General features: G+C 37.9%; 1 protein-coding gene and 2 long non-coding RNA genes across 3 annotated transcripts; 1 reads left to right on the top strand and 2 right to left on the bottom strand.

Annotated features, from left to right (window-relative positions):
• Positions 1-25324: 25324 nt before the first annotated feature.
• On the bottom strand, positions 25325-31550 carry LOC123589711. Its single transcript, XR_006708518.1, has 3 exons — positions 31332-31550; positions 27974-28053; positions 25325-25734 (listed from the first exon to the last, which is right to left on the bottom strand). It is a non-coding gene; the product is annotated as an uncharacterized LOC123589711 (long non-coding RNA).
• A 135-nt stretch (positions 31551-31685) lies between these two features.
• On the top strand, positions 31686-56565 carry LOC123599135. The gene is made up of 3 exons (XR_006712993.1): positions 31686-31782; positions 43706-43741; positions 56466-56565. It is a non-coding gene; the product is annotated as an uncharacterized LOC123599135 (long non-coding RNA).
• A 1662-nt stretch (positions 56566-58227) lies between these two features.
• On the bottom strand, positions 58228-121590 carry NDFIP2 (Nedd4 family interacting protein 2). The gene is made up of 9 exons (XM_045500098.1): positions 121516-121590; positions 121042-121428; positions 91524-91680; positions 84939-85072; positions 79973-80066; positions 71709-71833; positions 67085-67151; positions 64114-64219; positions 58228-61541 (listed from the first exon to the last, which is right to left on the bottom strand). The coding sequence occupies exons 1-8, from the start codon at positions 121588-121590 to the stop codon at positions 64116-64118; spliced, it is 1143 nt and encodes a 380-aa protein (XP_045356054.1). The 3' UTR covers positions 58228-61541; positions 64114-64115.
• Between the last annotated feature and the right edge of the window lie 22589 nt (positions 121591-144179).

The following is a 144179-nucleotide window of genomic DNA, read 5'->3' as shown; positions in this document are numbered from 1 at the left end:
CTTCTCACAGTTCCTACAGGAATTTTTTAAATAAAGGTAGTTGCCATAGTTAGCTTTAAAAAAAAAAAAAAAAAAAATTTCACAGAACATACCCAATGTTGAACACACTCAGTTTTTGCTCAAGAGCAAAAGCATTTCTTTTCCGTATCTTTTCTGACACATTCTTCACCAGCTTTAAAACTCTTTTTGTTGGGATTATCAGTCTCTCTGTAATTCCTGCATAGCCTTCCACAGGAGAAAGACCAAACCTAGTAAAGGAGGACCTACTCACCGCTCCACTTCCACCGACCACTGGAACGTGCGAGACACCAGCGCAGATCCCGGGCTGGGACCAAAGCCCTAGCTCCCCTATTTATCGGGAGTGTTAATGACCAACAGTTCTCAGTTGTATCCATTTCCAGTAATTGCCCTGCCCTGAAGATCACCCCTTCACCCAGAGATCACCACCCTATTCACCCATCCGATGATTGGTCAGTTAAAGACACTAAAGGCATTGGAACAGGCTGAGGCCTTGGTCTCAGGTGTGCTGTGGTTCACCTTCCTTCATTCCCCCTGAATGCTGAACTCGAGTGCTCTCGAATAAACTCCCTGCACCTGCATCAGTCTTAGATTCTGTTTTCCAAGGACCAGGTATGGTCCAAAAAGCTGCATCTGATGAGCAGCCGGCCTGCTGGGCTTAAGGATCCCTGGTAGCGCAGAAGCACAGAAAGCTGCTCACACAGGTAGATGGTGCAATTGTTCAGAACCTCATGGGGTGGGGGAAATGATTAAGAATAGATGAACAAATATCATACCTTTCCTCGGTAAGACACATTTTACGTGGCTGCAGGAATCATCTTTTTTTTTTTTTTTTTTTTATGTTTACTTTCGGGAGAGAGACAGGGCATGAGCTGGGTGGAGAGAGAAAAGAGGACATGGAGTCCAAAACAGGCTCCAGGCTCTGAGCTGTCAGCAGACAGCCCGTCGCAGGGCTCGAACCCACAAACCTTGAGATTATGACTGAGCTGAAATCAGACACTTAACCAACTGAGCCACCCAGGCTCCCCTAAGATAGAGCATATTCTAAAATAGAGTGGATCATGATGCAGGTTTGTGGCTCAGGTTTACTTTCAGGAAACACTCAAGGCTTCTTAGTGAATCTAAGCACAACATGTAACCTTCTAATCATAACCAACCTAGTGTTCAAAAAGAACACTAGTTATTGGTTTACAAGAGAATTCTATCTCAAGTGAAACTGACATAGCATTTTTTGTAGACATGCATACATTGGTTCATTTGTATACAGTGTAAGTTTTTATAACATCAAGAATAAATACACCATTGGGGTGCCTGGATGGCTCAGTCTGTTAAGCGTTTGACTATTTAGGCTCAGGTCATGATCTCCCGGTTTGTGAGTTGGAGCCCTGCATGGGACTCCATGCTGAGGGGCAGAGCCTGCTTGAGATTCTAGCTCTCCCTCTGCCCTTCCCTTGCTTGTGCTCTCTTTCTCTCTCAAAATAAATATGTTTTTTAAAAAAGAATAAATACACTGCAAAATTATCCTAGTCCTTAAAAGTTATCTTTAGGGGCGCCTGGGTGGCTTGGTCAGTTAAGTGTCCGACTTCGGCTCAGGTCATGATCTCACGGTCCGTGAGTTCAAACCCCGCGTCAGGCCCTGTGCTGACAGCTCAGAGCCTGGAGCCTGTTTCAGATTCTGTGTCTCCCTCTCTCTCCGCCCCTCCCCTGTTCATGCTCTGTCTCTCTCTGTCTCAAAAATAAAATAATAAAAAAATAAAGTTATCTTTAAATATTTAATACCTGTCTAATTGAGGACACTTGTGACCTTAGATAGCTTATAGTATATCACTACTTTATATAGCAATACTCCAAAGAAACCTGTCAAGTTCAGACTAAATTTGTGCAAGGCAAGATTCAGTATGAAACATATCCCGGATCACTTTGGACATTTTTAGCATATATATGAAGCTGGCCAGGGACAGAATGCTTACAACAGATCTTCTACTGTAAGTCTGTAGGGTTGTGGTTTAATTATAAAACCTGAAAGCACATTTCAGGTAGCATATGTCATGGGTCAACTATGCTTCAGACTGTGGGGGAAATATTCCTGAACAAGTCAGTGAACTTCCAATTTGTAACGGATGGAGAGGTAGAACTCTGAAAGGATCAGTTTGAAGGGAGATTATTTCTTTTGCTCATTAATTCATTTTTTGTTAATCCTATATTAAGCACATTCATTACAAATCCAAGCTAGAAACTTAAATCTGGAACTTTCTGGTGATGAGTTAACAAGTTAATATAATGTAGCCTTGTCTGACTGAGATTTACTAAACTGGAAAAAGAAAAGTTATTAGTTCAGTCTGAAAATTGACTTGGAGGAAGAAAAAAAAAGATATTCTCAGCTAATGTTCATATAATAGAAATTACTGAAACAATTATTTAGGAACTGTAGTGAGGCTGTCCTCTGAGATTTTCTAAATAAGGAAAATAAATTGCCCTCTGAGTCTAAAGTCAAAACCAACTGCAACAAGTACAAAATCAACAAGGAATAGATCACCCCATATGTAAAAGAGATAGAAAATCTTTTACACTGGCACGATTCCAGAGGTCATTTGAATATATGGTCATTTGATTTTTAGGCAGTACATAACTCAATGGAGCATTTGTAGGCAGTAACTAACTCACCCTGATTAAGATATAGGGTCAAGTCTAGGGGTACCAGACAGGAAGAGATCCCTGAGCCTCATTTAGTTTTAACAAGAGTAGCCCTTTCCAGATTATTTTATTCCCATCAGCCGTCCTAAGTGAATTATATATAATATTAATTAATTTTCAACACAAGAATAATAGGTAGATGTTTGGAAAGTTTTTTTTAAATAGTGACATAAGACAATGTGTACCCTTCCTATTACTGATTTAGTAATTTCATCTTGTATCTGAAGTTTCAAGAAATAGTCATTTTTTTCTATGCCATCAAGTTTGCTGGTTATTAATTCCTGAACCATATCAGAAGTAATAAATACTGTATTCAGGGAAAACAATAGCATATACTATGCCAGGAAAATTTTTAAAGAAAACAATGGTTCAGGAAAAAACATCTCAATATCACATTAAAAAATTTTTTATTCTGAGTATATTAAAGCAAATGTTTGGAATTCATGTGATAATATTTCTAGTTCAGAACTTTATTTCAACTCTTTCTACTCAATCAACAACTTTCTCATTCCAAAAATCTCTAAACTTGCTTAGGCTGTATAATTTATCTAAGAGCATTCAGCTCTCAAACAGCTGAGCGTCCCAAATGGCAAAAGACAACGAAGAGTTCAATCTAACGATTTGAATTTATTTTTCCTATTTAGGAGTGAGAATTTAAAATAAAGGGTTAATGCCATATGGAAAAATCCTTGAGCCATATTGCATGGTGTATAAAACACTTAGGACACTTATAATACAATATTGTGTTACCTTAAAATGTTTTATTTACGTTCCTCATCTTTCTCAAAAGAAAAAAAAAAGTTGAAAGAACTCACAGAAAATGACTTCATAAAATCATAATAATAAGAAATGAAATTACAAAATAAAAACCCATAACTAAGAAGAAAGCAAATATTCCAAAAACATATTTGAGAATAAAACTTTCCAACAAATACAGGAAGTCCTTATTAAATCACTCTTGTAACCCCAGTTTTCCAGAGAACATATCTTGGAGATAAAAATATGGTCATGGCAACAGTACCCTCCAAATCCATCCCAGTTGAGAGAATGCAACCCATTTCAAATTTCTCAACAAGAGAAAGTCCCCAAAAAGGGCCTTCTTGGCTGTAATTTGATATTTGCCATTTTCTTTCTCTTCTATTCTGTAGCTCCTATCACTGCTGAAGCCAAAAATGGCAGCTACATCAGTGTGGTTCACAGAAGTGGTCATCACCAATGGCTGACAAGGACACTGACACACTGGTAAGACTCATCAACATCCAAGTCAAGGCTTCCTCATATTATCAGTGTTGATGTCTGTGCTCAGTCCGCCATCTCCCATTTCTGCAGAACTGTTGGCACGAGAGGTGATAAATGAAGCAATGGAGATTTATGGAAAGTGTTTATTTTAATGTTTATTGAGGCTGCTATTGTATTCCCTTTACCCTAGAACATGTGGACTAAGTCAGAGGATAAGATGCTATATACAGAATCACCAACTGTCTCTAACTCTGGCCTGTTTTCTTTCAACCAAATGAAAGCATCTTGACTTCTCTTAGGATATTTCTTTCTCAAGAGGATTCAGAGAACTCATATAACTAGATCCCCCCAAGGAACGTCCCCACCTATCCTCCAGACATGGGTGGACACATCTGAACCCCTGGCATTTCCCTATTTACATCTCCACATAGACTTATTATCTTCAACATAAATATTTCCATCTCTACCCCAAAATTACTCTTCCCCTAATCTTCCTCATCTCAGCAACTGGTACCTCTACCCAGTTAATCAAGCCAAAAATGTATAATTCATCTGTAATTCCTATTTCCCTTATCTCCTCTATAAAATCCCCAGCAAGACATATGAGCATTATCGTGCACAAATGTATCTTAAATCTGACCGTTTCGCATTTATCCTTCCCTGAGAGCTTCCTAGTTGGTCTTCCTGCTTCTGCTCTTGTCCCTGTGCTGCCCATCCCCCACGTAGCCGTCACAGTGATCTTTTTAAAAGTGGTCATACCCTTCCCTGCACTGCATGAAAGAGAATCCAAATTCCTCACCATGGCCTATAAATCTTTATGTGATCTGGCCCTACCCACCTGTATTATTTATCTATTGCTGCATACACATTACCCAAAAACTCACTGCCTTGAAACAATATTTACTACCTTTCTGTACGCCACGAATCCAAGTGTAGCTTAGCGGGGTTCTCCGCTTTAGGCTCTTACGAGCTGCGTTCAAGGTGTTAAACAAGGCTGCAGGCCATTTCAGTGCTCCACTGGGGAGGATCCTCTTCTAAGAGCATCCACATGGTTGTTCGCAGAATTCCGTTTATTGCGGGCTGTTGGTTGAGGACCTCAGTTCTCTACTGATTAGAAGCCAAAGGCCACCCCTTATACCTTATCACATGGGTCTCTCTAGGGGACAGCTCAAAATTTTGCACTTTGCTTCACCAGAAGGAATGAGTCAAAAACAGGCAGAGGAAAGGGGAGAGAGAAGAGGTCCCAGTTTTTCACAACCTAGTCCCAGAAGTGATATTCCATCACTTTTGCCATATGCTATGTGTTAGAAGTGAGTCACTAAGTCCAGCCTATACACAAGGGCAGGGGACTGCACAAGGGTGTGAATACTAGGAGGTGAGTATCCTTGGGAGCTGTCAGAAGCTGCACACCATATCTGCTCTAACCTCAACTCCCAGCCCTCTCACCTTTGTTCCTCAGACCCCAGATACACTGGCCTTCATCCTTACCTTTGAATATACGGAGCTTGACTTTACCTTAGGGCCTGGCCCTAGCTATTATCACCCTCTACCTGGGAAATGTTTTCCTTAGATCTGCATGGGACTAGTTACCACAAGAGTCCATGTCTCTGCTCAGATATTCTGCCTTTTCCTTAACACACTAGCTAAAGGTATCGCCATCACCACCCTCCGGTCCCTCTCTATCCCATAATCCTGTTTCATTTTGGGCTTGGGACTGAGTCACTAAAACAGTCACTCCTTTCTGACTCTTTCTAGACAACTAGAAACAAAACCAATTAAATCAAAACAAACAACAACAAGCAAAAAACTTAGAGATGGGCAAATTAATGAGCATATAGTAGAATGAGTTTCCAAAATTATGAAATATTAAATAAATTAAGAGCAGTCAGCCTTTATCTAGTCATGAAATTCATGTTGACTTCGGACGCTATCATGGGAACTTATTGGGCCCAATGCAGCCACACAGCAAGAAGAATGTAGCAAATACATTTCAAGATGTTTTTCCCAAATTAAATATCTGCACAAACTAATAAAGTTAATTTACCACTAAACTTGAATTTACCATTCATCCCCAACATACAATCAATTAAACATATATTAAAGAAAGAAAGAAAGAAAGAAAGAGAGAGAGAGAGAGAGAGAGAGAGAGAGAGAGAAAGAAAGAAAGAAAGAAAGAAAGAAAGAAAGAAAAGAAAGAAAGAAAATGTTTGATCCCTAGAATGCAGGTGTTGGTATATGTGTTGCAAACCGGAATAATTTCAAGTAAAACAAGTACATCTCTGAGAAACGGGCACTTTTCAAATTCAAAGCAGTGAGGAATCCAGAAAGTTTGGTTAACTGTGAGACGTTCTTTACTTCATGGCAAGTCAGAGCATGCAGAAAAGTCAGAACTATTTCATAAGATTTGCACAGTGGCTCCTTACAAATTGAAAGGACTATTTGGCCATAATCTATGTACTTCCCAAAACAACGACACAAGTGATTATAGCACATGCCCAACATTGATAAGCATGTTTTTATTACTCAGGGAGTTGGCTTCAAAAAGCTGCAGGTTTCATTTGCAGAATTTAAGACAAGATTGAAACCAGTAAATAAATATTTGTTTAGTTTGTTCTTTTTGAATATTGGCATGAGAGTGAGGCTGGTTAAGAAATATTAATATGCTGACTGCTATGGTGTTACCTGCACTGGGTGACCCAGCATTGCTGTTGGAGTTCCAAGGCCACAACAAAGCATACTAACCCTTGGAAATATGGCCACACAATTCATTAGCAGGACTTTCCAAACAGTGTTGTGAAATGGTAAGGACTGCTTCAGTTTATGTTTCACGGCCAGGTCTCTTGGGACAAAAAAACAGACTTGGCATTGCTAGGATTCATTTACCTGCTCAAACTTTCAGGACCAGAAACTTTATGAGAGCAAACAAACTGTCTTCCACCCCACCCCCACCCCCTACACCATATACTGGCAGTCACAAAATTGATGAGTGACTTCAGGGAACATTTGACCAAATCTAAAGACCAAAAACGAAAAAGAGAAAATTCAAATTATACTTTTTCCTATTATCTGACGATAAATTTATTCTGAAAAAGAGAATCAAACATCTTGAGTTTAAAAACAAAAACTCGACCCCAAAAAAAAGGTAGAAGAATACACCATGTCCTTTGATAGAAAGGTAAAATATCAACTAGGATTTTTCTAAATTAGTTTATAAATGTAGTTTAATTATAATAATCATACACATGGAGCATTTTAATTAGATAAATTAAACAAAAAAATAAAAATTTAAAAATAAAACAAAAAGAACTACAAAATTTCTGAAATAATAACAGTCAATGAAGATTAGGCCTCCTTGATATCAAGTCAATTATAAAGCTACAGTTATTATAAACAATATGATCCTGTTATACGAACAGACAAATAGAGCAACGGAACGGAATCAAAATTGCAGAAATAAATGTAAAAGTGCTTAATACTTGATAAAATAATTCAAAGCAAATTCAAATTCTTCTCCATTCAAATCAATGCAGAAGTGTTCAATAAAAGATGTCAGATACGACCAGGTAACAATCTAGGGAAAAGATTTTTGGGCTCCTTACTTCATAACTTCCATTAAAAAAAAAAATGCCAGTTCACAGTTAAACATAAAACTAAAACATTAAGGCCATTAGGAAAAAAAATACTTAAAAATTTAAGTAATCTTTGAGCAGGAAAATCTTTCTAATGTTGATAAGAAGTCCAGAATTAAATTTGAAGCCATAACAATAGAACATTTCTACATGGTAGGTAGGTAGATAGACAGACAGATAGACAGATATCATAAATCAAGTCAAAATGCCAAACACAAACTGAGAATAATGTTTGCAATACATGTTTACAATAGGGAATACTCTCCGATAAATGGTGTTGGGGAAACTGTGGATAGCCACATGCAAAAGAATGAAACTGGACCACTATCTTATACCGTATACAAAAATTAACTCAAAATGAATTGAAGACTTGAATATAAAATCTGAAACCATAAAATTTCTGGAAGAAAACATAGGCAGTAAGCTCCTTTGCATAGGTTTTGGCGATGATATTCTGAATCTGACACCAAAAGCAAAACAACAAAAGCAAAAATAAACAAATGGACCAACATCAAACTCAAGAGCTTCTGCACAGCAGTAGAAAGCATCAACAAAATGAAAGAGAAGATATTTGCAAATCACATATAAGAGGTTAATATCCAAAATATATAAAGAACTTATATAACTTAATAGGGAAAAAAACAATCTGATTAAAAAAATTTGGCAGACGATCTGAACAGTCTTTTTCTGAAGAAGACCCAGAGATGGCCAACAGGTACATGAAAAGATGTTTATCATCATTAAACATCAGGGAAATGCAAATCAAAACCACAGTGAGATATCACTTCACACCTGTTAGAATGACTATCATCAAAAAGATAAGAAATAACAAGTGTTGGCAAGGATGTGAAGAAAAGGGAACACTTGTGCGCTTTGGGTGGGAATGTAAATTGGTGCAGCCACTAGGAAAACTGTATAGACAGGTTCATTAAAAAACTAAAAATAGATATACCATATGATCCAGAAATTATGCTTCTGGGCATTTATGCAAATAAACCAAAAACATTAATTCAAAAAGATATATGCATCCACATTTATTGCAGCATTATTTATAACACCCAAGATATGGAAACAACCTAAGCATACATCAATGGATGAATGGATAACAAAATTGTGGTATGTATATATATATATATATATATATAATAAACATAATGGAATATTATTCAGCTACAAAAAAGAATAAAATCTTGCCATTTGTGACAATATGGATAGACCTTGAGAGTATCATGCTAAGTAAATCGGCCAATCAGAGAAAAACAAATACCATGCAATTTCTCTTATATGTGGAATCTAAAACAAATAAACAAACAAAAACAAAAACAAAAAAAAACAAATTCATAGATACACAAAGCAGACTGGTGGTTGCAGGGGTAGTGTGAGAAATCAGTTAAGAGGGTATTAAAATATTTAGAAAGAAAAGAAGGAAAGAAAGAAAAAGAAAGAGAAAGAAAGAAAGAAAGAAAGAAAGAAAGAAAGAAAGAAAGAAAGAAAGAAAGAAAAGTGGCATTCTTGGGATAGGCTGAATATTCATAACAGGTAGGGAAATAAAAACACTAAATATGCTAATTTATTATGTGTTGTGATATAAAATGGTTTGTGGAAAATGCTTTTGAGACACCGTATCTACAGTGGTAAGGAACTCATTTTGGATCTAATCATCATTTAAATGTAATAAAGAAAAAGGAATTTGAGTCAAAGGTAAGTTATATAAAAGTAAATAAAAATTACTAAAATTGAAACAAAATTTTTAAAAACAGTATGAAACTTTACCTTATAGTAACACATCTAGAGATCTTATGGTTGTAGATCGTTAAACACAAATGTGGTTTGCTGAAATTTTATAGCTATTCTGAAAATACTGCCTTCTAAATGTTTGTAAAGAGTAAGAATTAAGATTTTAATCTGTAGTCTATTTAATAATCAGAGAGGTAATGTGTAAGCAAATTTTTTAAAAAGCCAAAACCAAACTGGGAATAATACTTGCAATTCACACTCAAAAACATCTGATTTCTTTAACACCAGGAGCTTCTAGATATCAATAAGAAAAGACCAATAAAAAGTAAGCAAAATTTAGAAACAGACAAGAGTAAACACAAATGTCTCTTAAAAATATATAAAGATCTTCAAATGAAGAATAATTCTAAAATGATAATTAAAACTATATTGAAATTCCATTTGTCACCCATCAGACTGGCAAAGTTCAACAAGTTTGCTGAAGGACCATAATGGCGGGTATATAATAAACCAGGAGTTATGTTGCTGCTAGTGGGTGTGCAAATGAATCCAACCTTCATGGAGCACAACTGGCAGTGTCTATCAAAAATTAAATTGTGTGTGTGTATGTGTGTGTGTGAGTTTATTTATTTATTTTTTGAGAGAGCGAGAGAGAGAGAGAGAGAGAGAGAGAGAGAGAGAGCAAGCCAGGGAGTAGCAAAGGGAGAGAGGGAGACAGAAATCCCAAGAAGGCTCTGCACTGTGGGACTCGAACTCACCAACTGTGAGATTAGGACCTGAGCCGAAACCAGAGTTAGACGCTCAACCAACTGAGTCACCCAGGCGCCCCAGTAGCTATCAAATTTAAATGCACATACTTATGATCAGAAATTCTACCTCTAGGAATTTATCCTATGGAAATACTTAGGCATGTGCAAAATGACGTTCACATAAAGCTCTTCACTGGAGCACCGCCTATGTTAGCAGGAGTTTGGAAAGTGCCATCAATTGGGCCTAAATAAGTGGCAAGTCATCTAAACCATGGCAGACAACACTCTTGCTTGTCTATCCTATGATCATTCCCCAATTTTTTTTTTTTTTTTTTTTTTTTTTTGGTATTGGGCCATATTTTTCTAATCCTCTCCACAACCCCAGGAGATTAATCTTGAAGATCCTAAATCAATCAGGGTCTTTTCATTCATACAGTAAAATCTCCAGACTACTCTCTCTGGAGGAAACCAATGGCTAGAGGCTGAAAGATTTACTTTTCTTGAAATACCCCTTTGAACTCTTTGGATTTGTAACAAGGACATGTATGTATGGGGAAAAAAATCATAAAATTTTTAAATAATTTATCCTGCTTTATTTATTTATTTATTTATTTATTTTTATATGTTTATTTGAGACAGAGAGAGACAGAGAGAGAGAGACAGAGAGAGAGAGAGAGAGAGAGAGAGAGAGAGAATCCCAAGCAGGCTCTGTGCTGTCAATGCAGAGCCTGACCGGGGCTTGACCCCATGAATCATGAGATCATGACCTAAACCGAAATCAAGAGTTGGACACTTAACTGACTGAACCACTCCAGCACCCCCATCCTCCATTTTTTAATTTAAAAACCTGAAGCCTAAAAAAAAAACTCACAGATTTTTAAAACAGTAGTAGAAATACAACCTAAGTCTACTGTACTCTAGCTGTAAAGTGAGGTACAGCAAGGCTCAGCCTTTCTGGAAGTGAGGTTTGCTGCTATTTGTTTTAATGGCATCTCTTCACTCCCCAGTGGATATACAGAATGGTTTAGAGGCTGATGACTACAAAATTCGGCAAGAAAAGCTCAAATTCTGTCTCTACTACTCCCCCTACCAGCTACATGACTTCAGGCAGATAATATACTTATTGGAACCTCAGTTGATTCATCTTCAAACAGGCTAATAATGAAACCTTAGAATTGTGAGAATTCAATTAGTTTATTTGTTTTATTTTTATTTTTTCAATTTTATTTAAATCCAAGTTAGTTAACATTTAGTGTAATAATGGTTTCAGGAGTAGAATTTAGTGATTCATCACTTACATATAACACCCAGTGCTCTCCTTAATGCCCATTCCCCACCAGCACCCCTCCAGCAATCCTGTTTGTCCTCTGCATTTAGGAGTCTCTTATGGTTTGCCTCCCTCTCTGTTTTTATCTTCTTTTTCCTTCCCTTCCCCTATGTTCATCTGTTTTGTTTCTTAAATTCCACACGAGTGCAATCATATAATATTTATCTCCCTTAGCTCTATGCTGAGCTTTACTGAGTGCTATAGTGGATGTTGATTATTGTAATGTGTTCACTGAAGTAAGGAGATTTCTTTTTCAATGTTTATTTTTGAGAGAGAGAGAAAGAGAGAGCACAAGCAGGGCAGAGGCAGACAGAAGGGGAGACACAGAATCCAAAGCAGGCTCCAGGCTCTGAAGCTGTCAGCAAAGAACCCGACATGGGGTTGGAACTCATGACCTGAGCCAAAGTTGGATGCTTAACCAACTGAACCACCCCAACGTTTAACCAACTGAGCCACCCAGGCGCTCCTGAATTTTTTTTAATGTATATTTATTTTTGAGAGAGACAGACAGACAGGGTGCAAGTGGGGGAGGGACAGAGAGAGGGAGACACAGAATCCAAGCAGGTTCCAGGCTCTGAGGTGTCAGCACAGAGCCCGATGTGGGGCTCGAACCCTCAAGTGGTGAGATCATGACCTGAGCCGAAGTTGGACGCTTAACGGACTGAGCCACCCAGGTACCCCCACCAGGCACCTCTGAATTAAAGAAGACTCAGTGAACTTTTGGTTCCAATCAGGAATTTTTCAGCATTTCTCAAAATAATCAAAACCACCACACCAGCGGTCATGAATCTGAGGTTGGCATAACTCCTATCAAATTAGTAAAAGGTTTTTCTCCTACTTTAGCTTTGCCAGAACATTAGAATGACCTAGCAAGCTTTGGAAAGTACTGTTGCCTGGGTTCCATCTTCAGAGATTCTGGTTTCATTGTTTTGGGCTGCAGTCTGGGCAGCAAAACCTTAGAGGCATTTTTGAGGTTCTCAAGATTAAGAACCCCTGGCCTAGGCTCTTCATTAAATCATCTGCTATTAACTTAGTTGTAGCTATTCTCATCATATTGGCAGAGGTTTTGAAGGTCTATGCATTTCCCCCATAGATCAGAAGTTTCATCAGGGCAAGAGTGATCTCTTTTTTTTCTTCTTTTTTCTATCCTTTCTTTCTTTCCTTTTTTTTTTTTTTTTTTTTTTTTAACGTTTTAACCTCTGCCTTCTATCTTCCCTTTAGACTTGCGAAACACCTAGCTGAATCTCAGTATTCTCTGGTGATTGATCAGCTATTAAAAATGGAAAAGTCTTACAGCAGCTGGAGGCCTCCCTCCACCAGGGTCTCCCTCCTCGGGTGGTAAACTGTGAAGAGAATCACAGTCAAGTGGGGCACGTCTGCCACACTGCTCTTGCTCCTTCTATGAGCAAATATTTTGGAGAGGGGTTCCATTCCCAGCCAAAACAGTCATGTTCCCTGTTGTTTTTCTTGTCCTCCCAATCATTTGAAACTCTGACTGGATAAAATAATGCACACAAAACCATGCCCAGAAGTAACCAACAACTTTGGTTTTGCTTGCAGACATTTAGGGAAGGAATGTGATACATTAGAAGAGCACTGGATTTGAGGTGAGGACAGGGGTTCAAGTCCTGCACTACCACTTACCACTGGGGAGTCACTTTGCACCACAGGTAGGCCTTCATTTCCTATTTCATAAGACAGGTAATGATGATATAGTATTGTTAGGATAATGAGATCATGTGGGTGAAATTCACTTTATAAAATATAAAGCATTTTTCAAATATTAATTATGGTTGTGAAAGGAATCAGGGACAACACTAAGCAACTGATTATATTGATTGTATTCAACAATTATTTAGCATCTCCCATTTACAATAAAAATATTTCCCTAAGGTCTTTCCTTGTTTGCCTAATATCAGATTCTATATCCCGTCTAAAATTTAACTTGGTTGTTTTTATTCCTAACATTGTAACAGGACTCCAATTTGTCATCTAAACCCAAAGCAGGTGTGTCATTATTGAGTTAGTCCTTTTTCCAACAAGCTCTTTAGAAAGAGGACATGATATAAAAGGCAAAGTGAAGGAAGCTGATAGGTACCGCTCATTCATCCATTCTGTAGGAGTGTGTTATTGAGAACCTTCCAGGCATCTTGAGAGCCCACCAGGTGCAAGTGCTATCTACGGTTGAAGGAATGACCAGGTCAGACACTGGTGGAGCTTCAGTCTGGCAGGGGAACGTGTGATAAATGTCTCAACTGGGAAAGATGGCAATCATTAGCAGGGTACTCCACATAGTCAAAGGCTGTAAGAATTCACCAGCCCAAACAGAGCTGGGCAGGACTGGTGCCCAGGCATGGAGAACAGGAAGGTCTGGGCAAGAGACAGCATGGTTCGTTAGAATAACTGAAAGATGTTCAGTGTACCTGGAATGTCTGAGGGAAAGTGGTTGAGAGAAGAGCCTGGGAAGGTAAATATTAGTCATAAGCCATGGAACCCCTGTCAAGGAATTTGGAATTTATCCTAAGGGCATTGGGAAACCATTAAAAGACTTGAAAGAGGAAAATGATATAATCAGATTCCTAGGGGTTTTGTCTGTGGGTTTTGCTTGGTTGAAATGTGGAGCACGCATTTAAGAGGAGAAGGAAGGGGGAAGGGGACTGGATGTAATGCTCCTGAGGAGAGATATTTGTGACCTGGTCTTATGTTAGGACAAAAGGAGTTGGAGAGATGGAAGGGAGCAATGTTCGTAAAACTCAAATCTGATCATGCCACTCCCATGTTTGAAACTCTTCAAACTTTTCCCATTGTTCTTAGAATAAAATTTCAAAAACTTTTAATGTGACTTATAAGGGTACTTCATGTTTTGGCCTCCTTCCCCTTGCATGCTGACCTCTCTGTTCTTTTTATGCGTTAAGTTCTTTGGACCTGAGGGCCATCCACACAACCTGCCCAGAAACTTCACACAGGCCATGACTGGTCCACTGAGCAATGAATGAAGTGGCTGATTTAAGAGATATGGAGGAAGTCAAATCAATAAGACTCAGAGGCTTATATTGAGTCCGAGGTGGTTGCAAGCTATCTGAGAGGAGATGCTAACTAGGCAATTGGAACTAAGTACTTAGCACATGCCAGATTCCATGCCAGACATTTTCACATGTATTATCTCATGTAATTAACTAAAGCCAAAGGTAAATCAAAACCATTAACTATATGACCTAATTTTAAAGTAGGCTCCACACTAATTATGGTAATCTGGACTATGAGAAGCCTATACCTATTCATCCAGGGAAATGAGCATTTTATCCTGAAGGAGTAAAAAACTGTGTAATGATTGAGTCACTTCATTTCCAAAGTATCCTTATGGCATGATTATGGGAACACTTAAAAAACAAAAACAAGTATAGATGGGCTGGTGAGTAATTTTATTCCCACAGAAGAGTTTTAGGTGCCCCTGGTCTTTTGCATGAATAATCACAGGGCCCAGTTCATTTTAAATAAACCAAGTAGAGGTACAGAAGAAATGTCCTAACACCTTCACCTCCAACAACACCCCTCAAGCCACATGACCTTCTACACCAATTTCTGTAAGGGCTTCCCCTTCCTACTTTTGGCAAGGTATAAAGGCCAGATCTATCAAGTGTTTCTTGCACCTAGCTTTTACTCACTGTGTATCTAGGTGCACCGTTAGCGTTCCAGAATACATTTCCACTGCGCCCTTCAACCCTCAGTTTCTAGGTTCCCCAGCAAAAGGACTAAGCTCTTTGTTCCATAATCGTTCAGAAACATGTTCCTCAAGGTATAATCTGTACCCAAGCACACTGGAATCAACAGAGCCGCTTTCTTAAAACATAGGCTTGGGCCCGTGCCCCCCATCTACTAAGTCAGCATTTCTCAAAATGGGGCCCCGGAGTCTGCATTTAAAAAAGAAAAATGCTGTCCAGGCACTATTAAGCAAACTAAAGTTTGAGAATGTTGAAAAACATTTTAAGTATGGTAAATAATTCTCATTACACATTTTGCTACCACAAATAATTGCGGAATATCTCCTCACAGAAAAGTAATATACCAGAACAATACATACATTAAATAAATAAATAAATATTTGAATCCTCAAGTAAAAACAAGAGACGATTTGAACACTCCGAATTGGACTCCATGAAAGAAGGCTTTAAAAGATTTCACCCACCTACTAGAGTAATTGATGGAGAACAGAGTTGTAAATGTTTTACACAGAAGTACTTAATACCAGATCAGTATTCACTGATTACAAAAAACAAGCTAACTGAAGGGGGTACTTTATAAATAAGATGTTTTATTGAGAGGTGAGATTTACGTTACAGAGTAGTTCCTAAGAAATGAGGTTTTTGTTATTAGATTTTGTTTTCTGTTCTGTTCATTTGTTTGTTGTGTTTTGGTAAGTGCTTTTCCAAGAAGTTTCCCAAAAGGAATGGCAGAATTGACTCTGTAAATTAAACTCTCAATTATTACCAACAAACTTTTATCCAATGCCTGTATCATTACTCACAGAAAGACTGTGTGTGTGGGTTTACATATATATATATATATATATGTATATGTGTATATATATATATACACACACACACACACACACACACACATATATACACACACACACATATATACATATGTTTAATATATACACATATATACAAAATACATAGAGAAATATTAAACTCTCAACCCAAACAGGGATATTTCAGTGTGACTAAAACTCTTTTGTTTTCCAAGACAAATACTATTATTTGAAAGATACTGGATAAACGGAGGTATATGAGACTAAATCCCCACTTAATCTGTATTTTTTAAATTGGAAAAACAGAAGAAAAATCATTTCTGTGAACTTTTTCATTCACAAAGCTGCAGTTTTTTTGTTGTTGTTCAGATACCAAAAACTTAATTTTTAAACACTTTTCTTTTGCAAACTAAATAGAAAATTCTATTATCCATCAATTAAACGTAGGTAAGAAGTAACAGACACTGAACAGAAGAGAGATACATACTATGCATGCCAGGAAAATTAAAACTTGGATGTTGGGGAAGGGGGGTATGTGCTTTGATGTACAAAAGAACCATTGTTTATGTGGGACAAAATCTCCCCAGTATGGAACAGAGATAAAAAGGAAGGAGTTTCTAGCAGATCAAGGTCAACTAAGATCTATGAATAACATAAATGCTATTAACCTAGTACCGAGTGAATCACAGGAGTTGAGCAGGGGACGGTTATGTGGCAGAGTGTTTTATGGCACTTTGTGTTATATAATGAGCATATGCAGCAAGATTCCTAAATACTATCCAAACTGCCATAGAAGAAGCTTTAGGGAGCTTGAGAGAACAAATCAAAGAACCAGATCTGAGGCACAGCAAGGTAATAGGGATGTTCAAACAGTGCAGCAAGTTTACATATTTGCAGGCATCCGCACAATCTCACTCTGCAGGAAACAGCGTGAGAAAGGATTCCTTAGTTGGACAGCTAGAGGCTTATTATGTACAATGTCGCCTCCCTCATTATGTTCCTAGTTTATTAGTTAGAAGAGATGCAGACGCAATACCTTCCTCTTATGACTAATTTAAAATACTGGAAGCCTCGGTGGCTCAGTCGGTTGAGTGTCCGACTTCGGCTCAGGTCATGATCTCGCAGTCCGTGAGTTCAAGCCCCGCGTTGGACTCTGTGCTGACAGCTCAGAGCCTGGAGCCTGCTTCAGATTCTGTGTCTCCCTCTCTCTGCCCCTTCCCTGCTCATGTTCTGTCTGTCTCTGTCTCTCAAAAATGAATAAATGTTAAAAAAAATTTTTTTAATAAATAAAATAAAATACAAAATAAGCTGTGTCTCCTTTCTTCAGGGGAACAAAAAAAAAAAATCACTAAGTATCATTCTTTTTTCAGCTTAATCTACCTGAAGGCTTGTGATCTCTTTCATCTAAATCTTACTGAAATATATCTTTACTGAATATATTGAAATATATAGTCATAGAAAAAATACATTTTTTTCTTTTTTTACATCGCAGACCCATACGTTTTGAAAGCACAATATGAGGAGTTGAAAAAAGGAAAAAACACAAAAAAGGAAAGAAAATGAGAAGGAAACAGAGGACCTGTAACTGGTAACAGTAAACTAATCCAACAGAAAATAGGAAGAAAGGGGCGCCTGGGTGGCGCAGTCGGTTAAGCCTCCGACTTCAGCCAGGTCACGATCTCGCGGTCCGTGAGTTCGAGCCCCGCGTCGGGCTCTGGGCTGATGGCTCAGAGCCTGGAGCCTGTTTCCGATTCTGTGTCTCCCTCTCTCTCTGCCCCTCCCCCGTTCATGCTCTGTCTCTCTCTGTCCCAAAAATAAATAAACATTGAAAAAAAAAAAATTAAAAAAATAAAAAAAAGAAAATAGGAAGAAAACAAAAGAAAGAGGAAAAAAAAGAAAGTAAAAGTAAAGAATATAAAGGTAATTTGGAGGTGGCGGGGGGCTGGGTGGCTCAGTCAGTTAAGTGTCTGACTCTTGGTTTCAGCTCAGGTCATGATCTCACAGTCTGTGAGTTCAAGCCCCACGTTGGGCTCTGTGCTGATAGCTCAGAGCCTGGAGCCTGCTTCAGATTCTGTGTCTCCCTCTCTCTCTGTCCCTCCTCCCACCTCAAAAATAAATAAACATTTTTTTTTAATTCAAATATAAAGAAAGGTAATATTGAGGGGGAGCGTGGGTGGCTCAGTTGGTTAAGCATCCAACTCTTGATTTTGGCTCAGATCACGATCTCATGGTTGGTGAGGCTGAGACCCATGTCAGGCTCCATGTTATCTCCTGCTTAGGATTCTTTCTCTCTCCCTCCCTCTCTCCCCCTCCCTTGCTCTTTCTCTCTCAAAATAAATTTTTTTTTTTTTAAAAAGGTTAATTTTTTTAAAGTAGACTACACAGTAATACGCTTTTCACTAATGGATTGCATATCCATCAACCCACTTGAGGTATAGAACCTTATATAAAAACACTGAAAACTCACAAAAAGCAAGCACTCTACAAGACTAGCCCATGAATGACATCTTAATTTGAATGCAGCTGGCCATATATATTGAGTTTCTACCACTTAGACCCAATTTCAACCTTATCCATCCATTTATTTAACAAGTATTAAATGCCTTCAATTAGGCACAGAGAATACCGCAGTGAACAAGACACATAATTACTGCCCTCACAAAGTTTCTTATTTTAAGACTGATTTTGGTGGTTATGGTGAGTTGAATAGGGTTCTCCCAAACGTGAAGCCTACTCAGAGATGCCTAGGTAGCTCAGTCAGTTAAGGCTCCAACTCTTGATTTCGGCTCAGGTCATGATCTCACAGTTCATGGGATTGAGCCCCACATTGGGCTCTGGGCTGACAGCATGGAGACTGCTTGAGATTCTCTCTTGCCTTCTCTCTCTGCCCCTCCCCAGCTCGTGTATGCTGTCTCAAAATAAATAACTAAACTTAAAAAAAAAAAAATTCAAGCCTATCCAGAACCGCAGAATGTGGCAATATGGCCTTTACAGCTGTAACTAAGGATTTTGAGATTTAGGGTGGGCTCTAAATCCAGTGTTTGTTGTCCTCATACGAGGAGTAGACACAGAGAGAAGGCAGTCATGGGAAGATGGAGGCGAGACTGCAGTGATGGAGCCACAAGCCAGGGAAGGCCAAGAACCACCAGCAGCCACCAGAAGCCAAGAGAGAGGCATGGGACGGTTCTCCCACAGAGCCTCCAGAAGGAACCAACCCTGCTGAAACCTTGATTTCAGACTTTCTGGCCTCCAAAACTATGACACAATACATTTTTTTGTTTTATTTTTTTAATTTTTTTAAATATTTATTTATTTTTGAGAGAGAGACAGAGTACAAGTGGGGCAGGGGCACAGAGAGGGAGACACAGAAACTGAAGCAGGCTCTGGGCTCTGCGCGGTCAGCACAGAGCCCAACGCGGGGCTCGAACTCACAAAGCGTGAGATCACGACCTGAGCCGAAGTCGAACATTTAACTGACTGAGCCACCCAGGCGCCCCAAAATTTCTTTGTTTTAAACCACCAAGTCCATGGCCATTCATTATGACGGCCCTAGGACACTAATACAGTGGTGTTAATGCAAAAATCAGCATGCAGACTACAGTCTCTCATCGCAGAGTGCCACTGAGCATGTGAGTGGCCAGAGGAAATAAAGGTACAGATGGGTGCTGGCCTTAACAATGTCCTCAATAAAAGGACCAAAGAACAGAGGTGAGTTTGCTAAAAGGTTCACAAACTATTAAGGCCTGCAGAAATTTTGATGATGTCAAGATTCATCCAATTCATTTTACAGCTGAAGAAATTGATGTGGTCTGTCTTTTCGCTTCCCTTTCTCCTCTGCCTTAAGTGAGGTGCAGATGGTCTGTCCTATCTCAGGCAGGAAGTCTCTGTCTGGCTGACACCTGGAATGATTCAGCTGGATTCCCAGAGGTGTGGAGGGGATATTTCTTGCCAGTAAGATGGTAACTATAAAATCCATTTACTTTCCAGTTATTCTAGAGTGCCTACTCTGTAAGTAACAATGGGAGAAGCAAGAAATGTGAACTCCTGTCCTATAGAAACACATTCACAATCACAAATATGAGACAAGTCATATTTAAACTGTAAGTAAAGTCAAACAAGTACCTTTTTGGTCCCTGGGTTAAAACTAAAGACTCAAAACAAGGCAGAAGAAAAGGAAACTTTAGAACATTTCTATCAGTGGCATTTAAAACAAGAGCAGTCCCTGATGAACATGGGTGCAAAAATCCTCAACAAGATATTAGCCAACTGGATCCAACGATACGTTAAAAAAATTATTCACCACAACCAAGTGGGATTTATACCTGGGATGCAGGACTGGTTCAATATCCGCAAAACAATCAATGTGATTCATCACATCAATAAAAGAAAGGACAAGAACCATATGATTCTCTCAATAGATGCAGAGAAAGCATTTAACAAAATACAGCATCCTTTGTTGATAAAACCCTCCAGAAAGTAGGGATAGAAGGATCATACCCCAAGATCATAAAAGCCATATATGAAAGACCCAACGCAAATATCATCCTCAATGGGGAAAAACTGAGAGCTTTCCCCCTAAGGTCAGGAACAAGACAGGGATGTCCACTCTCATCAGTTATTCAACATAGTATTGGAAGTCTTAGCCTCTGTAATCAGACAACACAAAGAAATAAAAGACATCCAAATTGGCCAGAAGGAGGTCAAACTTCCACTCTTCACAGATGGCATGATACTCTATATGGAAAACGCAAAAGATTCCACCAAAAAACTGCTAGAACTGATTGCAGGATATAAAATCAATGCACAGAAATTGGTTGCATTCTTATTCACCAACAATGAAGCAACAGAAAGAGAAATCAAGGAATTGATCCCATTTACAATTGCACCAAAAACCATAAAATACCTAGGAATAAATCTAACAAAAAAAGGTGAAAAATCTATACACTGAAAACTATAGAAAGCTTATGAAAGAAATTGAAGAAGACACAAAAAAATGGAAAAAGATTCCATGCTCCCAGATAGAACAAATATTGTTAAAATGTTGATACTACCCAAAGCAATCTACATATTCAATGCAATCCCTATCAAAATAACACCAGCATTCTTCACAGAGCTAGAATAAATAATCCTAAAATTTGTATGGAACCAGAAAAGACCCCGAATAGCCAAAGCAATCCTGAAAAAAAAAAACCAAAGCAGGAGGCATCACAATCACAGACTTCAAGATGTATTACAAAGCTATAATCATCAAGACAGTATGGTACTGGCACAAAAACAGACACTCAGATCAATGGAACAGAAGAAAGAACCCAGAAATGGACTCACAAATGTATGGCCAACTAATCTTTGACAAAGCAGGAAAGAATATCCAATCGAATAAAGACAGTCTCTTTGAGTCATGCTGGGAAAACTGGACAGTGACATGCAGAAGAATGAACCTGGACCACTTTCTTACACCATACACAAAAAACAACTCAAAATGGACGAAAGACCTAAAGGTAAGACAGGAAGCCATCAAAATCCTCGAGGAGAAAGCAAGCAAAAACTTCTTTGACCTTGGCCGCAGCAACTTCTTAACACGTCTCCAGAAGCAAGGGAAGCAAAAGCAAAAATGAACTATTGGTACCTCATCAAAATAAAAAGCTTCTGCACAGTGAAGGAAACAATCAGCAAAACTAAAAGGCAACTGACAGAATGGGAGAAGATATTTGAAACGACATATCAGATAAAGGGTTAGTATCCAAAATCTATAAAGAACTTATCAAACTCAACACCCCAAAACCAAATAATCCAGTGAAGAAATGGGCAAAAGACATGAATAGACGCTTCTCCAAAGAAGACATCCAGATGGCCAACCGACACGTGAAAAATGCTCAACATCACTCATCACCAGGGAAATACAAATCAAAACCACAATGAGATACCACCTCACACCTGTCAGAATGAGTAACATTAACTCAGGCAACAACAGATGTTGGCAAGGAGGCGGAGAAAGAGGATCTCTTCTGCATTGTTGGTAGGAATGCAAGCTGGTGCAGCCACTCTGGAAAACAGTAAGGAGGTTCCTCAAAAAACTAAAAATAGAACTACCCTATGACCCAGCAATTGCACTAAATACTTAACAAGGTATTTATCCAAGAGACAAAGGTGTGTTGTTTCGAAGGGACACATGCAACCCCAAGTTTATAGCAGCACTATCAACAATAGCCAAAGTATGGAAAGGCCCAAATGTCCATCAATGGGTGAATGGATAAAGAAGATGTGGTATATATATACAATGCAGTATTACTTTGCAATCAAAAAGAATGAAATCTTGCTATTTGCAACTACATGGATGGAACTAGAGGGTATTATGCCAAGCGAAATTAGTCAGCCAGCCAGAGAAAGACAAATATCATATGACTTCACTCATATGAGGACTTTAAGACACAGAAGAGATGAACATAAGGGAAGGGAAGCAAAAATAATATAAAAACAGGGAGGGGTGCAAAACATAAGAGACTCTTAAATATGGAGAACAAACTGAGGGTTGCTGGAGGGGTTGTGGGAGGGGGGATGGGCTAAATGGATAAGGGGCACTACAGAATCTACTCCTGAAATCACTGTTGCACAATATGCTAACTAATTTGGATGTAAATTTAAAAAAGAAAAATTAATTAATTAATTAATTAAAAAAACAAGGGCAGAACTTTGCTATCTGGCTTTGAGCAGACTAATTCTACTTAGAAAAACCAGGCAAGGGGCAGCTGGGTGGCTCAGTCGGTTAAGCGTCTGACTTCAGCTCAGGTCATGATCTCATGGTTCGTGAGTTCTAGCCCCACATTGGGCTCTATGCTGACAGCTTAGAACCCAGAGCTTGAGATTCTGTGTCTCAATCTCTCTCTGCCACTCCCCCGCTCACACTATTCTTTGTCTCTCTCTCTCTCAAAAATAAATAAAACATTAAAAAATTTTAAGACCAGACAAGCAGGACCATACACACATCCCCCACCCCCCCACACACACACACCCACACCTATTTAATGTGTTGAAAACTATCAAAGTAGCTCCTTGAAGAGATCAAGATCCTTGAAAGAAGAAAAGTTAATCAAGAGGGTGGGCAGAAAGTGGCTGCTGAGATGCAGAGAAACTGAGAAAAACTTTTAGCAGTCTGATGGAACAGGAGAGTCAAAAACGGGAGGTCAGGACTATCAAGAAACCCAAGATATAAGAAATCAAGATCCTGGACAGAAGGGATCCATAGGAAAATCAGCCTGATAGTCTCACCCATGTTTCCTCTGGATAGTCATCCATTTGTCTGTGGTGCTGGCCAAGAGATAGAGAAGCTGATCCAGAAAGTGCTTGCTAAGCGGCTGAAACACCAAGCAGAGCTATTAAGAGTCTCACTGTGCTAGGAAAAATATTAATAATAATAAGAGTTCAGGGTCGCCAAAGTGGAAGTGCCCAGGCAAACTGTCCAGTTAGAGCCCTGCACAGGGCTCAGCACTGACAGTAAGGGGCCTGCTTGGGATTCTCTCTCTCTCTCTCTCTCTCTCTCTCTCTCTCTGCCCCTCCCTTTCTCTCTCTCAAAATAAATAAATAAACATTAAAAAACAGGGGCGCCTGGGTGGCGCAGTCGGTTAAGCGTCCGACTTCAGCCAGGTCACGATCTCGCGGTCTGTGAGTTCGAGCCCCGCGTCGGGCTCTGGGCTGATGGCTCGGAGCCTGGAGCCTGTTTCCGATTCTGTGTCTCCCTCTCTCTCTGCCCCTGCCCCGTTCATGCTCTGTCTCTCTCTGTCCCAAAAATAAATAAACGTTGAAAAAAAATTAAAAAAAAAAAAAAAAAAAACATTAAAAAACAGGGGGGGCAAACCTTAAATAGTCAAAGCCTATAAGAGGGAGACTCAGGCTCAAATTGGTTTCCCTCTAATGGATTAAGGTGATCTCCACTAACTGCCTTCCGGAAACCAAACAACAACCTCTCCAAAGACAGTATCATCTAGACCCTCTACAATGTTTCATAAAACTTCCCTGGAAGATTATCAGGCACACCCAGATGGAGAACTACGATTAAAAAATCAAAATAGAAACAGACGCAGTTGTGATTCAGGTATCGAAATTATCAAACCAATGTTAAAACAAGGGCAGATTCCCCTCCCCGCTCCACCTCTACCACAGATCATTCACAAAGTACCACAGACAAACTTGTAGTGCCTGAAACTAGAATGGGGCCCTGCCCAGCTAGGAATCTTGGTAACTCAGAAATGGGCTTCTCCTTGGAAGACATGTGTGTGGAGAGACCTTGAAAAATAGCAGGGAAATCTGACTGCCGTCCCAGAGGCTCATTCATTACCCTTAGTGATTACTCACATGAACCCAGTACCTCCCCAAATCTCCTAGAGTCTTGAATTGTTGCACAGCCTTTAAATTTCTTTTAATGATTATTTATTTTGGAGAGAGAGAGAGAGACAGACAGACAGAGCACAAGCAGGAGAGGGGTAGAGAGAGAAGGAGACACAGATTCCCAAGCAGGCTCCAGGCTCTGCGCTGTCAGTGCAGAGCCTGACGCGGGGCTCAAACTCACAAACTGTGAGATCATGACCTGAGCTGACGTCAGATGCTAAACCGACTGAGTCAACCAGGCGCCCCTGAATTTTTTAAGTAAAGCTGAACTCTGTGCGAGGACAGGCGTTAGGGTAGACCGGCTTTGTGGTCAGGAGAAGAGCAGGGGGCTCAGAACATCAGCAGAGAGTTTGCTAGGAGTTGCAGTGCAGGCTGGCTGCTGACCAGGACTGTAGGACGGAAGAAAATGGAGATCCCACAAAGATTTAATTAATATTCCTTTACTTTTATTCATAAGAGGCTAGGGGTGAACATGGAAGAGGGGCTGTGAGAATTTTAGCCCCCTGCCCCTGTCTTCTCTTGTCCCCATGTTCAATCAGTCACAAATCAAAGAATTAATAAAACTAAGACAAGCCTGGGGCACCCGGGTGACTCAGTTGGTTAAGCGGCCGACTTTGGCTCAGGTCACCATCTCACAGTTCATGGGTTTGAGCCCCGCGTCAGGCTCTGGGCTAACAGCTCATAGCCTGGAGCCTGCTTTGGATTCTGTGTCTCCCTCTCTCTCTGCCCCTCCCCCACTTGTGCTCTGTCTCTCTCTCTCCTCTGTCTCTCAAAAATAAACATTTAAAAAAATTAATAAAACAATTAGAAAAAAAAAAACAAGATAAGCCTCCCCATTACCTAATTCAATTTATTTTCTTTGGTCTTTTCCCTCTCGTTTCTTCTTCCCAGATTCCCTCCATGGATACTGCATTTTATCCTCTTCTCTTAAGGTGCCCTTAAAGCTATGCACACTCCCCCCACCCTCCCCCTAAGCCCCAGCACAGGCCTGTCCCTGTGGTAACAGCTTCTGGAACCAAGACAACCAAGCGGAAAGGAAACTAAGGGGGTGCCCGGCTTTCTCCACCGGCAGCATCAAGTGTGCTCAGAAGGCAGGCAGGGGCTCTGACCCTGATCAGTGCACACACAGGAGTGAACCATTCTCTCCACTGGGCCAAGACACATGGCAGGCTTTGCTCTGGTCACATCTGTGCTCTGTGTGTCCTTGCAAGCTAAAAACAAAGGAGAGGGTTTTACCCCGTCTCTCCCTTCCCATAATTACTTTTAGTGGTGAAGCAGTTAATGCGGTATTCCTCCTCTTGGCTCAGAGTTTTCATTCTTTATTGGCACCGTTTCATCCCAGGAGACAATAGCAGATTGTTTCTGGTGTTCGCAGAAGGATCTTGTTCTGGCAGGCAGGCTTCCAGTCAACAAGCTTGACATCTTCTGCAAAGAACGTGCATGTGCTGTGTTTGAACCTGACTTTCAAGTGTCTTGTATAAAGACAATCATCCTAATCACAACCTGCAACTGTGTTAGGAACTTGCACAAAACTGAAACCAAAAATACTCCTGAGAGAGACTGAGAGAGAAGCAAAGAGAGGAAAGAGTAGGCAAGGGGTACTGAAATCCTTGGACCAAAATGCTCTGGGCTCTCTTCGTGTCACCTGATTAGAAAAAGCCCTTCTCTTCCTCATCCCTCTGACCTGGTTAGCAGCCTTAAAACAGCGATATTGGGTAATCTTAACCACAGCAATCACCCCAGATGAAGAACTTTTCTGGCAGGAAGAGAAGAAATGGAAAGCAATGCAGGACTCCCTACTGGGATCTGTGGGTCCCTCCAGAGCCAGCAACTGCCCCCTGAGACCTCAGATCCCCCTCCACCAGTGGCCATTCCACTGACAGCTAGGCAGAAAGCACGCGTAGATAACCTTCAGGAAAGGCTGTCCCAGGGGGGACAAGAAAGCTGAACTAAGAGAAACAATCATCAAGTCCTTCCTATAGTCACAGTTCATAAAGCACAAAGCATTTTGGCCTACCATGTCTCAAAACTCTATGTGAAGAAGACAGATTTTTAAGATAAGGAAACAAACTCATCGAGGCAAAGCGACTTGCCAGAGGTCACGTGGCTAACCAACAACAAAGCTAGCTATTATAGAATAAACTTTCTGGAGGAGGAATGACAAATCTGTCATGCAGAAAAATTCCAAATAATCCACTGAGACGCTCTGCTTTCAAGGAGGTGGAGCACAACTCCCCACTCCTTGAGTGTGGGCTGTGCATAGCAACTTCTTTCCAAAGAAGCTGCCATGGAACGGTGAGCATAACTTCACAATGAAGAACCTAATAAACACAACCGCAGACAAGCGGTCAAGGTCAATATCAACTTATAAGTCATGTTGATAGCACGTACCCTAGATCTGATGTGATGAGAATGGAACTTTACCTCCATAGTCTTCCTCCCCAAAACCCATAACCCCAGTCTAATCATGAGAAAGACACTGGACAAATCCCAGCTGAGGGGCACTCTACAAACACCTGACCAGTGTCCCTCAAAATTTTCCAGGTCATCAAAGACAAGGAAAATCTGAGAAACTATCACAGCCTATGGAAGCCTAAGGAGACACGGTTATTAAACGTAATGTGGTACACCAGACGGGATGCTGGAACAGAAAAGGGACAGTAGGTGAAAACTAAGGAAACCTGAATAAATTATGGACTTGAATGAAAATGTACCAATGCTGGTGCATTAATTGTAACAGATCATACTAATGTAAAATGTTAATAATAGGGAAACCGCACTGGGCATACGGGACCGCTCTGTAGTATCTTCTCAATTTTTCTGTAGATCTAAAACTGTTCAAATATTAAAAGTTTATTTAACTAAAATATCAGGCTCTGAGCTCCAACTCACAACTTTCTATAAGAGCACACAGTTCTACCTCTTGTTAAGCAGGCATCTTCTTGGTCTGCAATTCAATCAACATCTAGTTCCCTTGGCAAGCACTAGATTCTGAGAACGCAAGCGCCATGTCAGCTTTTGCTGGGCATTTGACCCCCTAGCGCATTGCACATCACCTGGCACATAGTAGGTACTCAATAAATATTTGCGGAATGAAAGAAACCAGGTTCAAGGGTGTTTAGAACTGGTTTGTGTAAACGTATTAGATTCAAACATTCAAACCTAGGTCAGAGAAAAAGCTAAACTATTTAAGGTATCAAAATAAGAAAATAAAATCCCAGACCCTATTTCAGTTGGTAAAGTGTTAATTCCAATGGTGGTGGTAAACATGGTCATTTAAGAACAAAGCAGAAACTACAGCAAGGCTACAAATGTGATTTGGAACTCACATTGCAAAGAAGAGGAAAAGAAGAGTCCGTGAACTCTAAGCTACAAGCTGGTGTCGCATTAAAAGTCAGCGTTGGGGCGCCTGGGTGGCGCAGTCGGTTAAGCGTCCGACTTCAGCCGGGTCACGATCTCGCGGTCCGTGAGTTCGAGCCCCGCGTCAGGCTCTGGGCTGATGGCTCAGAGCCTGGAGCCTGTTTCTGATTCTGTGTCTCCCTCTCTCTCTGCCCCTCCCCCGTTCATGCTCTGTCTCTCTCTGTCCCAAAAATAAATAAACGTTGAAAAAAAAAAAAAATTTAATAAAAAAAAAAAAAAGTCAGCGTTATCAGTGTGTACTCACAGAAATGCATTTGGAGCTCACACGTTATTCTTTCACTCCCGTGGCTTCTTGGCTTTACTCAAAATACAGTTTGAGATTCCCTACAGAAACGAGACAAAATAATAAAATGATTACAGAATAAACAATGGCCCCATGAGGAAAAGTTTAAAAATTGAGGAAGTTTAGCTAGAAAAGGGAAGAGCTATTAAGTGACTTGATAATAATTACTTAATATATAACAAGTTTTGGGGCGCCTGGGTGGCGCAGTCGGTTAAGCGTCCGACTTCAGCCAGGTCACGATCTCGCGGTCCGTGAGTTTGAGCCCCGCGTCGGGCTCTGGGCTGATGGCTCAGAGCCTGGAGCCTGCTTCTGATTCTGTGTCTCCCTCTCTCTCTGCCCCTCCCCCATTCATGCTCTGTCTCTCTCTGTCCCAAAAATAAATAAAAACGTTGAAAAGAAAAAAAATAAATAAATTAAAAAAATATATATATATAACAAGTTTTTATAAGGAGAGAACTAACCACTTCTGTGGCTTGACAGAAAACCAGACAAGAGAGAATTGAGCTTGAATTGCCATCCGGTTTTATCATCAGAAATTTCCTCTTTTATATCCTGGATAGCTTTAAAATTAGAATGGTCAGCTATCTGGTCAACATGGCCTACTAAGAATGGTGGCCCTGATGATACCCTTGTCGATCTATGAGTCTATTATCTGACTCAGTCTTCATTCTGCACATGGATAAAATGATGGTACAAGGCTTTCTTCCATCACCAACCAGACCACAGTCTTTACGTGGGCAGAAACCACTTCTGTGTTGTGCACCTCTCCCCTTATCACCAAACATTATTTCCTGGCAGTGAGTGCTCAATAAATACTCGCCAAAAAAACAAGTTAATAAGTAAATCAACCTTGAATAATGAAAACGATGACCAATTATATTCTGCATTTTTAGACTTAAGAGAACACGAAGTAGAAGAACGAGAGCAAAAGAATGTTGCTTTCATTGATCACTATTTAATCATCTAAAAGAACTTAAATAGATATTCTAAAGAAAAGCCTAGAGGGGTGCCTGAGTGGCTCAGTCAATTAAGCGTCTGACTTCGGCTCAGGTCATGCTCTTGCAGTTCGTGAGTGCAAGGCCCACGTCCAGCTCTGTGCTGACAATTCGGAGCCTGGAGCCTGCTTCGGATTCTTCGTGTGTGTTTGTGTGTGTCTCTCTCTCTTTGCCCCTCCCCCATTAGCACTCTGTCTCTCTGTCTCTCTCTCTCAAATATAAACATAGGGGCGCCTGGGTGGCGCAGTCGGTTGAGCGTCCGACTTCAGCCAGGTCACGATCTCGCGGTTCGTGAGTTCGAGCCCCGTGTCAGGCTCTGGGCTGATGGCTCAGAGCCTGGAGCCTGTTTCCGATTCTGTGTCTCCCTCTCTCTCTGCCCCTCCCCCGTTCATGCTCTGTCTCTCTCTGTCCCAAAAATAAATAAACGTTGAAAAAAAATAAAATAAAATAAAATAAAATAAAATAAAATAAACATAAAAAAAAAAAAGCCTAGAGAAAGGCATTGACAAAGTCCCTGACACATTACAAGCTCTGTGGCAAATGTATTTTCTAAAGATGGCCACAGTTAACATGACCCCTCCCACATGTTCTTACCAAGTGAGACTGACACACCTCCACTAGGGTCTGTTTCCTTTTCTTGAATCTAGGCATACCTTGCAACTGTTCCAAAAGTTGCAAAAATGATGCTGTGTAACTTCTGAGTCAGACAAGGCAACATATGGCTTCAGCTTCTCTCTCTTTCTCTCTTTTAGGATGCTTACCCTTGATTCTCAGCCACCATATTGGGAAGAAGCCCAGGCCACGTGGAGAAGCCAGACATGCTCACACCAACATCAAGCACTAGACATGGGAGTGAATGCGACTTCAGAGGATTCCAGTCCCCAGCCTTCAAGTCATCTGCCTGTGGACCTAGTCCTCATGGAGCCCTCTTTCCTGTGCTAACCCTGAATTTCTGATTCAGCAAAACTGTAAATAGTAGCGTATGATTATTAGCGTTTTAAACCACTAAATCTGGGGTTATTTATTACACAGCAATAGATGACTAATACAGGTACTTACTAAATGTTAGTTTAACTGGTTTAATTGACTTGAAGATCCCTAATTTAACTGCACAAATTTCCTGAATACCTACTCCTATGTGTCTGGCACAGACATCTGGAACATACACAGTTAAGACACGGCCCCTCCCTTCCACCAGCTTCCTGTAAGGGGATTAAACACAAAGTAAAAAGTTCATTTCAGAATAATATGATCTATCTTATACTATAATATATAGTATATATCTTACACTAGTAGGTACTTCCGGGCTGAAACTGGTATCCTAAATCAGGAAGCAATTCCCCTGTCCCTGTGGGCCCCTATTTACTTGAACTGATGGGCATGCGGTCTCCAGACTTATCCAGTGAGGGTACCGACCGGAACTGTAGCTAAAGAAGGAGTCAGAAGTTATGTTTTCAGTGCACCGACGCTCCGGAGAAGGGAAGAGATACAGAATGAGGGTTGGTATGTGTTACACAGCGCAGGCCTGATTCTGAGTCTCTCTGAGAAAGGGGTAAATTGAGAAGTAGAAAGAGTTAAGTTCCTGAAAGATCTTGCAGGACCTTCAGCTCTGGCAAGACTGTCTCAGAGGCCCAATGGTAAAGGTGCAGTCTATAAGACTGCAAGTATGATGTGACCGCGTTAGTGATTTTTCACTCAATTAATACAAAGTCTATGTTTTGTTTTGTTTTGTTTTTAATGTTTGAGAGAGAGCGCGCGCGCAAACAGGGGAGGGGCAGAAACAGAAGGGAAAGAGAATTCCAAGCAGGCTCCACACTGTTAGCACAGAGCCCCACGCGGGGCTCCAACCCACGAACCGGGAGACCATGACCTGAGCCAAAACCAAGAGTCTGACGCTTAACCGACCGAACCACCCAGGCGCCCTTAGGGGTTTTTTCTTTTATTGCGGCAAAAGAGACCTAACATAAAATTTACCATTTTAGCCATATTTAACTGTACAGCTCAATGGCATTGAGTACATTCACAATAATGTGCAGTGATCAGCACCATCCATCTCCAGGGCTTTTTCATCACCCCAAACCGAAACCGTGCACCCATTAAGCAGTAACGGCCCATTCCCTCTCCCCCTGCCCCTGGTCACTCCTATTCTACTTCCTGCCTCCACCTACGACTCTTCTAGGGTGGGGGCTTCCGCGCTGAAATTTGAAACTGGCCTGGTGGAGGGAGGGGTAGGAGAGATGGAAGAAAGAGGCAGACCCTTCCAGGCTGCTAGGCGGCAGTTTTTAAAAAAGCAAGGGGGGCAGTTTTAAAATAAGCCTACTTACGAGGCTTGTCTTCAGCAGCCGTAAGACCAGACCGTTTATAGATGCCTTAACGGGGTTCAGCCACGTATACCATCTAGACGGTCTAAACAACACGTTGTGCCCTCAAGGCTGTGCCCTCGAAAAGCGACCCCGCCGTGGAACTGGTGGGCGGAAGGTACATTCCACGGAGAGCGGAAGGGTGGGGAACTTCTGATTACCAATCCAGCTCTGGGTCAACCAGCGGTCACGTCCTCTGGATGACCTCCTCCTCCAACATTGCAGCCCCCGGGCCTGCGCTTCCACTCTTACACGCCCCTCCCACCCCGGAAGTGTGTCCTGAGCGGTCCGCAGGGGGCGTTCTTGGCACGGGGGTGCCTCCTTTGGTAGCTAACTGGCTGCGCGGGAGGCAGACGCCACAGTAACAATTTAGTATCTGCGAGAGAAAACACAGATTAAGACCATGATTCACAAAGTGAGTACTAATTTTGTCCATTAAGAGCCTCATGATCTGAGCTCTGATTTATTAAGTCCCCTAGGCTGGGAATTGGATCCCTCAGGACATTTACTTGTGTCCTCATGTGATTTAATAAAGATGATGCATTAGTATGTAGGAACACAAAATATTCTGTTTGGATAATGGCATAGGTTCCCCCTTGCCAGACATAATGTAATACTGTCCAAGTCCACCTTATTTTGGAGGACAGTTTTGCTCATTAGGAACGTTTCAGTGTTCAGGGCCACCAGGGTTGTTCAGTCCGTTAAGCATGGGACTCTTGGTTTCTGCTCAGGTCATAATCTCAGGGTTAGTGGGTTGACAGTGTGGAGCCTGCTTGCAATTTTCTCTCCCTCTCTCTTTGCCCCTCCCCTGCTCAGTCTTTATCTCTCTCAAAATAAATACATAAATAAATGAAACATTTAAAAAATAATAATAAATTAAAACACGAATCGTTTTATTTAAAATGTTTAATTTATGTATGAGCAATAACATTCAGAAGGTCCCAGTTGTACTATGGAGATACTTTTTTGTAGAACACAATGATTAAAAATGTTCATGCACACACCACTTAAGATGATTACCCTATGTAAGTGTCCTATAATTTGGAAAACTGTGCTCTGTAAATGAGAAGATTAAAGGCACCTGCTCGGCCTCTGCAAGCTGGCCTGCAGCTACAGCCCAGAGATGCCACCACCTGGAATCTTAACTCTGTCACCCATTGTCCCACGAGGAAATGATCCAGCAGGAATCTCCCCTCTCCCCTCTCCTGAGGAGCTATTCTGGCTCCCTCGTCTCCCACTAGGACTTCATCTTCGGCCCCTGCTTGAGTCTCTAGGCTCTTCTCCCATTACACACTACCCTTGACTTGGTGCTCACCACACAAAATTCCTTGAGTTTTGACATTTATTGTTTTCTCTCCCCTTCTTACCATTGCTCAGGATCTTTTCTCTGTAATTCTTTTTCTCTACCTCCTCTCTTCACTTGAAAGAAAGAAAGAGAAAGAAAGAAAAAGGAAGGGAGGGAGGGAGGAAGGAAGGAGGGAAAGGAAGGAAGGAAAACAGGGGCGCCTGGGTGGCTCAGTTGGTTGAGCGTATGACTTCAGCTCAGGTCATGAGCTTGCGGCTCTTGGGTTCAAGCCCCACATCAGGCTTTGTGCCGACTTTGAGTTCAGAGCAGGCTTTGAGCTCAGAGCCTGGAGCCTGCTTTGGACTCTGTGTCTCCCTCTCACTCTACCTCTCCCCCGTTTGCACTCTGTCTCTCTCTCAAAAAGAAATAAACATTCGAAAAAAAATTTTAATTAAAAAAGTTAAATAAAAAAGCAAAACAACAACTTATGGACCTAACAGAAGAAAAGATTTATTTCTCTTTATGATCTCCAATTTTAAGTGGACACAGCATGTGGACAAGGTGTGTAATTTTGCTCAGTTTTACCACAATGCCTCATTCCCAGCTACCGCTTTTATAAAACTCTATTATAAATTTATTTATATTATTTCCATTCTTTACTCTTGCATCAAGATGCCTTGTAGATTTATAAAACTGGCCATAATGCTCTCAAGCCCAAAAGCTCAGATCTAAGTAAACTGTAAAAGAAATGTGTCAAAAATGTCTTTTTCCACAATATAAAGTCACTTTCAGTAGACATAACTTCTATCTTTATATGTAACACAAATCAAATATTTAAACCATATCTTGCTACCAAAGTTCTAACTTAAGAGATAGAAGACAATATAAATATTTAGAAAGCTTATTATACTTAATATAATGATCTTTTGGTTATCAATTAATAATTGTAGAATTACTATATCTAATATAAAGCCTTTAATTTCTCCAAATTATTTAGCCAATGTAATCTCTCCTAGAAAACTTCAAATGGATGAGTCTTGTCAACCATGTTCTCATTCAAGACAATATTAGACAAAAAAAAAAAAAGTTAAAATCTAAATTCAAAGCTGATTTTTAAAATAATGTGGCAATGTTTATAGGAAAGATACTCCTTTATAAAAACCTAAGCCTTGGGGCGCCTGGGTGGCGCAGTCGGTTAAGCGTCCGACTTCAGCCAGGTCACGATCTCGCGGTCCGTGAGTTCGAGCCCCGCGTCGGGCTCTAGGCTGATGGCTCAGAGCCTGGAGCCTGTTTCCGATTCTGTGTCTCCCTCTCTCTCTGCCCCTCCCCCGTTCATGCTCTGTCTCTCTCTGTCCCAAAAATAAATAAACGTTGAAAAAAAAAAAAAAAAAAAAAACCTAAGCCTCAAGTATCTCATTAAATTCCTTCTTAAGTTTTATTTTTCCTAAGTCACAAAGAAGAACAGGAAATTTATTTTTTTTTTTAATTTTAATGTTTGTTTCTTTTTGAGAGAGAGAGAGACAGAGCATAAGCACAGGAGGGGCAGATAGAGAGAGAGGGAGACAGAATCCGAAGCAGGCTCCAGGCTCTGAGCTATCAGTACAGAGCCCGACACGGGGCTCGAACTCACAAACTGTGAGATCGTGACCTGAGCTAAAGTTGGACGCTTAACTGATTGAGCCACGCAGGTGTCCCAAGAAGAACAGGAAATTTAGTCTACCACCTCAGTTTACAAATCTAACAGAATGCCAGCAACCCTCTATTACAAGAGTAAGACCCCAGAACTTAGAGGGTCTTTCATCTCATAGACCCTGGATTCCACTGTGTCCTGGTGGTAGTTGTTGAAATAAGGCACATCTCAGGGTGCCTGGGTGGCTCAGTCGGTTTAGCGTCCGACTTCAGCTCGGGTCATGACCTCGCGGTCCGTGAGTTCAAGCCCCACATCGGGCTTTGTGCTGACAGCTCAGAGCCTGGAGCCTGTTTCAGATTCTGTGTCTCCCTCTCTCTCTGACCCTCCCCCATTCATGCTCTGTCTCTCTCTGTCTCAAAAATAAATAAACGTTAAAAAAAAAAATTTGAAATAAGGCACATCTCAAATACTGGTTTTTCAGAACACACCTATAAAAATACTATTTTTTATTTTGTTCATAGTTATTCTTGCAAACTGCGAAGATAGTAGTTTCTTAGGAAATAACATATTTTATGCTTTAAGTTTCTCAATCTAATGGCATCTTATATTTTTTGGTTTTCCTTACATCATTTGTTCATCTTTTGCTTGTCTTCCATCATTTCATCTCCACTGTCACCCTATGAGGTGGCAGGGTTGTGTGGCAAGTGCTCTCTTTCCCCTTGTTCACTTCTGTCTGAGAGAGTGTTACCTCAGTCTGCATTTGGGGAGGCGGTACGCTTCAAGGAAGCTGGCTGTTCCTCCATCTTGTTAGCCTCGGCCATCATAATTATATTGCTCTTGCCAGTGAACGGGTTAGGAATGGCAAAAAGATGTGAGGGAAGGCTCTGAGGGGCTTCTGGAGAGGTTTTAAAACACACCTGGGGTTGGGGCGCCTGGGTGGCGCAGTCGGTTAAGCGTCCGACTTCAGCCAGGTCACGATCTCGCGGTCAGTGAGTTCGAGCCCCGCATCAGGCTCTGGGCTGATGGCTCGGAGCCTGGAGCCTGTTTCCGATTCTGTGTCTCCCTCTCTCTCTGCCCCTCCCCGGTTCATGCTCTGTCTCTCTCTGTCCCAAAAATAAATAAACGTTGAAAAAAAAATTAAAAAAAAAAAAAAAAAAAACACACCTGGGGGGAGCCTCTCTCTTTTCCTGCCTCTGAATGTTGTAGTCACAGAGGAAGAAAGGGAGCCCATGAGAGACTGTTGGGCCCAAGCCCCATGTGTTAATGGGAGTGAATGGGAGGGAGTAAAAAGGGAAAATACTTATGACCAGTGGACAATATACATAAAATAAACATATATAAAACATACATGAAAGTGTACAATAATAACAGGCTGACATAGGTCCTTAATGACTCAACCCAAACTACAGAACAATAATACACCTTAACAAAAGAGAAACTAGTGCCAAGAAAATCAACAGATGAACTACAACCACATGTATTGTTACGGATGAATCTCAGCATTGATAAAACATCTGCAGAAGAATCCACCTAGGACGGTTGCATTTATATAATGCTCAAAACTGTGCAAAACTAAAAAACATCTCTTGGTTATAAAGTTGTAGAAAAGTTGGGGCCCCTGGGTGACTCAGTCAGTGAAGCATCCGACTTCCGCTCAGGTCATGATCTCGCGGTTCATGGGTTCAAGCCTCAGGTCGGGCTCTGTGCTGACAGGTTGGAGCCTGGAGCCTGCTTCAGATTCTGTGTCTCCCTCTCTCTCTGCCCCTCTGCCACAGATTCTCTGTCTTTGTCTCTGTCTCTCTCTCTCTCAAAAAATGAATAAAAGTTTAAAGTTACAGAAAAGCTATAAAGAAAAGCAAGAGGATGACAAATACAAAGTTCAGGAGAATTTCCCTTGTGGTACAGGTAGGAGGCTAGGGTCCAGGAGTATCCACTAGGCCTTGAAGAGCCCTAGGATTATCCTATTCACAGGCCCAGTGGCAGGAGACAGGTGTTCACGTGTTCTAGCTACTATTGTTCTTTATGCATTGCAGGTTATAAATATCCCTGCATAGTATTCAATATGTAATTTCTAAAAAAAAACTATTTGCAAAATAAAGAGAATATTGTCAAGTGGCCAGTTAGGAACTTGCAAATACTGCAATATTTTTATTTAGAGAACAGAGTTCCTTTGACTCTCTGAGAAGGGTAAGGCCTCCTACTTTCATCTGAGGTTGCGTGATCAGATCCTGGGTCAAGGCAACTCACAGTTAAATGGGCTGTCAGTGTGAGGTTTCATGTTTGTCTGTATAGAAGTCAGATTGTGTTTACTCTTGTGGCTGCAGGTGTCAGAGGCTAAAATTCCTTCTACCTTCATTGTTTTTTGTCTCCCCTGTTGTCTCTGGGTTTCCCTAGACACTCCTTCTTACATAGGATCTGAGGCAGACAGTCCCTTCTGTTGTAATCCCTAGTTATTATACAGAGGCACAGGCATGTGGTAGTAACAGGTGGGGAGAGGGGAAGTATTCTATTAGTCCTGTGACCAGGTCTCAACCTTTTAGTGAGCCTGTGCCCCTGGGATGTGATCTTCAAACATGCTCCTCAACTTCAGATGAAACAGGAAGGCTAGAGGGGGCAGTAGTTGGGTGTTTTCTTCTCCCACATGGAAGGCTAGAGGGAGGTATAGTTGGGTGTTTCCCTGCCCCTAAGTCAGGGAGCCTCTGATAAATAATGTCTCCAGCAGGCAGGATTTTGTTCAAAAGAACAGAACGCTCTGGGCAGATTTCAGAGACCTTATCCCTTCCTGCCACCAGATGCACCAGATTTTTCTCTGATCTTCACCTTGAGAACTTGGTGGGGCACTGGGAGGTAAATCTAACAAAAGCATGGCAGACTCCTAAAACTGAGCCTCCTAGAGATTTTAACTCTCTAGCTCATCTGCACTAAGCCTCCAGAAATTCATCAGTGTAAGTTTTTCTACCCTGGGACTGCCTTCTGCTCCCATTAAACCGTAATTCTCTGTGTTCACCTATCTCTTCAATACTTGAGGCAATGTCTGGCCTTGTGACCTGCATCCTCTGAGAAATCTAAGTGCAGGTCTTGATTTTCAGTTTGTTCAGCTTTTTCTTGTTATAAGGACCAGAGGGACACGCAAGCCCTTTACATGTCTGATGGGAAATGGGCAGCTCACAGTTCACTCTGTGGACTTTTAAATTTTATAAGTAAAACTTTGTGAGTAAGACATTGACAGTTTCTTCCCTTTGACCTAAAGAGTACACTTACAGGTCTCCAAGGGAAAAGGGAAGGGAGGCAAAATGAAAAGTCATGGTGCTGGCCGGGATGAGAGGTTTCCTCCAGTGGGCAGACTCCCTGGGACAGAGCAGGACTCCAAAGAGCAGACCTGTGCAAAAGGGTGTGTGGGCCACTTAGGGCTCTCTAAAACTCGGTGTGAATTATTTTAAATAACATTTACAGAATCGACAGGAATAAGCCAGAAAAGAGTACTCCGGAATCTTAATTTCACTTTCAAGCAGCCCTAATATTTTCTCATCAGGAAGCACATATAAATATTCTCTAGAACAGGTTTCAAATGCTGTCAAGAACAGTTTCGCTGAAACAGAAAGACACGTTTTCGGAAATCCTCTTATCAAACAATGTAGGCAAGAAGCATTTTGAGAGACAGATTTTCCTGAATGATAAAAGCATCCAACCCACTATGAGAAGCTTAAAAATTATAATACTAGATGCCCAGTGACCTAGCTTCAAAATGTATACAAACAAAAAATTGACAGAATTACAGCAGCCAAGTCATAATGGGGGCCCCCGGGCTGTTTACATTTTTGAGAGAAATACAGCACCATTTATCGGACAATGGACAAACAGCTCATTCGAGTTAGTTTCACAACGTTAACATGAGATCACACTATATTTGTTTCCATAACACCATACCTTGTGAAGCTGAGTTGTCAGCGATTGCTGTGATAAAAAATAAGCAAGCATGACTTGGACACATCAATTTAGAACAGGAAACAAGGGTGGTGGTGTCTAATCTGATTCCAAGGTTTGAGAAGTTCTGTAGTACCCAACAGATGCATACATGCCATTGGTAAGTAATTGTGATGATCTAAGAATAAATTAGATGAACACAGAAAATTATTTTTCTCTTTAAAAAAAGACTCCAGGAACAAGGGCTAAGTTTTACAGGGTTGCCTCAACAATCTTTGTGAGCTGATTTCAGGAAGAACACTTTGTTTAGTGTGTGTGTGTGTGTGTTTTACATGCTTAACGTGAGATGTGTATTCAGTCAGGAAAATAGAGGCCAGCATCCCAAGCAAGACCTGATTTCACCCAGGTCATTGGAGTAGGGCCTTGTTGCCTAAATTGTTTCTAGTAAATTTATAAGTAAGTAGGATTTTAGACCCTTTGTTTTTAAGGACTAGAAACCAATCTAGTTAAGCAAAACTGATGGAAAGATGTTTTTAGAAAAGCTGATGAAATTCAAGGATTGATGAAAAATAAGCTTTCAGGATCCACGTAGGGCTGCTCTGGGAACCTCACCACATGAGTTTCCAGGGTCTCAGTTACCAAAAACTCCTAGTCTCTGTTTTTAAGTTCTGAATTTCTGGAACAGAATCTGATTGGCCTGGCCTAGGTCAGTTGTATACCTTTGGACAAATTAGCTGTGTCCATGGGACTGCAGAAACACCATAGCTGGGGGACGCATGGGTGGCTTAGTCACTGAGCCTCCAACTCTTGATTTCGGCTCAGGTCATGATCTCACGGTTTCGTGGGTTCGAGCCCCAGGATGGGCTCCGTACTGACAGGGTAGAGCCTGATTGGGATTCTCCCTGTCCCTCTGCCCCTTCTCTGCTCGCGCTCTATCTCAAAATTAATAAATACACTTAAAAAAAAAAAAAAAGAACCATGATAGCTGGAAGAGCACCTCCATGTTCAAAGCAGAAAGCTCTTCTCAAAGAACCAGATACAGATTCAGCTTAATAGTGACCCAGTATTCGGAATACACCTGTTTCTGCAAAGAGAGAAAAGGCAAAGTTCTAACCTATTGACTCCCCTGAATCAAAGTCCTCATTTAAACTTAGTTTAAATGTTACAATATTTTTTTTTTTCCACAAAGGAAACTACTGTAACAGCGCTGACATTTATGTCATAAGAACGCTGTGGAAACTGAGCAAGATCCCCTTCCAAATGCATTACATTTTGATGGAATGAATTTATAAAATGAAAATCTCCCTCCAAGGGTTGATATTTAACCTTTTACATGTGATTATTTTAAGATGCTTAATTTTATTTGGATATGTCAGGTTCTGATATAAATTTTTGATGAGGTCTTTGTACTAATAACTATGTAGAGACATTGAATCTCATAGCCTGCGAGTTCAGATAGGCAAAAACATATCTATTTTTCTATAACTAAACTTATTTTCTTTCTCGAGCCCTCGTTTCACTGATGACATAAAATTAATGCTAGTCCGGCAGAATTTCCTTGGCCAATGCACAATGCCCTTCCCATCCCCTTTCTATTTCTCCAACATTGCATCAAAGATACAGAAAGATCTACAACATCCAGGCATAGGCAGCAGGTGTGCCTCAGGGCCCAGCTGTCATCTGCTCATCCTGGCATTTCCTGCTGGTCCTCATTCTCACTGGTCTCTAATGTGGGACATCTATAGTCCGTAGTCCCATGGCCATAGTCCCACCTGGCCCGCAGTCTAAACTCCTTGGCAGTTCTTCTGCATCACTCATGTCCTAACTGTGGGGTTCCATATGTTCAACAGCCCTCTCTGCCTGTTTCTGTGTCCATCTTAGGGAGAGGGTAAGGCTTTCAATGCTCTCCTTGCCACTTTGCCTAGACATCATGACCCATGCTGTAATGTAGGAGAAATCTGGAACCTTGGCTGTCACCCAGTTCCCACCAAGGAAACAAGAGTTGCAGTGCACTCCTGCATGGAGTCCTTCCCCTTTCATCCCCTAATCGTGGCTTTCCTTGCTTACTCTCTTCTTCCCCTAGAGAGATATAACTTTGTCTAGTCTTGGTAGGTGGGCTACCTGGATCTGTGTAATAGCCCTCTATACCTTGTTTTTGTGGCATAATATTTTATATACTTCAGTTCTCCAGAGTTCTGAGTTTTGACACTGATTTTCCTACAACTCAAAAAACTTTTCCTTTCCAACTGCTATTCCTGCAATGAATGTGTTATTTGAGAACATGAAACGGATCATTCACTTTTTTTTAGTCGAGCCCCTTACTTATTAGTCCTTGCCTTGCTGTTCTAATAACCATACACCAAGAAATGTTAATATTAACCTTCCCTGCTGCCTGACTGAGGGGCACATGGTAGGGGTCACAGGGGAGACCAAAAAAAAAATGCATAGATTAATACTGTAGGCTACTATCTCATTGCACTAAAATATTTTGCAATCATTTTGATATTCATTTCAAAATAAGTATGACATTTAAAATGTAAGATATTTTCCTTTACCTTCCGATGAATAAGTGAAATAGAACATTTATTTTTTTTTAACTTTTTTTCAACATTTATTTGTTTTTAAGAGACAGAGAAAGACAGAGCATGAGCAGGGGAGGGGCAGAGAGAGAGGGAGACCCAGAATCCGAAGCAGGCTCCGAGCTCTGAGCTGTCAGCACAGACCCTGATGCAGGGCTCAAACTCACAAACCGTGAGATCATGACCTGAGCCTAAGTCAGACACTCAACCTACTGAGCCACCCAGGCACCCCTGAAATAGAACATTTATGAATCAAGTATCAATGAACAATGAATCTATTCATGAAAACCCTAATCCACTTTTATCTTTAGTTTAATTTTTACATATATTGAGGAACCTTTGTTAAAGATAATGACATGAGGGGCGCATGGGTGGCTCGGTCGGTTAAGCATCCAACTTCGGCTCAGGTCATGATCTCGCATTTCATGAGTTCAAGCCCCACATCAGGCTCTGTGCTGACAGTTCAGAGACTGGAGCCTGCTTTGGATTCTGTGTCTCCCCCTCTCTCTGCCCCTCCCCTGCTTGTGCTCTCTCTCTCTCTCAAAAAATGAGTAAATATTTTTTTAAAAATTTAAAGATAATGACATGAAATTAAGACATTTCTTAGGGGCACCTGGGTGGCTCAGTTAGTTAAGCATCCAACTCGATTTTGGCTCAAGTCATGATCCCAGGGTCATGGGATCAAGCGCTAACAGCATGGAACCTACTTGGGATTCTCTCTCTCTCTCTCTCTCTCTCTCTCTCCCTCTGTCTCTCTGCCCCTCCCTCGCTGGTGCTCCCACTCTCTCTCAAAATAAATAAACTTTAAGACATTTCTTAAATATATTACCAGTGGAATAAGTATACCCAGTGAAAACCCAAAGTCCAAATTTGACCTGGCCAATCTGCCCTGCCTGTATGGATATAGGTCAGAACAGCAAGGATACTGTGGGCATCAACCATGGCCTTGGCTCTTTCCACTGAAGGAGCATTTGCAGTTTGCGTTGGGAGCTGGACATTCTGATTTGTGTGAGACCTGCCCCACCCAGGCTGCCTGCAGCCAGCATCTCAATTCAGCACCTCAGTGAAGTGTAATCAGTCCCTCCACATGGTATCTTTGCCGTTCTGACCTATATCCAGATTCCCTTATTCTGGTTTCCGGAGCCAGGTGACCTAAGTCAGCCCAGAATTTTAGTCCCTTGTTACAGAAAATCCTGAGGGGAAAGAAAAATGTCTACAGTTTGTCAACTCATCTCTGCTTGTGGCACTGCCACATTTTAGGGTGTATTTCACTTTTGTTCTAACTGCCATCCCCGGGCCTCTCTTACTCATTTCTTCTCACATTCTGACTGTCAAATAAGACGTTTTGTTGGAAACCTAACACAGAAGGCAGCACAGAAATATCACTCAACCAACCCTGACACTCGACCATTAAGAGTCCCTGGAGCTGACCAAAGAGTGAATCAGAGTGTTCAGGCTTTCAGCCACTATTGAAAACACTAATGTCATATTCCATGCAGTTTATAGGCCATGATTTACCATTGCTGGACAGTGACTATTCATTATTTTACTTTTATATTATTCAGTAATATATTACTATTATGTGATCATTACTTTATGTATTATTATATGTAAGGGTGTCATGAACATCTTTATATAAAGTATTTTTTCTTTGCTGAATACTTTCTATATGATAAGTTCCCATAAATGAGATTATTACAACTATCACAAACAGTAATTATGATAATTGTATAAAAAATAGATTTTAGGGTAAAACATTGTTAAGGAAAAAAGAGAACACAATTTGTTTGAAAAATAGTAACAACTGCATGGGGTGAAAATCAGGAAAAAATGAGCCAAAATGAAAATTTTGTCAAGATAATGAGATTAGAAATGATTTCTGGGTGTGCAGGTGGCTCAGTCGGTTAAGCGTCTGACTCTTGATTTCGGCTCAGGTCATGATCTCACAATTGTGACATTGAGCCCCCGCCACCCTGCCGTCAGGCTTGACCCTGGGTGTGGAGCCTCCTTGAGATTCTTTCTCTCCCTCTCCCTCTCTCTCTCTCTCTCAAAAAAAAAAAGGAAGTGATTTCTTTTTTCTTTCAAAACTTGACAATGTTTAAATTTTGTTGGGATTTTTTTGTTTTATTTCTTTCTTTTGAGAGTGTGTGCGTGTGCACACACACAAGTGGGGAGGGGCAGAAAGAGACAGAATCCCAAGCAGGCTCCGAACTCTCAGTGCAGAGCCAAACAGGGGGTGGGGGGGTAGGGAGTGCTCCACCTCACAAACCATGAGATCATGACCTGAGCCGCTATCAAGAGTTGGCTGCTTAACGACTGAGCCACCCAGGAGCCCCTGGAATTTTTTTGAAAAGACCACTGACATCTTCTGATTATAGGGGCACGTGAGTTCTCCATTGAAAAAGTATTAATTCTTATTCTTTAAAGAATATGTGAAAAAAGAATGGCTTTTCTTTAGAGCATTATAGTCCTTCGATGACATAATCAAATTTGTATTGGTTGCATGATCTGCTGGCATTTCAGTGTTTGAAAAGCAGCTGACAAACAGTAACAGCACAGAGTCTCAAAGTACCCTGTTTTAATTGTACTGCTCTTACAAACATGCACATTTGAGGGGGTGTGATTATGGCTGATCTACTAATTCAACATAACTGAATAATTTTTTCGGAATTTATTCCTCATTCAAATTCTAAATTTAATTCACATTTTGTATGTACATTCCAGAGGAAAGACAGAATACACAATAAGAAGGGAATAATACTGAGAGTTAAGTGGCTTTGCTTTGTTTGAACAGTAAATCAAATCTTTTCTCTATTTGTAAAATTATCTTACAAGATAGCTAATAGCACTAATGCATTCTAGTTGCTTACTTTAAATCAAAATATAACAGATCTCAACCCTTTCTTCCTTTTGTTTCCAGGTATCATTATATGTCACTTTATCCTTCAACAATTAGGTAGGTTCTAGCATTTACTAAGAAGCGTTTGTTTTATGTCTAAAAACGTCCACATAGGCTAAAACAGATACCATTTTTATTCATTTATTTATTTTTTAAATTTAAATTTCAGGTAGTTCATTTTTTTCTAAATCAAAGTGCCTAACGCATTTCACCCTTTTCTAAAACCCTTTTTTTCTTTTCCAGCTTTAGCGAGACATAATTGACAAATACTGTCATACTAGCTTTAGCTGTACAACATGATTTGACATCATTTCACTCTGAAATAACAGTGCAAAAATGCTGTAAACTACCACTGTAAATGTTGGCTTTTTGTTTTCCTTTGGACGCTAAGTGTACTCTCTGTGGTGTGTGTGTGGTTCCTGCCTTGGTAAGTAAGGTTAAGCAGGGGAAATACAAGGAAAGGGAAATTATAAGAAAAAAGGCATAGACGTTCCCTATCAACTTGTGTTTGCCAATCCGGAAGGGAGGTTTGCAAATAGGGCCCTCATTAAAAGTTTATATGGTAAATTCAGGAAGGCTGAACCTGAGAAGAGCAAGACTGAAGGTTTTATAGAGAGCATTCTGGGTGGGCATCAGCAGTGGGCAGAAACCAAAGTTTACATAAACCATTTCTCTGATACTCATCTAGCCCCTCAAAAAGCATTCAGTTATTACTTACCCTTAAGTCAACACATCTGATCTTTTTCTTCCCCTTCTTCTCAGACATTAAAAGAAGGCAAACTTGGTTACACAATTAAACAGCTCATTCATCCCTCATACCCCCATTACAGATATGTGAGAGCTAAGCGTGCCAGACCTGGGGGATGGGAGTGGTACAAAACAAATTATTTAAAGAATTGGCAGTATTTTTCTTCACTTAAGAATGATATCTTTTCTGCTTTTTGAAAAATGTTCAAAATTCATCCAGAAATCTGTGGACTGATCAGCAATGACAATATACAGGAGCAATGGAAATTTTTAAGATTTTTTAAAGCATTTTTAACTTTTACTGACATGGGCAACTAAATAGGCCATCTACTTACTTAGAAAAATATAAAATACCTCTCCAGTAAAAGCAAAACCATACTCCTCCCTCCAAGAATCTTACTAGCTTTATTTTCCAGATATTTCCAGAAAAATTCCCTAGTGTATAGATCCCATCGTACATCTTGATGCTTTGATCTTGTAACTCAAGATCCTCATGGTTCTCTGGATAATCTTGTTCCTTCCATTCTATTCTCCTTTCAAACTCTCCTCCCAAGGGCTCTATCTTTCATATATGCAGCACAGCATAAGCTCAGGGCCTAAACTCAGTTATAAGTCTTTATCTGCTTCTACCTGTTAGCATTCTTGAAATATGTTGAAATAAACAACTGAGGACTGAAATTACTTGGATTTCTCTCCAGTCTAAGTTGTAAGATTAGGGCGCCTGGGTGGCTCAGTCGGATGGGCATCCGACTTCAGTTCTGGTCATGATCTCACAGTCTGTGGGTTCAAGCCCCCCCCACGTCAGGCTCTGTGCTGACAGCTCAGGGCCTGGAGCCTGCTTCCGATTCTGTGTCTCCCTCTCTCTGCCCCTCCCCTGCTCATGCTCTGTCTCACTCTGTCTCAAAAATAAATAAAAACATTAAAAAAAAAATTTAAGTTACTTGTCAGATTAAATACTTTAGGGACACCTGGGTGGCTCAGTCGGTTAAGCAACTGACTTCAGCTTAGGTCATGATCTCATGATTGGCAAGTTCAAGCCCTGCATGGGGCTCTCTGCTGCCAGCACTGAGCCTACTTCAGATCCAGTCTCCCTCTCTTTCTGCCCTTCCCCTGCTCACTCTCTCTCTCTCAAAATAAATAAACATTTTCTTAAAAAAGATTAAATACTTTAACAGTCACATGAGCATTTCTTGGCCTTTATTTCCTGGTTTAGATTTTAGTAACTGTACCATTGAAACCCTTTTTGTGATGCATGATTTTCTAATGAAACCTGGACATTTCATATTGTGTTATGAGACTCTGGATCTCCTTGAAACCTGTTTTAGCTGGCTTTCTCTGGCAGGAAGGGTGTTCCAGCTCCCCACATGGTGACACTGGGGTGGTCCTATTACCACTGGAAGACCAAAGTCCTGACTCCCGGTGGAGGGTGGAATGCCTCGTGACCACCTGGTGAGCGTTGAAGTCTGGACGCTACGCTTTGTTGGTCAAGGTTGGAGGAGACACAATTTGTTTCTGTGGTGTTGGTTGCTGTAGAGTAGCTGTTGTCCAAAAGTTTTCTGTCCTGTTAGGTTGCCCCTTCTCTGGTCCTGTGGGTAGAGAGACCACGGTTTTGCTGGGCACTTTTTGTGTCTGTGGCCTTTGGTGTTTCCAGTTGCTGGCCTCTTTGGCTCCATGTCTGGGATATACAAGGCAAAGGAAAGCTCAAGGAATTCACCCCAGTGTTGTTTTTGAATCCCAAGGTCCCTAGCTGGTCTGCCTTCCTCTCTCCACCTTTTTTGGTAGATCTGTTTTATATAATGTTCAAGGTTTTTAGTTATACTCAGTGGGTGGAATAGAAAAGCATGTCCGCTCCATCTTTCTAGAAGCAGAGGTCCTCAGAAAAAATCCTTTAACAATCTTATTTTGCCTAGAACAAAATCTGGAAAAGCTGTACCATTTTGACAGGAAGACAACTTTCACTCAAACTCCATTAAGTTTAAGCCCAAATCAGTTCTGACCGAAGATGAAATTTCATCCTAGGTTGGGGGATCCTCCACCTTGATCATATTTCTAGGGGTACGCAGTATACTAAAGATGCAATAATTGCCTTCTCATTTCTATGCAAGAATCCACCCCTGCCACGGCTTCAGATGAAAGCAGCTGTGACCCTGTCCTTCCCTCCTGCCGGGTGACGCTGTGGGTGAGTACCACAGACTGACAGAATCCAGGGGGCCTGGGAGAGAGGCACATGAAATTCCATCTCCAGAGAGTTTGAGGTTGGGACACAGAGAGACTTCATAAGCTAACTTCTGTTAAGTTCAAGGTCAGGTCAAGTAAAGGGCTGAGGCAGGCACTTGGAGATGACTGTTATGAGTTAGGCACAAGAAGGAAAAACTGAAGAAATCAGTCTGTAGAAAGAAAAAAATAATAACAAAGCAGACACACAGGGAGAAGAGACAAGAAACCATGGGGTTCCAGAGAAGACTTGTGTGAATGTGTTTCTGACTTAGCTCCTGCTCACTGTCCAGTGACCAGTTTCAGGTCTTTTTGCATATAAGCCACATTTCATGCCCTTAGGTCTCCTGAGTCCCAATATCCCTACATCCCTCTAATAACTTTCTCACATAGATTTCTGAGCTTTGCAACAGGAGTGTCTACTTGTGGAGTTTGGATGAGCACGGACCTCTGGTCCTGCTGCTGCAGCTCTCTGTATGGACCATGACAGGAAACATCTACCATGGCTGCTAGAGTCACTGCACAGCCTGAATTATTGGCACAACATACGTTCCCTTCCTATGTAGTTGCCTTCTTGTCTATGGCCACGGGACCCTAATGCCCTCACTCTCATCTACATATTTACCTTCTTTCCTTCCACTCTCCCTTCTAGCTTTCCTTCTGTGTTCTTTGCCCACTTTCTCTTCTGTTCTTCAACATAATTATTGAAATTTGAGAAATATTACACAGTTTGGGAATACAAAGGACATACAACTGGCCAAGAGTTGCCAAAAGAAGTTGCCATCAAAGACGACAAGTAAAAACCAGAAATGACCATATCATGTGGTTAAAAAAAAAAAAAAAGAAACAAACAAACAAAAACAAAAAGAAAACACAGCATCTTATAAAAGAAGGTCCAACAGCTATGGAAGCTCAAAGGAGATAGATACCAACTCAAATTTCCTTTTGCTGAGTCACGTTACTGCTCACACCAAGGACTGTTAGGGCGTGTCTGGCATAAACAACAGACTGAAAACGGGCACTGTGTAATTTACTGACTACTGGGATTCCTAAATCCAGATGACGGTGCAGAAATCATACAACCAGGAAAATGGTTAAATTATTGGAGGGGACAATAGCTTATTTTTAAGAGGATAATTCTAATGTTTTCTGAGCTTTCTGTATACAATCCCAGTGACGTCTGTTCAATCTTACAAAAAGCAAAACCCTCTTTTTAGCACTGAATATTCCATTGTCTGATACTACAGTTTATTTATTCATTCACCTACTGAAGTACATTTTCATTACTTCCAAGTTTTAGCAATTATGAATAAAGCTTCTAGAAACATCCATGCACTGGTTTTTGTGTGTTCATAAGTTTCCAACTCCTTTAGGTAAATACCAAGGAGTGCAATTGCTAGATCCTGGAGTATGTTTAGCTTTGTGAGAAACTGCCAAACTGTCTTCCAAAGTGACTGTGTCACTTTGCATAATAACCAGCAATGAATGAGAATTTCTGTTGGTCTGCATCCTCTCCAGAATTTGGTGTTGTCCGTGTTCCAGATTTTGGCCATGTTAATAGGTTTGTAGTGGTGTTTCATAGTTATTTTCATTTGAATTTCCCTGATAACATGGGATGTGGAATACCTTTTCATATGCTTAGCTGCTATCTACGTGTATCTTCTTTGGTGAGATGTCAAGGTCTTTTGCCCTTTATTAATTTATGTATTTTTAAGCAGGCTCCACACCCAACATGAGATCAAGAGTCACACACTCTACCAACCAAGCCAGCCAAGGGCCCTCTTTGGCACATTTTTTAATCAGGTTGTTTGTTTTCTTATTGTTGGATTTTAAGAGTTGTTTGTATATTTTGGATCATAGTCCTTTATCAGATGTCTCTTGCAAATATTGTATTCCACTCTGTGACTTGTCTTCTCATTCTCTTCACACTGTCTTTCACAGAGATTGAGTTTTTGGTTTTCGTGAAGTCCAGCTTATCAATTATTTCATTCATGGATTGTGCCTTTGGTGTTGCATCTGAAGAGTCATCACCATACCCAAGGCCATCTAGGTTTTCTCCTGTATTATTTTCTAAGATTTTTATAGATTTGCATTTTCCACATAGGTCTGTCATCTATTTTGAGTTCATTTTTGTGAAAGGTGTAAGGTCTGTGTCTAGATTCATCTTTTGCATGTGGATGGCCAGTTGTTCCAGCACCATGTGTTCAAAAGACTACTTTTGCTTCATGGTATGGCCAGTGCTCCTTTGTAAGAGATCAGTTGACAGTATTTATTTAGGTCTATTTCTGGGCTATTTTGTTCCATTGATCTATTTGTCCCTTCTTTCACCAAGAAAAGACAATACTTTCTTGATTTCTGTAGCTTTGTAGTAAGTGATGAAGTCAGGTCAGGTCAGTTCTTCAACTTTGTTCTTCAATAATGTGTTGGCTATTCTGGCTCTTTTGCCTCTCCATATAAACTTTAGAATCAGGTGCTTGATATCCACCAAATAACTTGCTGGAATTTTGATTGGGATTGCATTAAATCTATAGGTCAAACTGGGAAGAACTGACATCTTGACAATACTGAGTCTTTCTATCCATGAATATAGACTATCTCTCCATTTACTTCTTTAATTTTATCACTTCTATAATTTTCTTCATATAGATCTTATACATATTTTGTTAGATTTATACCTAAGTATTTCATTTTGGGGGGGTGCTAATGTAAGTGGTACTGTGTTTTTAATTTCAAATTCCACCTGTTCATTGCTGATATAAAGGAAAGCAACTGATTTTTTTTTTTTTTTATATTAACCTTGTATCCTTTAACCTTGCTATAATTGCCTGTTGGTTCCAGGAATTTGTCTATTCATCTCAAATGTGAAGAACGACAGTTTTATTTCTTCTTTCCCAGTCTGTATAGCTTTAATTTCCTTTCCTTGCATTATTACATTAGCATGGGCTTTCTGTACAATTTTGAAAAGTAGTGGTGAAATGGGAAATTCTTGCTTTGTACCTGATCTTCGTGGGAAAATTTGGAGTTTCTCACCATTAAGGATGATGTTAGCGCTAGGGTTTTGGAGACAGTCTTGATCAAGTTGAGGAAGTTCCCCTCTATCCCTAGTTTACTGAATGCTTTTATCATGAATAGATGATGAATTTTGTCTGTTTTTTCTGCATCTATTGATATATTTATGTGATTTTTCATTTTTAGTTTGTTGATGTAATGGATTACATTGATTTTTAAATGTTGAACCAACCTTGCATATCTGGTGATAAATCTTACTTCTTATGCACTGTCGGATTTGATTTACTAATCCGGATTTATAATGAGGATTTTTGTGTCTATGGTCATGGGAACAACTGGTCTAGTTTACTTTTCTTGTAATGGCTTTGGCTTTGGTATTAGGGTATTGCCAGCCCCATAGAATGAGTTAGGAAGCATTCTTTCTGCTTCTGTCTTCTGAAAGAAATTGTAGAAAATTGGTATAATTTCTTAAATGTTTGGTAGAACTCACCAGTGAACCCACCTGGCTTGGTGCTTTGTATTTTAGAAGGTTATTAATTACTGATTTGATTTATTTAATAGACATAGGCCTATTCAGATCATCTGTTTCTTCCTGCGTGAATTTTGGCAAATTGTGTTTTCCAGGGAGTTGGTCCATTTCATCTAGGTTATTAAATTTGGGGGGTATAGAGCTATTACTCATATTCCTTTATTATCCTTTGGGGTTTGTAATGATGATGTCCCTTTTTCATTTCTGATATTTCATTTCTAATTTGTGTCCTCTTTTTTTTTAGCCTGGCTTTATATAGGTTTATTAATTTTCTTTATCTTTGCAGAGACCTAGCTTTTGGTTTCCTTGACTCTGTCTATTGAAATTCTGTTTTCAATATCACTGATTTCTGCTCTAATTCTTTCTTCTGCTTACTTTGGATTTAATTCACTCTTTTTCTAGTTTCATAAGGTAGAAACTTGAATTATTGATTTTAGGTTTCTTCTTTTCTAATGTATGCAATGTTATAAAGTTCCCTGTATGCACTGCTTTCACCACCAATTTTGCTAAGTTGTCTTTTTTTTTTTTTTTTAAGTTTATTTATCTTGAGAGAGACAGAGACAGCACGAGCTGGGGAGGGGCAGAGAGGGAAAGAGGGAGAATCCCAAGCAAGCTCCACACTGCCAGCTGTGGAGCCCAATGCATGACTCAAACTCATGAACCATGAGTTCGTGACCCAAGCTGAAAAAAAGTCACTCACTTAACAAACTGAGCCACCCAGGCACCCCAATAAGTTATGTTTTCATTTTCATTTAGTTCTAAGTATTTTTAAATTTCTCTTGAGATTTCTTATTTGACCCATGTGTTATTTAGAAGTGTGTTGTTTAAAATCTTCACAAATATGGGGATTTTCCAGTTATCTTTCTGTTATGGATACTTAATTCCATTGTGATTTGAGAGCAGACATAGTGTCATTTCTATTCTTTTAAATTTATTAAGCTCTACTTTGTGGCCAAGAACGTAGTCTACTTTGGTGAACGAATAATGTGTCTTGTTAGATGAAGTAGTCTGTAGATATCAATTATATCCAGTTCATTGATGGTGATGAGTTCAGCATATCCTTACTGATTTTGTCTGTTGGATCTGTCCAAAAATCCTCCTCTGAAAGATTTCAAATTTAAGAATTCAGATAGTCTTGCATTTGACTCATGTATATTGAAGATGGCTAATGAGACATCTAGTCAAACAGCAGTCTAATGGGATGTGTATTGTGAGTTTTTGACAGTCCCAGTAAAGCACTTCTCTTTCCCACGTGGGTTATATATATGTAAGCAATACAACAAAAGAGTGGAACATGGAGAATTAAAATACTAACTTTATTGCTGATAAAACTAGATTGGAGGGTATAGTTTAGTTAAATGAATTCCAGAATTAGGCAGATGTACCCTACCCAGGTCATGTGAGACTTCCCTGGGCAGGAGCAGAACAGAGCTTGCCCTGAAGAACAGAGCACAACTGCAACCCCTGTGAGCTGCTAGCTCCCCAGAGGAAGAAGAGAAGCTGAGCAGAACATGCCTAGGTGTTTACATTTCAAATTTATCCATCAAATAAATTACTCCCCAGGGGAAGACCTAATAAAAAGGGAGGTCAGAAGTTATACTAATTACATTTCATTCACAAGGAAGAAACATCAAAAGTGGTGGAGGAACATCCCCCCATCTTCCAACAGTACATTAAATCTTAAAAACAAACAAACAAACAAACAAACAAACAAACACCTCTAGTTCACAAATTGTAAAATATTAGCATTATTAGAAACATTTCTCTAGAATTTGAGGTCCCAGAGATTTGCCAAATGTAGACAAACGGCTGAAGTTAATACACAGGATGGAGCTCACATTACAAGTAATTTCTCATTCAGAATTTTTAATATTTGGCCTTTACTCTTGACTTCAGACAATGACAAACTAGGTTTATGTTAGCAAAAAAATGGTAATTGAAGGAAAAGGCAGAAAAGGGAGAAAAGGCAGGAAGTAAGGGAGGTAGAAACAAAAGAGGGGAAGGGCAACCCCTGTTAACAAGTAGGTATAAACAGTGCCAGACTTCTTTCTCTACATCTCCTCTGCATTGTGCTACACAGAGTTGAGAGGGAAATCAATTTCAGAATCTGGAACGTTAACAAGCAAGAGGTATGTATTTCTATAGGGCTTCATTACATATTCTTTCTTTAACTCTTTGAGAAAATAGGGTTTTTTCTGGGGAATAGTTTGGAGTGAGAAAATATGGATTTCCAGCTAACATTGAGGGGGAAGGCAAAGCAAAGCTCCAAACTGTACATAATCATTGCAAATACACTATTAGGGAAGTGTCTGCACAGACTTCCCTGGTGGGGACAGCCAATGAGTCTCAGAGTCATATCTCCTGTACTGGTCAGAGGGCAGAACTCAAGGCAGGTGAGAGTGGAGATGGTGTTTTGGGGGGCCTATTTGGGCAGCAGGGTCTCTATCTAGAAAGCTACTTGGCTCCAAAGAATCAGACTTAATTTCATTTCTGAAAATACAAACCAAAATCATAATTTGGGAGCTAGATCACTGTAAAAAGAGATTGCCTAATTCACCTGAGCCATTCTCATTGGTTGTTTTACCAAGCAATAATTTAAAAATGGCACCTGCTTCCCCTAGCAAAGTTTTGTTGACAGGAAGTGTGGATAGCACTGAATGGTCTCTGCAATAGGGGCTGAATTATGGCTACTGATATTTTCACTAAGCCTATCTGTTAGCAGTTGTTGGGAAGTTAGTCGCTCCATGGGACTCCCAATTAGAGGAAAAAAAAGAGAATGAAGGGGTGAGCAAAGCAGATGTAAACCCGCTGCTTACACTGCCACTGTATTGAGTTGACTGACAATCAATAAACCAAGTGCAAGGAGACTGGATGGTCAGTGATCCCGTGGGCAGGCTCATGTTGGTGGCTTCTGATGACCTTGAGCTGCTCTTCTGGGAAAATGGGTGGCTTTGGGGAAATGGATGGTTACACCTATATCAGTCTGAATTGTTCTTAAATATCTGTAACAAAAACCTGAGTAACAAACAATACCTAAGCAATTATTTTTCTTTGAGCAGAAAGTTGGAAGGTAGGCAGGTCCAGGGCTCATGCAGTGCTCCATGATGTCAGCAAAATCAAGGCTCCTCCTTTCTTACTGCTGTCATACTTAAGTCTATCAACTGTTGCTTCAATGGCACAATAGTTGCTTCAGCTCAAGATGTCACACTTGAGCTCAAGAAAGGAAAAATTGGGAAAAAGAGAATGAGGGGTTGCCAACGTCTGTTGGTTTAGCCAGAGAATAGTGACTGCCACATCCTGGAACACAATTTTGGTCCTGAAACAAGAGGAATTAGTTTGAAACCCAGAATCATTTTGGTCTTCCCTAAACCTACCCAGCCTGGGTATTTTGTCGACTCCGACCCCTTTCCTCCTTATAATAACCTAGTTCCAGAGAACTTCTCACCAAAAATAGACCTATCAAAAGATCACAAAGCAGGACATCTAAATGCTGCAGATATCAGATCCTGGAATAGCCCAGCTCCCAAAGGCCCTGAAGTCACATGTCATGCCTCATCTAGAGACTAAAGAACCAAGAAAATAAACCTTGGTTTCTCAGGAGAAACAAAGTACATTTGCAGGAATAAACAGTAATCTCCCCCTGAGAGTGGTCTCCTGGGATACAGAGAAAAAGGCACATTGTCTCAGACGTTGTACCTTGGATCAGCTCACCTTCATATGAAATCAGTTCTGCTGACATCATAGAAGACAGGGCCATCCTAGTTAAAAAAAAAAAAAAAAAAAGTATGTGGAAAAAGTCTGTAGGATTCTGTAATAGTTAACAGTGATTGCTTCTGGAAAGGGAGAGAACATTGGAAGGTATGTGAAAAGGAGAGATCACAGTTTATTCTAATATGTCTTGTACCAGTGTAATTAGAGAAGAGGGTGCCTGTACCATCATTAACTTCTGAGGCCAGTAGTAGCTGCAGTGGCAAAGCGAGTGGTTCACAGGGTCATGTGGAGAACCTCAGGCTTGGTTTTGCAAGCGCTTCCTCTGTGCCGGGCACATCGGAGGCTAGGAAGCTACAGCAGGCATGGGCCCAGCCTCCAGAAGGAGAGATAAGGCATGAATGCAAATGACTGCCACACAGCAGAAAGCAGATTGATAATAACGGGGCTCAGATGAAGTGTCCTGAGGATTGGAAGAACGCTTATTTCCTTCTGAGGAGGACCAAGGAAGGCAGAGCATCATGGAAGACATGGCAAACTATGAAATGTTTGTAATACACGTAAACATACTTGCACATCTGTTTTCTCTAGATCTAGTTCCAGTGTCGCCTCCGTAGTGAGGGGAGCCCTGGTTCTCCCAGAGGTCAGTTGTTCAGATCCATGATTTCTGTCCCTACCTCATATTAGCACATTTTTCTGTTTATAAATCTTCCTCCACTGGACCCTGAGTTAAAGGGCAGAAAGTATTTCCCGTATCCTGATGCACACACAGCTTGGCACTAGCAGCCATCCCATCCAGCCATTTTCTGAGCTGTGCTGGGTGTCAGGGAGGCAGGCAAAGTTGAATAAGATTTAGTATCTGCAACTGAGGATAGAAACACAAAAGTCAGTAATGATAATGCGGTGTCCTAAGTGCCTTGATAGAAATAATACACATGGCTATGAAAACCAAGAGGACCAGAATCAGAGTGAGATGGTGAGAGAATGGCCTTCCCAAAAGCTCTTTTTAAAGAAGGTGGAAAAATGAATAGGGTATATGGATTTCATGTGAAGGCAACAGCACCAGCCCTTCATTCAAAAATATTTAGTTGACCCCAATTATGATCAGGGTAGAGTCTAGGGAGGGGACTTAACTCCCATCTAAGTACTTCCCTTCCAACGTAATAGACATTTTTGAAAATAAATTGAAGATTAAGAAACCATAATTATAAGAGAAAGCTGGTGAGTCCTAGAATTCCTAGAATCAGAAACAACCTGCCCACAAACTATCTTCCGATCGCTTCTCAACCAGGATTTTAGCACACAGGTCCCCTGAGTTAAAGCAATATGTCACCAATTACAGGTTTCCCCCGCTATCCAAAAGTAGAGCATTCCTATGAAACCTTTTGTAAGCCAAAATGTATAAAGCAGCAATTACCACAGATTTATATGAAAGCAATTACCATTAAATTTATTACCATTAATTTTTGAGTATTCCTGGACCCAAAAAATCATCTCTCTCAGGCTTTTCTGGTACCTTAGGAGACATCTTGCTAACAAATGCACAAAACCAACCATGATAAGTCACAGATGCTCACACACACAGTTCAGAGCTCTGGCAGCCTGATGCTGAGATACTAGGAGCTGGTCATGGGAAGCAGCTTGACAGGGCCACTCTGGCCACCTGGGGTGCGCGCTGCTCCTTTAACAGCTTGCTGCAAAACAAATGCTGAATGCTATTTTTGCTTTTCACCTTTCTTCATTAAAGCTAAAATCCTCTTCGGATTTCTTTCAGTTAGCAAAAACGAGAACATAGGTTTTCACAGAAGTGAAGTGGCATACTGCAGACTTTCAAAAAGCAGGGGATACTTATAAAAAATAACATCACTACAAAAAAAAAAAAAAAGTAACCTCATTCCAATTCAAGAGCAAAGCTTGGAGGGACTGGTTTGGGGGCCTCCACGCTTTGGCCTGGAAAGATCTGTGTGAGCTTCTTCTCTCCCCACCAGCTAGAGTGCTTTATTGCTCATCAAACAGGCAACTTCCTTCCCCTTGGCATGATTGTGTCCTTTAAAGTCAATTGTCACCTAAGAAATTTTGCTTTGATTCCACTTGCTGCAAAGAAGATGCAAGGAACAAACATTAGATCAACAGGATATTATAATCACCCTTTTTGGCAGGTGCAATGCCCACATCAGTCAAGGGTCGGGCTTGTTTCAAATCCTTGAGGCATCTGCTGACACTAACAGGCAGTCTTGGTCAGGAAACACTGAGCAAAGACGTAATATTGCCCACCTTTTTCTTTTGCTTAAACCTCCCATAATCTTCAGGTACATGTTGTGCCCCTCAACAAACGGGTGAGGAAACTGAGGCTTTGGTTAAGCAAATTGCCTCAGCTTACATGGAAGTTGATATCTGAGCTCAGGTTTTTTAACCTGGCTCCCAAACCCAGTCTTTGTTACATAAAGCTGCTTCTCTTAATAATCCATAGGCCCCTCAAGGATAGAGAAGGGAAGGTGCTAGTGGAAAAGTAGTTACGTTTTTTGAGGCAAAATCAACTGTCTGAAAATTAATCCAATTCTGCTCACTTTACAGGATTATGGAGAAAACAACTGCCTTCTCAGCACAAACAGTTCTATTCTGCCACAACGCTCCCACACTGCCCTGTTGATACAGCCCTGCAGAGCCTCGCTGTGTGTATAAAGGCACGAAAACCAGAAGGGCTCTCATTCAGAGAGGTCATAAAGCAAGAACTCAAGAAATGCTCATTAACTCTTTAAGATCTGTTTTATGTGCCTTTTCCCTTTCCCCGCAAGAAGTCTTCCATTGATCCTAACATTGTTAACTAATCACCTGTGTACTAGGAACTAGCTAGAGAGAGCACACAATGGTGAAAAAGGAATCAGCAGTACTATCAGACCCAAATCCCGGAACTTCAAACTATGGGAAGGAAACGTGCTGTCCACTGGGCAGGTATATTGCACTGGACCCTCTGGAAGTTGAAGCTGGAATGTTAATTTACCCAAACTTCCAGGTGATTATAATGCACCATACACAGCTCTAGAGCGGTCCTAAGAATCATTCAATCAAGAATTCACCCCTGGAGATCCCACTCGATTAGGAAAATGTTAAGACTCGTTTATCTTTTAAAGTTCATACCTCTCAATGAACTGATGTTCTTTTCCATAATCTGGCCATTTTAAAAGCTGGATTTAGGAAGTGATATTTCCCATTTATGCCATCACCAATGCTTGTTAGCAATTAAAGAGTCTTTAGGTCTTATCTCTGAATAAGATGAAAATTAAAATTGTAGAGCCCAAATCCCATACATAGATTTCATAGCCAAACCAAATCACTAAGCAGGAATTCAGATGGCTGATAAAGTAAGTTTGATGGGAAAGGAATGATAAATGTATTTCCACACAGGGGATTTATGTACAAGAACTGTTCTTGAATCTCTGAGTAGTTCATACTTTCCAACAAGGTTATCCGCTACTTTTCATATGCTGAGGGCAGAGGCTCTTCCAAATTTCTTTGGAGCTTTGAGTAAACTTATGTTTCTTGACTTTGCTATGCTTCTGACAAAGCTAAAAGAGGAAAGTATGCTGTAAGGATAGCCTATACCTCTTCTTGTGTCACTGAAGGTAAAATGTTGATTTTAAGTAAAACAAACACACAAGGAGTGGGAAAGTAATGAGGTGACTCATTTTGCAAGTGTGAGAGACAGGAAAGCCACCTGTAAGTTTCTGTAAACCAGGAGTGTATGACGTTCGCCTGCCATAACCTCAACTGCTAAAACAGTAATACTCTAACTACTGAATTTTTTTACGGTTTTCATGAAAATCAAGTGGGTTTTTAAAAGCTGGTAGCTCAATCTCTCAAAACCAAAATCAAAGAATGAAAGCTAAGCTGAAAACTTCAAGAAAGAAAAGTTAACGCAAACATGTGGAGTTCAAAATAAACATTTTTAAAAACTTTTATGAAGTATGGAATGAGCTTTTTGGTTTCTTTTTTTCTAAGTAACTTGAAGTTTTTTGCACTTTAGGTCTTATGTCCCAAATGAAAATACAAGCCCATAACACAGGCAGGTCTGGCCCGTGGTTACCACTGATATTTTGCAAAGTAGCGATGAACATAAATTATTTCCATAAAGCTGGTTTTTTGCATTTATTAAAATTAAACTACAATCACCTCCCAACAAATTACTGTGACAAGTTAAATGTTGTTCCCCACTCTAACCTAATTCCATGCCAGGTGTTTTCATCTTAAATGACGTCTACCATATAACCATTCTGTGAGGCCAAGGTGGCAATAATATGTTGTCAGTCTTAAACTGATTTTCAAAAGGATGCACAGGTTCACATTTCCACATCTATAGAACTTTATTAACAAGTAAAACACATGTCAGCATGTTTTATATATGGGCAAGGATATTCTTACAATAATTGGCACATCATCATCTAACAGTTGAACTTTATCCTGAATGAGATTTTTTAAAAGAATACACTAACATTTCATATGTCGGAGGAATTATATAACTAATAAACAATTAACATAACATTTAACAGCAGTCTTAAAATATAAAAGCTCATTGTTTACTCTTTACTATAAGCTGGAGTCATTCCAATACAATTTCTATTTAAAAAGAAAAAAGAAAGAAAAAAAAAAAAAAAGATACTGTGCGTATTCTACAGGCCAGACAAATGCACTGGCTAGGAAAGGCTGTGACAACAATTAACTCCTTCTCCCAAAGGGCAGTGGGCTTAGGCAGTCACTTCTCAGTGAAAGGTACAGCTATATAGACACTGTGTTCATATAACTTATTCTCCTTTTTAGGACACTTTTCAGAGAAGAGGCACTATTTAAGCTGAGAAAACAAATAATCACGACTGTTTCTGAGCAAGCTCAGGACATGTCACTCCAGTTAAATACAGTATCACATTCACCACTGTTATGTTTGTGCTTTGGGGGACATTTGAAAGGACCAGTTGAAAAAGAAATGTTAAATTAAGAAACCCTAATTTTTTTTTTCTCCAATTGGACTTTTTGGATTTCACTTTTCCTGTGACGAAAGGTTTTGCTGGGAATTAGTGATTACTGTCCTAACAGGTTAAAATTTATGAAAAACCTCAAAGGCAAGGGAGGTATCTCATGGTCTCAAAAGGCTAGACATTAGTATTTTTTTTCTCTGTTAAACGGAGATTTTTATTTTAACTGAGTATAAGATCTTCTAATTTCAAATTTCTAATTCGATCCTGAACACACTGTACAGAAAAATGTATTTTTACCTTAAATTCAGTTGATTTCATAAATACATAAAAATGGATTATCCTGGCCATAACTAGCTTACTCAAATATAATCAATATAATTTAATAAATATTCACATTAACTTCCAAGCCCCGATTCATATTCACTCAAAACTTATTTAGACATCCTAACAAAGATTCCAATTTGTGAACTTCAGGACAGAGTGCAAAGGTGGTTCAGAATCCCCCAAGCACAACAGCAGCTGCTCTACCCCAGCTCACAGCAAATGAAGGGAAGTGTGCAGGATTTCACAGATCCAGAAGAGAATGTTAAGTTTTTAAAACTAATATTCTGATGCCCCTGACTAATGAGATTTAAGGCTACCATTGAATTGTACCACTTAGAAAGCATCCGGCAACATGCACACTTGAACCTTATAGATTTGAAAGGGGGAAAAAAAAATCCAAACAGAAAATGAAGTTTTTGATGTTGGACCAAAAGTGACACATCCATAATCAGAAACCAAGTATAAATACCACAAGAACTAAAATACTACATTTTAATAAAGTGATGTGATAGGTGATCTAGTAATCTAAAATTACCACGTATGAAAGCTTAATTTCATTTAAAAATTACCACAAAAAAACAAGTACAGGTGTACAGGAACTTAATATGAGATAAAGAAGAGATCTAGTATTAGATCATATTTCTTATAAGTACATTCTAACATTAATTTCCAAATCAGGCAACTAAATTAAATATTGTTTTCTTTACCCCATGCTACTGTTTGACCTCAAGGGGGTAACACAGGTACCTCAATCAACAATAAGAAATTCCATGCAGGGAGAATGAATGAGGAAAAACAATAGGCTCAATTAGCAAAACAAAACTGCATGTTTTATTTATCAAAGACAATGAAATAAATCAGAAAATACAGAGAAATACAAAAGAAGTTATAAAGTATAACTTATTTTTTCAGAAATGGAAAAATGTCCCTGAATACTTTTAGATGTATTTTTTAGTAGTCAGCGTCAAATAATAAACGAGCAACCAATTTTATATGTTCTATATATCCGTATTAAATGATTTTTAAGTTGAAAAGAGGATATAATTTCCATCATTTTTAATGTTGGCATTCAAAAGCAAAAATATAACTAAAAAGAAAACAGATGAGACATAAAATGATTTGCAAAATGGCAGTAGCTTATGAATGTAGATTCCAGTTGTAATAATGGCCAGACACACATATTCTTGCAACACACACACACACACACACCACACTCCCATATTCCACACGTTTCCATAACTTGAAGACAGATTATTCTGCATATCTCAATTCAAGATAGGATTTTTATAGGTTAATCCTATAATCAAAGCAAGAAGCTACTAGTACAAGTTCTGATTTGCTTCATTTAACAAACTAAACCTCTAAAGAAAAAATTATTACAATCATAATTGAAAGATACTTTTATTGGCTTTTTAAAAGACAAATGCAAATGAGAGTATCTTATTCAGAAAATTAACTTTCAAAAACGTCTTAAATGAAATAAATAGAACATCTAATACAATCTCTTCCTCCAAGAATCTCTAAGATGGCAATGCTAAAAACCAAGCTTCTCAATTAAGAGTCCCTAAAACTGGCATGTCCCTTAAAAAGAAAAAAAACAGGAAGATTTTTTTTTTATAAAGGACATGTGGAATACCCACATTTGCTTAAAATTTGTCCTAAAACAAACTATCTTTAACACCCAAATTTTCTCTATATATTAAGTTCACTTAATTTTAAATTAAAAGATATCCAGACAGTTTCTAAAATAATGCAGAAAGTAATTTATGCATGGTTATTTACAGAAAGAATATGCTAAATAATAATGTAAATATCATGTTCACAAATCTGACAAAGCTTTTCTATAATCAGCACTGCAGGTTTCAAAAACCTATATATAACAAAGGATGTTCCATGTGTAGAGTTACTAGATGAATCTAGAAGCCAGAAACTATAAAGCATTTGACATGGTTAATAATTTCATTTTATTATACTAAATGTCAGGTCAAAAGTCAATGGCATTTACATGCTGGAAGACTGTTTTTTACTCAGCTCTTTCAATTATACCAAATACCGATTGACCAAATATGACTGGACTTTACTGATACAACTTTACGGTCTCTTTCAAGTATACGCAAATCTTTTAAATGGGCACATATGCAAATGTGCAAAACGAATGAAATATAAATATTTAAGAGAATGAACAGAATTGGCCTTTAAGCATAAACCACCCTGCCATTCAATCTTGAAGATCTATCTTTTCTTCACTAATTTGTCTTCTGCTTTTAGTAGTCTTCTATTCTATTAAAGTTGTAGGTTTACAGATGATCTGGAAATTTCACATTGATATAAGAAAAGAATGTCTGGTCGATGTAGTCTAGGGACAAAGAAAGAATTAGTCTTAAAGTATATTAAAATGCAAATATCCAAATGATAGTACAAAAACCCATTTTATAGCAGTAGTACATCAAGTATATAATGCTCTTTTGGTAAAGATGACATAAAACAGCATATATCAGAATATATTCGAACATTTAAGCTTCTATAGAAAACCATCTAGAAAATATGTATATTATAGACTCTTGAAAATGCAAACAAGATAATCACAGTACACTCAATGTTATTTCTTGCAAAGACATTTTAGTGGCTAAAGAGAAAATTGACCTCTTCTAGGTAGAGGTAAAAGAACATTCTTTAAAAATGCTGGTTTATTTTTGAGAGAGAAAGGGAGAGCGCGCGTACGCACAAGCGGGAGAGGGGCAGAAAGAGGAGGAGACACAGAATCTGAAGCAGGCTCCAGGCTCCAAGCTGTCAGCACAGAGCCCGATGCAGGACTTGAACCCACGAACTGTGAGATCATGACCTGAGCCTAAGTCAGACACTTAACCAACTGAGCCACCCAGGCGCCCCGAGGTAAAAGAACATTTAAAAGTATACTTTAATATTATCCAGAAATACAACTACATTCACTCTACTCTTCAGCAGAAATAAATAAATTATATTAGATAATGTAAAACTCATGTTATAAAGTTTAAGCCCTCAAATAAAAAAACCATACAATTTATTTATAAAAAGGATATTTAGTTATAGTAACTTTGGAACGTTTTGTACTTGTAGACAGATACAGAAGTTAAGTGTTTTAGCAGACATTTTGCTTATGGAGTTCAAATACTTTAAAAGTTCAAATAAATTATAGACATGAAGTATATGGTGCTTGTTTCAAAAATAGTATAGAGAGAAAAGATATTTGTAAGCCATATATTCAATAAGGAGTTAATATCCAAAATAAAGAACTCGTATAACTTAATAACTGAAAAACCAAACAATCCAATCAAAAAATGAACAGAGGATCTGAATAGACATTTTTCCAAAGACATACAGATGGCCATCAAGCACACGAAAAAGATGCCCGACATCACTATACATCAGGGAAACGCATATGAAAATCACAATGAGATTATCACCTCACGCCTGTCAGCATGGCTATAATCAAAAAGGTAAGAAACAAGTGTTAACAAGGACATGAAGAAAAGAGAAACCTTGTGAACCGTTGGTGGGAAAGCAAATTAAGGCAACCATGCTGGAAAACAGCATGGAGCTTCTTCAAAAAATTAAAAGTAGAACTACCCTATGATCCAGCAATTCCACTTCTGGCTATCTGTGTGAAGAAAATGAAAAGAGTAATTCAAAAAGATATATGGACCCCTCTGTTAACTGTAGCATTATTTACAATAGCCTAGATATGGAAACTAAGTGCCCATCAATAGATGAATGGATAAAGAAGATGTGTGTGTGTGTGTGTGTGTGTGTGTAATACTACTCAGCCACAAAAAAGATACTGCCATTTGTGACAACATGGATGGACCTTGAGGGTATTATGCTAAGTGAAATAAGTCAAAGAAAGACAAATGCTGCATGATTTCACTTATAAATGCAACCAAAAAACAATCAAACAAACAAACACAATAAAACAACATCCAGACTCATAGATACTGAGAACAGAGTGATGGCTATCAAAGGGGAAGGAGTTTTGGAGTGAGGGGGGCAAAATGAGTGAAGCGGATCAAGAGGTACAAACTTCCAGTTACAAAACAAGTAAGTCATGGGGAAGTAATTTACAGCATGGGGAATACAGTCAATAATACTGTATTAACTTTGTATGGTGGCAGATGATAACTAGACTTACTGTGATGACCAGTTCACAAAATATACAAATGTCAAATCACTGTATTATACACATGAAACTAATACAATATTGTATGTTACCTGTATTTCAATAAAAAAGAATCTATTATAGAAAATAGAGATACAAGGTCCCTTCAGGTGAAGATACTACTGGTTGCACACAGCCTCCAGAAACTCACTGGATAAGTAGTAAGAAATCCCTGCTCGTTTCTTTATTCCCGTTAATTCAAGTTGAAGCCTCATTATTAGTATAAACTGACACACTTCAAGTAAACAATATCAGAGCTCCTATTTTCTTCACACAACTTTTACTCTCCGATCTAGTTTGTTAAGATCAGTGCACAGAAAATTACTTTTCAATCACAAATTTGTTTCTTGTTTTCTTCAACACATGTGTGACTTTCACATTGTTTTATACAAAGTGCCCATCCCTTCTGTGTAAGTGCCTTGTCCTATTTTTTCGACCTTTTAAATTTTGTGCTAATGGTTACATCCTGTGGTTAATCTTTAAAAAAGAAGTGTAAAAAGTCTGACTTAAAGTTTGCTTATTCATTATATATTTAAAAAATTAAAATTTCCAAAGAAATTCAATTTTTAAAATCTATTTTAAAAAGTTCACAACTTATTAAATTTTCATTAGTTGATTAACAGTATATCAATATATTAAATATGCTAAATTTAAGCAAACAATATGAGTGCACATTATATGCATCTGGTGAATATGAATACATGAAGGGAACAGTTAATATGTTAAGATTTCTTACCTCTATAATAAGAAGAAATACCTTGTTCTATGAGCAGCTGCCATACTTTCAGACATGTTTCTGACTTTTAGATAATTAACAAATCCTCGGAAGAAAAGAAGCAGGCCTGAGAGGTTAAAATCACAGATATATTATGTTCTTATACAGAGGGGGTACCACAAATTTAAAATAGACAATTATAAACAAGATCCTCTCGGCTTAAAGAATTTAATCTGTAAAATTCCATTCATTCCATAACCTATTTTACATTATAATATATGATAATTCCATCTTAGAAAAATTTAATAAAAGTTTACTGCCTCCCAAAAATTCTTTCAATTTGTTAAGTCCAGATGTATCTAAATTAAAGTAAAGCAAATCCAGCCATGAAAATCCAGAATTATAAAAAATATATACATTTATTCCATTTCTTTAAATAGAAAAGCTACCTAATGCATTTAATGTGATTCAACTCACAGAAATCCCATTTTTATATGAAACTTTTTTTTTTGTTTTTAAAGAAATTTCTGGGTTTTTAAGTTTATTTATTTATTTTGAGAGAGAGCAAGCAAGAGAGAGGGAGAGAGAGAGAGAATCCCAAAAAGGTTGTCATGGTCAGTACGGAGCCTGATGATACGGGGCTTGAATTCAAGATACACGATGAGATCACGACCTAGCTGAAGTCAGATTGACTGACTGAGCCACTCAGGCACCCCTATATAAAACTTTTCAATTAATACAACTACTAAGCAAACTTAAGACATATTTGCTAATATAAAGTATTCAAGAAGGAATATATGCATGTAATTTGCTAACAACTGTGGGATAAAACCACGAAGCCTGTCCAGCAATATCAAGTGCCTGTCATCTGTGAAATCTGTATTTGAAGACATGTGTGTTACATAAATAATTTTAATTATTACTTCTTATTTTCAAGTAATAATAAGACTAATTTATAATACAAATTTACATAAGAAGAATCAGGAAAGACTTATGAAGCAACTACTCTAGTGATTTCTTAAATGATTTGGGATAGATCTTACTATATCTGTTTAGTATTCTCTGTAATAGGAATTTTAAATAACAGCCATTTGCTAACAGGTCTCCTTAGTAATTGAAGGAGAGCAAGCATTGCCTGTGAAATGCTTCAAAGTTTCAGATGAAAAATATTAGTTAACCACAAAAAGCATTAGCATTATTAGTAAATTCTCTGATATACTTATTACGCATAGAATTCTAAGGGAAACATTTACTAACTTCAGTAAATATTTAACTAGTAATGGGAAGGGATGCAAAACAAAAACCGAAGATATATATACATATAGCAAATATATACAAATGCAAAGTCCCAAACTAAATTCATACCCCAAATGCAAGACAGTAACCAAAGTACTAAAAAAGAGCATGGTTGTAATAAACGAAAAAGATAGAAGATACACAAATAATGACTTAAACAAGTGGTATAAATTTCAGCTAAATCTGATCACATCTGCTTCCCATATCCTAACTCCTTCCATTTGTGACTCCCACTCTGAATTCCACCCTCATGCTCTTGCAGATGCTGTTCAAAGATAATGCTATTGTGATCCAAATGTAAAAGCATTATTGAATAATGTAAACCAAAATTATTTGTGAAATCCCTTCTTTTGTCTATGAAAACTGCTGTTTCTAAGACATATTTTATTCTGCTCAACCATTTTCTAAAATAAGCCAATTCATACCTAGAAACCAATCAATCATTCAGCAGCTATCATTTCTCAGTGTTCTACAATGTACTCAACATTCTTCTGAGTATATGTGAGAGCAACATTTTCATCATGGATTAAATTTTCGTATTTCCCTAAATGCTAGATAGATTATGGTTCTGATGTGGAAATGAGGTCATCCTCTGCATTCCACTCAGGCCTATAGTTGTCTTCCTAAGGTCCAATCGTTAATAATATATTCAGAAGCAACTATACTCACCTAATATGCTTAAATATCTAATAGACTATATATTTTTTTCACTGTTAAATAAGTAGCTCAATAACAACCACAGAATTCAGGCAGTCAGAACACAATTAACAATGCAAAAAAACTGCCTAAACCCTCGTAAGAGTCTGGCTCCCTAACAAAATCACAACAGCAGAATAATTTCACTATAATTATTAAATAAAGAATACAGGATCTTTAGTGACCTTATCTGATCGCAAGAATTTGTTTCCATAAAGATCCTAAAGATCCAATAGCAGGACTAAACAAAAACTCAATGAGAACACTGCCACCTACTGAAATGCTATTATTTTCTGGTACAATAATGTTCCTAGAGAAATGTGGGCTTTTAAACTTCAGTATATTCTTCACGCCAGTAAATAAATCTGAAATGTGGATTAAAGGCATCATGTGATTTTAAGATTAACTTATCATACATCTAAAGTGAAAATCACCAGGCAACAAAAATTGGAAATCCATAAAATTCATCAATATTAATAAAAAGACATGCCTTGTAAGAAGAAAACTCAACAGAAGTACTGGGGTCGTTAGGCATGAAGTCTTCTGCCTGGCTGATTAATGATTAATGCAGGGTATGTTTCAAAAGTATAAAGAACGTTTCAATGTTCCAAAAATAAGTAAAATGCATAGAACAACTATCCTACTCTCAACATCTCCTAGGATCGTTAAAAGAAATTATGCACGTATATTTTCCAAGATAAATGCCGAAGACATTTTTTAAAATCATTTTAGGGTGTTCAAGTTTTATATATTTAATTATCATCCAACCACTGATTTTTTAAATCGACAGGCTCTGGATTTTAAATCCAAAATCTAGAGTGCTATGTATAATTACCCAAATAGCTTAGATGATTTAAGTGCTAGGACAGGAGAACTTTACAACAGAAAAATTATTACCACCTAAGTTCCAACACAATGGGTTTACATCTTACAATTCGGGGAAATGTCAAAGTTAAACTAAATGTGAATTAAACTGAAATTTAATTAAGAATAAACTTACCAAGTACAAGAAATATCCACCAAAGCCAATACTGTCCATTGAAATATCCAGTAAAATAATCAGAAAACTATGGAGTGAACATAAATATATTAACCATATTTATGTACCTGAATTTGAAAATGAAAAATCAGCCTCAATTTCAGAATCATGTACCTCAAATAATCTCTAGCACTTAACACAAAGAGAAAAAAAAAATGCCTAATACATTGTGTAATACATACATAATTACTTAATACATTATGTAATATATACATAGTTACTTGAGGAGAAAAAACTCTTTAAAATCTTTTATACAATAGCTAACAAACTTATACAAAGTATTTTAGAAACAAAAATCAGTTTCAAGATGCTTGTAAGAAAGAAAGGTAAATTCTATGTATCTGAATCCAACTTTCTCATTAAAGAGTTCACATGTCGGTTCTTTCTTCATAATCTCTCAAAGCCACAACTACCATCCCAAACACACTACAGCAACCCGCTGCTTTAGATATTAACACCAAAAGCCACATTAGTTTAATCTTATCAGATGGGGATGTTCAGCTGACCTCTAAAAAGAAGAGCTTTTGACCTTCTGTACACCCCCTACTGTTAATCACTGCCAAGAATACTAGGCACATAAAGACCCCCAACTCATTAGACTCTTTTTATTTTCAAACTAGATGCTCCAGTATTCAGCTCTCAACAGTGAGCTGAGAACAGCTAAATGAACCTTGAAGTGGCATTTCAACAGTTCCTATTAGTGACCACAGTAGACAGTTTTATATGTTCTGTAAAATGAGAATATGAACAGGCAGATGGGAAGGGAGAGTTTGATGACAATGAACACGGCTATCTTTTCCTTGATTAGACTCTGGACGTCATGATTTTAATTACTGAAAAAAATTTTTGTAAAAAGTCAAACTAATTTTCTTCAGAGTTACTTCTGATAATTCTTCTCTATGACCCTTTAGCATTAAACAGTGTTGCAAATAGTTGTTTGTTGAAAGTAATATAACCTAGTCTAAAACTATTAAAAATTACGTTGTTTTATCTACTCTGTTTCCATTGGTCTCCAAACTGAATCTGATTTAACTAAAAATGATTTTATCAAATGGAGACTTGCCCTCAAGTCTGAAATTAAAAGTATCTACCTCCAACTTTTTTTGATAATTATTTCCAACTATCCGTTGGTATTTTCCACAGAAGCATTTTTAAAAATCCTATAGGTTTGGTAATAACCAAAATGCTTATAAACTGTAATAAAAATATCACTACTCAGGATGCATATGTACTAAAGATTATCTAAATCTATTTTTAAAACCTTAAATATTTCCATAGGAAGTATTTATAATTAATAAATCAACTATAATCTAAATTCTCAGCTTAGAGTTTCAAAAATTTCAGAGATTAAAATTTTTAAAGTGCCATTATAGATGCAAATTCCAGACTCCTACATCATTAAAGTAAGTACAAAGGAGAGCTAAAAAATTAGGAAAACATAGCTTGTAAAGTAGGACTGGCACTATATTTTTTAATCAAGTGATTACTAATTATAAATAAAAGATTTTCATATGGGTTTTAGAGTCTATAAGAACGAAAAGAAATAAAGAAGCAAAGCAATACATTTAACTAATATTTAAATATATTGTAGAATATATTTAATAAATAATACTAACAGGCAAGAGACAACCAGAAAGAACATCATCATTCTTCACCAAAAATATTTACCAAAGTTAGTTTTTATTTACTTCTGGGTAAAAAATATAATTACCTTCACCTTGAAATCAAAGAGAGACTTTGTAAAGTCCACTACGTAAAAAGGATAAACTAATAAGCTTTTGAACTCATTACTGAGTGAGCAAAAATGTTTAAAATACCAACAGTCGCAGGGCTGAGCCAAGTTGGGTTTTTTAATGAATAAATCCATCATGTTGACTGGCCAATCACAGGATGCAAAAATCAAATTTTGAAAAATAAATTAACTGACAATAGGAATTTATCTAATTTTATTTTATTAATGTAACACCAGCATTTTATTGTTTATATCCTGTCTACTTTCCAAAAGAGTTGTTAGTTTTTAACAAAACACATATGCATTTTCAAACAAATAATAAAAAGATCAAAAGCCGTAGACAGAAATAATACCAGAATTGGCTAAAGATATTTACATTAAATCTGAGGTTCATGGCAACTCAGAAACAAAAAGAAAAGCTGCAGTATGATTTATAAATTACTTGTTGTCTAATAAAATAAAACAGGTTTTAAGGAGAAACCCTTTCACTCAGCACTGAACTCCACAGGGAATTTATTGTTTGGAGCACTATAATAAAAGTCAAAATGCAGTGTCATAGAGGCAGTACAGAACCAAGAGAACATGCACTGAACTGGGACCAAGCTAGTTTCTAATTCACATACAAACTATGGGATGTGGAGCAAGTTATTAGACTTTTTTTTATTCTTAGCTTCATCATCAATATAATGGCTGCATTGTCATGAGCATCACTGATACAGGTAGGGGGTCAAGAATTTCATGTTGGTAACGAATTCTGCTTGGAACATAGTAAGTACTCAATGAATGGCTGCCATTATTACTTTATACAAAAGATCTTTAAAAATCCTTTTCTTGTATCAATTCTCAGTATACACTAAAGGCATGACATTAACCTTAACTCAGTAGCAGTACTTTATTTTTTTTAAAGGCACATTTTATGGTTTTGGGTTTGTTTGTTTTTTTATTTTTTTTTAGTAATCTCCACACCTATGTGAAGCTCGAACCCACGACCCTGAGATCAAGAGTCACATGCTCTTCTGACTGAGCCAGTCAGGTACCCTTCAGTAGCGCTATTATAAACGGAAACTAAACAGTCCTGGTGATCAAACTTGATGCTAGTATATACCTTACAAAGCTTTGAGCACCTGCAGTCTTTGAATTTAAGTTCCCCACCTCATCACATTAACTGGAGTTAATTACTAGATAATCAACCCCCTCCCAACTAGGGCTACTATGGGAGAATTAGGAGCTAATACCCCTAGGGCATAGGTTGCATATAATGGACTAGACTACCTTCTTTTTTATAAATTTAGAATACACAAATTTATTAAGCTTAGGAGAACTGAAAAAACAGTCCTCAAATCATTTTGTGTTCTGTGACTAAGATGAGAAATCCTATTTGAATAACAGTAATTAGTTCTATTACTAATATAACCATAACCAATGGACATATCTAACTTCAACTCTTTTGAGGTTCTCTAGTAGTAACTTCTACATCATCTACTCCTATATCATCTCTTTATATTTGTATGGTCCATAACACCTTAACAGATTTCTGCTCATCGTGGGAATCCACTCCACAACTTTTGAAATGAAATTATAAAAAGAATCTGCCAGGGGGCTAGTTTTAATCATCTTAGAATCCATGCAATAAGGTCTCACCCAAGAATCAACTGATTAATAGCCAAAACCTTAATCTGGTCTGAACACAGACAAGGTCTGATAAGATTACTGAAACTCTGGGAGGCAGTAAGTTTAAAAATAAAGCAAAAACACATTAAATCCAGTTTTAATTTTTTAAATCAATTTGATAATATAGGTGCATAACAAGTGTCTGAAGCACATAAGGGAAGCTGACATTTTACTATGTGACTGTACCGAATATTTTAGAAGCATTTGAGCATTCATTCAATTAGAAATCAATGTTTAAATAAATATGATTTGTTGAAATTATGCATTTTATCAACTGTGGAATAGCATTTAAATGTATAGGTTACTTGTAAGAAAACTTATTAAAACAATAAATAAAGGCACTCCTGATCATTCTCCTAGGCCTTACCCTAAAGAAACCAGGGAAAAGGCTTCATAAAAAGGAGCCAAAGGGGGCCTTCAAAAGGCAAAGAGCTGGGGGAAAGCTATGCTAACAACACTACTGCTGGTTGAATGGACACAGAAAATTATTATGGGACAAGCTTTGAGATGGGAGAAAGAAGAGGACTTGGCATTATCTCCCAACACACCATCTCGTAAGTGATAAGAAGTAGACAGAGGGTGAATCCCAGGAACAACAGAGAAATGAGAAGAAAGGCTGAGAAGGAACATAAAGGAAAAAAGGTGAGTTCTGATAGCCACCTCAGGGGCCTTAGTTTACTTTTGAGTTCTTAATGCTACCCCACCCCCCAAAAAAAGAGTGGGAAAATAACTAAATCCATGACAATTTACCAATTGATAGAAATTTTTATGTTTGATCACAATAGTCATAAACACAGTTTACTGAGCACATTTGTGCAGCAACTGGGTGAATACTTTAATTCTATCACCTCTAAGACTCACAAAAATCTTGAAAGGTAGCTATTACCAACCCATTATGAAGAAACTAATGCTCAGAAAAATTAAAAATTTAAGGTTAGAACACTGATATAAATAAGACTCAAACTCAATTTTTTCTGTTTTCAAAGCTCTTTCCACGTAGTAAACAAGCTCTCATTTAAAGTGTTCATCCCACAGAGATCATCACTACAATAATAAGAGGTAAGAATAAGTCTCAAAATAATTGAACTCCTAGACATAAAATGAACATTCATGAACCACAGACAGATTTTCATACATTTTAATTTTAGAGATAAGAGTAATAGACACTATCAAAACACTCACCCTAACGATAAGGATCCATTTGATCAATGAAAGTCCAAATCCACATATGGCACCATATCTTCCAGCTATGGTATTGGTGATACAGAAGGATAAACAAAACCCAAGCCAGTTGAAAATAAATGCCACTAAAAGCAAGAGAAGTAAAAAGTTCTTTTAAAGATCACACTTTGGAAACAAATTAACAAAGACATAATATTAACACTACTTTACTGCACAATGGAAATAACACTCCCCTTTCTTTCGACTCTGCACCAATTAAGTCTTCTTTATAGACTGTAGTTTACCTTTTGCAAATGTATTAGTTATTAACTATACATTAACAAACAGGTATGCTTGGTTTCTTGTCAGTTTGGCCAAGAGGAATCAATTCCTTAAAATGTGTCACCACTAGGTTAAACTGCATTTTTAAACCAGATAATAAACCAAGTCACAGGGTAGCTCCCTTGTGATCCCACCCTAAGCAATCAGCCAACCAAACTGGATTTTTTAAAAAGCAATATTAAAGATGAGTCACATAAATTATAAAATATTTCCAGAGAAGATACTGTTCATTGCCTCTTCCTCCTACTTAACATAACCCGTTTTTCCCTCTCCTGAAGAATCCACCTACCTACAAAGTCTTTAGTTTAGGGAAGTCTGGACTCCATACTTAAATCCAAAAGGTGAATCCTGAGTAGTCTGGGGGGGAAAAAAATCACAGGAGGCAAAAACTCCCTGCTAATTTTTTTTTTGAAATAGGATTTCTCTAAACCATTCTTCAGTTCTTAAAAACACATCAAGGAGATGGAGAATGGAATATAGGTTAAATAACAGTGGCTCTAAATTAATCACTGTTGAATCTGAGTGATAAATACATAGAAGTTTATTACACTCTTGCCTAGTTTATGAATTTCTACTATATATATATGTATGTTTGTGTGTGTGTGTGTGTGTATACATATATATGTGGGTGTGTATATATATGTATATATACACACTTTTTTTTTTTTTTTTAAATACTGCTTTCCCCCAGATGTCTAGTTTGGATGTGATACCTGGAACCACTGCAGGGATCTTGCTATCAGCCTGAGGATTAAACTGTAACTCCAAACGGGCTAGAGAATGAAGGAAATCCAGGAGGAGCAGAGCTATAGCACTGATACTTGCTACGGCTAGGATCTGCTTGTTCATGGATTTTCTGTTTTGTGAGATAATCTCCTAACTATTTAAAATAGTTGAATGAGGGTTTTCTATTACTTGTAGCAGAAACCATTCTGACACAGGTCCTTGAGATATAATCAGAGTGCCCTGTGTCCAAGAGAGTAACATTATCAAATAATAACAGTAACAACAGTAAAACCGAAGATCAATTTGAACAGAACTTTGTCCTGTTCACTGCCCATCCTCTTACCCCAAATATCTCCACCCAACTCTCAGGGTAAACAAAGTAAATTACCTAGAGAAATGCTGACTTTTTCAGAATTCTGAAGACAGGAAACATTTTAGGATAAATTTAAATGAAATAGCTATTTCTTCAAAGCAATTTCCCTACTCCTGTAATTTCTTCCTTCCCAATGTCTTCTATAATTTCTTCTTTCTCCAAATGCTTCCTGATCATTTATGGTAAGCTATGTTATATGGTGCAACAGTCAGGAGAATGAATTTTGAAATAAGAGACCTGTGTTTGAGTCAAAGTGTACTCACTCACTAGATAAATGACCTTGGACTCACTGCTGACTCTGGTGAGCCACAGTTCTCTGATCTGTAGTACTACTTCACAAGGCTGATAAGGGGATTAAGTGAGATAATCAATTTAAAGAGTTTAACATGGTATAGAATCTGGCACATGGTGATCCCTAAGGAAATGTTAGCCATTATTACTACCCATACAAGATGATCTCTTTACAGAATAGGTTATATCTTTTCAAAAAAAAAAAAAAAAAAAAAAAATTCAGGTGACACTACTGGAAATAAAACTTGTTTACACTCCACATTTTTTTTTTTTTGTAAACCCAGATACTGATCAGTACTTCGCTGTCCTCTGCATCTGTTATCCAGTGCCCCCCAGCCACACTGCTTCTTCCACTTGCTCCAGGAACCTACCCTGCTCTACAAAGCGGGATATTTACACTTCAATTAATTAAAATGACAGGAAATTTAAAATTTAGTCCCTCAGTCACACTAGCCACATGTCAAGTGCGCAATGGTCACATCTGGCTTGTAGCTACCATATTGGACAGCAGAGATACAGAATATTTCCAGCATCCTAGAATATACTATTAGACATAGCTGTTCTACATCCAATGGGTTAATATTTGTGTTATCTGTGGAGAAACCATGCAACAGCTTTATGTAATATCTTCCTGTCTATTTAAAATAAAGAATTTACATTAATAAATAGCAGTAAAGATTCCCAACCTATGTGCCATACGTGTGCTGTGACTGGCTGAGACAGTTACTCTCCTCCTCCTCAGCGGGTGGTTGAGGTCTGGGGCAGAGGACAAACTGCCAGCAGCCATGAGCAACTTATTACTTTATCCCAGTGATGCCTCAGTCTATCATTTTACAAGCATGTCACATGGTTAAAACACAGGAAGCACTGATGGGGAAAATACAAAACAGCGAAATATTCCAAAAGTGCATTTTCACCTCTGAGCATGTTTAGTTCAGGGGAAAATTCAACATTGTTTTCTTCAAAATCAGATCTACTGGTATCTAGTACACATACCACTGTACCCACACCAGAAATAAGATCCAAAAAACAAAAAAGTACCTATTGAGTCATCATGTTTTCTCTTTCTGCACTCTGCCAGCAGCAGGGATTCCTACAAGCTATGCTCGTGCAATATAACGTATTATGGACTGAACTGTGTCTCCTTAAAACCCTAACTCCCCAGTGTGACTGAATTTAGAGATAGGGCCTTTATGGAGATAATTAAGGATATAAAGGTAGAGCCCTAATCCACTAGGATTGGTGACCTTATAGGAAGAGGAAGAGCACTAAGGGAGCTCTCTCTCCACCCACATGTAGAAAAGAGACCATGTGAGACACAGCAAGACAGCCGTCCACAGCCAAGAAGAGGACCCCTCACCAGAAACCAAATTTTCCAGCACTTTGATCTTGGACTTCTAGCCTCCAGAACTGTGAGAAAATAAATTTCCACTGTTTAGCCACCCATATGGTGGTATTAGCTCTAAGAGACTAATACATAACTTTATCCATCTGTAATTGATTTAAGCACTAGGAAAAAAACAAAGTTGGTGACTACTTGAGTGTAGACAGATTCACTTTTTAAAAAAAAATTTTGAATGTTTATTTTATTTTTGAGACAGAGAGAGCATAAGCAGGGTAGGGGCAGAGAGAGGCAAAGACAGAGGATCTATAGAGGGCTCCGTGCTGACAGTAGAAAGCCCGACGCAGGGCTTGAACTCACGAACCACAAGATCATGACCTGAGCTGAAGTGGGATGCTTAACCAACTGGGCCACCCAGGGGCCCCAACAGATTCACCTTTTATGGCCTTGGCCTATACGATAGCAAGTAAAGCTGAACAGGTCTTAAAACACAGAAAGGGCAGAAGCATTAAATTCTGAATCCTCTATGACATGTCTGAATTGGCAAAAAAGAAAATAAATGTATGCTAAACCTTAAGTGTGTAAAATCCATAAAAGAAACATGTAGTAGAGGCAGGTGAATGTAATATGCCTAGGGAAAAAGACAGGAACACTTTTCTTTCAGCTTTACTTCATTTGTGCCATGTTTCCCTGGAAACTTAGGACAAAGCTTAAAAGGCATAGGGCACCTAGTCCCCACACAGTCAAGGCCCAACATGGAATCCAAAGAAGGAACAGACTTCCAAAACCTATATTCCTTAGAAAAAATAAAACTGGGGGGAGCAAGCAGCTACAAAGCAGGCCAATTAAGAAAAGTTGGTAAAGAATGCAAAGTGTTGCTCCAATTACACTCTCCACAGTCACATTCACAGTGCCCTTCTTTGTATGAAAGGGAGTCAGACAGGTTAATGACATTTGAAAGAAGGCTGCCAATCAGTTTAAATCATGTAAAAGGTGAATTCTCAATTAAGGATGTGGAAGGAGAACATTACTACAAACTACCTTCACCCAACAGCACTCTATAATTTATGACATTTCACATATTTTAACTTATTTGATCTTCTCATTAGCCTTTTAAGAAGGGCAAAGTCAGAATTAATTCCATTCTACAGAAGGACAAATTGACAACTAGAACAGCAAAGTGCCACATAAACTCACAAAGCAAGTAAGAGGTATAGGTAGGATAGGCACATCCAAGCCTTTCATGTCTTCTATGCAGTGATCTCTTTCTTACATATACCTCCCATCTACAGAAAGAGGGTAGCAGAACAGCCTAGAAAGCAATATTGTACACTACAGTTATCCATTAATAAGACTTTACTTTTAAATTTTCAAAAGCCACAAGACACTTATTAATTACAAAAGGAAAAAATAGTGAAGAAAGCTAGCAGACACCACCTTAACCTGATGATAACTGACATCACCAGTAAAAAGACAACTGGATCACTGCCTCCTGATACGATGCACTGAGAAGGACACATCGTATCTATGGTATTTGTGTAGCAACTGGGAGAATGCTTTAATCATATCACTTCTAAGCCTCACAAAAATCATGAAAGGCAGCTGTTACCAGCTCATTATGAAGAAACTAATGCTCAAAATTATTTAAAATTTAAAGTTAGAACACTGATATAAGTAAGACCCAAACTCGATTTTTTGTTTTCAAAGCTCTTCCCATGTAGTAACGGGCTCTCATTTAGTAAAGTTACAAAATGTTCACACCACAGAGATCACTACAGTAAGTATAAAAGGTAGGAATAAACCCTAGAAGTAAAGTTTTCTAAACAGAGTCCATTCCATTTTTAAGCACTAGAGTTCAAGGTCATTTCCAGACTATCAATTATCCAATGAATTCAATCTTAATTTCTAGCTTTTAACTAACAACTGACTTTCGTTCCATTGTCTTAAGAAGTCTGTTAAACAAGCAAGTTAGGCATGTATGAGACATTTTGCTGTGACACTTCAAGGGATTATGAAAAGCAAAAATTATCAAGGGATACATACATTTCTTTCTCTACATTTTCTGAACATAAACATACAATTATTTTACAAATTTATATGTAAACTTTTTTTAGGATTACATATGGTAAGAGACTGAAAAATGGATGTTGAAACAGAATAGGCAAGAATTAAGCCACCAAAGAGTTTTAACTGAAATATTCTTACTGATATTCACCGTAGTTTGTATTCACACTTTTATTACCTGAAATGCTTAAGCTATAAACCATATTAAAGAAAATCTATTTCTGACAACCAATAAGTGTTGATGAGGATGTGGAAAAAAAGGAACCATCACACACTGCTGGTAGGAATGCAAACTGGTGCAGCCACTGTAGAAAACTCTATGGAAGTCCCTCAGAAAGTTAGAACTGAAGTATCCTATGATCCAGTAATCACACTACTGAGTATGTACCCAAAGAATATAAAAACACTAATTCAAAAGGATATATGCACCCCTATGTTTATTTCAGCATTATTTACAATAGTCAAATTATGAAAACAGCCCAAGTGTCTACCGATAGATGAATGAAGAAGATGTGATGTATACACACACACACACACACACACACACACACACACACACACAGAGTAATATTATTCAGCCATTAAAAAAAAAATGAAATCTCGGGGCACTTGGGTGGCTCAGTCAGTTGAATGTTTGACTTCGCCTCAGGTCATGATCTCACAGTTTATGGGTTTGAGCCCTGCATTGGGCTCTGTGACAAAAGCTCAGAGCCTGAAGCCTGCTTCGGATTCTGTGTCTTCTTCACTCTCTGCCCCTCCCCTGCTTGCACTCTCTCTGTTTCTCAAAACTGAATAAACGTAAAAAAAAAAACTAAAAAAAAAAAAAAAAAAAAAAAGAAATATTGCCATTTGCAACAACAAGGATGAAGCTAGAGAGTATAATGCTAGGTGAAATAAGTCAGAGAAAGACAAATATCATATGATTACGCTCATGTGGAATTTAGGAAACAAAGGCAAGCAAACGAAAAAAAAAAAAAAGAGAGAAACAAACCAAGAAACAGACTCTTAACTATAGAGAACAAGCTGACGGTTACCAGACAGGAGGCGGTGGGGGAGGGGAATGGGTGAAATAAGTGATGGGGATTAAAGAAGATACTTATGATGAATACTGAAAATGTACAGAACTGCTGAATCACTATATTGTACACTTGAAACTATTATAACACTATGTATGTTAACTGTACTGAAATTAAAATGAAAAATTTTTAAAAATTAAAAAAAATCTATTTCTGAACCACAGAAATAGAAAATAGAACAGAATCTAGACAATAGCTACTATTAGATAGTGGAAGCATGAAAAATATACCAAGTTGCAATTTGAAGAACAGCCACTAGATGGTAGTGATTACAAATAAATCTATGCTCATCAAAGCAAATAAACTCAAACACTGGCCTACAGTCTACCACAAAAAAATATATTAGGAAATGAAGTCTGAAAATAATATATATTTTTACTCTTATAATATTGGTGCAGTACTTATAGAATGGGATGCATAAAAAAATAAGGTGTAGAGGCATTAGTAAAAATGCAGTAAAAGTAGGTGATTTACACTAAATATATTAAATATATTTATATTAAATTATATACCACCACAAGCCAAATAAGGTCAACCACGTGTCTAGGTTACCAAACACAACACTGTTTAATCAAGAAAAATGTTTTCAAATCTAAAAAAAAATAAAGGTTAAAAAGACAGCAGGGTTAAGTGAAATCGAGAAATAGAGAAATAATCACTAAGCTCTGAGTCAAATAACTAGATTGTATTAAATCACATTTTTATTCCTAAGAAACAGGTCTTTATACTAAAAATAGCCCAATTAATTTAAATTCTCTTTTCCAATTAAGATTTTTAAAAGCTATAACCATTAGAGGAATTAATATTTACGCTCTTAGCAAAATATGTGGAAGACTTGATAATAAAGGCTTACTAGTTAAACTAAAACTAAGAAAAAAGCCAGTTTACTAGACTGACAGCACAAGACAGTAGTTATCTGTAGCCAAAGTGTTCCTTTCTACTATACCCAACATTGTATCTAATTACAAACTTTAACTAAAACCACAAGATTTAAATATTGCATATACATTAGCTGGGTGCGAAGCAGAACATAAGGTACTAAATTTGAAGAGAAAACGTAACTATCTTCCCACTAACCTACCATTTCTGAGTGGTTATCTACTTCTATTCTTCAGCAGGTGAAATGAAAGCAAGCAAGCAAGAAACCATTTCAAAATGGAGGATTAGTGATTTCCCAGACTCAAAAGTAACTCAAGAAGAATTTTCTATTTTTAAATTTGAATGTGATACTTTAAATAAGTAAAATATTCCTCAGTTTTATTATCAAAATAAACATTATACTTAAAATGAATGAAATATGCATTCTGTGAAAGCTTGGTCATTTAACCAGGTTGAGGGCAGAAATTCACCATATCCTAGTCTAAGAAATTTACTTACATGAATATTGGGTTTCTAAAACTTAATTTTAGCAATTAAACAATTCAAGTGTCATAATATTATGTACTGAGTATACTATATGCCAATCCCTGTATTAGGAATTTAAATAATAAGACTATAACACAGTCTTCCCTCAAAGTATAAAGCATACTTTATAAGTTCAAATATTAAACTAAGAATTCTGCAACATGTTAAAAAAAAATCTTACTTAGGTTTCTGGTCTTCTAATCACTTACCATTCCCCCAAAGAAGACATACTTGCTTTCTTTTGTGTCTCAAATCACATTATTCCAGTTGCCCAAAATATTTCCTTTTCCAACCCTTCTTTCGTGCCTTATAAAGACGCTCAGATGGAAGTCCCTTGCCCCAAAAGCAGAAGTTAATAGTTTCATTCTGCCTGGTCCTACATCACTGCATGGACATGCAACATTTTTCATGCAAAAACATATTTAGCTTAAATATGCTTATATAACTCTATACAGTCAGTATCTAGCATGAGTGCAATACACAGTTGTGTTTAATAAATTCTAGGATTTTTATGGTCTCACATGATCACATATCAGAAACAATTTATATTTTACACTAATTAGACACACTTTAACAATATTTGCCTTTCTTCACTATCTATGTTACTTTAAATACACATGTAGCCAGTATACCCAAAGAAACAATGTGGAAATGAAAAATCACTTACTGAAAAACGCCAGCATAAAAATTCCATCATTACCCACTCGGAGCTGGTCTGCATCACTAAAGTCATCTCTTGGTTGACACTCTTCCTCCTGAATCTGTAAAACATGTAACATTAGAATAGCACACTAAAAACTAATTACAACTTTATTATCTTAAGTATAAAGATAAAAAATTAAATAAAATCAAATGTCCTCAATTTGTTGTATAGACAAAATGATACAGAGAATACAATATCTGGCAAAAGTAATCAAAAACATTAGCAAGAATTAATTTTTCATGGGCACCCTTAAAAAGGGTTAAACAAAAAAGATAAAAACTAAATACTGGATTAATGAAAATGATATCAAGAAAGATGTGACTGACGCTGTGCATTTGCATCCAATGGGAAAGAGGAATTTTCATGATCATTGGTGGAGTCTAAATTATATGACCTCTATGGCTGGCAACTTGGCAATATTTATCAAAAATAAAAATGTAACCTACAACTATATGGTCAATTAATCTTCAACAAAACAGGAAAGAATATCCAGTGGCAAAAAGACAGTCTCTTTAACAAATGCTGTTGGGAAAACTGGACAGCAACATGCAGAAGAATGAAACTGGACCACTTTCCTACACCATACACAACAATAATTCAAAATGGATGAAAGACCTAAATATGAGACTCAAAATCATTAAAATCCTAGAGGAAAATCCAGGCAGTAACCTCTTTGACATTAGCCGTAGCAACTTCTTACTAGATACATCTCTCCGGAGGCAAGGGAAACAAAAGAGAAAATAAACTATCGGGACTTGATCAAAATAAAAAGCTTCTGGGGCACCTGGGTGGCTCAGTCGGTTAAGCATCTGATGTCGGCTCAGGTCATGATCTCACAGTTCATGAGTTCGAGCCCCAGGTAAGGCTCTGTGCTGACAGCTTGGAGCCTAAAGCCTGCTTCGGATTCTGTGTCTCCCTCTCTCTCCCCCTCTCCCCTGCTTGCGCTCTGTCTCTCTCTCTCTCAAAAATAAATAAGTAAATAAATAAACAAACAAACAGCTTCTGCACAGTGAAGGAAACAAAACTAAAAGGCAAACTATGGAATGGAGAAGATATTTGCAAATGACATATCTAAAAAAGGGTTAGTATCCAAAATGTATGAAGAACTTATAAAACTCAACACCCAAAAAATGAATAATCCAATTAAAAGGTGGGCAGAAGGCATGAATAGATTTTTTTCCAAAGAAGACATCTAGATGGCCAACAGACATAATACTCACCATACTTCATCATCAGGGAAATGCAAATGAAAACTACAATGAGATACCACCTCACACCTGTCAGAATGGCTAAAATCAAAAACACAAGAAACAACAGGTGTTGGTGAGGATGTGGAGAAAACAGAACCCTCCTGCAGTGTTGGTGGAATGTAAATTGGTGCAGCTACTCCGGAAAACAGAATGGAGGAAGGTTCCTCAAAAAGTTAAAACAGAAATAACTCTATGATCCAGCAACTGCCCTGCTAGGTATTTACCCAAAGAATACAAATATACTACTTCAAAGGGAGACATGCACCTCAGTGTAGCATTATCTACAATAGCCATATTATGAAAACAGCCCAAGTGTCTGCTGATTGATGAATGGATAAAGAAGACATGGTACATACATACAATGAAATATTACTTGGCCATAAAAAAGAATGAAACCTTGCCATTTGCAATGATGTGGATGTGATGTGGAGCTAAAGGCAGTATTTTGCTAAGCGAAGTCAGTCAAAAACAAATACCACATGATTTCACATATGTGAAATTTAAGAAACAAAACAAAGGATCATAGGGAGAAAGAGAGAAACCAAGAAACAGACTTAACTATAGAGAACTGATGGTTACCAGAGGGGCAGGGGATGGGTCAAAAAGGCGATAGGGATCAAGGACTGCACTTGTTGTGATGAGCACTGGGTGTCATATGTAAGTGTTGAATCACTAAGCTGTACACCTGAAACTAGTATCACACTGTATGTTAACTGGAACTGAAATAAAAACTCTTAAAAAAGAAAAAAAAATTTACCCACATACCCTTTGACCCAGCATTCCAGTTCTTGAAATACTCTGTACAAATGTACTTCTTATATTCCCACTTACAAGAAATCATGTATTAAAGATAATTTGTTGCAGTAATGTTAATAAGAGCAAAAGATCAGATACAATCTAAATGCCCACCAACAGTGGACTCTTGTCAGGAGACAATTCTTGATGAGTCCTTCATGTTTCTGATTGTCTTCCAGGTGGAGGCAATGGCTGCCCTTCTTCTGTACTATCTTTTCAAGGATGTTTATATTGCAGACGGCTTTGGAAGAGAGAGCGTGTCACTCCCTAGGGCAGAGATGTGGGCATGTTTAGTGACCATTAAAAATACATCGGGTTCACTAAACTCAAGGTTCCACACTGTGTGTGGAAACATTACTTGGTCCTCTTTGTGTTTCTTAGTGGGAACTGAGGCTCAGGAGACTGGTCAAGAAAATGCTAATATATTCATGGCAGTCTCACTACACACACTGCCAAAAGAAAAAGCCTTTCAGAACCATATTGCTCATTATTTGGGCCAGAAGATCCCTCAAGTACTCTGCAATCATATATCGTAGAAAATTCAGTGATTGGCAATGACTAAATACACAATAAGATTTTGTATAATTTCAAGTTAATTCAAGAAATAAGCATTAAAACCCAGTGTAAGCCCCTCCAAACCAGTCAGTATGACAGCAAGAATATAAACATTTCATATTTTTTCTAAATATCAGTCCAGATATTTATCACACATCATTTATAAGAAGAAAACATATATGCAAAGATATCTTTTACGATATTAACAATGTAAAACATAGACACATCAACACACATTTCAAAATAATCTGATAACTTTACCAGAGAGGAATGACCACTAAATTACAGTAGCATAATTGATTCCATGGAATTTCACTCAACCATTAAAATAACAGAAAAACATTTATATAAAATGCTTAAAAAATAAAAGAAACTCTGTGATAATTTCAACAACATTAAACACAGCTTTATAAATCCCAAAACTGGTAAAAGACACCAATATATTTTAAAATGAAAAGCTGTAAGAGAACAAGTGTGGTATTTTCTCCTTCCTAATTTCTTTCTCTTCATTGCTAATTTTTAAAAAGTACTCAACTTAATAAACTGTAATTTATTAAATACTAAGTATGTGCCAGATAATAGTGAGGTGCTAGAAATGTAACCACAAGGTCCTCGTCCTGGAGTTGCTCACAATTTATAAAGTGTTAGTTTTTGTGTCAAAAGACAAGTTACTGACAAACTTTAAAATAAGGTACAAAAAAACAAACACTGCTCACTATTAGGTTGTAAGATAAGACTACCTGGTGAATAAGCCATGTTCTAAAAGCTTTTCCTCACAGAGAGCAAGACAAGGCTTGCTTCTTTCTTTGGAGAGTTCTACCCTACTGTGTGCAAGTTAGGGCAATAGAGGTCCCAAACTTGCTTAACATCCTTTTAAGGACCTCTGCCATTTCCAAGGTCTCTAGAGAGACACTCCCTGAGAAAAGGAGTCCTTCTGGTTCACGGAGAGTGCATGCATGTATACAATGCATGGACAACCACATATGTGCCAGGCAACCTAGAGTTGATTTTGATAGAAACTCCACACTCTATACAGATCTATGCTCCTTCTCTATGATTCTCTCCTCCAAGCATCAAAAAACCCTTATTGACTGAGCTGTATTTATGCCACGGTCTTAACAAAGACTTGCTTTCCCCCTCAGAGGGAAAAGGCATAAATAATAAATTTGAGGCTTGCTGTTTTTACTTATGTGCCCAAAGCTATTTATGTTGACATTTAACTCTGTGTGTTGGAGTACAAGAGTGGGAGCAGGCATGGAAAGTGCTGTACTGATAAAAGAAACCCATCCAGGAGAAAACACTCACCTATCAAATACGCTACTTGCTGGGCTCTGGCCTGATGGCAGGAGAACGCTGTGCACAAAAACTCCTTTCTCTCCCTTTATCCCTCACCTCATTCTAGCTTTCTGTGTAAACATAAGTTTGGGTGTCTTTTGCTGAAAAAAAATGGGATGAATCTAGGACTCTGAAATGGTACTCATCTCTAACGTCTAAAGCAAGAAAAAAGGGCAACAAACTCTAGCCCGGCTTGCAGCCATGCTGAAATGAAATAACTTCCATCTTTTACTGGACTGTAAAATAGCGCACATGCATCTTGTTGACGGTCCACTACTGAGATAGTCACTCCTTTACCAGAACAAGAAGTAGCACCCATATGTATCACTGGCTCTCCTAATGAGACAGTAAGGGGAGAAGGGGCAGGTGGAATCCTTGACCATCATTCTAAACTTCTAGTGTGGGATGTGTTAAAACACCAAAAAATATTAAAAAGTTAGTTGACAAACATAATATGGAGGCCTTGTAATGTTATTTCTCTGTGTTTTTTAACCTACACTGAGTTCATTCAGAGTCACTAGACTGGCTATACTAATAAACACAATTGAGTAGGGGAAAAAAAGATGCTTTATGATTGTAGTTAAGGACCACAAAATCCAAATTATATATAGAAGGAAATAAGGATATCAACAGTGAAGAGGTCAATGGGATGCAGTAACTAGAGGGGGGTAAAAGTCAGCACGTGAGGGAAGACAAATCAAGACTTAGGAAACATATTGGTAAAGATAAGGACTAGGATGTCCACAAACTAAGATGGAGTGTAGGAGGAAGACTGATATAGAAATAAACAGAAACAGAAACGGTGGAGAAGATGGATTTAACTAGGAGAGTGCCAATTTCACCATAGCATGACAACACACATAAGTAGTAGTAGAGAAAATACTAAAAAACAATCTACATGCACAAACACTCTTAGAGAACTATTTCTGACATTACTGAATGTACTCAGAATTACTAGACGATATTCTCAAAAGGAAGCAATCAGAATGCCTTACTCTCTGAGCTGTTTCTGCTGCTGCAGCTGCCATGGCAGCAGCCTTGGCCTTCTCGGCTTCATCGTATGTAGGAAGGGAGGTAGCGACACTGTAGGGAGGTGGCACGGGATAAAACTCACTGTAAACTTCTGAATCTGAAGAAAGGGATTAAAAAAGGACAACCATTAAAACAAACTATTTAATAAAATTTTTATAGTCAAAAACATAATTTAATAATTTACAACAGGCTACTAAAGACTATTACTGCTATTTGTAGTCTTATTTTATAAAGCTAGGTAGTATGTAAGTTACTAATTCAATCCTATGTGTTAGTTTAGTCCCATAGCTATTATAAAGGGAAAAGACTCATAAATATCATCTAAAGGCTGTTACAAAAAACAAAAATATCAAGAATGAAATCTGAAAATCTGTGCAAGACAAGGGAGGTGAGAAAGTCATCACATATGAGCATCCATTCTACCTACTGCTATGCTCAAAGAATTTAATTTACTTGCTCATAATCTCATAGCCTAAAAGTAGAAGTATCAGGAATAATAACACTTGTATAGTACTCATTATTTAATATGCCACTTTTATAGACATTAATCCTAGCAACTCTCAAGTTCAGAAAACTTAAGGAATTTGCCCAGTATTACACAACCAACAAGTGGCAGAGTCCAGGGATTTCCTAATTACCAATATTTGCTCTCATAACATGTGAGGTTCATTTTTTTTTACATGTCAGTTTTAGCAACTGTCCAAATCTCTTCAGCAAACTCAACACTTCTCTTTCCTAAAAAAGACTGGTGATTTTTAGTTCTTTTTTACTCCTCTCCCCCTCTTCTCATTTTTTTCCATATCTACCTAGTTTTTCAGAGTTTCTTTTTCTGAAGAATTTTTCCCTCCCCAATTTTTAGATGATTTTTAAAATATGATCTTCAGAAATATAACACAATAGCAAGGGGAGAGTGCTAATTTTACTTTTTTTTTAAGTTTATTTATCTATTTGGAGACTGACAGAGACAGAGCAAATTGGGAAGGGAGCAGAGAGAGGAGAATCCCAAGCAGACTCCACACTGCCAGCACAGAACCTGATGCAGGGCTCGAACTCACGAACCTGTGAGATCATGACCTGAGCTGAAACCAAGAGTTGGACACTTAAGCAAATGAGCCACCCAGGAGCCCCAAAGAGTGCTAATTTAGAAAAAAAACCTGCATCACTTACCACCAACTTCAGCAGTACAGGTAAAGCAGTACATACAGGTTGATATACTGATTAGACTCATGCTAGCATCACTGCCAAGAAAATCAGACTCTCAAAGTTGTCCACACCCCAATGTCTGACATCACTTTCGTGATTTCCTCGATTATAAATACAGCATTTGCACATTTTCTATATCAGTTTATAATTTTCTCTATCAGAATTTCTTGCATTTCCACATGAAAACACATTTCACTCTAGCAATTCTTTTCCTTTTGTATTTTAATGTATACTGGTTTTAAAAGAAGTTTTTTAAATGCTATCAATAAGAGCTAAGGATATGAAGCTAGGCAATTTTTAATCCAATGACAGGTAATGCTAGTAGCAGCAGAACACTGAGTACCACCAAAATGGTACAAGGCTCATAAATCCTTAGAAATGACTTCTTATTCAGATGTAAAAACACCACACACAGTCGGAAAATAGATTTCTTTAGTTCTGAAGCCTCGAATAGAAGCAAAATTTAAGTGAAAGCAATGGTTATAAGTTTTAAGGCAGTAACATTAAAATTATAAATTTAAAAACTGGAACAATGACATACAGTACCCAAGAGGATGAGATCTTTTACATTAACAACAAATATGTAATTTTTCAAAAGTTTTAACTCCCGTGAAAGGCAAAATGAAACTAACAAATGCAATGCAAACTGGGAAAAAGCACTGCTATAGTTTTAACTTTCACTGGTTAATTTTACTTATTTTTTATCTACCCTTTAAGGCAGCAGTTCTCAACCAGAAAATTTAAAGTCTGGGGAGCTCCAATCCTAGCTGCTCGTCTTAAGCTGTGTGACCTCAAGCAAATCACTTAAGCACTTTATGAAGCTCTACTTTCTCATCCATAAAACCGACTCAGCAAGGCTGTTACTTGCTGTTATATGACAGGATTTAAGAGTAGTCAAGAGGACTCTGTAAACTGTAAAGCATTATACAAATGTCAACTATTATTATTGATGGTGCTCAGATCTATAAAACCAGTCATAAAGTGACCTACTGAAGAACATAATCTCCACAGAAAACTGGTACTGTCCATGCTTAAAATTTATTTTTTTTAATTTTTTTTTTTTCAACGTTTATTTATTTTTGGGACAGAGAGAGACAGAGCATGAATGGGGGAGGGGCAGAGAGAGAGGGAGACACAGAATCGGAAACAGGCTCCAGGCTCTGAGCCATCAGCCCAGAGCCCGATGCGGGGCTCAAACTCACGGACCGCGAGATCATGACCTGGCTGAAGTCGGACGCTTAACCGACTGCGCCACCCAGGCGCCCCCATGCTTAAAATTTAACAGCAAAAGGCTGAAGAAAAACACTATTGATGTTTTTCATTAAAGAGAAGCAAACTTCTAGAATTACTCAGTTCTTGTGTTCAATTACAGTCATGAATGGCCTTTTAGTACAAGTGTAAAAATAAGAGACCAGTAGTCACACAGATTATAAGAATAACTGAATACCTAGGTAGCAAGGACAACCTGTCTTACAATGGAAATTTATCCAATCTCTAAAAATGACATGATCTGTGTGGCACCTGGGTGGCTTAGCTGGTGAAGCATCTAACTCTTAATTTTGGCTCAGGTCATGATCTCATGGTTGTGAGATCAAGCCCCATGTCAGGCTCCACACTAAGTGTGAAACCTGCTTGGGATTCTTTCTCCCTCTCTCTCTCTCTCTCTCTGCCCCTTCCCCACTAACACTGTTTCTCTCTCAAAATACATAAAAATTAAAAAAAAAAAAAAAAAAAAATGACATGCTCCATTATCAAAACTATTCTAGAGCATAAAAGAATGAGAAGCTTCTCAATTCATGCTATGTTGCTTCCATACATAATATTAATACTAAAACCACAAAGACAGTACAAGGGTTAAAGATCCCACTAATAAAATTGCAAAACTTTTGGGAAAAAAAAACATTAACAAATATAAATCCAGAATGGATTAGAATATGGTAACAATTTAGTCTATGAATGCAGAAATGAATTGGCTTAAAAAGAAATCTAGTAATAACATATTTCATTATGTCAAAAATTAAAGGAGAAAAAAACATAATTCTGTGATAAAGACCCAAAAAGATGACTTCAAGGTTTCTGGCCTAGTGGAGCCATTTACCGAAGTGAAGACGACTGACAAGGAAAAGGTTCAGTGATGGAGGAAGAAGCCATTGACAGTTTTAAAGGTACTGAAACCTCCTTTATTCTTTCAAACTCTTCCCATCAAGAGGTGGAGACTAATTATCTTGAATAAAGACTAACCCCAGATATTCACTTCTAACAAATCAAATGTGGCAGACGTGACACTGTGTGACTTGAGTGGTAATGCCACAACAGGTGACACAGATTCTATTTGGCTTGTTCTTGGAACTCAGCCTCCATTCAGTGAGGAAGCCCAGGCCACAAGAGGTCATGTACAGGTGTTCTGGCCAACAGTCTCAGCAGAGGCCCCAGCGGAAGCTTGCATCAGCTGCCAAATATGTAAATAAGGAAGCCTCAAGATGACTCCAGCTCCGGTCACCAAAAGATAATAATAACATGAGATCCTGGGAGACAATCGCATAACTGAGTCTAGCCCACCCCAAAAACCATGAGAACTGATAACTAAATGACTGCTACTTTACTCTGTTTGTTTTATGGTAGCTTGTTATACAGCCAGGCAATGGTGGCCACAAGAAAAAAACCTGTAATTTCAATCTTAGCATTGTCCATCATTCAAACACAGGCAAAGCATCAGGAAAATAACTCCTTTTCTTTCTTCAAGACTACCATCAAATAGATTTATTTTTCTTTTACCTAGACTAGAATAGCAAATTCACTGCACTATATTCTGGAAACTCGTAGAATAATGAAAAAAAAGTTAGCCCAAAATAAATTTTAGCTAGCACCAATCCAGCTGTTAAATCCTATGGCCAAAGACAAATAAAACTGATATAAATCAATATAAAAACTGTCCATCAAACTGGGCACTAAACAAGCACATTGATCAAATAAACATTATATACAAATAAAAGGAGCAAGCATTTACTAAATTAGTGAGAATACCTTCGTAAGAAAATCATTTTCAGCAATTGCATAAAATTGTAAATGGAAAAAGTAAATGGTATGATCTTTTTACACACCCATATGGTCTAGATAAAATTTGTAGAAGCAGAAATGGTAACAAGATAAGGTTGGCAGAAGTTTGAGAAGTATTGATATTGATTACAGAATAAGAGATAAGATGAACACTTTAGTGAAGGGTCTTCTAATATTAAAATGTTTCTTATAATAGATTTAAAAAGTGTTTCCTAAAGAATACATAAAATACATAGAGGTTATTTAAAATCGTATACAAAAGCATATTTAAAAATTTAAATACTTATTTTTGAGAGAGTGCAAGCAGGGGAGGGGCAGAGAAAGAAGAGGATAAAGGATCCAAGCAAGCTCTGCACTGACAGCAGGGAGCTCCAAGCGGGGCTCGAACTCACAAACTGTGAGATTATGACCTGAGCCAAAGTTGGACGCTCAACCAACTGAGCTACCCAGACGCCCCTAAACTTTTTTCAATTATATAATGATTAACTCCAAGAAACAACAAATGTTTGCAAGGATGTGCAGAAAAATGAACTTTCATGCACTGCTATGGAAATGCAAACTGGTGCAGCCACTGAGAAAAACAGTATGGAAGTTTAAAAAGTCAAAAATAGGGGGTGCCCAGGTGGCTCAGTCGGTTTAGAGTCTGACCTCAGCTCAGGTCATGATCTCACCATTCATGGGTTTGAGCCCTGCGTCGGGCTCTGTGCTGACAGCTCAGTGCCTGGAGCCTGCTTCCGATTCTGTGTCTCCGTCTCTCTCTGTCCCTTCCCAACTCTCACGCATGCTCTCTCACTTTCTCTCTAAAAACTAAATAAACATTAAAAAAAATTTTTTTTTTAAGTCAAAAATAGAACTACCCTATGATCAAGTAATCGCGCACTACTGGGTATTTACCCAAAGAACATGATGAAACATTAATTTGAAAGGATATATGCGCCCCTGTATTTATTGTAGCACTATTTACAATAGCCAAATAGCCAAATTATGGAAGAAGCCCTAGTGTCCACTGGTAGATGAAAGGATACAAAAGATATGGTGTGTATGTATGTAGTTGAGTATTATTCAGCTTTTTTAAAAAAGGATGAAATCTTGCCATTTGCAACAACACGGATGGAGCTAGAGAGTATAATGCTAAGTGAAATAAGTCAGGGAAACACAAATACCATATGACTTTACTCATATGTGGAATTTAAGAAACAAAACAAATGAGCAAAGGAAAGAAAACAGAGACAAACCAAAAATGAGACTATGAGACTATTAACCATAGACAACAAACAAATGGTTATTGGAAGGACGTGAGTAAAGGGATGAGTGAAATAGGTGAAGGGGATTAAGAGTACACCTATCATGATGAGCACTGAAATGTACAGAACTGCTAAATTATTGTACACCTGAAACTAATATAACACTGTATGTTAACTGTACTGGAATAAAAGTAAAGAATAAAAAATAAATTATATAATGATTAGCTTAGCATTCCTGGGAAAATACAAATTGTGGCCGGAGAAACTGAGGAGGGTATTTCTTTAGAATGACCTGAAAAGATAAGATAAACAGTAAGAGGCCGGAACCACTGTCGTATGTCCAGGAATTACTACCATGTGTATGTGATAACATTATGTACACCCTTCACCTCCGTTCACACATACCACATTCCTGCTCACACTCAGCATCAATAATACCTTGTTTTACAACTATGTAAGTAGATATACACAAACACAAATATATAAAAATATGTCGTGTATATACAATGTATTTATTTCTTCCAAAAGCAAGATGCTACTCTGTTGGAAATAGTAATAAGCATAAGCAAGTTTATACTTATAATTTTTTTTGAAAACAACAAGAATATGAGGCAAGTAATATATGAGTAAACATTTCACAAACTATCCTTGGGAAAACCTTTTTTTTTTTTTTTTTTTTTAAATTTTTTTTTTTTTTTTTTTGTTTATTTATTTTTGAGACAGAGAGAGACAGAGCATGAACGGGGGAGGGGCAGAGAGAGAGGGAGACACAGAATCGGAAGCAGGCTCCAGGCTCTGAGCCATCAGCCCAGAGCCCGACGCGGGGCTCGAACTCACGGACCATGAGATCGTGACCTGGCTGAAGTCGGACGTTCAACCGACTGAGCCACCCAGGCGCCCCTGGGAAAACCTTTTTTTAAAAAATCATAAAACCAGGAAGCCTCTTAATAGACTCGATAATTACACAAAACCATACTGGTTAAAAAAAAAAAAAAAAAGGATATATTAAAAATATTACTTATCGTTGCAAACTAGAAACAATACCTGAAGTTGTAGGTACTTCCACAGTAATACTGCTATAAGGTGGAGGAGAAGAGTCAGTTTCAAGTACTGATGCAGAAGGAGCAGTCTGCGGTGTTGAGTTTGAAGTCGATGGTTGCTCTACAGCAGATGACTCTGAATTATCCTCTTCATTGTGAAGCTAAGAGAACAAGGAAAAAGAAAACAATAATGTAATTCTCATTATTATTTTTAAAAAATTTAAGCTGATTTTCAAAGACTGTTTTAGGCAAAGGATCACTTTTTAGCTAAAAACAAAGAAAAATAGCATTTAAAAAGATGAACAAAATTTGTAAGAGACCTAAGCAGTCATTAAAAAATTGTATTTTTGGTAGTTTCTTTACAATAAAATTGAGGTTCAAATTAAGCACTTGTAAAGAAAAAAAATCATGACTAAAATACATTCAAATCCATTCAATCCTACGGTTAATTATCATCTACCATGTATTAATCGCTACAAAGAAAACAACTAATACAACCACAATACCATTTCTATTACACTAGCATCTAGGATAACTGAAATGTAACCTGAATTAATAAAATGAAATAATAATATATAAACATTTCAAAAATGCAGAATACTCTAAGGAGGTCTTCTCAAGTACCAGAAGAATTACTTATCAAGCAAGATGAATCAATGTGTATATAAAATCTTGGAATACGCTCTTCAACACAACAAACGTACTGAAAGCTCAGAATTGCAAAATAATACGTTGGATCTGTATTTAACTCATTTAATCCTCACCACATATCTATGAAATAGTATTATCCCCATTTGACAGATTAAAATGGGGGAAGGGAACAACCCTGAAAGGGCTAGAGTAACTTGCTAGACATCACAACAGCCAGGACGGGTAAGGCCAGGACTCAAACCTGAGCAGCAGGGCTGCAGACTTCTTACTTCATTTACAAGTAACCTTTTAAAAAGTCTTTAAAAAACTTTAAATTTGTTAGGAGGTGATGATAACGACATACAGTCAAACTAATTCGAGGTCAACCAAAAGCATCAGTATCTAAAAAGTGACTCATCAAAAAGGTACTATAATTGATCCCTATATTTGCAAAAGAGTTCTTATTAACTATTTAAAAGAATTTTAATATAATTTATTGTCAAGTTAGCTTACAGTATATACAGTGTGCTCTTGGTTTTGGGGGTAGAATCTCAAGATTCTTCGCCTACATACAACACGCAGTGCTCATCCCAACAAGGGCCCTCCTCAATGCCAATCACCCATTTTCCCCTCCCCCCAATGCCCCCCCATCAACCCTCAGTTTGTTCTCCGTATTTAAGAGTCTCTTATGGTTTGCCTCCCTCCCTCTATTTGTAACTATTATTTCCCCTTCTCTTATGAAATATTTTAAGATACTTTTAAATCTATTAGAACCTTGTTTTGAAAAGAAACTACAGGTCTTCAATACTATTCAATTTTCACATCTTAATTTATTCTTGTAAAGAAATTCAACGTTAAAAATCCCCCAAATAAATTTTGTCACAGAGCAAAACTGTATAAACACAAATCTGAGTGTTGTGATGTGGTGAAATGAACATGCACTTGGAGTTTAAAAAGAGCATGCAAATTCTTGCTCTACCTTTTAGGAGCTTTGAGAAACCTCTTCTCTGTGCCTCAGTGTCTCCAAGTTTAAGTTCTAAATGCAGCCAAAATCCTCATAGGATTGTAAAATAATATTTGGAAGGCACCTAAAATTAACATCTAACACACAGAAGGCATTTAATAAATACTAGTTTCCTCCTTCTTCCCCTTTAATATACTTTATTCTGTGACCTGAAATAATTGGGTGCTATCAGTCCAATAGTCATTCATATGCCTCTAAAAAAATTAAAAATATATATATACGCAAAGTAAAATTTACTTCACTGCTGTTTGCATGTGTCTTGGTAAGTGATCTCACTGACACAATACTTTTGTCGAGTTCATAAATTTTAACAGAACTGACCTAAACATACCTAAAATCACTTCTCAAGTTACTAAGACAGTTTTTTTCTCCATAACACCAAGGTTTATGTGACAGAATTCACTCACAGAAACTGAACTGTAAGGTCAAATAATCATAAAGTGAATTTTGCATGAGCTTTGTATTTACCTGCAGCAGTTTTCCAAGCAGGCACTACACGACCACCCTCCTGACTAGCAACACTGCCTCAGAGTCACAAAGCATCTTCCGTGTTTCCTAGTACAAGTTACGCAGGGAACACCTAACTTAGTCATCGTTGATCATATTTTGAAAAGCAAAAATGTTAGACGAGCAAATTAAGGCAAATAAAAGTGAAGTACAGATATATACTAACATTCACAACTAAACAATTAACAGCGACGGTGTCAAAAAAGGAAACCACTGCTCCATCGCTACCATTAACAATGCAAATGTGGGTGAACTATACTAAAGAAAACGCCTTATGACAAAACAGCTCTCCTCTGGTTCCTAAGAAACACTCCTTACCATATCAAATACATAAATGTGTTCCCCAGAATGACCAACTCATTTTTAAAACCTATCAAAATGTACTCAAATAACTGCAATAAAAAGAGTTAACTACAGATATTTTTATATATGATCTCAGAAGTAGAGCTCGGAACTTGTAAAACACACCCTAAATTATTTCAAATGCCCTACAGTTCCAGTTTTATTTTTAAAAAAAATTATACAGTGAACATTTGCCATGTATCAATAGTAAAACCCAATAACTCAGTCAATAATGTCTATCCACTGTAGCAGAGAACTTCCAAAATGCAATTTTTTTATTTGATCTCTTTGGTGCCTCTGTAAATTAACCTACTTTGAGTGCCTTTTAACTAAGTCCATTCAAGGGCTCAAACCAAATCACATGTTTATCAAAGCAGACAGTGTCATTTGTGGAAATTTTTCCTTAATCATGCTGTGCAATGGTTCTATTTTACATTCTGTAAGGATTACCATAAACAGCAAAAAAAGGGGCAGGGATAAATAGGGTAGGACCTACATATATACAATAATGAACAAGGCACCTCCAAAGTTATCTTCTTAGCTTATCCTATTTATAAGTCTCCTGAAAAAAAACATGGGCACAGGAAGGGGCACCTGGGTGGCTCAGTCAGTTAAGCCTCTGATCCTTGATTTCAGCTCAGGTCATGATATGGTTTGTGATACTGAGCTTCCATATAGGAGTCTATCTCCCTCTCTCTCTACCCGCCCCTGGCTCGCTCATGTGCTCTCTCTCAAAATAAATAAATATTTTTTTAAAATAGCACATGAAAACTAAAACATGTCTTTTATATAGTGACCAGGGTGATGAAAAGGTGCACAGGGAGCCACAGTTTTTTAGCCTGAAGGATACTCGGATAACAAGAGGGCTATCTTCAACATACCTGTAGCTAACCCTTACTGATGTATGCTGAGTATTTTTAATGATAAGACAACCTTAACCATTATGATTAACTCTACCTTGCCATCCAGCCTTCTCATGTGTAAACTACTATTTATTTTCCTTTAAGCTCTCCTATGCTATGGCACTTCACTCTATCTTAAGGTGATAAAAGATTAACGTAATAACTGTGAGCTTTGCTTCTGAGAAGCCAGAAACCTAATGAATGTTTTCTAAACATACCAAGATGAAAATGTATGGATGTACTATGAAGTGTTCAGTGAGCAGTGTTTGAAAGAGAAAAAAAAAAATTGTAAGTTATTGGGGGGGAAAAAGTACGTGAAGAACTAATGTATATTTTGTATACTACCATATTCTTACATTTAATTTTAGCACAAAACAAAACTGGGAAGAAGAGTTCGTAGACGCAAGGAGATAAATTTTACCTCAATAAAAAACCTTTAAAATTTTTTAATTAGATCTTTTAAATTATTAGAATGCTAGCTTTTCTGAAGGGCAACACTTTCAGGCAGATTTTGGATGATTCTCTGGCAAGGCTGCAGACCATATAGCTGTTTTTCCCAGAAGAGTCCTACTTTTTATATCTACTATTGCAGGGCTCCATTCAACTTAGCATTTTCTCCACCCCTTTCATTCTCAAGAAAACTGAATGGTCAATTCAATAGTCAACCTACATATAATGGGATTCTTGCCCTTTATATAATATTAATAGATGGCAAAGGCTGCTATAAGATAACATGACTCTAGCAAAAACCTATGGTAGTCTCTATCATTCTATGTTGCCTTAACACCTCAATTAAAGGAGAAAACAGATTAGAGTTGCAATAAAATCAACTGGTAGAGTCCAGCTACTCATTTTAATCACCTAAGAAGAAAATGAGCTACCTTATCTATGCCACTAGGGATAAGGTGATAATAGCAGGAGCTACGAAATCCCTGCAGACAGCACAAGCAATCTAAACCAATAGTGTGGAACACAGGTTCCCACAAAGCACCGCTGCCTGGTATATGAAGTTAGATTTTCCACCAATAAAACTAAATTATAGCAGTCTTCCTTATATATATAAATATGCTATTAAGCAAAGTAACAGAACTGTCTTAATGTTAGGGTGTTTTTTCTTCGCTAAAACTTTCCTGTCTCTGGACATTTATCCCCTAATGAGAGCTAGCTTATGATAAAGCAAAAATATAAACAATTAGGAAAGAATGTATAAGCAATGAATGAATATTAATAAAAAACTGTCAGTTGGCAAATCATGCTTAATTTTCAGCTTCTTCTCTTGAAAGTACAGAATTTTAGTTGTTTTATATTTCATAATATAAACATATTTCTGCTAGTAAAACCTTTCTTCTTAGCATGAAAGAGTATCATTATTTCATAGTGCTCCACAAATGGTACCATGAATTCTAGATGCTCCATCACCTGAACAAGGCTGCAAAACAACTATTTAAAACCAAGTGTCGGGGCACCTGGATGGCTAAACTGGGTAAGTGTCTGACTCTTGATTTCAGCTCAGGTCATGATCTCATGCTTCATGACTTTAAGTTCAAGCCCCACATTGACTCTGCACTGACACTGCTAAGCCTGCTTAAGATTTTCTCTCTCTCTCTCTCTCTCTCTCTCTCTGACTCTCCCCTGCTCACACTCTTTCTTACAGAAAAATAAATACATAAACTTAACAACAAAAAAAAGTGTCATCAGATATTTTATCAAGGCACATCTTAGTTTTCTCTTAAACAAATAAGGGTTTTGGTTTCATTTCAAAACTGCTATTGTCTGCTTCCAACACGTCAACTGAAAAAAAGAACTGAGATCTCAGACATTAAAATAGAGTGAAACTATGAAAATAAATGTCACCACACATGAAATAAGCCCCTAATTCACCAATCAGAATTTGAACATTCAAGAGCTTTTAAAATCAAAACCATTTAGGCACAAGAATGAAAAACAAGATCTAGTCAATTCTAATTGCAACCATTTCCTTCCAGCAAACTACCACTTGCAAGTCTGTACTGTGCTTCATGATGCCCTGTGGGGGCTTAGGGACCCTGACAACCTCTAATTAGATTTGGGAATGTTTCTACCTTCCCGATCAGATCATAACCTTCAGAAATTTAGAAAGTATGCTTTATTCATCCTGGTATACCCTAAAACAGGGTAGCTGAGTGTAGAGCTTGAGTAGGCTTCACATAAAATACAGTTGTCTAAGCCTCCCAGAGTTTTTTTACCAAAATGGGGGAGGGAGTTTAGTCAAGTAATAGATGCACTTAACATTTCAAGATCAAGAATCATACTTCATATATTTCTATGATTTCCTCGGTGCTCTACATATAGTAGACACCTGAAATATTTAGTCATTCAACTTTTGTGGGCAGTTATTATTAGTTAATAAGAAAATGTTTGTTATTAAGCTTACTAAAATTAAACCATATTTTCAGAAAAAAATCTGAATTACATTAAACAAGAAAATAAATTCCAACCCCACATCACCCAAGTCTTCAGAAAAACTACACTAGAGTCAGCCTTTCTTACCACAGCTAGACAAGACAACCAACAACAAAGAAAGTCACAAAAATCACATGCAGCTATCCTCTCCCATAAGCAAATCAATGAGTTGGCAAGGGTAAGGGTCACTGGATTACAGACAAACTACCTGAGACTGTACGTACAGATAGAAGCATCAGGGACTCAGAGCACAAAGAAGTAACAAAAGTTCATACACAGGATTTTTACTCATCAAAAAATAGTTTACTATGAAAGAATATAAGTACAAAACCAAAAACAGGTCATAAAAGGGGTGATATTTTGATAAAAGTTAGTAGAAATGAAAACTCTAAGAAAACAAATTTTACTGGACATAAGAAACAAAACAGCATCACACAGAAGGAATATAAATTATTAATGAAAAAAAGAAAATATTCCTAATAATTAAAAGAGCACAAACTGTTAGGAAGGATAGTATTGGGACTCAAACTAGTAAGAGTATAAATTCACTGAACTACCATGAAGAGCAATTTGGCAATTCCTATGAAAGCTGAAGGTGTGTAGGATACAATCATTCTACTTCCAGACGTCAACACTAGAAAACTCACTAGGACATAAAAATACGTGTACAAGATTGCTCTCAGCAGTACTATCTGTAATAGTAAGATACTGAAAACAACAGTCTGCCAGCAGGAAATGAATATTATTTCATGATTTTATAACACAATTCAACACTTTAAATTGATGAATTCGATCAATATGAATCATCATAGATAAATCTTTAAAACATTCCAGGTGAAAAAGCAAGCTGCAAAAGTATAAAACAGCAAAAAACTGTAATAAGTACATTTTCACATAAATCTAAAACCTATCTATTTTATATAGTAAAAACATCCATAGAAATCATATACATCAACTTCAAGATAGCGTACAAGGAAGAAGGGGGAGGCATGAATGCAAGGCTTTAAGCATACCTTTCCTTAAAAAAAGGAAAAAGAAGTTCAAAACTTGAAACAAATATGACAAAATGCTATTATATCCATTTGCCATTATCTCCACAGTGGATATAAAACTATCTTATATATTATTTTCTGTACTTTTATGTTTGAAATGTTTCATAATTTTAATATTTACATTTAAAACAAAAAGTTGAGCTGGCCAAGTTGTCTTCCATGTATATTTATAGCACCCACGACTCCTTAAAAAAAATTAATCCACAATGAAAAACAGGCAATCAGAAAATGAGTCAAATACAAAGCAAAGAGAAAAGTATTAGGAAAAGATATGGTGGTTAGCACTGAATCCTCTTAAATACAGAACTAATGCTAAACATGGAGCTAAAGTCTAAGCTGCTGGCAGAAATCAGGGGCGCCTGGGTGGCTCAGTCAGTTAAGTGTCCAACTCTTGACCTTGGCTCAGGTTATGACTGCCCAGTTCGTGGGATGGAGTCCCACATTGGGCTCTGCACTGACAGTGCTAAGTCTGCTTGGGATTCTCTCTCTCCTCTCTCTCTGCTCCTCCCCTGCTCACGCTCTTTCTCTCATTCTCAAGATAAACAAATAAACTTGAAAAAAAACAAAAACAAAAACAAAAATCTGGAGCGCCTAGGTGGCTCAGTTTGTTAATAGTTACGTATCCAACTCTTGATTTCAGCTCACATGATCTCATGGTTTGTGAATACTTGGGCTCTGCACTGACAGCCTGCTTGGGATTCCCTCTCCCTCTCTCTCTCTCTGCCCCTCCCCTGCTTGCACATGTTCCCCACGCCTCTCTCATTCTCAAAATAAATCAATAAACATTAAAAAAAAAAAAAAAACTTTAACAAAAAAACCCAAAAAGCAAACATTACATAACCTGAAAAAGTAAAAATATACGTAACCTAGAAATGAGGGACTGAGGAAAAAAACAGATGAGAGAAAGTATCATTTATCTCATCTATCACAGCTGGGATTTAATCTCCAACACCTAAAATTAAAACATGCAGTTTTTTTAAATTATCCTAATTCCCTACTGGTTTTTGTATTTTTTCTTAATTTTGGTGAAATCTTACATAACCGAACAGCTCTGTGTTAAACCTTTATCTAGAATTCAGCTGTTCATTTAGATTTTTTCCCCTGGTGTTGAATTCAAACAAAATCATATTTCATGTTTTCGTTTTTTAAAATAGCATAAATGGCATTATCCTATTTTTATAACATTATTCCTTTCTATAAGCACAAATGAAATTATGCGCACCAAATGCTAACATAAGTTATTTCTGGTTGCTAAGGTATGGATGCCTATATTGCTTCTTTCTTTGTACTCTTACTGCCTACATTTTTAAAAATTATATATAACTTTTTAGAAAAATTAAAAAGGTCATTACAAAAACACACTTTAGTCTAGTAATTCTTACTTTAAGACTACACCCAAACAAACTAATCAGAAACTTAAAACAAGACTTCTTTATAAAGCTGTTCATCACAGTTTTACAGTAATGGAAAGCCGGAAACAATCTATTCATCCAAATTAATATAGGAGTATCAAAAGAATGGAACCATTTAAGATGGTGTTTCTAACAGGATACTTAATTACATAAGGAAATGATCATGATATAGTATTAAAAAACTGACAAAATTGTGTGGATAAATTATATATTATTCTATGTTTAAATAAGAAAAAATGTTTCAAACTGACAGGTGACAAAATGGGCAGCATGAGTGCTTACAAGTTGTACTTTATGTTTCTTTGTTTTTTACTTTTCTATTTTCTCCAAGTTCTCTAGAACTGAGATGAAAGAAACATTCGTTTTTATTCTTAAGACACAAAGTGATATATTAAAGACATTTCCATCTATGCTTAAAGAAAAAAGTTTCTGTAAGCTAGAAAACAGACACTATAAAATTTCTCTATTACCAAATTAAAAAAAAAATCACCACATACTCTACATACATCCAATAACCTTTTATAACCATTATCTTTACAAGAAAAGAAAGTCAGGTATATAAACTGATATGATCATCTTTATTTTCCATCAATTAGTTAATAGCACTAATACATAAAGTAATACCAATATGTACCCATTTTCATGTGATGATTTTCTAATAAAACACACTTTAGAGGCCAAAATTACTCATAAGGGCTTTTTCTTGGTCTCTTATCCATCTATAGCAGAGTTTGCTTTATGGGGTCCCTTTGCCTTTGTTAATCACATTACATATTCATGTACATCATTTACAAAGTCATTCTGTTTGCACAGGAACACTATCTAGTCCTTAGTACTCCAGTTACAAGGATGGCACACTTACATCGTCAGCAACATGCCGCCAATATTCTGTTTTATTCAACAACTCAGCTAATAAACGACTCTGCAAACTTTCCACAAACAACTCTGTGAGAAAATGCTCAGTAAGCACCCAGTAGAGCAATAGTAAGCTACTATGGCAGTGACTGTTGTGCTGGTCAGTTTGCTTCCACTATAGCCCTATGTTTAAGTGTAAACAGTACTTCCTCAATCCAAACTAAACTCTAGAAATCAGATATTTCACATTATCTAGATTCTTTCTGTATGGTACGAAAGTGCAAACATGATGGGGACATATCAAAGGACATGGGAGATGAAAGAGGCAACCACTGGTCAAATCTGGGATGAGCTGAGCCTCATAATAAATGATAATAGTATCAAATTATAACCAGTAGAATAAAATAAGAATCCATTAATTCATACTAATATAAATGAATAAATAAACTGGAGGCAAGGAAATGTTTCCTTGTACAACTCTAAATAAATGTAGAAGAAATGAAAGGACTAGAAAATTACCATGACGACTACCATAGGTATAACTATTTCAGGCAATAATAACCAGTAAATTCTAAAGCCAGTTAGTGAAAGTATTGTTAGGAAAAAAATGGACATTTGTGGAGTATACTACAAAATAGCAGATGTGAATCTTTCCAAAACATTGTCATGAAAGACTTAAAAAATTAGACAACTGTTCCAGATTAAAAGAGACTAACAGAAGCACAATATTTAATAAAGAGCTACATCCTGATATTATAAAAAATATTTTCTTTTGCTATAAAAGATCTTAGGGAAACTAGTGAAGTTTGCAGATTATATTATTACATCAATGCTACTGATTTTGATAATTTGCACTATAAGTTTATAAGACAATGCCTTTGATTTTACAAAATATACACGGAGATATTTAGATGTAAAAGTACAGCATGTCTGCTATTTACTTTCAAAAATGCTTGGGGGGGCGGGGGGGAAACAGTGTATGTTTGTATATATACATACAATGTAATGGGAATATCACAAAGCAAATATAATAAAAAATCAACATCTGAAGAAACCGTATACATGCTATACAGGATTCTTTGGAATCTTTTTCCACACTTTTTATAAGTCTAAAATTATTTTAAAATAAAAGTTAAAGGGGCGCCTGGGTGGCTCAGTCGGTTGAGCGCCGACTTCGGCTCAGGTCACGATCTCGCGGTCCGTGAGTTCGAGCCCCGCATCGGGCCCCTGTGCTGACAGCTCAGAGCCCGGAGCCTGTTTCGGATTCTGTGTCTCCCTCTCTCTGACCCTCCCCCGTTCATGCTCAGTCTCTCTCTGTCTCAAAAATAAATAAATGTTAAAAAAAAAAATAAAATAAAAAAATAAATAAAATAAAATAAAAGTTAAAAAACAAAATGCTATACAATAAGAAAATAGAACAATATGTTGTACAAAAACCAACAGATTAACTTAAACTCTATAATCTGGCTTCTAACAATTTCCATTCCAGCATTAGAAATCCTATAAGATCATGAAAAACCTCCACACCTTCAGTCACTTTAGAAAATGGTTTCTCCACATTTAATCAAAATCCAACTTCCCCGGATGGCATTACAACCCTCAAAGGCCTCTCAAACAAATATGTCAATCCTCCCACAGCTCCCCCTTATCCGGGAACAAGAAGAAAAGGAACATTTTCTTGGATATTGCCAGATCTAGATCAAGAGGCTCTCTTAAAGTTTACACTATCTATACAGCTTGTTAGACCCACTTACATCTTATTATTACTATTCACAAGGGTCAAAAATCATTCCCCAGTTAAGCCTTACAAGCCAGCTCTCTACCCCCAACATCCCCTCTGCCTTAAGTCCTACTATGTTACAGGATCACTAAACCAACTTAACACCCCAGCTATAAAACAGGAAGTGATGATATTCAGAGTTGAGTTATCCAAGACTACCTCAGTTCACCACTTTTCCTGACCTGACAGTCATCTATTCCTGCTTCTATAAAAAAGATTTCTACATCTAGTACTTGGTTCACAAACTCCTGGCATTTGCCTTTCTCACTTCCTTACTTCCACTAAGTCTACTCTTTGGGCCCTCCATTCACTGCCACTTGGTTTTACTTTCTATCCTATGCAGCCAGGATTATAAAGTGAAAAATTTACATGACACACTCAATTTTCTAGCTCCTATATCCTCTGCTACATGTACACTACTGAGATCCAATCTGGAATGAGTCTCTTTGCTATTCTCCAGGTAGAAAGAGGAAAACAAATCACACAATTGTGCCACGCAAATTTAGTTTCTCATCTCAGCAGGGCCATCAGAATAGCCCTCACCACGACAGGAGTTTCAGCTCTGTCAACCTCCTATCCTCCACTTCCGACCGTGGAGCTCAGTCAAAATCTTTGCTTCCTGCTTCACAGAGGAAAACAGGTTTTCAAGCAAAAATTCCTTCAACTTCTCTCCCCTGCATCTCTAAATTTAGCATTATGGCATCCATCCTAACATATTCTTTACTCCTAAATGCCAGACAACTGCACAGAGAAAATCCTGCCTCCCAAAGCATCATTTTCTCTTTAAATTATGTCTCTCCTTCCTTTCTCCACTAATTTCTGCCTCTCTACCCACATGTATATTCTATTCATGCCATAGTTAAAAGAGAAAAACTGCCATCAGCTAAAAATAAAGTTTTTTTTTTCCCCTGTGCTTTTTGAACTATTTCCATCTTGCCTTTCTTTCCTTCCTTCAGTGACAAACACCCGAGAGAGAGAGAGAGAGAGAGAGAGAGAGAGAGAGACAGACAGACAGAGATCTATTCTTACTCTGTGCACTTCTAATTCTCATTTCCTCTCAATCCATCACCAACTGGCTTTCACTCAAAGAGCTCTTGCTAGGAACACCTACCTCCTAATTGTTAAATCCAAAAGCCTTTTTTTCAGTCCTCATTGTAAGAAAATCTTTAATACATTCAACTCGATTGAGTGTACTTCTAATTGGTTTTTCTTTAGCCTCCACAGAACTATTTCCTTCTGGTTTTCCTCCTACCTCTGACTACTCATTTTGTTTCTTTTGTAGGGGTCCTTATTTTACTCTGCCAACTTTAAAAAGTCTTAGCTAAAACTGAATCAAGAGCTGTGGAGACTGCCTCGAAGACACAGACTGGACTGAAGCTGGATAGTGTGTAATTGATATGATTTAGTTTCATTTACCAAGGGCATAAGCAACTAACCCCATGTAACAATGCTGAAGTTGCTATTACAAGCATTCATCATTTAAAAAAATAGCACAGTGTACTGTCTTCTGATTTTACATTCTCTTAGATGGCTGCGTAGCTGCTAATGAATAAACTAGAAAAGAAGATAACCTGGTATCAGAAGATCTAAATTTTCTACCCCTCCTAACTGCATAATCTTCACTGGTCTTTGGGCTTCATCTTCTTTCTGTGAATCATTCATTTTCATTCAGTAGTCAGTTATCTAACATCTACTAAGTGCCTAATATGTTCTAGGTACCAGACTGGGTGCAAGAAATGGGTATAAATTCCAACCCATCAATCCCTAGAACTTCTAGCTTCTAACAACTAGGAGCTCTAGGCAAGGCCATGATACAGTATAACTAGGGCTACAACAGAGAGAATAAAGGAAAATAAAAGTCTGTATCGTCTATCACAGATAAACCAGAGAGCCAAGACCAACAAGGACCCAGGCCTGAAACATCAATTTTCCCTCAGCAAACACAGAGAAGCTACGAACAGAATCCTCAAGCAAAACTAAATACAGTAATAACAATTATGAGAAAAGCTGTTAATGATTCATCCAGGAAGGATAGCAAATGCCAAGATGCCACTACAGGCAAAAGTCAAAGGACTCATCCATCAGTGTCACATGCAAAAGCAAACCTTCAAAAGTTGGCTGATAAATCAAATACATAATCTCAGTAACTTCACAATATCAGAAGCCAAACACACACACATTCTCTCTGTTCCTTTCAAAAAATCATGTGTTTCTACACTGACTCACACTATGTATTTTATTCCCATATAAATATTAGTTACTCTCATGCTATAGTGATCACTATATTGCCACATTTCTAAAGGCATGGTCAATACAGAAACACCATTATGCCTAGGTTTTCCACACAACTTGATGTGACCGCTGGCATTTTCTAATAAAAATTTACACACGTGAATTCCATTACTGTATTGATTTGCCCTAGGAGCAAAGATGCACAAGACAAAAACATGTTATAACTTGCGCCTCTGAAGAAACCAGAGCAAAATTACTTCCCAGAGAGAAGCTGAGTAGGTGGTTCTCTATGTTACTCAAATTCCAACTGTCAGCAAATCTCAGCACACATAATAAAACAAATTTACCAAATAGGTTTTTCGGGGGGGTGAGGGAGGGGGAAACCTGGTAATCTAAATGCTTTACTCTCTGCAAAACTGAATTTTGTTTTCAAAAGAAATCTTTAGTTAGCGTAAGTAAAACAGTGAAAGACTTGAAAGTACATATTTCATTATACAGTAATTTTGCTTTGAACTAGAGTCAATGAATAACACTGTGTAGGCATATATTACGTATAGACAAATGAAATAAAATACTAGCACAAACAGTTCTGAGCCCATCCTCAATCACCTGAATTGGGCTAAGAATAAGAAGCATACTGGGTTTAAATACAACGGGGTTGGAATCAACTTTTCTAGATTCAAATCTAGGCTCCAGCACTTACTAATTCTTGTGATCTACCTGGGCTTCAGTTTCATCATCTTAAACACAAAATGGTTACTCACAGGGTTTCTATAAGAATTATAAAATTAACACCTGTAAACACTTCGAATAATGCCTGACACAGTAAAACTCCAATAAATGTTAGTTTAAAAAAACAAGACAGGGGCGCCTGGGTGGCGCAGTCGGTTAAGCGTCCGACTTCAGCCAGGTCACGGATCTCGCGGTCCGTGAGTTCGAGCCCCGCGTCGGGCTCTGGGCTGATGGCTCAAAGCCTGGAGCCTGTTTCCGATTCTGTGTCTCCCTCTCTCTCTGCCCCTCCCCCGTTCATACTCTGTCTCTCTCTGTCCCAAAAATAAATAAACGTTGAAAAAAAAAAAACAACAAAACAAGACAAAGCCACTTTACATGTATCACCCACTTTTGTCTCTATGATAACCCTCTGAGTATGGCTGAGTAAAATGAGCACGGTGGAACAAGTATGAATTGAACTGACACACCTAGTTAGAAGCAGAATCCAAGATTCAAATACAGGTTGTACTGTCTCTAAATTCAGACTCTTTCTATTTCAAAATGCCTCCAATAAAAAAATCAGGGGTGCTAATCCATTCTGCCACAAAATGACCTTTTTGAGTACTTCTTATGCTGATTCAAGTACGTACACACACACACACACACACACACACACACACACTCACACACACCCCATCTTTGAATCCACCCATCTACTTCCCTTCAGTGCCACTCCTCTAATCCAAGCCACCACTATCTCTTACCTAAACTATTGCCATAGCTTCCTAACTAAACTGCAGACACTAACATTTGTTAATTCTTGGTTGGTTCACCAAGAAATAATACAACACTGAAGCCCACCTATGTAAGTCAAGAACACATAAACACATCTTATAAAACACAAATCTTTTTAGAAAAATATCTCCTTTAGAGGAGTACCCAACTTAAAGACAGTCTCCAACATGAAATAAAAACAAAACAAAAATATTAAAAAGAAAGTTAACGTAGGGAATAGAAAATAAAAAATCTCACTAATCTACAGTTGGATCTAGTTCCAGCATGGCAGTATAGGCCCCCTAAAGTCAAACCCTCCCACTGATAGCAACTAAAAACTTGGGACAACATACAAAGCAACCCAACTGCCTGAGCACTCTGAACACTAAAGAAAATAGGGATGTAGAGGAAAGTTAAAACTTAATGAAACAACCTGCACAAAATACCAGCACCCCACCACAACCCACCTTTTATTTCTTTTTGCAGCTTTGCTCTGAGGTAGAACCACAGTTGTGGAAAACCACTGTGGCTTGGGCTACTAAAACCCCAATAGAAATCCTATTCCTGGCCAAAAGAAGCATGGAATGCAGCCAAACCGGCCAGAAAGTACAGAAACATCACTACCTTTGGAACCATGTAGGTGTAAGACTAACCCAAAATAGATTAGTAAAGGCCTAAAATTTAATATCATATTTGAACCACTGCACACATAGTGTGAAGCAGTACTTAAAATCTAAAGCTGAGAGGATGGCTCTTAAAACAAAACAGCTATATTCTCCAGAGGACCACAGCAAAACTCAGAAGATCCAGGATAAAATCCAAAATTACTAGAAATAAAAAATACTAGAAAATATAAAACATTCTCCAGGAAAAGGGCAATCAAGAGATGCCAATTCCAAGATGACTCAGATTATAATTACCCTGCAGGCATTTTAAAGCACCTATTATAATTATGCTCCAGGAAGTAAAGCAAAATTACCTTGAAATCAATGAAATGACAGAGAATCTGAGCAGAAAAACAGGAAAAAAAACAGCAACAAAATTTTTGAGTGAATTTTACCTCCAAGCATCTTTTCTTAGGAACCTACCAGAAAACATGTCACAATGAAATAAAAGAATAAATCAAAATCAGAGTAAGACTTGTAATTCAAGAAACAGGATCCAACATAGCAAAGTATTACACAAAGAAGTCTCAGTATGATAGCTCTGTACTAAGCCTAGAAAACAAACAGTACAAATGGAAAAAGGAGGAAGAAGGGCTCTAGGAAGACTATCTTCAAAGAACAAAATAATAATTATCTGATACAAAGAATACAGCTAAAGACCAAATTCTGAAAAACCACCATTGGGTATGCAAAGAATTAACCCAGATACAGAGAAAAATAAAGAAATAAAAATTAGGCAACTCTATTAAAAATATTAAAAAGTTCCACAAAATACACCACCTGACTCAGTAGCGAACAATATTTTCATGTCATAAAATGTAAACACTATTACTGATTTAAAAATTAGGTACCTTCCATATATTTAATCCTCACAATAATCTTATGAAGTAGGTCCTGCATTTGTACTGCCCTTACTTTATAGATGAGGAAGTTATAGCATAGAGAGGTTAAGTAACTGGCCCAAGGTTACAGTGCCTATAGAGAGGAGCCAAGATTTGGATGCTAGAGGTGAGACTACAAAGATCTTGATCTGAAAGGGGAAAGCAGGACATGTAAGAAAATACTGTTGACCCTTTAACAACATGGGTTTGAACTGTGTGGGTCCACTTACATGCGGATTTTTTTTTCAATAAATACAGTACTGTAATTGTATTTCCATTATAACTTTCTTGGGTTTTGTTTTGTTTTGTTTTTGAGAGAGATGGAGGGAGAGAAAGAATCTTAAGGAGGCTCGCACCCAGCACGGAGCCCCATGCAGGGCTCAATCTCACAACCACGAGATCATGACCTGAGTTGAAATCAAGAGTCAGACACTCCCAACTGAGGGACCCAGGTGCCCCGAGGAAAGAAAATCTTAAGAAAATTATAATGAGGGGCGCCTGGGTGGCTCAGTCAGTTAAGCGTCTAACTCTTGATTTTAGCTCAGGTCATGATTCCAGGGTCATGGGATCAAACCCCATGTTGGGCTATGCGCAGAGCATGGAGCCTGCGTAAGATTTTCTCTCTGTCTCTCTCCCTCTCTCTCTTTCTCCCCCCAACTCCCTCTAGCTCTCCTTCTGCCTCTCTCTCCTTTCCCCCATTTGTGCACTTTCTAATAAAAATAAATAAGTTAATAAAAAAAGATTTTCTTTTCTCTAGCACACTTTATTATAAGAATACAGTATATAATACATGTAACATCAAGTTATACCTACGTTGTCCAAGGATCAACTGTAGAATTAATAAGTAAATGAATATACATATTATATGTTAAAAATGCAGAGTTAAAGCAGCTAAAAAAGATTATTATTTTTTTTTGAGGAGAAAGGCTTAGAGGACAAAGAATGGAAAAGGGGACTATTTCTCAGTATTTGACATTAATATTAATATCTACTACTGTAACATATATTATAAAATGTAATATATTTTAACTTAACTGATATGTTTGCAAGTAATAAAGTAACATCTGTCCTCCCACCTTTGCTGCACAACCTGGAACAGACCCTCCTCCTTCAGTTAATCTATAAAATGAGAAGATTGAAGAAAATGATCACTAGCTAACTTCCACAATAAATGGAAACAGTTTATTCTCCTTCTTCCCATAAGTAGATCAAATAACCTAACCATGGTTCACTATCTTGCAAATACAAGCCACCAGTCAGATGAAGAATTATGTAAAAATTGCAGAATTCATCTAAACAGATTCCTCAGCACTATTCTAAAAGAAAGTACCTACCCTAATTATGGACATCAAGAATATCAACATTGTATAGGCTAGGCAAAACATCGTTGTTGGGTTTTTTGGTCGTAACTTTCGAAAACTGTTCACTTTACAAATAAAAGATAATACACCAGTAACTCATGCATACACCTGAAATCATTCAGAAAGACCTGATCTATTTCTTCAATAAGTATGCACTATGCATCTATAATGGGTTCAGAACTATGATATATACTATCACAAACAAGACAGACCTAAGCTTTACTTCCCATTGGGTTTACAAAATACATACCAAAGAACAAGAACTATGATAGGGATCCATGCACAGTATTAAAATAACACACAGAACTTGGTAGTAAAGGGTGGGAAATGGGGGAGGGAGGAAGCAGACAGTGAGAGATTTTCTGGAGGAAAGCACATCTAAACAGATCTGAATAAAGAACAGAAATTAATCCTGAGGAAGGAGGGACATAAGAAAAAGGGGGGATAATATGTTCAAAAGCCAAAAAGCAAGAGAGCATGCTTCGGAGTGGTGGTTAGAGAGGAGCAGAGCAAGAGAACAAAAGTAAAAAGAGTTCAAAATATCCTTAGTGCACAGCGCAATAACAAATCAAGCAGAGGCTCATGTTGTTCTCTAAACAAAAACTCAAAAAGGGTCAAGATTTATTTCAAGGCCCTTCCTCTTTTGGGGAAATCACACAGAAGTCACCCTGATATAAATGAAAGCTCTAAGTGAGAACGATGTTCTATAAAAACTGTCACTACTGGATTTCTTCAGTCCAACATCTAAAGTCTACAAGTCCTAAGCACCTCAAAATTAGTAAAGAGGTAAAACCACCCAGTTTATTTCCTGATTTTCAAAGCCTATGCTAAACAGCACTCTCTTATATAATGTAACTGGTAATTCTGGAGAAACATCACAAACTAAACGACAGCACATTCCTAACTTTAAAATATTAAATTGTTCATGTTCAAACAAATCTTAAAAGCAAGTTGAAATAATCTGATAGTAAATCTTAGACTACTGCAGCATTTCCCAACTTGCATTTGGCATGTCTTTAACAAGAATTTTATCCACACCTTAATTCCAGCTATGTAATCAAACTCTGGAAGAAACCATAACAACAAGACATGAAAACACAGACACAGGATGGATTATGATCACATGCTAGGTAGGCTAGTCCAAATTACAAGGATCTTGTCAGTAAATTTACATTTAATAAACATCAGCAGAATAGAATGTATTCTATAGTTATTTAAACTTAAGTCAGGCCTATAAACATAAAATATATACAAAATTCTGAAATATTATTAATACACACATAATCAGACAATGTTTTAGAATGTAAGTCTGACATTAAGGAAAGAATAAAAAGAAAACAGTCGTTAAGTAACCAATATAAAACAGATGAGAAAACCAAAGGAGTACTCACAGCTCCATAGTTAATGAAGATACTAAGCCGGGCCACTGCAAATGGCTTCATGGGTTAATAAACAACTCTAGGGGGTGTCAATCATGTATACGCAGAAAGACAAGGCAATACATGTTAAGTTGGAAGGTAACATAAACACACACCACCACAACAACAACCTTAGAGATCCAAAGTGTCAGTAACAATGAAAAACAAATATAAAAATAGAATAAAATAACATAAGCAAGGTTTTGAGTGTACGAAATTGGTCTGGAGCTAGGATCATTTGTTTATTCGTTCTCATCAAATACTTCTAAGGGCCTCCCATATACGAGGTATTGAAAGATACAGCAGTGAACTAAACAGACAAAATCCCTGTCCTTATGAAGATTACACCTGTGGTGAAAGGAGGAGGTAGGAATTAAATATGCAAAATATTTAGAGTATCAGTTGGTGATAAGTACTATGGGAAAAACTGAGAAAGTGGAATTAGGAGTACTGTAAAGAAAGTGTAGTTATTTCAAATAAGAGGGCGAAGAATGGCTTCAATGACGTGACCACTCCAACAGAATGAAGATTCTACCAGACATGAGAAACCTGTCTTTGCCATTCTCACAGAAAAATGTTATACTCTATTCCACTATCCATTCATCTCTACCCCCATTCTAGTGACAGACTAGGTAGCTGCCTGATTACAAGTAAGTGACACAAAACAACCTTACCACATTCCTAAGGGTTTGTTTTGGAGACTGGGTGAAATAAATAATTTGGCAAAAGCATCTGGCAAAGGGCCCCAAATTCAGGACTGATTGAGGTACATTCCCAAATCATTTACAACAGGGGTGGACAAATTACAGCCAGCAGGCCTAATCCAGCCCACTGCTTTTGAGCCACATCAATTTGTTTACATATTAAGTATGGATACTTTTGCACTACAACGGCAGATTGGAGAAGTTATGACAGAGACCATGTTACCCTGGAAAGCCTAAAATATTCACTACTCGGCCCTTTACAGAAAGTTTGACAACACCTGGTCTAGATCATCATCATAATCATCATCATCATCACCACCCCTTCATAGTAAGACCACTTTCAGGGACATCTTCATGAGCACATGACCAGTGTAGTCACACAGAATCCTGCCTCAAAAAGGGGTTTAATGCTTTGTGGTCACCGTCTTAAAATTCTTAATAATTTTATCTTTGAATCTGAGTTTTTTTTTAAATACGAAATTTATTGTCAAATTGGTTTCCATACAACACCCAGTGCTCATCCCAACAGATGCCCTCCTCAATGCCCATCACCCACTTTCCCCTCCCTCCCACCCCCCATCAACCCTCAGTTTATTCTTAGTTTTTAAGAGTCTCTTATGGTTTGCCTCCTTCCCTCTCTGCAACTTTTTTCCCCCCCTTCCCCTCCCCCATGGTCTTCTGTTTTATAAGTGAACTCCAAAGGGACAACAGACCATGTGCCAGGGGCTTAGAACCTTGGTTCATAAGCAGCCCGCCTCCCAAGGAAGAATTCTCAGTCAGCTGAACTCTCTGGCTCAGCTTGATCTCCCCACCTTTGCCCCATTAGTAGAGGGGCGAAGTAGATAAGACCCCATCCCAGGCTGGTATCACCATGACACATTCACAGGCAAACCAGCAAGGTCTTCTCCTATTGCTGATTCATGTATGAAGCAAGTCCTAGCATGGAGGATGCAATCCATTGGGAGTTGTCCATCTGCTGTGGGTTGAGACAGCAGACCTACAGAAAGGGACTGCCCCAAGGCAGGACACCACATTTTCATTTGGCATTGGACCTTGCAAATTATGTAGCTAGATTTCACTGTTTTCATAAAACAAAAATTATAAACTGAAGTTGTAAGTGAAAGTTCCATTCTTCAAATTCATAAAATTACTATGGTTTGTCCCATTACACTATGAGCCAACTCCCTTCATCTTGCTCTACCACAGTTTTCTTCACATTTCTTAAATAAATTCATTTCCACCATAGGCCACTACCACACCTGAAATACTCACCAACTACAACAGTTCAATCAAGTCTCATCCTAACTGTCATACCTTCAGAATGGATACAGTTCTCTATTATCCTGATTCCAATCAACCAAGGGGTCAAACCAACTGGTGTGACATCTCCAAAGATGGTCACTACTAATTTATTACCACCATGTACATGCATGCCTCTCTTCACTGAAAGATGGAATTCATTTCCTCTCCCTTTGAATCTGGGCTGGACCTAGGACTGCTTTAACTTTTAACACACAAGAGAACTGAAATGAGTCAGTCAACAGTGTCAGCTGGGCTCCCAATCAATAGTCAGCATCAACTGCTAGCCAAGTGAGTGTTCAATCCAAATAAGCCACAAAATGGCTGCAGACCCTGCTAACATCGCATGGAGCAGAAAAACCACTCTGTTGGTAAGAACCAACCCATGGGATCCTGAAACATAATAAAATGCTTGTGTATGGAGTAGTTTGCTACAAAGTAATATCAAACTAAAACAGGGGCACCTGGGTGACTCAGTAGGTTAAGTGTCCAACTTCAGCCTCAGGTCATGATCTCGTTCGTAGTCAATGGGTTCGAGCCCCGCACTGGGCTCTGTACTGACAGCTCAGAGCCTGGAGCCTGCTTCAGATTCTGTGTCTCCCTCTCTCTGCTCCTCCCCTGCTCACACTCACTCTCTCTCTCTCTCTCTCTCTCTCTCTCTCAAAAATAAACATTTAAAAAAAAAAAAAACTAAAACTATATCTGAATACAAGATCTATCACAGTTGGGCCTATTATTTAACCTCTTTATGTCTCATTTTTTCTCATCTGCAAAGTGAGGATCATGACATTATTTCATAGAAGTGGTCCAAGGATTAAACGTGCTCATATGCATAAAGCACTTGGCAGAGTTCTCAGCATATTCCTGACATAATGCAAAGTCATTACTGTTCTCTTACTGCTATTTTAGTATTGATGAAATGTATTATTTATCCCACAAGCCTGTTTCATTTTCTTTAAACTACCTAGTTCTACCTCCTCCACCAAAGTATAAGCCATAGGACAAGAACTTAACTGTCTTGTTCACCAGCACTTAAAAAAGAATTTGGCAAAGATACTTCATAAATTATATATTGAATAAATAAGTTATGGGACCTCTTTTTCATAATCAATAATGATATCTAACACTGTTCCCATACCTTAAGTGTAAATCTGACAAGAGGTACTCAAAACATAAAATAAGCATATAAGCTACAATGTGATATTTTCATGATATAATTCCAATGCATTTACTTATTACTGCACAAATCATTTACAATTACTAGCTCATGTAATGAACAAATACGCCCTAATTAATGACTAGCATTTGATTCAACCTCCAATTAGGTGTGCTAATACAGCATACTCATTTGTATAATTTTTTAATAGAGTATTTTAAGCTTTTTAAGTTCCAGTACAGTTAACTTACAGTGTTATATTAGTTTCAGATGTACAATATAGTGATTCAACAATTCTATACATTACTCAGTACTCATCATAAGTATACTCTTTAATCCCTATCAGCTATTTCACCCCCCCCCCCCCACCTCCCTCTAGTAACTATCTATCAGCTTACTCTTTATAGTTAAGAATCTAATTCTTGGTTTGTCTTTTTTTTCTTTTGTGTGTTTGTTTTGTTTCTTAAATTCCACATGAGTGAAATCATATGGTATTTGTCTTTCTCTGACTTATTTCATTTGGCATTATACTAACTCCATCCATGTTATTGCAAATAGCAATATTTCATTCTTTCTTATGGCTGATTTATATTTACATGAACACACACACACACACACACACACACACACACACGCGCGCGCACACATCCCACATCTTCTGTATCCATTCATCGATCGATGGACACTTGGGCTGCTTCCATAACTTGACCACTGTAAATAATGCTGCAATAAGCATAGGGACTCATGCATCCCTCTGAAGTAGTGTTTCGTATTTTGAGGATAAACACCTAGTAGTGTGATTACTGAATTGTACGATAGTTCTATTTAAACTTTCTGAGGAATTATCATAATGTTTTCCACTGACTGCATCAGTTTGCATTCCCACCAACGGTGCACGAGGGTTCCTGTTTCTCCACGTCCTCACCAAAACTTGTTGTTTCTTGTTCATTTGTACAATGAAAAAAAAAAAAAAAAAGAGCTGCTCTAATCAAATCAGTAACCCACTTACAGTAAATATCACTACAAGCACAGAAATAGCCAAAGAAACTAATTATGCCCTCCATTCAAAAACAAATTACCCTGACAACACACAATAACGTAATACTAATCTTCAAGCTATAGAAACGTGATATAAAATACATTTGAGTGCGAATTTCCTTAATTACAGTTTTTATAAGTTTAAAACCTATTTTAAAGAGATAAAAATCAGACATTCACAGGAACCCTGATGCACCTCTGAAATACACCAGTCTAGAAAGCAGAAAAACATACAACAACGTGATTCATTATAACTATACTGTGATTCTCAACTTTCCTCTGCCTTGATGTAGATGACAGACACAAGTAACTTGCCCTACCTTTCAATTATGGTTTCATAGTTTTCACATTTAAGAACAGTATTTTACGAGGCAAACAAATCAGAGGGGTGTGGTACAGAATGTCAGACGATAAACAAACATGTAGAACTAAGGAAGTAAAAGAGAGAATACATTATGGCTACAGAACTAATAATAAAAATTAAGAGGGGGAACTGCTAAGATATTGCATTGTACAGATATGGGAAGACCCATCCATTCTGTCTGTACATTAAAAACAAAAATTTATACTTCAAAATTCCAATCAGTCAACCAGAATGGCTAAAATTAAAAAGACTGACAACACCAAAATTTTGGAAGTTGGTGGAGCAACCAAAATTTCATACATTGTTGGTAGAAGTGTAAGATAGTACAACTACTCAAAAAAATCTGATGGTTTCTTATAAAAGTAAACATACACCTACCCTATTACTCAGTAATTCCACCCAAGAGAAATGAAGACATATGTCCATAAAAAGATTTGTACAAAATTCCTACCAGCTTTATTCATAATAGCCAAAAACTGTAAACCCAAATGTCCATCAACAGAGCAATGGATGAACAAACTTTAGTGTATTCATTCAATTTATACAATGAAAAACTATTCCCCAATAAAAAGGATGAGTTACTGATATACACAATAACACAAATCAATCTCCAAAACTCCATAGAGAGTGAAAGAAGTTTTGCTGACTATATGCTATATGATTCTAGAATAAGCAAAACTAATTTGAAGTCAAAAAAATCAGAACAGCGATCAACTAGAGAATAGGAATCAACAGGGAAGAGTCATGAAGGAACTTTCTAGGGTAATAGTAATGTTTTCTATCAGGGGGTCAATAAACATTTTCTATGAAGGGCAGAATAATAAATACTTCAGTAGCCCTGTTTCAAATATTCAATTCTGCCATTGTAAATGAATAGACATGGCTGTTACCATAAAACTTTATTTACAAAACAGTACTTGGAACATAGTTTGCTGATCCCTGCTCTATATTTTGAAAGTGACTTGAGTTACCAGGTGTATGCATTTGTCACAACTCATCCAATAAAGCACATAAGATTTATGCATTTCACTCTATGTTAATTTTAACCTCAAAGAAAGAGAACCATGAAATATCAAACTCTAGGCTAATGATAAGCATGTGGTTTGCAGTGAGGTACACTGCAAGGTATCTGCAACTTTGAAAGCATCAAAAAATAAGAAGAAGATGGACTGACAGGTATACAACACAAAAAATTAACTGCTGGCAACTGTAGATCCTACAATTGGTATTCGGTATATGGGGGTTAACAATATAATTTTTCAACATTTCTATATATGTATTTTAAAGTTTTAATATTAAATGTGGGGAACAGGTCATTCAATTAAGAGGCCACTGAAGATTTTTGAGCAGAGAAATGAAAATAAAATTTAGGTTCTACAAATAGGACTCACACAGTGCAAAAGACATGCTGAAGAATGGTTGGATGAAGGAAGAAAGTAGTAAGTAAGCTATTACAATAGCTGATGCCTTAGAAAGTATTAACATTTAAGGAGTAAGTACAAAATGAGTTACAAAGAGAAGTCAGAGAAGTAAAGAGTAGAAAGTGTCTTCCTCTCAGGAATAAGAAGGTTCCCAGGGTCAATGTAACAGAAATCAAGTAAGATGAGAACTGAAAAGTATCTATTGGATTAAGCAATGGGCAACTCTGATGATGTAAAAGTGGTGTGGTAAGAATATAAACCAAAGAATCCTGATAAATTCAAAGGAAACAAACAATTAAGGATCAAAGGAACAGAGGTGGGCCAAGAAAAGAAGGCAAAACTAGACAGCAACATAGGGTAAAAGACTGCAATATTTCCTTAACATGGAAAACAAAAGTAAATGACTACACCTAAAAATTCCCATCTATTATCTCACCCAGAACATGTACTATTTATTGGGTATGGCAGTCTGCCATGGGCCTAAGTGTCTGTGCACATTCTTGCTGAGTGTTAAAGTCTGCAAAACTTAATCTATTTCCTGGTACTGAGTGGATTCTTGTAATAAGTCACCTAGGCAACAAAGAAGGTCAAGGTTACCACAGCACATAACTCTACTCCTAGGGAGAGGTTAACTAGCTTGTTTGTTGCTTGCTACAATGTTGTTGCTTGCTAAAGTGCTAGAGCCCTGGTCCTGAGTTCCTGTGCTGTGACCCACCAAGTGCATCTATCTAGACCCATCACCATAATGGGATGTGGGTGCAAGGAAAATGTACCCAAATATGTTGACGTTCATGCAGCTCGCTGTGCTATGAGTAAGAATGCTATTTGTTTCTCATCTGGGAGTCTCCTGTTTTCTGCTAGTAACCATGAAACATTAACAAACTAACTTCTTAGCCTGTAAATAGGATAAAATCAAATCTTAAGACTTTTCACAGTACTTGACATGAACAAGAAAGTAGTTGATATTCCTGTTGCTGTATAAAAAAAAATACAAAAGTGGTCACAAACAAAAACTGATATATAATACTTCACAGTTTATATACCTTGTTATTCGTAATATTTACCACGTAACAATCTCTGTATTACATCTTTTACGTATATTACAACGTATAATTCTCATAATAATCCTTATGAGGTAGGTACTGATATGACAAAACTGAGGCTTCAAAATGCTAAATAAATTAACTAAGGTAAGAGCTCACAAATTGTAAGCAGCACAACCTAAATATAAGCCCAGATGACTTTAAAATGTGTTTTTTTTTTTTTAACCATCAACAGTTAATCCCCTTCCCTGATTTATCAAGGACAACTCTAATTCTCCAAATACAAGGCCAAAGTATCTAGATCTTTACAGTATGAATACTTCATTAGGTTCACAGAAAACTAACATTTTGGAAATGTTAATATAATCTCAAAATTTTCTTTAAAAATCTGTGATCAAAATTTAGGAAGAGCTAGATTAAATATCTAAACCACTGTCTTTACTGCAGAATTTCTCATTGTTTTAATATGCAAATATTTGTTTTAACACGCTAATATATGCCATAAATCTTCTAAGACCATCTATTACATCATTCTGGAAAATAGTTTGGGAAACTACTGCTACAATCAACAGTGCCAACTTAACCTGTATACAGAACATCTCTGAAACCTTAGTAGTCAGCTTGGTATAGGTACATAATCCTTTACAATAGAAAACATCAAAGTTAGAATGTGGCCTAACAACTCCAAGCTAAAACAACTACATAGTTTGGCAACATTGCTCATTTTCTACCAAACAAAACTTAATCCCGTAACCCAAGGAAACCATATAGCATATCTAGCTTTTTCTAAAATTAGAAGGGTAATAATTCAGGCTTTTTGTAGCTTTACATTATTATCCACTGCTTTACTTAACAAAATTCAGACTCCTATAACAATGGAAGGGAAGAAGACATCACAGAAAAAGCTGTTTCCACATTAAACTTGTACACTGGTTAATGGTCGTGAGTCATTCTGACGGTCATCACCACTAACTTTCCAATATGGAAACCTAAATTTTAACTCTATCAGTAAAAGATAAATTAACATTACAGACGATTGTACTCCTAAGCATATCTGCCTGTCTCCTACTTAGCTCTTAACATTTAACAACTGAAATTACTTATTGATCAATAATTTATTAATCATTCCAGAGTTTTCAAAAAAACTGAGTAAAGACAACTACACAGCAGTTGTGTTCATCATATAATCCAGAGCTGCAGACTTGTCCCCAAATAGTCTAATAGTCAACAACACAGCTGCTTCTTCAGAATACCTAGATATAGTTATTCATCAGGCCATCCTCAATAAAACCCAAAGTTATACTAGACAGATGAAATAGCTATGTAATTACAAAGCAACAGGAATTAAAATCCGAATTTAAACTATGCTAAGATTCTCAAACATTTTGCCTTACAAAGAAAACAACTGATATCCTACCAGGAGTAGAATCTTTACAAGAACCAATTTTTGCCCTCTGCTCTGAAGGAATGCTTCCACCCATTCAAAGTCTATTTCAAAGTTTATGTAGGACACATCTCCAGGTGGGCGTGGGGGCGTGGGGGGGGGGGGGCGGGTATGCAATACCCATTTGTTGCAAAAGGAGTTGTAGAGAAAAAGAAAAAATACCTTAAAACTGGGTAAGTAAATTTCAATACACTGATGTCAGAAAAACATTTTTTTAGTAATAATTAAGTCAAATCTCAACTAGTCATAATTACTGAAAGCAACTGTAACAAATTATTTTAAGACACAGCTACATCAGTTAAAAATGTTTTGAGTAGTGACTTGTGTATGAGAACACAGTTGATTCTGACACACAAAACCCCAAAGAGAAAGAATTCAAATAAAGCTAATGCCATTAAGGGAACAAATAGAAATAAGAAAAGAAAGGGATTAGAAAAAAGACACTGGAAAGAGTACTCAATATTTTCTGCATTTTATTTTAGCTAACATCTGCAAAAAGAAGGTCTTTTTTAAAAAAAACTACCCAGCGGTGCGCCTTGGTGGCTCAGTCGGTTAAGTATCTCGCTTCAGCTCAGGTCATGATCTTATGGTTTGTGGGTTCAAGCCCCGTGTCGGGCTCTGTGCTGACAGCTCAGAGCCTGGAGCCTGCTTTGGATTTTGTGTCTCCTGCTTTCTCTGACCCTCCCCCTCCCTCCCTCCATCCCTCTCTCTCTCAAAAGTATAAACATTGAAAAGAAAAGAAAAGAAAAGAAAAGAAAAGAAAAGAAAAGAGAAAAATGCCTTCCACAGTGGCAGCAATATTTTCTAAACCGTTCTGAAAATAGATAAATTTTCACAAAATTCAACATAGATCATTTGAAGGTTTACAGGATGTAAACCAGATGAAATGGAAGCATCATGAGCTTGTATCTTAGACAAATGCACAACTGCATACATTGGAATTTCATCTTTCAGTAGCCTTCGTTCGTATTCGTCAAAATGCACTTATTGATAGGAATTCTTTGTTCGTAACTAAGTCTCACATTTGCAAATACATATTTGAGAGGTGAAATCTGCACTAATATATCTACATCTGCAAAATTTCACAAACAGCACTATTAATTGCACCATCAATGCTACGTATTAATGCTTTCCTATTCTTCCTTAGTGAAAAGGTTTAATTACCACATGAAAGTTTATAACATGCTACCTAGCTACAACCAAACAGTCAACTATTGCTGAGCCCATTTTTTAAAGAGGGTTTAGAAGAGAAATCTCCAACGACACTACCAGAATTAAGACTACAGGAAAAACTACATTAGAGAAACTGACACTGAAAATGTAGAGGGACACTTTTCACTCATTTAACATACAAAGATTTGTGTGGTTGAACTGGAAAACCCTGTATTTAGTGAAAAATAATTTTCAAACAGGATTTGCATTTTTTCTAGCAAAACCTGTTTCCTCTCCTGCCTCTCCCCCCCCCCCCCCAAGTGAGAATAGAAATAAAATCTGAATACTAACAAAATGGAACAGGACAAAATGGCAAGGTTAACTAGAGCTGAAGACACAGATCAGCACCACTATTCTCCGTAGTTACACAATTTTTCAACCCACATTTTTCACCGAATCCACATCCCACCCTACATCGTGCTTACATCTCCTTCCCCCCTACCCGCTCCATTTTTGACGGCGATCCTCTTCCCAGCAGGTATGTGAACTCAGCACCATTTCCAGCAGACAACCCACTGGAAATATCTCAGAAGTGACTGGGTCAGGAAATAAGGAAATGACCAAGAAGGTGAGAAGCAAAACAAACAGAAGTTTTAGGAAGGGGGAGGGAGAAGGGTATCTTACAGCCAAATATAGGGTGCGGGTGAGGGATGGGGAGGCAGGAGGAGCCTTGGGTTGAGAGGAAAGGGTCTCGAAGGAGTCAGAGACAAGTTCCACAAGGAAAGGTGTGAAGAAAAAAAAGAAAAATTAGGCAGTTTTTAGCCGGAGGAAGGGGACTCCCGGGTCCACGGCGGGAGGCAGCTCTGGGGTCCTGGGGAGCGCAGAAGGCCGGGGCGGGGACGCAGGAACTCACCACCTGGTAACGACCAGTCCCTGGCTGGTGATGATCCATCCTGCCCGGCTCGGGATCCGGCTTCCGAGCGGGCGAGTCCTCTTGGCTCTCGGACCCCTCGTCCACCCCCGTCGACGACGTCCTGGCCGCAGCGCCCCTTCCGCTGCTGTTTCTGCCGCCGCGGTCGCCCGGCCGGGCCGCTTCACTTCCTGTCGCTCCCGCAGCAGTCGCGGAAACCTCCGCGTCGGCCACCGCGCGGCGAAGCTCCAGAACGCCGCGCGAGCTACTGAGCATGCTCGCAGTGGTCGCGCATGCTCGTGGGGTCTTCCGGCGTCCGTTCGCGTCGCGAGCGGGGGGGTCTGGCTGGGTGGGAGGAAATGGAAAAGTAAGACAAGTCCGGGGAACTGTCTAGGTTGTCTGCTTGTCGGGAGTGGGCGGTGGCAAAAGGGACGGAAAAAAAAAATCACCGTCCTTGATAGGTCTTTTCTATTGGACGGGTTCCGGCGCCGGCGCAGGCGGGTACACAATCACACCACGCAGACACCGGAGTCGAGGAGGAAGGGAACGCATTCCTAGAACACCTCAGGATGGGTCATCCGTTTACCCAACACTTCCTCTTATAATTCACCCAGGCTAGGACAATGCGGGAGATCCGTCTCTAAGACGTTCCTAAAACGCTCGTTCAAAATCATTAGTGAGGTAAAGGATATCTTTTTAAATACTGTTTTGTCCCCTTCTTGGTAGTATGAGACTTAAGAATCTAACAGGGACTCTTCAACCATACTCACGTCTCGCCAAGGAAGGAGGCCTCTAGAGCCCTAGGTTACTGGAAGGATACAAGAAAATAAGGAAGTACGATAGGTCTATTTTGTCATCGTACTCACTTCAGTAATGCCAAAGGAAATAACAGTAAGAAATCACCTGGAGTGCAACATTGTAAGACAGTCTTAGTGTCCGATTAGGCACACGGGACCTACTATGTGAGAGTATCTCCCAAAGGCCACAAAGCATGTTTTTCTACGGAGAAGAGTATGATGGGGCAAAGTAAAGTATCTTTTAACCTTTCTATACCCCAAAAACTATGATCTCACATAATCTGGCCCAGCGATCTCCTTTACTTTTTACTTCCTTTCTGAATTTCCAAAGGAGAGTCCTGGAATGAAAAAAAGCCACTGAGTGAGTCTGATAGGATAGTTAAAATAGCAAAAATACAATAAAGACAAACTCACTGAGAAATAATCAGCTAAAAACATTTAAGCTTTCTTGATAGTTTTATTCAAAGCATTGACCAGTTCTTCCTATTTTTACCATCTCAACACATCTAATGGTAGAGAGTATGAATAGACTAACAATAAAAGGAGGCAATAACATACTGAAATGTCTTTAAACTTGTTTTCTTTTAATATAAATTCATGTATTTTGGATTCGAAGACAATAAACATAGGACATTTTATTGTATTATTGTACAAGAGGTCACCTTCACAGTTTCACCCCAAATGATACCACCTTTAAAGAGTCAAAACAACACACAGTGTTGAAACAGACAGAAAAATGAAATTAGATTCCTACATCACTTATGGTCTGTCCTGTTCCTTTAGAACTTAATTTTATATGTGCTTGTGTTTTCATTAATCATTTATATGCCCATTTGTTGTTTTTCAAATAGACTACTGCTCAGCGCAGTGGCCATTTTTTGCACCTAGCATACCCAGAACACTACTGAGAACATAATGGTGAAAAGCAAAGACCAAAAGCAGATATCCTGAATCCTGTTAAAGTAACAGATTCTTTCAATTTTACCCTCCTCCCAAGCTTTGTGAACATTTTGCTAATCTAGACAGCAGACAACAAAATTCAACAGAAAGTGTTTTTTTCAGTGAAGAAAAGGAAGAGAAAAAGAGGAAAGAAGTAGAATAACAGCTAATGGATATTGAGCCTTTCCCCAGCCAGGCGATGCATGTGTTATGTCATTTTAACCTCACAGCAACTCCATGATGTAGGCACAACTATAATCCTTGTTTAACAAGTCAGGAAACTAAGGCACCAAGAGGTTCAGAAACTTGTCCAAAGCCAAATCACTAGCAGGTGGTCACAGACTCCAGAGTCTCCACTATATTGAGCACTATGCTATAAAATACCCCTCCCCCATAGTGATGCATCACAAAGAGCCAATCTGACTTTCTTAAATCCCACCTTTTTGATCTATGTGAAATGAATGATGCTTTCTTACCATCCCAAAAAGAGCCACTCTGAGCTCCTTTTGCCCATTTCACAGCTAAGCCAGTGTGACCTGTAACAGGCCATCACAAGTAGAAGCCCTGAGTTGTCCCACTGGGAGCATGAAATGGGAGAAACAATATTCTTATCATTTTAGAAGCTCTTAGCAACATCTGATGTATTCAACCCCTAATGTTTTGGTGGTGACAACTCTAGTCACCTAAGGAATTGATGGTAGTGTACCACTATAAAATACTTCAGGTGGAATTGTAGAATGTTAATGCCCTTCACGAACACCTCTTATTCTGGCCTGATCAATTTTCATTTTCAAATACTCAGCCACCCAAAATTTTACCAGAGCCACATTGCAATACTGGGGCAGACATGGAGATAAACTGCCTGGATTCCCTATCAAGAAAATACTCTGTGACTAGTTATAAGGAGTGTGATTAACTAACAACCTCCAGCTGTTTTGCCCGGTTTTCCTTCAGTTTTCAACCTGTGGTTGTTTTATTTCAGCCTGTGGTTGTGTGGTTGTGTGGTTTATTTCAACCACAGGTTGTTTATTTCAACCTGTGGTTGTGTTTATTTTCAGGGCGGCATCTGGCCATCAACTGGTGGTGGTACAGGTGGAGCCACTTTTGCCTGACACCCTTTTAAGAGGCAATCTTTGCTTCCGAACTCCCTGCTAACCTGGCAGAGACTTTGTTGGCTTTGTAGTATGTTGTGATGACTCTCCCTGCCCAATCCTTTTCTTTTTCACAGATGTTAACTCCCCAATAAATCTCTTGTACTCATAACTTCATATCAGCATCTGCTTCCTAGAGAACCCAAACTAAACACGTGCCAAGACATAAAGTGATAAAACATGGTTAATATCAAAATTGTATGAAGTGACAACTGTCTTTTCACATTAATTGATGCGCCCCCCCCCCCCCCCGCCCCCGTTACCCTCCATTTTTACCATTTTCTCATGTGGGCATAATGTATCTACAGTCTTCCCACCAAGAATGACTTTGAAGTTCTGTAGAGTGATGCTATCTAGTCATAGAGACCCCTTTTCCTGGGATATACTTCCCACTGGGAATCCCTCCTACCTTCCCAGAAGCAGAGCCATTCCCTTTAGAGATAAACTGATTTCTTATCATCCTCCATACCCTCCTCCTAGTTCAAACCAGATATGCTAAACTGCATGTACATGTGCCAGGATTCTTTGTTGTTATTCTCACCAGTTAAAGAGCAGTGGACAGACGTGCCCTTGCCAGCACATGGCTTTCTACACAGGCCTAAATCATAGGTAGGCAAATGCTCCAAATTTTCCTTACTTCTTGACTTCTAGTTTTTTATCACTTCCACTACAACATAGAACATACAACATAAAACTACTCCCCAAGTAGCTGCTGATGGTTAGTGTGACCATAGATCCTAATGGTTAATTGCATTTGGAATATGTATGATTTTGTATATTTATCTAGAGAATGATTAAAAAGAGGTAAAATTGCATTCTCTGTCTGAATATTTCTAACTCTACCTAAAAAAATTCAGTAGCCATTATTTTCTGCTCACTAAATTCTGAAGTAGATTTTAGAAAATACAAGAAACTATTGCGTCATTTTGGTAAATGAAAATGAGCATAATTATTGCTCCAAAGTTTTACCTCTATTACCATGTACGTGGATCTTTTAGCAGTTTGGAGGCTTGTATCTCAATTTAGCTTCACATAGTGTTCCTTATTTAACTGGTTCTGAGATTCCTGTCATCTGTTCAGCTCTATAATTTAAGAGAGGAAATCTGAGTGAGCAATTTGACAATCAGGTATCTACTTCCTGTCTCTCTATTCTCATACACTATGTTGAATATCAATATAGTAAGAATATAGGAAGAATCTAAAATACAGCTCATGTTTTTTATAAGTCAGGACTCAACCTAAGAAAAAGAACCAATAGAAGATATATATGAACAGATTTATTGTGAGGAATTGGCTTAAACTGTTGTGAGGGCTGGCTAAACATCCAAAATCCATAGTATAGGCCACTGGAACTCTAGAAGATTCTAGAAGTTGCTATCTACAGGCAGAATTTCTTCTTCCTCAGGGAAGCCTCAGTTCTGCTCTTGACCTTTCAACAAATTAAATCAAGCCCACCCAGATTATAGAAGATAATCTCCTTAAAGTCAACTGATCTTGGACTTTGATCATAGTATCTAGAAGTACCTTCACAGCAACGCCTAGATTAGTGTTTGAGTTTTAATTGGAGCTATAACCTAACCAAGCTGACACAGAAAACTATCCCATGTTTATTAAATACTACAAGCTGAAACTGTCTCTATAAAATAGCGAGAGAGAGAGAAACAGAAGAGAGAAAGAAGTACAGAGTTAGCTTAGAGATTAAAATAAATTTCCATAATAAGTATTTCCTATCAGCTTTATTTTAAATACATACTGTTATATATATGGAGGCATCACCAGGCAACAATTAGAAAATATTTGAATTTTGATAAGCTGTCCTAACACTACTTTTATTTATCATTTTCATTTTTGTTTAGTCATGAGCAAATGAAATCAACAGCCATTTTGCCTTAGGGATTACGTATTTAAAATTGGGCTAATTCATAAATTATTAAAATGTTCTTTGCTTTACCTTGAGTACAGAAGGCTGTTCTTTGACCATTTTAAGGCAGGATTTTATGTGTTATTTGTCTCCTGTTTTCTCTGCAAGCCTGATAATCACTTTCATCATAGAAGAGCAGAACTGGCACTGAATACATTGCCTATTATGACAGGTTTCTCTTGACTAACTACCGCCAAGATGATCATGGAAGAAGACAAATACTATGTTTGTGTGCATGTAGGGGTGTGTGTGTGTGTGTGTGTGTGTGTGTGTGTGTGTGTGTATAAAATACTAGGAAAGACAAATGTCCCTTATATATCAAGATTTTCGTAACATCTAAGACATTGTTTGCTCTCCTTCTGTAACAAGAACCAGGCCTCATTTGTTAAATCATCTGAAGTCAGAATGCCACTTCGCTATTAACAACATTGTACAACATTACCAATAAGGTTGCCGTATGATAAAGGTGCCTCGTTTCAGTAGTGAGGATAAAGGGCATTCAATATCTGAAGGGACAAAATGATGACAGTATTTAGACAGAGTGACTTACAAGATGCTGCCTTTCCATAATTAAGAAGAAATTCATACCCATTTCCTGGCCTTAAGATTCAAATAGGGAAAAACAAACAAACAAACAAACTTAATGGCCTTACAGAGCCTAAGTAAGTCAAGATAATGAAAAAAAGGAGTTGTTTTATATATGCTAGATATCATAGAAAAAATAAAATATTTATACTATTCCACTTCACCTGTCAAAAATATGTGAAGCTCCCATGAAATGTCTATAAATTCTCCTTACGAAGAATGATCACTGAGAAATCTGGCATGATTTCCCCAATAAAGACATCAAGCTCAAATCTTCTTAATTTTTTTTTTTTTAACCTTTATTTATTTTTGAGACAGAGAGAGACAGAGCATGAACGGGGGAGGGTCAGAGAGAGAGGGAGACACAGAATTTGAAACAGGCTCCGGGCTCTGAGCCGTCAGCACAGAGCCCGACGCGGGGCTTGAACTCACGAACCGCGAGATCATGACCTGAGCCGAAGTCAGACGCTTAACCGACTGAGCCACCCAGGCGCCCCTCAAATCTTCTTTATCCAGTGTCTTAGTGTGTTTAGACTGCTGTAACAAAATACCATAGACTGGGTGGCTTATAAACAGAAATTTATTTCTCACAGCTCTCAAGGCTGGGAGGCCAAAATCAAGATACCAGCGTGGTTGGGTTCTAGTGAGGGACCCCATGCAGGTTTCATACTGCCAGCTTCTCATTGTATCCTCACACGGCAGAAGGGGTCCTGAGGGATCTATCTAGGGACTAAAAGGACATTAATCCAATGCCTCTGGACCTAATCACCTCCTAAAGATCCACTTCCTAATACCATCAACTTCAGCATTAGATTTTCAATATTTGAATTTGGGGAGCGGGGAGGGGAGAGATACAAACATTCAGATGATAGCATCCAGATACTGACTTTTAAAAACAAAAGCATAGGGGCGCCTGGGTGGCTCAGTCTGTTGAGCGTCCGACTTCAGCTCACGTCATGATCTCACAGTTTGTGAGTTCAAGCCCTGCGTTGGGCTCTGTGCTGACAGCTCAGAGCCTGGAGCCTGCTTCAGATTCTGTGTCTCCCTCTCTCTCTGCCCCATCCCCACTCATGCTCTATCTCTCTCTGTCTTAAAAATAAATAAAACATTTAAAAATTAAAAAAAAAAACCCATAAATGTTACGAAAAACACATGTGTACTTACAAATATAGCACATAGAATAGAAAATCAAATTTAATTCCTTCAGTTTGAACACAATAGATGATTTGGCTCACAGGTCACTGAAATTTCCTTAGAGCCCAAATGTCTGAAAAAGAGAGAAATGTGTGTTTTCATGGATTAATAAAATTTTAGCATTTCGGGGGATCTTCCTTGTCACCTATTCCAAAACCTTCATTTTGGAGATTTCGAAACTAAGGCTGAGAGAGGTAAATGTGCCTTGAAGTGATTATCTGTGAAACTACCACTCCACTTCCAGCTTAGTTCAAATGTGGTAACTTATAAAACATTAAAAAATACCCCATTCACTGTTCCTACCACATCCAACAAGAAACGCCCCTCCAAAACATTACTAGTAAAAATAAATCTAGAACTCCAACGCATCATGAACTCAACATGTCAACATTTCTTTTGGAAGAAATATTATAGGGGCGCCTGGGTGGCTCAGTCGGTTAAGCGTCCGACTTCGGCTCAGGTCACGATCTCATGGTCCGTGAGTTCGAGCCCCGCGTCAGGCTCTGGGCTGATGGCTCACAGCCTGGAGCCTGCTTCGGATTCTGTGTCTCCCTCTCTCTCTGACCCTCCCCCGTTCATGCTCTGTCTCTCTCTGTCTCAAAAATAAATAAAATAAACGCTAAAAAATTAAAAAAAAAAAGGAAGAAATATTATAGTGAAATGTATTGCCACCAAACAGGATAAATTTTAAGATTGTTGCTAATTCTTTCAGGGGTTGCTGCTTCAGAACAAGTAAAACATCTACTTTTTTTTGTCCTTTTTGTGTGTGTTTTTTAAAAATTTTACAAAGATATTAAATATTGTTTTATCTCTTGTCCTTTTTATTTATTTATTTATTTATTCATTCATGTATTTGTTTATTTATTTGTTTGTTTGTTTGTTTGTTTATTTATTTATTTTGAGGGGTAGGGGAAGGGACAGAGAGAAAGAAAGTATCCCAAGCAGGCTCTGCACTGTCCCTGCAGAGCCCGTAATGGGGTTTGAACTCACAAACCATGAGATCATGACCTGAGCCAAAATCAAGAGTCGACACTTAACTGACTGAGCCACCCAGGGGCCCCTCTTTTTTCTTTTATTTAAAGTTTATATATATATTTTTTAGTATAATCTATACACCCAACGTGGGGCTTGAACCCATGATCCCAAGATCAAGAGTCACATGCTCTTCCAACTGAGGCAGCCACGCGCCCCTCTTCATATATATTTTTTTTTCAAACCCTTTCGTTGAGGCCTGACTTTGAATAGATCACAGTGAGAGATCTGCTCTGCTAAGTATGAAACCTCGATGCAGAAGCAGGTCGTCTACAAATGGTTTAGCACCAGGTTTCCCATGAAAGTCTACTTTTTAACATACAATAAATGAGCCCTCCAAAAAGATAGTCTTTGAAAATACAATAGATACCTAACATTAGTTACAACTAAAGTTACAGCTTGCATGCAAGCTTAAAAACTAAACAATCCCAATCCCATACAAGCATGCCCTTTCAGATAAGGTTGGGATATAAGATGACCTAAACACATACAGTGAACAGGATGCCAGCTCTCAGTGCAGCCCCAACCCCTTGACCATGGGACTTTGCCATGATTCCTGGAAATGATATACATTGCACATACATATGATAGCTACAGGTGATCATTTACATTTAAAGTAATATTAAAAACTTGGTTCTTCAGTGATACTAACCATAAATGTTTACCAGCCACTGTGTTGGACAGGGCAAATAAAGAACACTTGCATCATCACAGAAAGTTCCATTTGCCATCATTGCTCAAGCAAAGGTTCTCTTACTATTCATCTTAAATTACCCTCCTTTTTAAAAAAATTTTTTTCAATGTTTATTTTTTGAGAGAGAGATGCAGAGTGTGATCAGGGAAGGGGTGGAGACAGAGGGAGACACAGAATCTGAAGCAGGCTCCAGGCTGTCAGCACAGAGCCTGAGGCGGGCTTGAACCCACAAACCGTGAGATCATGACCTGAGCCAGAATCGTGCTTAACCAACTGAGCCACCCAGGTGCCCCACCCTCCTTCTTTTACTTCCTGAATTATCCGCCTAATTTTCTAATAGCTTTGGTCCCAACTCTGAATATCTTAACAGTGTGGCTCCTAGGCAAGTCACTTAACCTGCTGAGCTGGTTTGCTCCTCTTAAATATCAGAATACTAATGCCTTCCCTCTCTGTCTCACAGGCTGTTGTGAAGCTCAAATGAAATGTAGCCATACAAATAAAAAGTGATATTAATCCTGGAGGTTCTTTTCCTTTCTTTCATTTTCTAGTGACTGCAAGAGAAAAAAAAAAGTGATGTTTAATACCTTTTATACTTAAAATGTGGAATAAATATTATAGTTTGGAGAAGATGGAGACTTGCTGAAAGAACCCAGAAGCTGGTTAGGCCTCCCAACTTGGCCACATCTTATTTTTTTTAAGCTAAGTGTCTGGGCGTATGCTCTGCAGGAGTCATCCTAAAATAAATAAAAGACTCCAATATGTGTAACCATAGAAAATATGTCATTTGTTTATCCAGAAGTATGTTTGTCAATCATTATAATTATGGTAATAATAGCTAACATTCATTAAATGCTGCCAGTCAGTTTGCTAAGTGCATCATATCTTTTACAACAAACGTATGCAGTAAGTGTTATTGTTACTACCACTTTATATATCAGAAAACTGAGACCTAGAGTCTCAAGAAATTTACCAAAGGTCACCAACAACTGAGGTAAAAGGAATTTTCTGTTTGTTTTTGTTGTTTTTGTTTGTTTGTTTGTTTGTTTACTTTAACAACTTTTTATTGAAATGTATATACTTGGGGTGCTTGGGTAGTTCAGTCAGTTAAGTGTCCAACTTCGTCTCAGGTCATGATTTTGCAGTTTATGGGTTCGAACCCCATGTCAGGTTCTGTGCTAACAGCTCAGAGCCTGGAGCCTGCTTCGGATTCTGTGTCTCCATCTCTCTCTCTCTGCCCCTCCCTTGCTCATGCTCGGTCTCTCTCTCTCTCAAAAATAAATAAACATTACAAAAAAAAGAAATATACATACTTGTATGCATTTCGTAAGTGTACATACAGCTCACAGATTTTACATCAACTAAAAAATCCATGCAACCAGAACCCATATTAAGAAATGGAATAGTTCCAGAACCTCAGAAAAACCCTTGGCCTAATTCCTGTGTCTTCTCCCAGACAAACAGTAACCATAATCCTGACTTTTAACACCATATAGTAGTTTGGACTAATTTATAGTTTTGACTTTTATATACATGGAATCATAGTATATGTACTCTTCTGAGTCTGATTTTTCTGCTTAACTTTATATTTGTAAGATTTATTTACACAATTGAGTATAGATGTAGCTAGTTCATTTTGTTGCTGTGCAGCATTTCACTGCAAGAATATATCATATCTTAATTACCTGTTTTGCTGAATAAATACAGCTGATTGAAATTTGGGTTGCATCTAATTTGGGGCTCATATTAGTTTCCTAGAACTGCCATAACTAAGTATCACAAACTGAGTGGCTTAAGCAACAGAAATGTATTATCTCATGTTCTAGAGGATGGACGTCTGAGATCAAGTGTCATCGGGATTGGCTTGTTTGGAGAGATGTAAGGAAGAATCTATTCCATGCCTTTCCCCTAGCTTCTGGCAGATTTCTGGCAAACTTTCGTGCTCCTTGCCTTGTAGAAGCATCACCCCAATCTCTGTCTTCATCTTTACAAAGGCATTCTCCTTGTGTGTGTGTCTGTATCCAAAGTCTCCCCTTCTAAAAGGTCATTAGTCAGGTTAGGGCCACACCCTACTATGACCTCACCTTAAGAACATCTGCAATGACCCTATTTCCAAATAAGGCCCCAGTTGAGACACTGGGAGTTAAGACTTCAACATGTAAGTTGGGGGTAGGGAGAGGCACAATTGAACCCATAACAAGGCTACCAGGGCCAACACTGCTAACAATATTCTTGTACATATTTCAGTAAATACATGTACTTATTTCTGCTGAGTATACTCCCACAAGTGGATGTGATAGATTTTAGAGTACGTATATGTTCAGTTTGAGTAGGTACTGCCAGTTTTCCAAAATGATTATACCAATATCCCCTCCTCTCATCGATGTATGAGAATTCCAGCTGAGCCACAGCCTCACAAACATTTGGTATGGTGTTTTTTTTTATTTAGACCATCATGATGGGAAGATAGTTGTATCTCATTGTGATTTCAATTTTGACTTCTCTGATGATTAATAAAGTCGAACTCCTTTTTGATATCGTTATTAATCATGTGGAGATCATTTTGTTGATCTGGTCATTTGCTTTTTTTTCTATTTAATTACCTGCGTTTATTTGGGACTTGCAGTAACTCATTTTTTCGGAGATAATATATATATTATCATATATACACATATATCCCTTTTCACTCTTCTCAGAGTTAGGAAGTAGGCTTCAGGCAAGTGACAGATATAGGTAATTTGCTTCACTTTCTGCCTTCTCTTACCCACGTGTTTAAAATGCCAGGAGTAGAAGGTGAAAAATCATATCCTAAAATAGTGACAGGAGGAATAAATTAGTGCAAAACTATCCATCAGCATCTGGTCTATTTGGATTTTTTTTTTTTTAAGTCTGACCTTTGGTTTCAGCGAGTGAGTGTGTGCATGTCTGTCAGAGTGCCAGACTGTCTATCTGCCTCGTCTTTTCAACATTCCTTTCAAAGGCTTTAGCCACTTGGCCTGCTCGCCTGTCTTTTTTACAGCTTTTTATGTATGCTCACTTCCCCTGCTTACAAGCACTGGCTACAGAGGATAGGATGTATGTGTTTGCTTTCAGTACCTAATATGGGTCCTTGCATAAAGTAGGCCCTCATTATTGACTTGTTGACTGTAATTGATTGAAGTCTCCATTTGATTGCCATGCAATAGATGCATAGTATATCCATTCATAGAGTGTTGTCTTGTTTCTTAAGAATTTTTAACATCAAAAAAAAAATATTCCAAGAGATAACAAAAAATGCCATACTTTGTAAATGAGGTTTAGAAAGTCTCTAGTATTTCTCCATGAATATTTTCCTGGTTTATACTAAATGTAAATAGAACTAGGTCTGACCACTTAAATAGCATCTCACTAATGATCTCCTTCCCATTTTTTTTTTAAGTTTATTTATTTATTTTGAGAGAGACAGAGAAAGTGAGAGTGGAGGAGGCGCAGAAGAGAGAGGGAGACAGAGAATTCCAAGCAGGCTCCACACTGTCAGCTCTGAGGCTGATGCAGGGCTCAAACCCACAAAACCATGAGGTCATGTCCTGAGCCCAAACCAAGAGTCAGATGCCTAACTGACTGACCCACTCAGGCGCCCCGCCCCACTTTCATTTATTATTACAGATAGAGTCTCATGATTCTCAACCTTGTACTGGTTCTATAATGGGCTATAACTCTACTTAAGAGTTTTCATGAGGGGGCTCCTGGGTTGCTCAGTCGGTTAAGTGTCCAACTATTGATTTCGGCTCAGGTGATGATCTCACAGTTCTGAGTTCGAGCCCTGCATTGGGCTCTGCACTGCCAGTGCAGAGACTGGGATTCCTTCTGTCTCTCTGCCCATTCCTCCCCCCCACCCCGCCCCGCCAAAATGAATAAATAAGCATTTAAAAAAATGTTTTTGAGAGAGAGACAGAGAGACAGAGAGACAGAGAGACAGAGAGACAGAGACAGAGAGCAAAAGCTGGGGAAAGGCAGAGAGAGCAAGGGAGACACAGAATCTGAAGCAGGCTCCAGGCTCTGAGCAGTCAGCACACAGCCTGATGTAGGGCGTGAACTCACAAACATTGAGATCATGACCTGAGCTGAAGTCTGCTGCTTAACCAACTGAGCCACCCAGACACCCCCACCCCCCACCAAAAAAAGGAATTAAAAAGAGTTTTCATGAGGTGCCTGGGTGGCTCAGTCGGTTAAGTGTCCAACGCCTGATCTCAGCTCAGGTCTTGATCTCAGCTCAGGTGCTGATCTCAGGGTTGTGAGTTCAAGCCCTGGGCTGTGCTCTGTACTGGTTATAAAGCCTAGTTAAAAAAAGGTGCAGTGAGGTGGGGGTGGGGGCACCTGGGTGGTTCAGTCGGTTGAGCACCCAACTCTTCATTTCAGCTCAGGTCATGATCCAGGGTCTTGGGATCCAGCCCCATGTCTGGCTTTGTGCTGAGCATGGAGCCTGCTTAAGGTTCTCTTTCTCTCTCTGTCTCTGTCTCTGTCTCTCTCTCCCCCCCTCCCCCCACCCCATCCCTCTTCCCAGCTCACACTTTCTTTTTCTCTCTCTCTAAAAACAAAAAGAAGAGTTTTCCTAAGTTACTTTTTATTATACATAACATATATTTATACATATACATATAACATATAATGTAACACATAAATATACATAACATAAAATTTACCCTTCTAACTATTTTTAAGGGTACAGTCCATACTTTCACACTGTTATGCAACCACCACCATGATTCATCTCCAGAACTCTTCCATTATCCCAAAGTGAGACTCCGTACCCATGAAATTCGAATTCCCCATTCCCCTCTCCTCCTAGATCCTAGCAACCACTACTATCTCTATGAATGTGACTCTTCTAAGTACTTCATGTAGGTAGAATCATAGATTCATCCTTTTGCGTCTGGCTTATTTCACTTAGCATAATTTATCAGGTTTATCTACGTCATAGTATGTGTCAGAATTTCATTTTTTTTAACACTGAATTATACATTGTATGTATATACATTGTATATACATTGTATATTGTATTGTATATTGTATGTATATACATTGTATGTATATACATTGTATGTATATATCACATATCATTTATTCATTCATCCATCAGTGGACATTTGGGTTGTTTCCACTTGGGTTATTTTATTTAATTTTCACAATTACCAGTCCTGGTAGGCCTGAATTTGAAAGCTGAGTCTGTCACTTACATAGCAACTGACTCTGGTCAAGTTGAATTTTCCCATTGCATATTAATTTCCCCACTTGTAAAATGGAAATGAAATTACCCACCTCACTGGGGTAAGGATTTAATAAGATAACAAAATACCTAGTGTAGTGCATGTCATATAATTGCTATTAAATAAAGGGTAGCTAGTAACATAATGATTCATGTTGATGGCAGACAATTCAAGAGTCTGTGCCATTCATCTCAGAAGTCCAGACTAACGTACTCAATGTATCTCCTGCATCACCTGCTTTGTGAAAAAGTCATCTCAGGTCATATACATATGGCATATGCAAAAGGTATTTTTGACTTCTAAAGCGTGCAAATCACTTGGGGCACCTGGTGGCTCAGTCAGTTAAGCATTTGGCTCAGGTCATGATCTTACTGTTTGTGAGTTTGAGGCCTGCATCCTGCCCACTGCTGTCAGCACAGAGCCTGGTTCAGATCCTCTGTCTCCCTCTCTCTCTGCCCCTCCCCCACTCTCTCTCAAAAATAAACTTTAAAAAAATAATAGAAAATATTCAGATCACCCAAAGAAGAAAAGAATCATTTGTGAAACATCCTTTTTTTTTTTTTTACTCTATCCCCAATCTATTTGCCAACTTCAAAGAGGTTAAAATGTTAAAAGTGAACTTCAAAGAGTTCACTTTTAAGGAGTATCAGTGATTTGTCTCTTCAGTGTTCCATTTTGTTTTTCTAACAAGTAAGTAGAATCATATCTTTAAGGAATATGGAATTAATAACTTATTAAAAATAAAAGCATCTTGGGGCGCCTGGGTGGCGCAGTCGGTTAAGCGTCCGACTTCAGCCAGGTCACGATCTCGTGGTCCGTGAGTTCGAGCCCCGCGTCGGGCTCTGGGCTGATGGCTCAGAGCCTGGAGCCTGTTTCCGATTCTGTGTCTCCCTCTCTCTCTGCCCCTCCCCCGTTCATGATCTGTCTCTCTCTGTACCAAAAATAAATAAACGTTGAAAAAAAAAAAATTTAAAATAAAAAAAAAATAAAAAATAAAAAAAATAAAAGCATCTTCAGACTGAACTAATTCTCAGAGTTAGCATCTGGGAAAATAAACAACCAAACTATTCAGACAAATTTTTTATGAACTTTTATAATAATATAGTTTTTTATTTTATCTGATATAAAATATTAATTTATACCATAAAGAAATTTTAAGTATGCTTTATGATTATAATAAAGTTTTATAATTAACATTTTTTTAATTTTAGAAATCTGTATATATAAAAAAAATAGACAAAATATTTATTTCTGATTTCTTTTCCTGGACATAGTTTTTTTAGGGGGCTAATGGAGAGAGTAAACATAGTCAATGATACTCTATATTCAATTTTATATCCTTTTCCACTAGAACTTACAATACTTTACATACAATTTTTCCAAGGTGATGAAAATCTCTAAATTTATGAACATGTTTTTAACAACTAACTAATTATTCTTTCTTAACTCCTTTCCTGGTAACTTATTTCAAGAGAGGAAACATACAAAGCAATTAAGAATGTAGACCTAAGCCAAATTTGTGTGTTCAAATCCTAGTCCCACCAGTTGCTAGCATTAACTTGAGTAAGTTATTTCTTCTCTGTGTCTCAGTTTCTTCATTGGAAATTGGGAATATAAATAGTGTACCTACCTGATAGGATTGGTATAAGAATTAAATGTGTTAACCTACAACACATTAAATACACACGAAATTATTAAGTGCATATTTGGTATGCTAAATACTGAAATCTTAAACAAGACAAATACAATAATTAACTACTCTTAAAATCTGTAATATTATTTATAGATTATTTATACAGCCTTCTGTTTAAATTTTAACATACTATAAAGTACTATAAATACTATAAAGTATTTTAGGTCAAGTAGTAGGACTTCTAATTACCAATTTTTAATATATGGTGGGACTAAGTTTATAATTTTATTTTTCACTTGTCCAAGGGATATTCATTTTCACTGGAAAACATAATTTCTCAGATATAATGAAAAGTGCTTAAAAATACAAGTGAAAATCAATAAAATTTAAATTTCCATTTCCCAGTCCCACAAGCCACTTGGTTACACCAGCCAGCTCAATAGCCATATGTGGCTAGTGGCTACAATATTGTATAGAGCTGATATAGAACATCTTAATTATTGCAGAAAGTTCTGTTGGATGGAGCTGTACTATGGCTTTAGGCAGAAAGTGGCATGTTTGGATTATGCATTAATTCATGAGTTATTTTTTTTGCCTCCATTTTATTCAATAAATTACTCAATTTTTGGTAACCAGAAAAATTTTTTTATAGTATACTACAAACTTAATATTATTTCAGAACTAAACTAATCATCTATAGTAAGGATCAAATGTAAGAACAATGATGTGTGAGTGTGATACAAATGTTTTATTTCACATTTTTCTTTTCTGCATTAAGTGAAAACTTACTCCTATCATATTTAACAAATGTTATCTTTTTACTTATTTGTTCATTTATCTCTCTATTATTTATTTATTTATTAAAGTTTATTTATTTATTTTGATATAGAGGGAGGGGTGGGGGGAAGGAGAGAGAGAATCCCAAGCAGGCTCCAAACTGTCAGCAAAGAGCCTGATGAGGGACTCAAAATCATGAACTGTGAGATCATAACCTGAGCTGAAATCAAGAGTCAGATGCTTAACCTATTGAGCCACCCAGGCAACCCTGTTATCTTTTTAAATACTTAATAGATCAAACTCTGCTTAAAACAAACTTTGTATAATGAAAAATCACAATTTGCTCAGAAGTAGAGAGACTGATATAATAAATCTTCCTGGGTTCATCAGGTAGTTTCAACAATTATCAATTAATAACCAATCTTTATCTATAACCTGCCTTCTCTCACCCCTGGCCTCCATTGGATTATTTTGAAGCAAATATCAGACATTATTTCATTTTGTCTATGTACATTTTAGTATGTATCTCTGAAAGATGATAAGTTTTTTTTTGTTGTTTTTATTTTGTTTAAATTTTATTGAGATATAACTGACATCCAGCACTGCATAAGTTTAAGGTACACAGCATAATGCCTTGCCTTACATATATTGTGAAATGATTACCACAATAACTAAGAACACTTTTTTTTAAATATATGAAATTTATTGTCAAATTGGCTTCCATACAATACCCAGTGCTCATCCCAAAAGATGTCCTCTTCAATACCCATCACCCACCCTCCCCTCCCTCCCACCCCCCCCCCCCCACCCCCATCAGCCCTCAGTTTATTCTCAGTTTTTAAGAATCTCTCATGCTTTGGCTCTCTCCCACTCTAACCTCTCTTTTTTTTTTTTTTCTCCCTTCCCCTCCCCCATGGGTTCCTGTTAAGTTCCTCAGGATCCACATAAAAGTGAAAACATATGGTATCTGTCTTTCTCTGTATGGCTTATTTCACTTAGCATAACACTCTCCAGTTCCATCCACATTGCTACAAAGGGCCATATTTCATTCTTTCTCATTGCCATGTAGTACTCCATTGTGCATATAAACCACAATGTCTTTATCCATTCATCAGTTGATGGACATTTAGGCTCTTCCATAATTTGGCTATTGTTGATTGTTTTGCTATAAACATTGGGGTACAAGTGCCCCTATGCATCAGTCTCCTGTATCCCTTGGGAAAATTCCTAGCAGTGCTACTGCTGGGTCATAGGGTAGGTCTATTTTTAATTTTTTGAGGAACCTCCACATTGTTTTCCAGAGTGGCTGCAACAGTCTGCATTCCCACCAACAGTGCAAGAGGGTTCCCGTTTTTCACAGCCACTCCAGCATCTATAGTCTCCTGATTTGCTCATTTTGGCCACTCTGACTGGCGTGAGGTGACATCTGAGTGTGGTTTTGATTTGTATTTCCCTGAGGAGGAGCGACGTTGAGCATCTTTTCATGTGCCTGTTGGCCATCGGGATGTCTTCTTTAGAGAAGTGTCTATTCATGTTTTCTGCCCATTTCTTCACTGGGTTATTTGTTTTTCGAGTGTGGAGTTTGGTGAGCTCTTTATAGATTTTGGATACTAGCCCTTTGTCCAATATGTCATTTGCAAATATCTTTTCCCATTCTGTTGGTTGCCTTTTAGTTTTGTTGATTGTTTCCTTTGCTGTGCAGAAGTTATCTTCATGAGGTCCCAATAGTTCATTTTTGCTTTTAATTCCCTTGCCCTTGGGGATGTGTCAAGTAAGAAATTGCTACGGCTGAGGTCAGAGAGGTCTTTTCCTGCTTTCTCCTCTAGGGTTTTGATGGTTTCCTGTCTCACATTCAGGTCCTTCATCCATTTTGAGTTTATTTTTGTGAATGGTGTGAGAAAGTGGTCTAGTTTCAACCTTCTGCATGTTGCTGTCCAGTTCTCCCAGCACCATTTGTTAAAGAGACTGTCTTTTTTCCATTGGATGTTTTTTCCTGCTTTGTCAAAGATGAGTTGGCCATACGTTTGTGGGTCTAGTTCTGGGGTTTCTATTCTATTCCATTGGTCTATGTGTCTGTTTTTGTGCCAATACCATGCTGTCTTGATGATGACAGCTTTGTAGTAGAGGCTAAAGTCTGGGATTGTGATGCCTCCTGCTTTGGTCTTCTTCTTCAAAATTACTTTGGCTATTCGGGACCTTTTGTGATTCCATATAAATTTTAGGATTGCTTGTTCTAGTTTCGAGAAGAATGCTGGTACAATTTTGATTGGGATTGTATTGAATGTGTAGATAGCTTTGGGTAGTATTGACATTTTGACAATATTTATTCTTCCAACCCATGAGCACGGAATGTCTTTCCATTTCTTTATATCTTCTTCAATTTCCTTCATAAGCTTTCTATAGTTTTCAGCATACAGATCTTGTACATCTTTGGTTAGATTTATTCCTAGGTATTTTATGCTTCTTGGTGCAGTTGTGAATGGGATCAGCTTCTTTATTTGTCTTTCTGTTGCTTCATTATTAGTGTATAAGAATGCAACTGATTTCTGTACATTGATTTTGTATCCTGCAACTTTGCTGAATTCATGTATAGAACTCTTTTTTAAAGCATAATCAAAATATCCAATATCATAGCTAAAAGCAAACTGAAAAAAAAAAACCCTTAACAATAACTCTTAATATTATCAAATACGGAGTCATTAAACCAAAAAAAAAAAAAAAAAAAAAAAGCCAATTGTCTTTTCTGACTTTAACACCAAATTTCAAGGTTGTCATTAATTCAAGGTGACCGATCACTTGGTGTCAGAAGCATTAGAGATCAATATTCAGGAAATGACCTCAGTGTGTTTTATTTATTATTTGCCAACACCAACTAAAAAAACTCCACAAACATACTTAAAAATAACTTTAGGCTATCCAATTATTTAAAATAGGCCAAATAAACCTAATAACAAAAACAAGTTACTGCCTCACACTCATTAAGATGGCTATTATCAAAAACAAAACAAAACAACAATAGCAAAACAGAAAATAAGTGTTGGTGAGAATGTGGGGAACATAGACTCCTTCGGCACTGTTGGTGGGAATGTAAAGTGGTGCAGCCATTGTGGGAAGCAGTATTGTCATACCACTTGATTCTTTAAAAAATCAAAAATAGAATTACTATAATCCACCAATTCCACTTCTGGGCATTCACTCTAAAGAACTGAAAGCAGATTCTTGAAGAGTTATTTGTACACCCATGTTTATAGCATCATTATTCAAAATAGCTAAAATATGGGCAACCCAAAAATTCATGGACAGAGGGATGGATAAGCAAAATGCAGTATATACATACAATGGGATATTATTCAGCCTTAAAAAGCAAGGGAATTTTGACACATGCTACAACATGGATGAACATTGAGGACATTGTGCTAAGTGAAATAAGCCAGTCACAAAAAGACAAATACCGTAGGATTCCATTTATGTAAAGTACTTAAAGTAGTCAAAATCATAGAGACAGAAGGTAGAATGGTGGTTTCCAGGGGCTGAGGGAAGGGTGTAGTGGGGAACTATTGTTTAATGGACTAGAGTTTCAGTTTTGCAGGATGAAAAGAGTTCTAGAGATGGATAGTGATGATGATTGCACAACAATATGAATGGACTTAATACCATTGAACTCTGCACTTAAAATGGTAAGATGGTAAATTTTACGTTATGTAGTTTACTACAACAAAACAATTGGGCAAGAACCATATGATTCTCTCAATAGATGCAGCGAAAGCATTTGACAAAATACAGTATCCTTTCTTGATAAAAACCCTCAAGAAAGTAGGGATAGAAGGATCATATAACTCGAGAACATAAAAGCCATATATGAATGAACCAATGCTAGTATCATCCTCAATGAGGAAAACCTGAGAGCTTTCCCCCTAAGGTCAGGAACAAGACAGGGATGTCCACTCTTGCCAATGTTATTCAACATTGTATTGGAAGTCTTAGCCTCTGCAATCAGACAACACAAAGAAATAAAAGGCATCCAAATAGGCCAGGAGGAGGTCAAACTTTCACTCTTCGCAGATGACATGATACTCTATGTGGAAAACCCTAAAGATTCCACCAAAAACTGCTAGAACTGATTCATGAATTCAGCAAAGTTGCAGGATATAAAATCAACGCACAGAAATAGGTTGCATTCCAATAATGAAGCAACAGAAAGAGAAAGCAAGGAATCGATCCCATTTACAGTTGCACAAAAAAACCATAAAGTGCCTAGGAATAAATCTAACCAAAGAGGTTAGATTTCAAAGAGGTGAAAAACCTATTCCACTGAAAACTATAGAAAGCTTATAATTATAGAAATTGAAGAAGACACAAAAAAATGGAAAAAGATTCCATGCTCCCAGATACGAAGAAAAAATATTGTTAAAATGTTGATATTACCCAAGGCAATCTACATATTCAATGCAATCCCTATCAAAATAACACCAGCATTCTTCACAGAGCTAGAACAAATAATCCTAAAATTTGTATGGAACCAGAAAAGACACCGAATAGCCAAAGCAATCTTGAAAAAGAAAACCAAAGGAGGAGGTATCACAATCCCGGACTTCAAGCTATATTACAAAGCTGTAATCATCAAGACAGTATGGTACTGGCACAATAACAGACACTCAGATCAATGGAACAGAACAGAGAACCCAGAAATGGACCCACAAATGTATAGCTAACTAATCTTTGACAAGGCAGGAAAGAATATCCAATGGAATAAAGACAGTCTCTTCAGCAAGTGGTGCTGGGAAACCTGGACAGCGACATGCAGAAGAATGAACATGGACCACTTTTTACACCATACCCCAAAATAAACTCAAAATGGATAAAAGACCTAAATGTAAGACAGGAAGCCACCCAAATCCTCGAGGAGAAAGCAGGCAAAAACCTCTTTGATCTTGCCCGCAGCAACTTCTTACTCAACACGTCTCTGGAGGCAAGGGAAACAAAAGCAAAAATGAGCTATTGGGACCTCATCAAAATAAAAAGCTTCTGCACAGTGAAGGAAACAATCAGCAAAACTAAAAGGCAACCGACAGAATGGGAGAAGGTATTTGCAAATGACGTATCAGATAAAGGTTAATATTCAAAATCTATAAAGAACTCATCAAACTCAACACCCAAAAAACAAATAATCCAGTGAAGAAATGGGCAAAAGACATGAATAGACACTTCTCCAAGGAAGACATCCAGATGGCCAACCGACACATGAAAAAATGCTCATCATTCATCATCAGGGAAATACAAATCAAAATCACAATGAGATATCACCTCACACCTGTCAGAATGGCTAACATTAACAACTCAGGCAACAACAGATGTTGGCGAGGATGCGGAGAAAGAGGATCTCTTTTGCATTGTTGGTAGGAATGCAAGCTGGTGCAGCCACTCTGAAAAACAGTACGGAGGTTCCTCAAAAAACTAAAAATAGAACTACCCTATGACCCAGAAATTGCACTACTAGGCATTTATCCAAGGGATACAGGTGTGCTGTTTCGAAGGGACGAATGCACTCCAATGTTTATAGAAGCACTATCAACAATAGCCAAAGTATGGAAAGAGCCCAAATGTCCATCGATGGATGAATGGGTAAAGAAGATGTGGGATGTATATACAATGGAGTATTACTCGGCAATCAAAAAGAATGAAATCTTGCCATTTGCAACTACATGGATGGAACTGGAGGGTATATATGCTAAGTGAAACTAGTCAGTCATAGAAAGACAAAAATCATATGACTTCACTCATGTGAGGACTTTAAGAGACAAAACAGATGAACATAAGGGAAGGGAAACAAAAATAATATAAAAACAGGGAGGGGGACCAAACAGAAGAGACTCATAAATGTGGAGAACAAACTGAGGGCTACTACAGGGGTTGTGGGAGGGGGGATGGGCTACATGGGTAAGGGGCACTAAGGAATCTACTCCTGAAATCGTTGCTGCACTACATGCTAACTAATTTGGATGTAAATTAAAAAAATAATTAAATTAAAAAACATTGGGGGTGGCACCTGGATGGCTCAGTTGATAGAGCACATGACTCTTGATCTTAGAGTTACAAGTTCGAGCCCAATGTTGGGTGTAAAGATTACTTAAAAATAAAACCTGGAGAAAAAATTAATTCACAGACTACACTGTGCTACTTGCAACATAAGACAAACTATAGCATAAAAGGTGAAACAAGAGATATTAATAAATATTTTGAACATGTGTCTGAAAACCTAGCATAGACAAATACATGAGTGATCCCTGTACATCCTGAAGAAGAACAATATTATTCATATAGGAACTCAGTCTTGCTTGGAGATTTTATAATTTCTAACTACTGTGGAGAACATGATTAATTAGAAAAAAATGCGAAGAAAACATAAAAAGTTGATGATAAATGTTTGCGCTGAAAGGAAATAAATTGTTTCATTCAGTTACAACATCCTACTCACAGGCAGAAGTAAGAGAGATGGGGGCGCCTGGGTGGCTCAATCAGTTAAGCATCCAACTCTTGATTTCGGCTCCTGTCCTACTCTTACGGTTCATGAGTTTGAGCCCTGTGTTGGGTTTTTGTCTCTCTCTCTCTCTCTCTCTCTCTCTCTCTCAAAATAAATAAATAAGCATTAAAAAAAAATAAGTAAGAGAGATGGGCTGTTAAATGTTTGACCTATTTAGCATAGATTCAGATACAGGGATGACTATCATCCTATCATCATATATATATATATATATATATATATATATATATATATATATACACACACACACACACACACACACACACACACACACACACATATAGGATCATCAGAATTGAGGTCACTAGTTACATTTACTAGATGCATTAATGAATGTGGTAGCCATAGTGTGATTTTATGGTAAAGAGAAAGAAAAACAAAGAAAAGACAAAGAATCAAGGGCAGAGAAAAAAAAAAAAGAAAACAAAACAAAGCAGCAAACATAGCTGAATATGGACTCAGTTTGATAAGGTGTATGTGTACCTCTGAGTTACATTTAATTTTTAAATTATGTGAATCTACAGTAACTATAAACTAGACTATATGAACTCTGCAATCCTTTTCCTTTCTAAGTATAATATTCTAAGTTCCAGTTGTCTTTTAAAATTTAAAAGGCATCTTAACACTTCTTCCT

This window comes from Leopardus geoffroyi, chromosome A1 (assembly GCF_018350155.1).
Source record: "Leopardus geoffroyi isolate Oge1 chromosome A1, O.geoffroyi_Oge1_pat1.0, whole genome shotgun sequence".
In the NCBI taxonomy this organism is placed as follows: domain Eukaryota; kingdom Metazoa; phylum Chordata; class Mammalia; order Carnivora; family Felidae; genus Leopardus; species Leopardus geoffroyi.
The sequence above is the reverse complement of the archived record's forward strand: the minus strand, read 5'-3'. Positions and strand labels throughout refer to the sequence as shown.

What these genes read in the sequence shown, in the direction of transcription:
- NDFIP2 (XM_045500098.1), bottom strand. Translation starts at nt 121,590, where the DNA reads ATGCGTTCCCTTCCTCCTCGACTCCGGTGTCTGCGTGGTGTGATTGTG. An exon ending in CAGCAGAAACAGCTCAGAGA is followed by an intron (nt 80,067 to 84,938) that starts GTAAGGCATTCT and finishes CATGTTTTACAG; the next exon opens with ATTCAGGAGGAAGAGTGTCA. An exon ending in TTTTATGCTGGCGTTTTTCA is followed by an intron (nt 71,834 to 79,972) that starts GTAAGTGATTTT and finishes TCTTGCTTTTAG; the next exon opens with TGGCATTTATTTTCAACTGG.